General features: G+C 46.8%; 3 protein-coding genes and 1 non-coding gene across 6 annotated transcripts; 2 read left to right on the top strand and 2 right to left on the bottom strand.

Moving 5' to 3' along the window:
* Nucleotides 1–18,697: 18,697 nt before the first annotated feature.
* LOC120841474 (uncharacterized protein DDB_G0284459) lies at nucleotides 18,698–36,517 on the bottom strand. 2 transcript variants are annotated; one of them, XM_040212372.2, is made up of 7 exons: nucleotides 36,311–36,517; nucleotides 35,958–36,088; nucleotides 29,780–29,981; nucleotides 29,397–29,684; nucleotides 29,249–29,318; nucleotides 27,011–27,122; nucleotides 20,090–21,411 (listed from the first exon to the last, which is right to left on the bottom strand). In XM_040212372.2, exons 2-7 carry the CDS (start codon nucleotides 36,056–36,058, stop codon nucleotides 20,124–20,126), a joined length of 2,061 nt encoding a protein of 686 aa, XP_040068306.1. In that variant the 5' UTR covers nucleotides 36,059–36,088; nucleotides 36,311–36,517; the 3' UTR covers nucleotides 20,090–20,123. The 2 variants fall into 2 exon arrangements, with proteins under 2 accessions (XP_040068307.1, XP_040068306.1); XM_040212373.3 differs by lacking the exons at nucleotides 20,090–21,411; nucleotides 27,011–27,122 and adding an exon at nucleotides 18,698–19,386 and having other exon boundaries at nucleotides 36,311–36,493.
* Nucleotides 36,518–36,721: 204 nt separating this feature from the next.
* Nucleotides 36,722–52,358, top strand: LOC120841473 (RPII140-upstream gene protein). Its single transcript, XM_040212371.1, has 7 exons — nucleotides 36,722–37,002; nucleotides 37,307–37,466; nucleotides 43,381–43,469; nucleotides 46,440–46,507; nucleotides 47,914–47,992; nucleotides 50,132–50,233; nucleotides 51,678–52,358. The coding sequence occupies exons 1-7, from the start codon at nucleotides 36,860–36,862 to the stop codon at nucleotides 51,775–51,777; spliced, it is 741 nt and encodes a 246-aa protein (XP_040068305.1). The 5' UTR covers nucleotides 36,722–36,859; the 3' UTR covers nucleotides 51,778–52,358.
* Nucleotides 52,359–54,942: 2,584 nt separating this feature from the next.
* LOC120841472 (twinfilin-1) lies at nucleotides 54,943–70,161 on the bottom strand. 2 transcript variants are annotated; one of them, XM_040212370.2, is made up of 8 exons: nucleotides 69,808–70,161; nucleotides 68,308–68,385; nucleotides 68,170–68,220; nucleotides 66,499–66,626; nucleotides 65,466–65,792; nucleotides 62,549–62,699; nucleotides 57,026–57,147; nucleotides 54,943–55,442 (listed from the first exon to the last, which is right to left on the bottom strand). In XM_040212370.2, exons 1-8 carry the CDS (start codon nucleotides 69,830–69,832, stop codon nucleotides 55,284–55,286), a joined length of 1,041 nt encoding a protein of 346 aa, XP_040068304.1. In that variant the 5' UTR covers nucleotides 69,833–70,161; the 3' UTR covers nucleotides 54,943–55,283. The 2 variants fall into 2 exon arrangements, with proteins under 2 accessions (XP_040068304.1, XP_040357577.1); XM_040501643.1 differs by having other exon boundaries at nucleotides 68,170–68,385; nucleotides 69,808–70,146.
* A 48,109-nt stretch (nucleotides 70,162–118,270) lies between these two features.
* On the top strand, nucleotides 118,271–118,395 carry LOC120841501. The gene has a single exon (XR_005715760.1). It is a non-coding gene; the product is annotated as a U5 spliceosomal RNA (small nuclear RNA).
* The last annotated feature ends 5,489 nt before the right edge of the window (nucleotides 118,396–123,884 follow it).

The following is a 123,884-nucleotide window of genomic DNA, read 5'->3' as shown; positions in this document are numbered from 1 at the left end:
AAATAATGATTAAACCTCAGGAAAACGATGAGAATAGCCAACTTAAAGCACTTAAAGCCAATCCAATGGTCGGTGGGGCGTATGCAGGTATTTTGAAGGTTTTATTTTCATTAGCTGGTGAACAAAACGCGCGGAATCTCAAGATCGGTCCTATAAGCTTCAGTCCTTAATCGTCATGTCTGCAACACAGGAGCAGCCCCCTGCAATAAGGCGGAGCCTCCGGGGGAATAACGGGGGCGCGCGTTAACCCACCCGCTGCGCTTCGCGGCAACAGTGCGGCGGCTCATTACAAAAATGTGAACCCACATGTGTGTGTGTGTGTGTTGGCCCACACGTACGTAAACGCCGCTTCGTGGCGCCCGACTAGTCGCTAGAGTAGCATTTGATGAACCGCCCCCTCAAGAGATTCCGCCTTACGGCAACGTCGTCTACGAGGAGAGAGATGAGCTCCACCGGGAGCAGTTCGCGGCATTTCACGGCCGGGTTTTTAAGAAGACTTCGGAATCTCGGACTACAAGGTTATTCTATTAAGACTACCGCAAGGTATACTCGTCACAAACTCTACTTCTACATGCCGACATCACCGGAAGGCCTTGCAAGGCAAGCAACTTCAAGGAAGCTATCTTTTCTGTCGTTGATCGGAAGGAAGTCCTGGGCCTAGGCCCATACCAAATGAGTCACGTATGGATGGTGACCTTCGTAAATGCTGCTGCCAAGCTCAAGATCAAGGCATACGAAGAGTTCCTCATCAAAGGCAAGAAGTGCATAATCATCGATCCGTGCAAAGAGGAGATCAAACTGAAGCTTCTGTGGCTGCCAATCCCGATGCCAGACTCAGAGGCGAAAAAGGTTTTAGAGCCCTTTGGGAAAATCAGGGAGATGAAAAGAGAAACATGGAGATCCTCAGGGCTTGAAGATCTCGAAACTACTACCCGAGAAGTGATGCTCGTCCTGAAGCAGGACCTGACAGTCGATAAGATCCCGCACCTCTTAAATCTGTACGGCACCAACACGCTCATTGTCATCCCCGGAAGACCACCTCTCTGCATTAGGTGCAAAGGAATCTAGCACATCCGTCGACAATGCTGCACTCCTCGGTGCATGCAGTGCTGGAGGTTTGGTCACACAAACTAAGAATGCGTTGTGACGTACGCTTCCAAACTCCAGGGGATCATAACACCAGAAGCTGATCATAGCGAGCACATAACGGACGTAGAAGAAATGTGCAATGAGGAAATCCAACCGACGCTGGCGGGGAAGGAACCAGCAACCGAAAGCGAAGAGCCCTTATGCAGTTCAAACAAAAGTTTGATGGAGGAGCACAGGTTCGATGTAGACATCCCAATGCCACAACCAGGAACGGAAAAGAAGTGAGAAATAATAATATTAATTGCCTTTATTTCTATCAAAGATGGGGGAGACCGAGGAAAAAAGCTGCTATAGAGCAGCTTGACGTGTCCTCGACCCCCTACAGACAGTGGATGAGCAAAAAGTTTTTGTTAGTGTACATAAGGAGCAAAATCGAGCCACTGATGCAGAAATGCAGAAACATGGAAGCCATCCTACAAGGTAATCACACTAGGTCATTGGTGACCTACAAATTCGCAGGGCAATCACAGATACAAAAAATTCATGATAACAAAAAGCACTAAAAAACAAAGTGCCAAAAATGAAAAAAAATTGCAACGTCCACTTTCTAAAAAGTACTATAACATATAAAAAGAGCTGTAAAGAGCGTAAGTATAAAGAGTCACGAAAAAAATAAGAATATGCGCTATAAATGCGTAGCATGTCAAAAAAACAACAACACAGGTATAAAAAGAATTGTCACAAAGCCAATGCCGGCAAGTAAAAAAATGGAAAAAAAAAGCGAAACACTAAATGACATATAAAAAGCTAGCACAATAAATGCGAAAAAATGTCTAAATGCAGTGCGTAGTAAATACAACGTATAATAAGCACACGCAGAATTAACAAAAAAAACAATCGCTCTTCAGACATAAATCGGCAGTCACGGAAAAAGGCGATTGGAAGCACTATTAAAACAAGGGCTAGGACAAAGCAAAATTATACGTAGGTTAAACGCTGTTTCCTCGCGGAAATGTGGCGTAGGTTACTCTCTTGTTGAATATGACTGTTAAGTAACTTTGGGAGTAGATATTTCATCATCTGGGTTCCATAGTTGGTTCTGCATTTTTCAACCTTCCAGTAGTCTGCAGCGCGTTTCATAAGCTTTCGTGTTTTTAGTCAGGAAGGCAAGTGAAATCAAGTTTGAAGTGCCTCTTTTTATGTCATATATATAGCTTAGACTTAGCCTGTAATCGTATAAATTGCAAATTTTTATTACGGAAAGCTTTCGAAAGATAGGTGAAGAATGAGACATAAGGGGAGTTGCAAATAGTGCGCATTATTTTCTTTTGTAGTCGGTGTATTTTTTTTAAGTTGGTCAGACCTGTCGTCCCCCAAACAAAGTAGCCATAGCTGATATGTGAATAAAACAAAGAGTTGTACAGTAACAGTTCTACCTTGGTGGGAAGTATAAATCTGTGATGCTGACAATCCACACACACCAAGAAGTCGACTGAGGTTGGCAAGAAGGAAGGAAGGCACTTTAAGAGAGCCGAAGTTAACATCAGCGACAACTTGCTAGAAGAACCTGAGGCCACTAATATTCCAATGGACTCAAAGGAGTCGCAATTCGACTGGAGCCCAAAGAGCCGTGGCTGAAGCCCAAATTCAAGGACCGGGAAACCATCATTCCGGCAGCTTCCGCACTTGGCACAAAGAAATAGGAGCTAGCACTACCATGACCACCCAGATAAGTCGCTTTATTATATCCACGATAAATGAGCGAGGGATAAATTCGAGAAAAGACAATACCAACTTTTTCGCTTTGTACAGAAATATGACAGTGACATTGTGGCCCTTCAAGAAACAAAAGTGTCCAAACAAAATCCCCTATTTCCTGGATGTAGCTTATGGATAGATTCCTACGATGTGTTCCACTGTCCCGCTGTTGAGTACTCGGCGGGGTGTGCAATTCTGTTTAAAAAAGATATGAAGTACCAACTATGCAGTATTTTCAAAGGGACTGATGGTGGTCGCCTCATGGTAGCTAATAGTATACTCTTGCAAGACCAGCTTTGGCAGATAATTGTTGTATATGGATACAATAACCCAGCGCAGAGGGAAAGCCTTTTTTTTTCAAGCCAGAATTCATGGCAACACTAGATTTAGCGTCATTCTATTGGGCGATTTTAATTGTGTTTTAAATAAAGACAGGGTTCCATCAACAAACATCCTAGATCCAAGTGTGGAAGTTTGAAGATCACTGATTCGAGACTGTGACTTGATAGACTCCACCGCAAATCACATGCCCTGTTACACACACTTTCAAGGATCGTCTTATGCACGTTTAGATCGGATATACATATCTGCTTCAGTAATAGTACCGCGTTGAGTACCTACAGCGTGAACCCTGCCTTTTTTTTCTGATCACTCTGTGGTACAAGTTCGTGTAGGTATAAAAACACCAGGGAGAGGGGGGGGGGGGGGTGGGGGGAATAGAAAACCACAGTCTTGGTCACTATGGAAAATGAACGAAAGGCTCCTTGAAAATGATGATTTTGAACGAGGCATAGAATCAGCCCTAGACATAGTTGAGTGCACCAAAGAAGGATGGGGTCAGAAATGGGAAACCTTTAAACAAGACATACGAAAAATGGCAATAAAAATGTCATTAATTGTCACATATCATAAAAACAATTTTTTCATGATTTTTTTTGTTTATTTTGAAACAAAAATGTTGTTGACGAAATTGTGCTGAGCTAAATGGTGTCGACTCCTTTTCCGGGGGTGAACAGCGGGGCTTGGGCCACCGCTAATATTCCCTAATATGTTTCTAATGAGCAGCTGCAGACTGTTGCCACAAAGCGGCGTGAACGCAGGTGGGGGGTCGGTTAACAAACTCCCCAGTAATACACGCGCTGTCCGAAGCTGCCGGCATTTTATCCCCCGGGATATTGTTCCAGCTGCCGGCAAAATAGTCTCGCCCTAAAAATTGCGAAAAGAAAAATACAATATAATCACCTGGTGTCAGTAGGAGATAGTAATGAAGTAATTTGATATTTACTATCGACTTCGGTGTTTAGTAATAAAGTAATTTAATATTTACCGTCGACTTCGGTGTTTTTTCACTTAATACTGGGAGCCCAAGTTGTGAAGCTGATGTCGTGTTTCATTTGCACTGCAGCGCTGGGTTTGGACCCGAACTCGAGCTCGTGAAGACCGAGAGGGGCGTAGGTGTTGTACTCAGAGGTCTGAGTGGTGGATTGAACTATGCCAAGCAGGCCAAGATGAATTATATCAGGCAGTACGAGGAAAACTACTACGTCAAGCCTAAGGAAGCAATGGTACCATGTGAGAATCGATTAGTATCCTTTATTTCAGTGTGCTAGGCAAGCAGCAGAAAAGACTATGGCCCCAGCGAGCAAGTCGGAGTGAGGCACATGGTAACATACTGTCGGATTGCTCACTAATCCCACGGAGAGTTGCCGCGCTCTGCTTCACCTTGCCTTGGCATTCAATCTTCACCATGTTAAGCTTAAATGCAGTATACGGTAAAGAAGAAGAAGAAAATATATGGTGCTATGGAGAATTTGGCGGCCTTGAAATGGTGCCGGCTACTCCAAAGCCTGCTAAGACTCATCTCTCCACACATGAAAAAGGAGGGCACAAAGAAAGAGAGGAATTAATCACGTGTGCAACCAAGCCCCGTGCCGGCATGCTTTGGCTGTGTTCCAAATCTTACTCGAATGAATCCGAGCTACTCCGGTGGACCATATCACGTGACACAGATTGAGTGACGTCGATAAGGTATGAACACATTTGCTACAGTGAGACTGACTAGATTTTGAAACACGGCCTTCATTCTCTTCGGTGTATAGCAGATAATGTTTCAGTTGCGAGTTCTTCGTTTTGTTGTGGCTTGTCTGCTCGTCCTAGTCACAACACAACATTTTGTCGCAATTCATGTGAAGGGGAACATGCGATTGTTGACTGCTCTGCACTGGCAGCATCATGAAGTGGTGTCTGTAGCGGCTTGTGTGCGCACGTTTTGCGAACCGATTGTGGGAAAGTACAGAAGCTGCCACGGCTGGCATTCACCGACGTTGCTTGAAGAGATCAATGATATTGCATGTTCACATTTATACAAATCACGATTGTGCCCACTGCTACAACTTACAGACGACAACGCAGCTCGACGTCAGAGCGCTGTTGCCAGAGCAACTCCTGTGCAAATAGCAGACGAACATCGCCTAGCTTTGTGTTTACCCACTATTATACTTCGATTGCTCAGTGCTGGGAAGTTCAGCCTTTCTGTCTGCCCACTATATCTTTCTAGTCGGTGTGCAGCTTTGTGATATCAGAACCCTCTGTGCAAGGCACAAACAAACTTGCTCACCATGCAGTGCTGTGCATAGTATACAAAATCCATCCAACAAAGTATCCACGGCTTCTTTTTCTTTTTTTCTGTAATGCATAGATGAACAGTGTTTCACACAACCCTGATAGTTCACTGCAAGGTAGCCCAGCAATGAATAGAGAATGTGAAAGTTTCAGCTCCATGTTACCTGAATCAAGGGTTAGTATCAATTTTCTGAAGGATTTGAGTCATGAACGGGTGTCCTCCATCAGGGGGATCCATAGGCCAGTTCAAAAGATTGCGGTTCATGAATGGCGCTTTCCAGTTCCACACCATGACATTTTCATAACGAAACTAGCTACAGTTCAGCCCGGTTATATCAGACTTGGGTATTTCAAAGTATTGTTTATATCGAACAGTCTAAGCATATCCCCTTGAAAATCGCATGTAATCTAATAGGAGCGTTGTCCTCTTGTATCGAACTTCCATGGCAGACAAATCCGGCCGCATCGCTTGCGTTGCGGGGCTGGCAAACCGCCAAGCCAGAAAACGCGCGCAGCGAAAGAGTAGTTGTGGAAAAAGAATAAACCGTAAAAAAGAAAAAAAGTGGAGGATGAAAAAAGCCAAGGGGAAGGGCACGTGTGCGCACGTAGGGAGAGCGAGGAGTGCTTGCTGTCCAAACGGTAGCCTACGCGTTTTCCCCGAACACTGCTGATGCTGCGTGACCCCCTAGCCACAAAATAAAATGAGAGAAAAAAAAGAAAGTCTTTGGCAAGTTGGGTGTGTTGACAACAAGTCGTGCAATCCACTTCGACCGCCTGAAAGGGGCCCTGCGATCGTATTTAAAGGGGCCCTGCAATGGCTTTTTACTAATTTTTAATTTCCACCAAACCTGAGCGGACTGAACGTAGTAACTTAGTGCAACTTTTCTTTTCTCAAAATTCCCTTTATTTTAAAAGTTATAGGCAAATTAAAATTACAAAAACAAGCAAAAAATAACCTTCCCCATGACGTCCTTGGTTGCTTGAGAGTGGCCGTGAACTAGAGGAGAAGTAGTGAGCTCATCGAGCGCTCACGGCTGCCGCACTCCGACTCGACGGCGTGAGAGGGTGCCATTGAAGCGTGTTCTGGATAGTCTGTATGCAGCGGGCAGTCAGAGCGGCTCACATTGCTAATTCTAATACTAATTCGGCATGACACTTCATTGGCCACAAACGACAGCAAACACGGGGTAAAGATCAGTTCAGAATGGGCGCTACTTTGCGCTGCCATAACGCGAAACGGCCAAACCGCAAGACAAAGCTTCTCGCCGAAGGCCTTCGGAACGCTCGGAGCCGGTCAGATCCTCCTGCCCAAACGATAGCAGCGCCGCCGCGTACATCCGGGACCTTTCAGTGTCGGCGCCAGATCCCACTACTCCTTTCTAGTATGCGCCGCCTTTTCCACCGCTTGGTGGCGGCTATGTCGACGGGTTGTTTCTTGTTTCCGTACTTTATGAACTGCATTCGTTTCTTTTCTGATCTAAAATACTGAACAAAAACTACTTTTATAAATAATTGAAACGGTTCGCACCACTTATATATTGTATTTCGACTAAAAAGAAGCTTTTAGCGGCTCTGACCAGTAGTAAGCCCAGGACCAAAGACGTCAAATTTTGCGCGCTTTCGGTACCGCGGGTCGGCCTCGTCGGTGGAGGAGGTTTCCGCGTCGTCCGGTTAAAATATGACGCACTAATATTTAGTTACTCTCTCCGTGCCCGCTGGCTTGCCCGAACCCCAAGAGACGTGGAAATGCCAAAAAAGGTAGACGCTTGAATATGATTGCAGGGCCCCTTTAAGCGCCTACCTTTTTCGCGGTTTCCACGTCTCTTGGGGTTCCAGCAAGCCAGTGGGCACGAAGAGAGTAATTAAATATCAGCTCGTCATATTTTAACCGGACGACGCGGAAACCTCCTCCATTTACGGGGGTGACCCGCGGTGTCGAAAGCGTGCAATATGTGACAACACCTTGAGGTTTTAGGTCCTGGCATTTCTACTGGTCGAAGCCGCTAAAAGTTGTTTTAATTATGTATAAAAGTAGTTTTTGTTCAGTATTTTACATCAGAAAAGAAACAAGTGCAGTTTATAAAGTACGGAAACAAGAAATGACCCGTCGACATACCCGCCACCAAGCGGTGGAAAAGGCGGCGCATACTAGAAAGATGTAGTGGGATCAGGCACTGATGAGCGCGAGTGTAGAAAGGTCCCGGATGTACGTGGCGGCGCTGCAGTCGAGGATCTGACCAGTTCCGAGCGTTCCAAAGGCCTTCGGCGAGCAGCTTTGGCTTGCGGTTTGGCCCTTTGGCGGTATGGCAGCGCGAAATGGCTCCTGTTTTGAACTGATCTTTACCCCGTGTTTGCTCTTGTCTGTGGCCAATGATGTGTCATGCCGAATTAATGTTTAATCGTGCAGCAAATGCAATGCGAGCCACCCTGGATGCCTGCTTCATACAGCCTATCCAGAACAGGGACTCTCAAGCCGTCGACACGGAATGCGGCAGCCGTGAGCGCTTGCCGAGCTCACTACCCCTCCTCTAGTTCACGGCCACTCAAGCCACAACCAAAGACGCCGTGAAGGAGATTATTTTTTGCTTGTTTTTGTCATTTTAATTTGCCTATAACTTTTAAAATAAAGCAAAATTCGAAAAAAGGAAAGTTTCATAAAGTTACTACGTTCAGTGCACTCAGGTTCGGTGCAAATTAAAAACCAGTAAAAAAAGTCCTTGCAGGGCTCTTTAACTTAAAATATTTTTGTATATCAAATTATATTGATATATCGAATTATTTTAAAATCCCCTTTGAATTTGATATATCCGGGTTCGACAGTACTCAAGCGTATGACAGCCAGAGCAATTTATGAGTCATGGATGCAAGTAGCCAGCTTATGTCTGCTGCTACCAATAAGGAATGGTAGCCGAATAATAAAAAGAAAAGCAAGCAAGCAGAGCAGTGACTTCTGATCCAGATTTGCTAAGAATCCCTTTTAACTTTCCCTGCAAAAAAGCTGATTGCGTTAAGGAGCCGACCCAGTACATCTAGACAGTTCAGGTAAGCTACAAAGAAACTGAGACAGAACAGGAAGACAGAAAAGTCAACCTTGGTTAGTGTCCTGGTTGACTACTCTGTGTTGGGGGTGTAGGGGAGATTGAAAGAAAGGTTGAAAGAGCATAGAGAGCAGAGAACAAAAGGCATAGAAGATATGTTTTAAACTCTACAACCACGGCACTGTTCACAAATGCAGAGGTTCAGCACCTGTAAGCAGAAGTTCAGGCATATCTTCCTTAGAAACAAACAAGAGCTTTTGTGGCTGTTGCTTCTTTGTCTGGCTCATCCCAGGCACCAAGCCCCTTTGCCACAGAGAAGGGTTGGTTGTCCGGGCATGCAAGCATGCTTTGAACCCCTTCGTTGACTTGGACGAGCCTAGCTTGCAGGGTGGAGCTGTCCCCAAACCATTCAAGACGAGTATAAATTGTCTGCATTCCCCGATTCACACACTCGGCTGTTTAGGATGAACCAGGCTCGCTCATGGGTAAGTTTGCAGATCAGGCAAAAAATGGCAGCACCGAATTTTTTAAAATTTCGCTTGCAGTCCGTTTTTGGTTAGAAACATGATTTTTAAGACAACAATAGATCTGTTCCAAAATTTTGAAGTGATGCATAGATTATGTGCGACCGCGATTATTTGGTCACTCACTGTGAGCACGCTTTGGACATGAGCGCTTCATCAGCATTCGGATAGCGCTTTTCATAAATTTTTCTAAAGCATTTGATAAAGTGCCCCACCGTCTCCTACAAAAATTAACCCATCTGCGTATTCATAATTAATAATCACTTGGATAAAAAATTTCCCATCTGATCGAACACAATATACTTAGGGTTGTTCGTGTTCAGGTTTTATATCTTTTTAAATTCGGGGAGTAAAAATCGGGTGCTATATTTTCCAAGCTGATTATCAGGGAGAAATCGGGTTTTTTGTGGAAACATTTCGAAATTCGGGTATTTTCGGGTTCAATTTACAAATGTACTAAGTAATACATTCATTTCTTTTTTGTATTTTTATCGGAGGGTATCATGAGCTCGCCACCCCATTATAGTATTCGTATGTGGGAGATAATCGTCTTGCCATTCTCAGTCCCTTCAGGGGAAGCACCACTCAGAGAATCCTCCTCTCCCTCAGGTGTCAACAAAAACCCGGATTGTTTGAGGGACTGTTGTCTTCGATTAGATATTTTGCTATGGAATAAACCCGATCTGCTTATCCGATCTGCTTATCCCGACTGACTGGCTCGGACGTTGTTTGTGAGAAAGGTAGACCGCCAGCGAGATGGCCATGCTACCCAAGAGACCAGGCTGGGCGTCGAGACCTAACAGCGGTCAAAGGGGGATTGATGGTGCATTTCACAAGCTGCGTGCAGCAGGGCCAAAGCTACGTGGCGTGCCGAGGCGGTTTCACATAAACAGCGGGGAGACGGAAATGTCTTTTCGAGGACCCAACGCCTATTGTCGCTTTTCTTCAGCCTGCCTCTGTAAATGTCACAGTGAGTTAGGCGCGCTCGTTGGGCAGTTGACTGAGAGCCCTGTAGTGTCCAGTGCTGCAAGCAGCTTGCGAAATGAACTATAGGTCACTGTTGTCCCGAGGTAGGGTAGCTCGGGTGTGTGCGGTGCAAACTCCGTGTGGCGTAAAAATAAATAGGTTGGTTATATGGTTTTGGAATTTGGGGAGGAATCAGGTTTAAACCGATTCTTCTGAAACATGTTCGGGGTGTAAGAATCGGGTGTTACCCGAAAATGAAAAACCCTAAATATACTGTTGTAAGCGGAGCGGGGCGGAAGGCACGGAGAGCATGCCAAAGGTCGGGCGTTCGAAAGATGCACCCCGCCGTTTTCATTTTTTCGGCGACCACGGATCGGCTTGGAAGTCTGCAATGGACGTCCTTCGCTTAAATTTCCAACGTTTCGAAAGTAGCAGGTGGGTGCCTGTTGCGACACAGGCACATGCTCGGTATTCTTTCTGCGGTACGAGATTCTTCGGCCACAGGTGTAACAACCATTTCTCTACTTTTGCTACATTGCGGGACAAAGCTATTTTAGCTGTTGATTGTGCCGATACATCAATTCAGCAACTAAATCTTCTCGTTTCTGATTTGTATATATTATTTCTTATGCAATTGTCTCAATTCTTAAAAAAAAAGAAGAAAACCCATTTTAAATTAAACAAAAAAAAATGTTTATTTGGTTTTGGGCAACGTTACTAAAACACGGAAACTCGTTCTTGAAACCTGGGTCGCTGGTGTCCACCGAGACCTTACCGAGACTGAGCTAAATACGATAACAGCGCAACCATTTAGCGAGTCACTGAATGTTCCCAGAGTACCGAGGTGCCAACACGGTGGCTCATTTTCTTTACTGTGGTCACCATAAGCTTTTAAAAAGCACGTTTTTGCATAAAAACAAACAAAAAAGCTCTTTTTGTAGAGACTTTTATTGAAAATTAGAACAAAATGACAGGAGCGTGATGTTTGTATAATATTTTAGTGTACAGGGTTTTGAGGCACAATTAATACTGTTTTTACACAGCCATGTCTCACCGGTGATTTCAGGTAGCGCGTCCCTACTTGGGTCCGTCTCACCTTCGGTTGTAGCTGGCGGTGCGTCCACTTGGGAGACGGGGGTTGGCATCCCTGAAACCCTTTCCTTTTCGGCGACATAATGGCCGATTAAAGCCAAAATAAAACCGTCATAGCAGCAGTGTTGCCAGATTGGGCTATATAGCCAAATTAGGCTACATGTTTTTCCAGTTGGCGTCAAAATTTTGTGGTTGGCTACGTAGCCGTTTTGGACTGTTTCTAAGAATGCGGCGAACTGATATCGAACCTTCGGTTTGACGCTGAACTTTGAGGTTTGGTTAGTTAATTTTCAAGCTTTTAATCAATTTCGAAAAAAAATATTGTTTCTCTTTTGGCTAGTCGAGAGGAAGGAGAAAGACTACAAACTTCTATATACTTTGGGGTTTTCACAATGAGCAGTGAAGCAATGCTTGCAGAGTTTAAGCGGTCTTCCTACAGTGCAGTGGAACAACTCTAACAGATTGCACTATTACCACAGGCCCAGTAGCGCATCTTCAACCCGGATGCATGACTCTGCCCCAGACGTAGACTAAACTCTCCAAATACTGCTTTGGTGCGCATTGTAAGAATCCTTAGGCATCCAAGTTTGTCAAAATGAGAAGTCCGCAGTTTCACCGCAACACAATTGACTACCTTCCAGTCGTTGCCCACCCCACCCGTGTTCAAAGCTTCCTTGGCACGCCCAAGTGCTGTGTCTCTGTGCCTTCGCACGCTTGGATACCGATGAAGAATCTGTGCCGTGTGGATGCTTTTGGAGTGCAATGTGCGTGAAGCCGTATGTGTTTCTGGATCAGCGTCTTACTTTACTCTGACGACTGCATTTGTAACTTGCGGCACTCTCAATCCAGAAACGAGCTTGTTCCAGCGTCCAGTAGTGACGGAAGAGGAGTTGAAGGCACATCTTTTTTTCGCCGTTAGATGATTTCCAGAATACTGCACACAACAGCACTTGGGCGTGCCAAGGAAGCTTTAAACACGCCACGAGACCGGCAAAACTTGCTTTTGATGAGTTGTGCCTTTTTCCTGCGGCACTGCGCTTTCGTAAAAATTTCCACGTGTTCTCAACGGCCAAGTATTACGCCTCACACAGGATCTCAAAGAATGTTGTAGTATTTCAATTTTTTCATTTAAGTAGTTCTCGCCACCGTTACACCATTGCCTGTATTATCAGGGTTGCGTCCCCGTGGCGCTCAACCAACACCACCTACACAGAAGGCCTCCGCATGGTTTCCTCTTCTTCTATGAAACGTCATCACAGTCGGATCGCGCTCGGTCGGCTATTGGACCCGAGCCCGACCTTCGACGCGCTGATTGGCCACGAGCCGCAGCCGAACACTGACGCAGCACTCGTGCCCAATCTCTCGTCTCGATCGATCTGACTATGATGACGCGTGTGGAGGCTTTCTGTCTAGGTGGTGTTGGCTCAACCCCACGTTGTTGACCGTTAAATAAACAGTTACGATTCAACCACCAACTTCGTCGGACGTCCCTCTCTCTCCGTCCGGGGCTCCCGCGCCCGGCTCGCCGCATCGCCTCTCTTCGGCATGCAAGACCCCTCGTTTTCCGCAGGCCCACGCAGGCACTGCTCTTCTTTATTTTCACGGGTGTCCGCGTTTTCTTTAATACAACATTTTGGCGACGAGGAATTACTACATTTTTGGCGACGAGGAATTACTACGAACATCTTCGCCGAATGACGATGAACAAGTAGAAAACGCCTCTCTAGCACGCTGCCGCCAACCTCTGCAACATTAGCAACAAAAAAAAAAATTGGCTGTCAGGTGGCCGCACTAGCGGAGCGGGGATGTGCGATCCAGCAATTGTCATTGAGATCAGTGGCCCACCCCAAGAAAAGACAACACAATCAGAAATAGCGTGTAACGGAGCGATACCTCCCGGGCTCCACAATAAAGCTGTCTTTGTGTGTTTTGTACTCCTATGGGGGGGATCGGTGGCCGAGTGGTCTAGCGCACACCAGCTCGGAGCACGTGGAGCGAAAGCTCGCGCTGCAGAACCCAGGGATCCTGGGTTCGAGCCCCACCCCTGCCCGTTTCGATCTGGATGAGCATCGTACCGGCGTGCGGTCGTGTATTACTACTGCGTGATGCACGTTAAAGACCCCAGGCTAGCGGCTGTACCGCACTGGCTAAATTTCTCATCTACAGCTGGGAGACTCGTCGCTCCTGTGAGGCAGACCAAGTTCTAGGCTGTATAAACACACACACAACCCAATTTTTTTTTTTTTGTACTCCTATGAAGGTGGGGTCAGTGTTGTACAAACTTTCATCGTTCTGAAGCTTTTTTTTTTTAAATTTACAAGTAATTTAATGTGCACAAAATGTGGTGCATCTGAGGGTTGAAGAAGAGAAAATAAAAAGTTTGTTCCCCTGACGCAATTGCGTCAGGAGAACACACTTTTTATTTATTATTCCAGACTTCCACTCATAGTTGCTAAAGACCTACACCAGTATGAACTTTGTACAGTAAAGAGGCTACAACAATGAGATTTACTTTTCGCTGGAGATCCCATTTCTTATTTGTACGCAGGCAACAGCGCAATTGGACCCGGTTAGTTTTTTATCGAGTATAGCATTACACGATACTGTCGAGACCGATTATAACAAAGTCTGTTATAACGAAATAGCGGCTATAGCGAAGCAATCACAATTTCCCATTCCCTTTTGCACTTCGTTAAACCGAAGTCGGTTATAACGAAATACCATATATAGCGAAGTGATTTCCGATTCCCGTTGACTTCGCTATAACTGGTCTCGACAGTAACTTGCATATAAAAATTCACACATCCGTGCTTGAAATTTTCCAAATTTTGCAATTTTAAACAGAGTTTCAGCACCAGCCAGATGTTAGGTACAGCACACTCAGCGGAGCAGACGACGCGCGGGGTGAGAGGGAGAGTGCATTTTTGCTCTCTCTGCTCTTCCTAATAGAATGGTCTATATACTTTCCGGAGTTGCAGCAAACAAGTCGTGAAGCACCCATGTTTCTAGCCGTTGCCGGCCTTCTCTTCAAAATCAACCTCCGTGTCAAGGGCTCCCTCGCTGGTCTGGCAGTGGGTGGACTCCTGGGGTAGGTGGTGTAGGCTTCTAGCTCCAAGGCAATGGTGACTATACAATTCATAAAAACCTTAAAGGGATAATGGCAACTATTCTATAGCCTAAATGTCAACCACGTTCCGGCCACACCACGTGACACCAATGTTTTGTTTGAAATGACACCAAAACATTGTTTAAATGAAGTTAACCGAATATTGTTACGTCACTATGAACTTTCAAAGCAGCACCGCCCCGCAGAAGTATGGCAGCAAGCTGCATGGACGTGGGCCCTGTTGAACCGAGTCAAACCGCATTTCCCTTCTGTCCCGCACCTATTCAACTCCAACGGGGTACGGGGAGGTGCAGTTCAAACAGCGAGGTTGTAATGCGTTGATGCCACCAAGAGTCAAGGCTCACAACCACGCCAGCTTCTATGTGACCGGGGTTACAAAGGAAACCATTGGCATGGTTGTGAGCTTTGCCACTTGGTGGTGTCACCGGATCACAAGGAGTTGAATAGGCGCGGCAGAGAAGGAAAATCCAGTTCGACAGGGCTCGTGCGCACACAACTTGCCGACGTGCTTCCGTGGAGTGGCACTGCTTTTACGTTCAGGGTGACGTAACAACATTCTGATTATTAATTTTTAAAAAAATGATTAGCCGTCTTTTTAAACTAAAAATTGCTGTTTCCGTGGTTTGGCCAGAACGTGGTTGACATATAAACAATAAAAAAGGTGCTAGTATTTCGTTGCAGTATTCTTTTAAAGAAACTTCTAAACTCCTGTCAGCAAATTAAATATCTTTGTTTCACAAAGGAGTGAGAACAGGTACAAAGCAGCCCATGAACACATATACTAGCTGTGTCTACGTTTCGACCATTAGAGACCAGTGGCATAGCCAGGAATTTTTTTCGGGGGGTTGCTGAGGTGGCCTGGATGTCCGTAACTTGGGGTGCAGAAAGGGGGAGGGGAGCTCAAAAGGCGTGTGTATATTATAAAATCAGCTGGATTTCGGGGGGGCGCAGGGGCTGAAGCCCTATAAGCCCCACCCCGGCTAAGCTCCTGCTAGGGGCCTTGTCACTTTCAAAAGTTGGCGTTAACAGATGGGCACAAGGTGCACCTCTAATGTGCCACTTAAAGTACAAGTTATCATTTTATAGGCAACTTCTTAAAGGCCCCAAGTTTTGGAATTTACTGTTCAGGAGTCGCAACATCTCCGCACTCGAAAACTCCTCTGTCCCCATCCCCGGTTACGTTTTACAACGAAGCTGTTTATGGCTAGGGTTCCATAAATTTTTCGTGTGCAGAGACTAAAAACTTCATGCTCGCACCGCCGCACGTCTTCCCCGTATGAAAGATTCTAAGTAAACACCGAAAATGAAGTGTTGACAAGCGCTTATGTAAGATGCCATTTGTTTTATCCTTTTGCTTTAGAACAGTTACTGCTGTAGATGCCGGCACATGCGGCGCGTGGAACACCATTCCCTGCATTCTCCTTCATGCTTGGGTAATTTAGCACTAGGTCTATTCAGTAGATTAGTTATGAATAGGCACCATTTTCAAGATCGGTACTCTCGGGTAGATAGTAAAGGTTTCTCAAAGATTTGCTGCTGCGTGACCCGTGTCGGCCATGTCTACTCTCACAGCGCCCTCTCTTTGTCGTTATTCCAAGCGCTTGTGTGCCTAGTTTCCTTTCCTTCCGCTCTCCCGGGGAGGGCAGTCCCATCGCACGTCTCTACACTCTGCCGGGTGGCAGTCCTGTCGCGCGAGTCTAGTTTCCTTTGGCTTTTTGGGGCGGGTTTGTGTCATGTGCTAAACAGCTTTGCTGGTCATCCACCTTCACAAATGGGAATGGCTTATATATTTTCGTTCAGTCTTGGATTTTCTATTGAAACCACTCTGCGAACCCAGTTTTCTAATTGAAACATCTGTGTTAGGGTTTTTTCAATAATTCTACACTCCAGCTTATTTTAAGTGCGGGCAAAGAAAAGCTACAAGCACGAGCATGTGGCCCCGAAGAGCAATGCTTGCACTGCACGAGTGTGCAAGCTTTGCAGGGATGTTGGAAGACCGGAGCTCGCCATCGTAGCTTCCAGTACGCCCACACTTCGGAGTATGGGCTCTATTACCATTCAAAACCCAGGTGGCCAAAAACTCTAGATTCGTCCCTTCCCCGCCGCCTGGTCTACAGGCTCAATAGCGTAACCACGATGTGCGTCGGCAGAAAGGCCTTTGGCATCATGGTCCCAGAGTTTTGGAACTGGTATTGAATGAGAGTACAAGAAACGGTTTTGTGGGGCATGCAAGTCAGCTAGTCGTCCCTCGTTAATATGGACCCCGTTACCACGGACACCTCGCTAATACAGTAGGCTCGCAATAATTCAAACTTTTCGTGGTCCCACTAATTTTTTTACGCCACTTGAAGCAAACCACTTCATTTGAATGGCATTTTCACACAATTCATACTTTTTGTTCTTGTGGCCCCGTTGAGGACGCTTCTTTCCGAACACAGGTGCACTGCAGAGAGGCAACACCTGCGGAGCTTGCTTCTGCGGCTGTTGCTTTTCCGCAGTGCACTGGTGCTTGGGGAGAAGCGCACTCAACGGGGCTCAAGCAGGGCAGAGCCGTATATGTAGAGAGTTTGGTCAATGGGAGGTGCGGGCAGAGCCAGGGCGTGTGGCAGACTCGGAAAGAGGGCTTGGCATGCTCTCTTGACCAACCAGAAGCCGAAAAGAATCCCCTAGCGGTGGTAGCGAGAAACAGTTCTGATCGAAGGTCTATGTTCGTGTATGGTTTTAATAAGTGCGTGAGAGTGAGGTCTAGTAACTCTTTGTGGTTGAAAATAGGGTTCACGTGTTGTCTTGATCATGATCATGCAGAAAGGTGTAAAAAACGAATGCGCCGCTCAACTCTGTTTTGCGCGGACAGAGTGTGACCGCTCGAACGACAGATTCCCGGCCCTCGGCGTTTGGCGTACGGATTATGTCGATCGTTCCGCTAGTCGCACTCTTCCATCATCATTTTGGATGAGCGTGATTGAAACATCACGTGTACCATATTTTCAGCCATCAAGAGTTACTCCAACGCAGTTATCAGGTTTGTTTCTCGCGACCTCCGCCAGGATATTATTTCCGGCTTCTGGTTGGTCACATTCGAATTTCTGTAGACGCCCTGGAACACGCCCAGCCCGCTTTCGGCCAATGGCGCCTCCTCATTCGTCTCCTATACTTCCCAACGAATGGCCAAACTCTCTATATATACGGCTCTGAAGCAGGGCACCATGAACTGCGAAAACGGGCACCAAGCTAAAATTTCCATAGCAACTTGCGCGGATGCTGTAACTTGGCAGCATAACATAGGTTAACGTTCCCAGCGTCCGCGCAAGTTGCTATGAAAACTGATATGCTGTGCCAGTTTTCATCGCTCACCCCCTGCTTGATAGTTCACGTTAGGCAACTCCTTGGCCCGATAATCCGTTGTCACGTGCTGTCTAAACAAAACACGATAGAACATTTTTGAGGCATAAATAAACTTGTTATACATTTCACAAATGTTTCATGTGTGGCATACCTGCTTATGATCTGTAGGCCGACATAGAGGACATCATCAAATATCTGCTTTATGTGTGTAGCCATATGGCAAATCATAATTTTATCTTACATCTCACACATATAGATGAATTAGTGACAATTCAAACAAGATTCGTGGCTTCCTGAAGTTTGAAATAATGGGAGTCTATTGTAGACAAAATATTCTGGGACCCATCCGCCCCCCCACGCAATTCTGCCTCGTTAAAATGGAAGCCCGCAGTCTGGGCTATGCACAGCTAGTCTGGGAACAAACTGTGGAAAGTTTGTTCGCAAACTTAACACAACCCAGAAATGCAAAAAAAAAAGGAGAAAGGTTAGCAAAGCTCCTGGGTCACAGCACACCCAGAGCTTCATTATCGCTTGTTCGTTGCCCTCCCTGAGAAAGAGACAAGACTTGGGCACCCAAAAATGGTTTAAATTTTTGTGCCTTTCCTCTCAAATGGGTCACTTGCCGTTCTCTCCCTGCAAGTGTCACAGCCACAGATGACAAACCTGAAGAACATTCATATGTCATGTGTAGCTCTTGTGCATAAAGGTAAAAGCAGGGCACTTCCCCCACCACTTGGAGGTAGGTGTTTTAAAGAAGAAACGTCTTTCGTGTCCACTTCTGTCGTTCATCATTTGTGACCTTGACCTAGATTCGTTATCATAAAAAATCTTTCCGGGGAACGGAGGTGTTCATGCTGGGACTGCATATTGGTCTTCTGCTAAAAAGAAATCTTTTTTTCTGTTTGCAGCAAGAAAGCGAAGTGGGACTAGAAACGCAAAAAAGAATTGTCCTCCAAAAAGCGGAAACGACGTGACCCCAAACTTCCCTAGTTAGACAAGAGTATTTTTTTCTGGTAGTCTGAGCTAACAAGAGTACCGCATCAATTGGGCTCGAAGGAAATCCAATCATTCATTTGGACGCTGTGCAACCCACAAATTTTTGATTGGAAGCTGGCAGCTGACGATGCCCTCTGAAAGGGGCAAACCGACGTCATTCACCGTCTCATTAACTCAAGTTTGGGAGATAGGACCTTCAGGGTAGGCAACCTCTACATTGCAAAATGTAGTTTATTCCACGTCTCATTGCACATCGGCTTGCGTAACTTTAAAATAGTTTCGACACTTGGAATAGCAGCCCTGTCCATACTTACCGTATTTACACAATTGTAAGTAGACTTAATTGTAAGTTGACCCCCACAATACACATCAGCAAAAAAGAAGTTTTTAGATCCGCATTTTACTGAAAACTTGTGAAACGGCAAAGTATCTGTTTTGAACGCCCAGCCTCCAACACGTGATCTATGCCTTCTGGCGTGCTTTGGCTGCGCGTACACGCATGAGGTGCATGAGATGCCCAGGCATTATAAAAACTAGGAGGTTCATACTGGAGGCGGGACAACGAAAGCTGCTCCCCATTGTTCTCACTCCGTCCGCGACTAGACTACGACTCGTCCGCACTGGTGACGTCAGACCCGTCGTCATCACTGCTACGTCTCGAAGCAGGTCGTCGGTGTCGTCCAACGAAATCTCCCACTTTGCAAATGACTGCATCTTCCGCGCTTGCTCGGTGATCGCGTTGCACGTCACGGGTAGGGACAGATTGCACACTTTTGCGGCGTACGTTGCAAGCCTTTGGCCCGCGGAAGCCTCTTCGTTTGCCGTCACACTGCAAGATCCCACGCCATTGCAGACTCCACTGGAATATCACCCGCTCCGACGGGTTGAACTTGCGTCCAACAGCGCAGTTGTTGGTTGTTTTTGGGTGAAGAATGGTCATAAACGAGTACCGAAAACCTAAACTGCCCTGGTCACGCGCGTCAATAAAAAAACATAGTTAGCACTCCAGCATGATCTCGACACTCGATCGAACGACGTGCGACTGTGAATTGCGCGAAAAATTGCGAAAAGACGCCGCAGGGAGTGAGCCGTGTAGCTGTTCCAGCAGTCTCCGGAGTGGCTCTTACAAGAAGTGCCGCCACCCCCGAAAGTCGGGCGCATGGTGTGCTGTTCACCGCCATACAATCGGGTTAATTTGCGAATCGCTATCAATAATACTCGTTAACACAAATTAAAAAAAAAAAAAAATTTGTAAATTGTGTGGGTCGAATAGCACAATGCTGCAGGCACCGCACAGCTGGCTGAACTCGTAACAAGTGGAGGTGTACTTAATATCGCGATTGTTTCGTTTTTGTCTGAGGTGGAATGCTTTGGTTTGATAAGTCGACCCCCCCCCACTTCAGATTTAAAAAAAACTGAAAAATGGGTCGACCTACATTCGTGCCAATAAGGTAACTTGTGGGTTGCTCAATAATACTGTCGCCCAATCGACCTCCGCCTGGTCTGCCCTCCCGAGAAGTCATACGTAAGAGAAGATGTGAGAAAACACTTTACTCTATTTTGGTGCTAGACTGCGTCTTTCCCGGGGGTGGCTCGGCCCTGTGTTTCGCCGAGTTGTTCAGGGCTTGCTCCGTTGTGGCCGTTCTTGCTCGCGCTGGTCTCGAACACCACTCGGCCGCCCATGGCGTGTCCCCCCCGCGCCTTCTTCCTCCCCGGCTTCCCACACTTCCCCCCCCTCAAGGCCCGGTCTTCGGGAGGGCCTCGGTTGGTCGGCAACTCACGGGTCTTGCCAAGGGGTTCCTCCACCTCGGCCATGATGTCGTCATTGGTAGCTGAGCTGGGCGGTACCTCCTGGCCCCCCTCGTCAATGATGTCATCGAAAGTCGGGGCGGACAGAGGGGGCAGCTGGACGCCACCGGCCCGATGACTTGGGCCGGAAGAGCTGGAAGCGGCCGATGTGGTAGGGGCCGTTGTGGCTGCGGGTTTGACGGCAGCAACTGCGGTAACTGGAGCGGCGGCAGGGTTCGTGGGAAGCTGGACCGGCTGGACGAGGGCCACGGCAGCGGGAGCCAGAAGGTCCGGGCAGCTTCTTCTCAAGAGCTGCACCGCTGCCACCACGTTGCCAGGGAGGGGGTGTGCCTCCAGCAGATCGCGATGGAGTTGACCTGCCTCGTGGGTTTCTAGATGGATGATTGGGACCCCGCATAGCCAGCAAGTGTCCGGCTCTCCCAAGACGCGTGGCACCGACGGTAGCGTGTGACCACGGAACGGGTGTGGGACTTCGTTGTCGGGCTGTCCGGGCGTTGGCCTTGGTTGATGTTTCCAACGCTGGCGAGAGACATAGAGGATGGCCTCTCCTTCCCCACACGCCGTCCACGTGGCCACGGTGTGGCAGGGGCGCCTACTCCAGGCAGGTCCCCCCGACCCAGACGGCGCTGCCTTGTTCTGCGGAGGTGCCCTCGCGGACGGGTTTACCTTGCGCCGCTGTGTTGCAACAGACAGGTTTGTCCCGTGCCGCGATGTTGCTGCGGACGGCCCTGCCCCGTGCCGCGATGTTGCTGCAGACGGGCTTGCCCCTTGCCATGAAGGCGTTACAGCTGTTGGCCTCGCAGTGCCTGCAGAGCCCCAACGGCGTTGCCCACGTCTGCCGTTCGGCCATCCCCGGTGCTGTCGCCCCCATGATTGGCCACCATGAGGGTCTGGTTGACTGAACCAGCACCTTCCTTCCTCGGGGCCTGGCTGGTCGGTCGTTGCTTCACCAGCCTGGGTGTTTGGGAAAACGGCCCAACCCGTATTCCCGTCCGGTGGGCCTTCTGGGTAACGCCATGTGGAATGGCTTCTCCAAGGAGGTGTCCTGTGCAGAAAGAACACTGTTAGGACACCGGAAAATTGTTTACTTTCTGCCGCAGAATGTGGCGGCGGCGGTAGCCTTAATTAACTATCTTCCCCATCGTAACGGTAGTGCCCCTTCAAGTCCGTGATGTGAACTGGACCAGACTCCTTGTTCGCATCACGCCAAGCGAGTTTATAAGTACCGTATTTTCCGGTGTATAAGACATACTTTTTTTCTAAAGTTTTCAGCGGTGCGTCTTATACAACAGTGCGTCTTATATGTATATTTTCTTTTTGGCAAGCTCTGAAGGAACTCCTGTTGATGCTGATTAGTCTTCTTTTAACTATTATGACACCTCAATGCAAATGATGCGTCATAAATGCAAGTCAACCTTCCAAAACGAGTTCCATAACAGAAAAAGTCAAGAAAATGAAAAGAAAAAAAGAAAACACGTTGCTTTGCAAGCTCTCAAGTCACGGAGACTGCGCGAGTCTTGCAAGCCGCAACCGATGAGTTAAAATGGCAAAAGATTGTGACAGTTGAGCCACTACTTATACTTGTGTCTTATACAGTCAAACCCGACTATATCGAAGCCGTTTACATTGAATTATTCCTTATATAGAAAAATGTTTGTGCACAGCAATGTTACAGTGATAATATATAGCAAAAACTATGGTTGCATCAAACAAAAATAGCAGCCGCTACCGATTTATCGAACTGCCAAGAGCCCCGTTTTGCTCTGCAAGCTGGCTTTCCCCCAACGCGAGCGATCGCAATTGCGGAAAGGCAACTTGCAAAGCATGCGGGCTTTTTTTTTTTTTTTTTTTTTGGGGGGCAATTGCGTTCATTATTTGTAAGAAAAAAAACTATTTTGTGCAGGGAGCGGGGAGAGGGTGCTCCGTGCTTCCTCATCCCGCTTCGTCCGCAAAAACAGAATATTATTTTTTTTGTAGAGAAATTCAAAAGCGCAAACACCAAGGAAAAGAAGAGGGGACAGGACAGGTCCTGTCCCCTCTTCTTTTCCTTGGTGTTTGTGCTTTTGAATTTTTATACAATGTGTAGCCAACTAGCCCAACAGTTAATTTTGTTTTATTATTTTTCCTTTAGGGCAGTTGACGCGGCCACCCAGAAGAAAAAAAAGCCAGCTTGCTCTGCTAGCTGGCTTTCCCCCAATGCAGTCACCTGCTTTAGGGAAAAGCCAACTTGCAGAGCCAAACGGCGCTCTGCAGGAGAAAGTGCTCCTGTTCGGACGTGCTCCGTGCTCTTGGCATAGTTCGGCGCTAATGCGCGAATAGAGAAGGCAGCGGCCTCAGCGTTTTGGAGTCTGTCGATAGCAAAGAAAAGTATTGTTATCACAGATGCAATGAAGAAAAAAAAGCAGCAGAAGATGCAAGACTATTTCATTGTGTAATATGTCAGCAGGAAGTGGATTTTTGAGAGTCAAATTCATTAAAACCTTTATATTGAATTATCCGCTATATTGAACTGGTAGACTTTTATTGCGAGTTTGATATAAACAGGTTTGACTGTATACTAATTTTGACTTAGAAACTTCCGAAAAGTGAAGGGTGCATCTTATACAATGACGCATCTTATACACCAGAAAATATGGTAAGCTGGGACATTCGCGTATTTACCTCATAGGGCCCTTTCCACCTCCGAGCAAGCAATGCAGCAAAACCGCTAGCTGCATTGCTCAGGTCACCAATTTCGAATTCCAAGTGCCTATGGCTCTCGTCATACTGTGCCGCTTGCTCGACCCTAGCGGCATCGAGGTTCTCTCTAGCGTCATGCAACGCCCCAAACAAGCGGTTTGTCAGCTCTTTCGCATACTTAGAGAGTGAGTTGCTCCGTAACCTACTTTCCAGCGGAGACGGTACCTCTTTACCCAGGTTCAGAAACGCTGCCATGCAACCAGTCAATCTGTTCACGGTATTCTGAACGGCAAAACCTATCTCAGCGATGTGCTTATCCATCTCTGTGTCTCTCCGTTAGCACAATCATTATGAACTTGACATTCCGATTCACTCGCTCAGTGATATTGGCTTGGGGATGGTACGGTGTCGTCCTCTTGCGTTTTATGTTCAGCGCCAAGCAGGAGTCCACGAACACTTTATTAGTAAATTAACTAGTGTTATCACTAATGAGACACCTGGGTGCGCCAAAGCATTGATAAGTTCTAGCATCTTTTCCCAGATCTGCTCTAAAACCAACTTCCTCAGTGGGTACAGCTCTACCCACTATGAGAAATGATTGGTAATAACCAGGAGGTACTGGTTTCCCCACGAACTTCTCGGCATTGGGCCAATGGTGCCGCAAGCGACGATCTCCCATGGGTAGTTACTCTCCACCGACTGCATCAAGCTCGGAGGCTTCCCCCCTCTGGGCTTTGCTTTCTGGCAGGCTGCACAGGTGCGGGTGGACCAAAGTGCGCTTTGCCTCAACCCCAGCCAGGTCGCGGCATAGCATAACTTATGAAAAGTCATGCTGCCACTGCCATGACCTACCAGACCTGAGTCATGGAAGTACCCTAAAACCTCTTCCGTAGCTTCACGGGAATCACAGCCCTGAAGAGAGAGACATTATCCCCCGCTTCATCGATCGTTGGGACGTAGCGAACCAATAAGCCATCTTCGCCCAGCAGATATTAATCAAATCGCTCTGACTACGGAGCAATACTGCACCGTAGTCGAAGCAGTATTGCTCCGACTACGATGTTGGAGCAATAGTGCTCCGACACCGTAGTCGCTCGCATCCGTCTCTACATCGAAATGCCAATTAAGATCAGGTAAGCAAAGGCTAGCGGTATTTGCAATTGCCCTCGCGAGAGAAGAGAAGAAGGCCCCTTGTTCTCGACCCCAGACCCATCTCGAGCCTTTCTGGAGCAGCAGATTCAATGGCCGTGCCAGCTCTGCACAGATTGGGATGAACTGCCGGTAAAAGCCAACCATTCCCAGAAACCTTTGAAGGCTCTTTACATTGTGCAGTGGTGGATAATCGACAGTGGCCCTCAATTTACCATCGTTCGGCTTCAAGGTACCATTGTCTATGACAAAGCCTAAGAGATTTACCCTTGAGGCTGCCAGCTGCACCTTTTTTGGGTTAATTCTTAGACCGGGCTCGCTCATTTGACTTAAGACTATCTCGAGATGAGTTAGGTGCTCTTTGAACGACTTGGAGAATACCACAACGTCGTCCATGTAGGCCATAGCAAAGGTAAATTTTGCATCACCCAGCACGATGTCCATGAGCCATTTGAATCTCGACGGCGAGTTCGACAATCTAAACGGAAGACGGGTAAACTCAAATAATCCCTGCAACAAGTGAACGCCGTTTGGTGCCACCTGGATCTGGAGAAAACCCCTGCTACAATCCAGCGAGGTGAAAACCCTTGCGCCCCCACCACCAGGTAATCAACGCTGACTTTCTTTGGCGCCAAAACTACTGGAAACTCCCAGGGACTCTGCGATGGCTGCACCGCCCCCATGTCTAGCATCTCCTCGAGAACCGTGTCTAGAAGAGCCCGTTTATGTACACTTTGCGGTCTAGGATTACAACCCCACTGCTTAGCCTCCCCGTATCTATCCTATGTTGTAAAACAGTTGTAAGACAGCCTCTCGGTAAACATAGCTGTGTGTCAAGATAAAGCATTTGACGGCCTATCGCAAGACGCAATTATCGTTTCAACGTTACCAGGCACGACTCGTGCAGCTAATACCTACTCCTGCTGTGACCCAGCGAGCGAGCATTCCATTCCCTGCGCCAAAAATGATGGGGCAACATAGAGAATAAGAGGGGAAAATGCACTATAGTGATATCCGTTGTTCCTCAAGTCCAGGATTATACCCTTAGCAGCAGACAAAGTCCTGCCCTGTAATAACAGGAATTGACATACCAGCCAAGTAAATGAAACGTTGCCTCCTCCGTCTACCGTCGAAACCAAGGTGAAGGCGTCTTGCGACTTGTGCTTTGGTTCTAAGTTCCCACGCGCAAGGGTTTCTGTTATAGAGCAGTCCTTGTACACAATATCTCCAAGTAGGGAAAGAGTAGAGCCGGTATCAATTAGTGCCAAATATTTTTTATCACCGATCTCCACCCGCACATACGGGCACTTCTCAGGTGTCGTGCCCTGAGCCCGACATGCCGACGGGGCCATCGCCACATAGTCGCCGGCCGCAACTTCCGCCCCGTCGGCACACTGATGCAAGGCCTCGGCAGTGGCCGGCAACCTCAACTCAGAGGACCTGATTAGTGGCGTTGGCCCCTGGCGTTTCCCAGTTGTAACACCTGGCTTGTGGCCGGTCGTTACGTGCAATCTGTCTATCAATACCCTCACACGGCACATCATTTGTGGCTACCTGCGGTGAGTCATGATTCTTGTGTTGTGACCAGTCGTGCCTCCGTGGTGGTTAAACGTTGCGTCACCGCTACGGATCTGCACTCGGGCCGAGTTTGCGTTGGCTCCCCTGCGCCTTTGCTTATAAATGAGGGGGTCCAAAGCCCGGAGTGGTATGGCTAGCCCATGACTGCGCTCCGCAACGACTGTATACGCTGTGTGCGACTCACTGCGAGTATCCGCGGCGCATCCCGTCCATGGGCATCTTGGTTTTAGGGACTCCTCGGCCCTCTGAGGGGTGTGGTACCGCAGCTGAGCGAGCAATCTCGATTGAACTGTTTCTCGCCTCTCTGGCGAGTGCCTCCAGATCTGTGAAACCCCGTCCACGCAAGTAAGCTTTCAATCTAGGGTGACATTGCCGGATCACCCTAGCTACCCTCTCTGCATCACACGCGGATGGTTTGGCCCTCGAGTAGAGCTCCTGGAGCGCGCGAACATACTCCATGAGGCTCGCGTCGGGGTGCAGAATGTGGTTAGCCAGCTCGTCCCTAATCCGCATTTCATAATCGGGTAGCAGAAATTCCTCCCTATACGTACGGAAGTCCGCCATCGATAGGAACAATCGTTGCAACCGTCTCCAACGCGTCACATCGCCCGTTAACGCGATTGGCACGATCTGCACCAAGGCCGTTTCTCCTGATGCTCCCAATGCACCTACATACGCGTTTAGGTCCTGCAGGAAATCGTGAACCGATTTTCCGTCGGACTATCCCGCATAGGTCGGCACCGGTACAGACGATTGTGGTCAGGGCAGACGTGTAGGCGCGGCATTTGCAACCCCTGGAGCCGTCCCAATTTGTCGCGAGAATGTCTCCATCATCGCAGTCATGGCACGCATAAACTCGCCGATGCCTGCCGCGCCTGCAGCTGGAGCTGGTGGTAAAATCCCAGCCTTCAGAGATGTCCGGATACTAGCGCCTTCTCCCATGGCCCCAGCCATGTCGGACATTTCCTGAACCCCGCTCTCAGACGAGTCGTCCTCGTTCCTACTGGGGGCAGACCTCGTCTTGGGTGGCATCGTTAGCGTCTATCTACACCACGCTGAACACTAAATGAAACTGTGAGACTCCCCGGGACGAACGGAACAAGCGGCAGACCAATCGGGCCCCACGATGGATGCGCCAGTTAGTGGGTCGCTCAATAATACTGCCACCCGATCGGTCTCTGTCTGGTCCGCCCTCCCAAGAAGTCGCACGTTAGAGAAGATGTGAGAAAACACTTTACGGTTCTTTGGCGCTTGACCACATCTCCCCCGGGGGTGGCTCAGTCCTGTGTTCCGCCATGTCGTTCAGGACTTGCTCCGTTGCGGCCGTTCCTCCCCAAGGCTGGCTCGCTCCTGTGTTCCGCCAAATCGTTCAGGGCTCGCTCCACTGCGGCCGTTCCTGCTCGCTCCTCGTCTCGCACTGCTCACACGCAGGTCTCGAGCATCGCTCGGCCGCCCATGGCATGTCCCCCCCGCGCTTTCTTCCTTCTCGGCTTCCCAGTCTTTCCTTTCATCCCCTTACCAAACAAGTTTATCTAAAGGGAAATTCATGCCAAAAAGTGGAACAAAGAAAAACGCGTCCAAAGTGCTCCAACCTCTATCTTTTCTATAGCACTGGCGGGCTGAAAATAATTTATCGAAAAATAAATATGCAGTGTGAACTAATGAAACTTTCTGGGAATACTCTCTAGACGTTGGTGGATGTAAATATGGAATTGTCAAAATCTACCTTTTTTGCAGAATTTTAATTTTTTTGGGTAGTGTCCCCTCTTAAAGGGGGCGTGCAACTATTTTAAGATTTAAAGAATTTGCATCTCGTCATTTTTATGTTGTTTATCGTGTCCCGGAGGATAGAGAAAACATCTCCTCCATTAAAAAATGTTGCGATTCCTCCGCATAATTGCAAAGCAAAAGTCGAGCTCTTTTCCCCCACCTGCAGCTCCAAGTGGCAGCCGAAGGAACTACGGCTCTAAGCTTACGTGACCTCGCTCGGCTCTAAGCTGCAGCATGACGCCCGCTAAAGACAGCGGAGAGAGGGAGAGGAAACGTCCTCTGAGAGAGCACACGGGAACCTACACAGCACCCCGAATTACGTGACTAGGAGTGCGACCATGAAGACTGGGAGTGAGTTGAGGGGTGCTAGAAATGCCAATATTTATCTTTGTTTTTACACAACCAACTAGGACACGCAGGTGAAATCAGTTTTCTGTTCTTTACTTCTAAAGCGTCAGAGGACAACTTCCACAAATTTCTGATCGAAGTGTGGAAATCGTTGCATTCCCCACCTTTAATAAAGTAAAAAAAAGAAATCTAGCTGCTCGAAACCAAAACTAGACCGGGGAGGAAGAATAAATGTAGAGGAGGAGAGTGTTTCAGGAAGTCACACAACTACACTCGACCGCATTTTTGTTTTCCTTCGCTTTTTATGGTTGTGCAAAGCAGATGAGAAACTTGCACGTGGCACAAGAAGCGCAACAGTGCAGCACTTCGTGCTTGACGTTTGCCCTTTTTTGAAGCTCTTACCAATTTGTGTTCGTAAGTCGAGCAAGGTCTTCACCCAGGAAAAGAGACGACGACTCGGCGACGTTTTTAGTGCGAATCAACTTGGTGGTCGGGCGTGTCATACGGAATAAATCTCAATTGTTTTGATCGGTAAACGATTTCTCTTATGAAGCTAGGCAGATTCGCCGCTACCGCAAACAGCAGATCCAAAGGCGGCTGGTCTTTAACTTTTTGTTATATTATTTTTCATTTATCGTGCTGAAATTTAGAATACTGATGTATTTCTCAGTGGTGATTTCAAATATGCAATTAGTTTTCATATAGCTTTACTAGATCCTGAGTTACCAATAAATTTGCCATTTAATCATGCCTGCCGTCCACCGCCATCGCATATAGTCAGCTTCGTTCAGCTGTACAGTCCACAACACGACGCCATGTTGAGAATTACACAGAGAATGCAGAGTGCTTCCGGTTCTCTGTGCAAATCATTTTTTATTAAATTAACGTATCTTCAGCTTTTTAGAACCCCCCAAAAAACGGGTATCATATTTTTTTCTATTTTTAATATTGAGTGTGTGCCTTTGATGACCAACGACTTTGATTATCTTTGGTGGTTGTGTCTAAACCATAGAAAACGGCCCGTAACCACGGAGAATAGAGTGAGCGCGACTCAAACCGGCCAGTTCTTGATCAACAATTTCCGGGCGGAAAGGAAGTGAATTTCGAGCCGCAAATTGTGTTCTGGGTAGTTGGGCTCTCATTTGTCATGTACAAATAAAAACTTTGGCAAGCATAAAGACCCCATCAGTGTTCCTTAAGGGGAAACAGAGTGCAACAGATGTACCAACTTTGACCAACTCATTTTTGAGGAAAGCAGAGCAATACACTCAAAGATCTGTCTCCTTCACCCAAAAAGGCCAAAAACCGAGTTCTGAGACAAAAAGCAAAAAAAGCCAGATGTCGGCTCAAGTTCTCACCTGTGTCCTTGGGCTTCATCAGACGGTCGTCTTTGGGCTCAAGGCCATAGCGAATAACCTCGTTTCTGGGCTGCAAAACAAAGGGGACGTGCGTCGGGGTCGGAGGTGCTGCGGTTGGCGGTCTACAGACCGGCGGGGACAGTCTCACCTCCAGCTGGATGGTCTCAATGGGCATGCCCCGGACAATGTTCGTGTCGTTCGGGATCTCCTCCCTCTCTCCTTCCCGGTCTCGCAAGTTGAGCTCCAGTGAACGGTCCCAACTGAGGTCCTGGTCGCCGCGGGCCCAGTTGCGGTCCTGGTCCTGGTCCCGCCACCGCGAGCAGTCCCTGTCGTCCTCGCTGCTGTGGTGCGCCTCCCGCCGCCGGTGCTGGTCAGGCGGTTCATTGAATTCCCGGTAGTCTATGTCGCCAGCCGCCATGTCCCGGTTGTTGGGAGACTGCGATCAAGAGGGAGGGGAAGGAGGGGGCGGGCACGCCGGTTAACGCTGGTTGAGCCCCGGTGACACGCCACGCAGTGGCAACGGGCACACACGGCATCGAGGAAGTCCCTGTCCCGGTCCCAGTCGCGGCCTCGGTTGCTGCTGCGGTCACCACCGCGGTGATCCGGTCCGCGGTCTGGTCCACGGTCCATGCTGCGGTCCACACCACGCTTTATCCGATCGCCTCGAACAGGGTCACGATTGCTGCCGTGGTAGTCTGTCTCGCGGCCACGGCTCCGTTCGCTTCGCCGGTCCCTGTAGGAAGTTGGATACCAAATGGTAAGCATGTTTCAGACATTTTTCTACTCGTAAAAGTACAAGGAGGAGCAGTCCATTATATTTTATTCTAACGGCCAGGCTTTCGCTGAATAGTTTCAGAACAGAAGTTTTTTAAGTATCCCTATTTTCGTAGAACAGTTCGGGATTGAAACATATTACCAGCAGAAATAGTTAGCTCACATAATTAATCAGATTGCAATAATTGCCTCGATAGCTACTTGAAATTTGTTTTTCAGTCATACTGTTTTGCATATGGTTTCTTGAATTCCTATGGAGATAGAAAGCAGTGCTTGTGTTGATTTTATTTTGCTCATTTTCATATTTGTTCCTGATGCTCTACTGATGTCGCACTTCCGTATTTTAAGGCACCCTTGAGTGCTGGACAGGTGCGTTGTTGCTCTCTCCACTCCTACCATTACTCTAGCAGGAGAATACAGCATATACACATACACAGTGACCCTGTTCCAATATTAATCGGCATTCGAAACTGGCGTTCAAAACCTGTTCACCGTCGAGTGTCACTCTATCATTTATCCCTTGACACGATCCCCAGGAGCAACTTGAATCAACTCCAGCAAGATCTGGAACACAGCCAGTATCAAGAATATCACTGCTGTGGTGTTTCTTCCTGCGTCTTATTGCGCTGTACGCCCGGTGCGATTATTTTCGGACTTTGGCTAATTAACTGCTGGAATTAATTTGTGTCGCCTGTAAAACGAAGAACAGGAAACGATTGCTTGTTGCATGCACTAGTTTTTATTTTAAAAATGGAACAAATCGAAGGTCAAAGGGCCGCTAACTCTCATGCCGTCCTTCACAGATTTCTCTGGGGGCCACCTGGTTTTCTTTTGGGTTCTGTCTTTCGATTCTCCAACCGCTCCCTCCGTAACTGTCGACTTTTCAAGGATTAGCATCATCGAAGGTCACGGCGAGAAATAGATAGAAAAGACAGTTTGCCACAGGGATGACGGCGAGTGTTGCTGCAGAAAGGGACAGGCTTCGTCGACTTCCACGCATACCCCAGTGACGCGTCATCGCAGTTCCCGTAATGGCAACATGCGGCTGCAAATTGGCAAATAATTCCGTTTTTACTTGGCGATTACGCAGCGGAGTAGCAGTTTTTCGAAAAAAGGTAGCACATTTTTTCTCGCTCCTACCTAGATAAACTACATAATATACAAACTGAAAATTGTTTCAACAATAAAATTATTGCACTGTTCCTTTCCCAGAATATCAAGAAACAATGTGTATTCTCTGTTTCAAAGTTCTTTGGGTAAAAAAACTGGAAAAATCCTCAATGTATGGTAGAGGCTAGGGTCTTTTTCTTTGGTACACCCTCGAAGCTATTTTGTAAATCGATGTAAGCATCTGAAGAACATGGCTGGAGTAACAGTAGCAGCTTTTCAGGTTCAGGACAGCCCCACAGCCACAGCAAATGCAGTTGTCTGAACCACACATCCCCGAGTGCTTCATAACATCATGGTAATGATGCCGTGAATTTATACAGGTGCTAAGAAGGTCGCAATGATGATCAAGATGGAGCTTGAGGTTGACAGTGAAAGAATAACACTGCAATCACAAAACAAAAAAGAGAAAGTAGATATGTAACAGCACACCTCCCATTGACAAGCCATGTCTTGTTCAGATCTTCTTTGTATTGTCAGTGTTTTTTTTTTTTGCAAATCATCTAGTGATGAGTAACCAACTAGCCCAACTTGACACCTGAAAAGGATACGAAATTTGAAATGTACCCGTCGTGCCCAGAAATAGACTAAATATGATCCACAAGATGAGTAAATGACAATCGTACATTTGTATTTTGAGCCTGATGGCCGTATCTTTCATTATAAACAGCCCACTCTGGCAAGCGCCGTGGGCAGGTCGTCCAGGGCAGAGCCGTGCGTGCGTTTAATCGACCTCTTTCTGGGCACCAATTAAAAAACCAATGAACCGGCTAAAAAAAATTGATCGCGATTAAAGCCTTAATCGATTAATCGGAAGGTTAATCGATCAATTGCCCAGCCCTAATTTATACAGGTGCTAAGAAGCAGCAAGAGGAGAGCACGTGATATACGGCGCCGTGACGTCTTTAGGATGCCCTAGCCGTTCCAGCCACCGAAGCGGTCCAAGCATGCCAGCGGGCCACCGCAACTAACCGGAAAGCTGCTTTTGTACAAATTTTGAATGACAGGTTAATCTTCTTCAATCTTGTACAGGGAGAATGGCGAATGTTGGACACACACAAGAGAGTCCCAATGAGATGTCGGGATGAGGTCAGGTCCAAAGCATGTGTAGTTCTAGATGAGACAGTCACTGTCACTACCTGCCAAGGTTCGTAGAGGGGCATTAAAAACAAGGCTTTAGCTGCATCCACCAGGTGCTCTTTGCTAATCGTTTAATTTGTGTTAAAATTCCTTTTCGTGTCTATTCTAACAAGATATTAATGTGTCTGATGTGATACTGCTCCTTTGAACACGTATACACCAACTCATGTTTACAAACAAACCGGAGCGCCCCTAGCGGACGCCACCGGCGCCGCGCATGCGCGATGGGGGTGTGGGCAAGAAGCTCGCCGTCGCCCATAGACAAACCATTGAAATGCGATGTTATAGGCGTCGGTGTGAGTCCCCCTGCTCTTTTTCGCGTTCGAATTGTTGATTTTACGTCTTCCTGGCGATGTCTGACTACTTGAGCAGCGTCAGCGAAATTACCGAGGCTCGTTACACCGCGAAACTTCGCGCGAATAATGTGACATGTGGCGATTCATTCCGCGTGGACGCCGCAGTATATACGCTAAAACCTGATTCGCATGATGAGATTTCGCTTGCAATTTTCAGTTGCGACGCCGTTCGGGCTGCAAAAGCGTGAACCGTAGCTGAGATGGTCGACGTCGATACTGAAAATCGCAAGCAGAATCGGTCAATTAGGCATAGCAAGCCAGTGATAGTCACTGGTAACAATGATCAACATCTTGTATATACTGTTTACATCGAGCCTGCTTACCAACCTTCAAACGTAAGTCTTTTGAGGCCTGCACTTACTTCTTATCGCAAGTACCGGGCCAACATATACGGGCTGGCGGCGTCTAAGAGAGCAGACGACAAGCAGAAACGTTTGAGAGAGCAGACGACAGCTCGAACGATCAGGCGGCCGCTTGAACTTGAAGACGCACTGAACGTAGTCCGCAGGTGGTCCGCACAACTTGATGTTTTTCTGGCGTTCATGTTGCAACAAAACAAATAAATCTGATGACCAGAAGTATCCGTGAATTCAACCCAAAGTGCTTCCCGCCCAAGCAATCGTTGTACGAAGGCGTCTGCTTTTCCCTTTTTACGGCGCATATCCAGATTCTCGGACGAACCGAGCACCTGAAAACTGACCTTCCAACCTTTCTCGACACTTTTGGTACGGCCCCAGTCACGGTGTTTTGACGAGAAGGCAGGTTTTTGTCTGGTTCCTTTCAAAACAACGCAGGAATACACGTCTGGCATGGGGACTTCTGCCCACAGCCCCAGACCGGAAGTGCGAACGACGCGCCACCACCGCGCTGTGACGTCACAGAGATGAGCTGGTGTAAAGACGACCAAACAACAAGCACCGAAATTTTGTTCTAGTATCCTTATAACATTCTTGTTCAGAGACCTGACGACAAACTGCCCTTATATCCCAAGAATGAATTAAAATGTAAACAGGGGGTTTGACAGTGTAACATACGCTTGCTAGAGTTGACTGTGGTCTTTCAGTATGGACACTTAGCTAAGAGCCTCCATAGGCTTCATTATGTCTGTAGAAGCAAGCAGTGGAAACGCTGCAACATTGTGCCCGGCTATGAATTCACACCCGCAGCTCTGGTGCCAGCAAGCTTAGTAAGCATAGGTAGGCAATTAAAAGAGTTCTTTGGAGGGCTTAAGAAAGCACAGTAAATATTTGTCACATTCAAGGGGCCACTTCAAATAATGATGCTCAAACAGCCAGGCAACAAACTATTTCCTTCGTTTTTAATGCACCTGCATGGGCATAAGCTCTAACTTGGACCGAAAGAAGCATCACATAGCATTCCAGGAGGAAGTGTCCATCATCAGCAAATGAAAAAAAAAGTGGAATACCATCAAAATCAAACTTAACTGGAACAATCAATATGCCTAGTCTGGAAATAATTTAGTCTTTTACATTGAGATTGTGCAGTGTTTGGTGCCAACATGAAGCTACTTGCCTTCTTCGTGTCCTGCTATGCCCATGCTAAAGGTATGCATGGGTATGGGCCAACCTGCAAGTCACGGGCAAAGCTTAAGTTTCACGGTTACATTCATGAAGTGCCCGGGCCGAGCATGGGCCTTGCATTCAAGTCTACAAGGCAGGCTCAAAAAGCAAGCCAAGCCAACTGTTATCTTTTTTCTTTTTTAGCAGCAATCTTTTTCGGGAGATTCAAATGCTGAAAGCATGTGTGCACATCTGTATATCCGTTTGTGCAGTTCGGTGTGTGTGCGTCGAATGCTCTTTCAGAGCACCAGCGGCGCAGCGGTCATTTTCGTCGCCGGTGGTGCCGCCGCCCTGGCAAGGTCGCTTCTCCTCATCGACACGCACACATACACGATGCACACCCTCACAGGCGTAAACCATCTGCACGTACGAGTGCATCCATCCACAATATGGGTGAAAAGGTTCCCCTCAAGAGTGCTTTTCTTAAACAACTTAAACGCAGACCACCGCAATAAACGGCAGTATTTTTTATATATTTTTTTAATTGTACACAGCGGGAGTGGGAAAACAAAACTTTGGCCGCCTCTTGTTCAAACCCATCGCAATGTTTTTCTTCTTTTTAAACTTTGGCAAACGGTTTTGTTTACTGTTCCTTCCCAATTTTATTTTTCCCTTAATTTCTGATACGCGGGCTGGGTCGCAAAAAAGGACGATCGTGGTTATTTCTTTCTTTTAATGAGCACCTAGGCCTGCAGGTTGGTCCAACTAATAATAGCAGCAAAAAAAAAAAGAAGGTATGCTGACTGCATTGACTATCGGATACCGTAGTCAACATGTGTAGCAGCGGCAAGCGAGCTGCCATGCCGCACAACTTGTGAACTATTAATACTGGACGAAAATAATGCACGCCTCAGCGGGACCGTGAAAATTACCGTTGCGGGCCCGGGCCTAAGAGGCAGCAGGCAGGGCTGGGCCGAGCTGGTAAATATTGGCCCGTGCAGGCCTCTAACCTATGCTACGCATTTTCTTTGCATAAATACGCTGCAGTGCTACCATGTTTTAGTCATTTTCTTTTAAATTCACTACTCTTTTAATGCAGCAATTGCGACCACCCCACCCATCTCATTGTTACTGTTTAAAATAAACCAGCCAATTTCTGTATTTTAATTAAGTGCCTCAGTCATCCAAACGGTCCAAAACTAACTCTGAAAGCGCAAATTATCCGAGGTCACAATAGTAGTGCTAAAAAAAGGGAAGGCTGCCACAAGTCGTAAATCTGAATCATCAGGCAACACCTTGCCAGCGTGTTTACTACAACTTACTAACAAGCCGTCATAAGTTCTTCGGGGGCAGATTCTTTTGGCGAGCTATGAAAGTTCATCTTAATGTTTCAAACCCGAGACTGTGGTGAGGGAAAAAAAAAATCTGTGCATTCTGAACGAAGCGTCTGTCCGAGAGTGCAGGTGCTGGTGTCTTTCGGGGATATACAAGGAGCGGGAAAAGATAAACGATTTTGTTGCGTTTGAGACGGCTTCTCCTGTGCCTTTTCTCTTCGACTTCCCTCACCACAATCTCAAATTTTATACACACAAAAAAAAAAAAAACCTATTGTTTTACATTTTATACATGGTATTTACAGCGATTCTGAACTAAAACAACGGCCCATCGGACAACATCGAGCCCGATGCAGGCGCAAGGAAGCCAACGGCTCGAAAGGTAATCCTCGAACAGTGCCCCAATCCACGACCTCACCTGTCTCGGCACCGGGAGCGTTCGTCCCTCGAACCGGTCAAGTTGGATCCGCTCGACGGTGCCAAGGCGACCCCGTCGTAGGCGCCGGTGTCCACGCTCATCTCGGGCTCCCTGGGGCGCTAGGCCGAGCTCTGTTCGTGGGGCGTGCGTAGACGGAGAAAGATGTTTGAAAAAACACGCGGGCAGGGGCACGATAAAAACAGAAGAAGTGACCAGACAGTTTCGTCTCTACGGCGTTTTCCCTAAACACGTAACAATCGCAGAAAGGCTGCGAGACCCAAGGCATCGAATTTTGGCAGTCGACGGGAAACCATCACCGGCCGCTGCTTCTGGACTCAAGGCCAGAAGCTTACCTTGCTTTGCAACAGAAGTACCGTCGTAGGATCAACGTGCTATAGTTCGCGGCGCGACACGAAGTCCAGCAAGCGATATTGGGGTGTTTTTGTGTACTCTCGGCGACTTTCTTCGCAAAGAATCTCACGTCCAAATTGTCAACATTTCAAGATGGTCTTTCTACCCTTCTTTCCTTTCTCCTTTCTCTCCTTTCCGGTTTTCTGGCTGTTCCTGGCTAGTCCTGGCTTGCTTCTGGCTTCTGGCCCATAATACTTGCACAATAAAAAATGCATATTAAAATAAAACTAACAAAGCGTACTCAGATTTTGTTTAATAGTACCTTATAAAAATGGTGCTTTTCTTAAGTTATGTAACCTGCTGGAAAGCGGGAAAAGGATGAGAATAGCCGACACAAAGCACTTTTTAAAGCCAATCCAATGGTCGCTGCGGCACATGGAGAAATGGCTGAAGAGATTTTGAAGAGCGTCGGATTCGATTTTCATTAGCTGAAGTGAACAAAACACGCTAAATCCCAAGATCGGTGATATAAGCTTAGGTCCTTAATCGTCATGTCTGCAACACAGAAGCAGCCCGATGACCAGGCCCCCCGTGGTATCGTAAGCGAAATTGACCGGCCCGTTGACTTCTCGCAAATCGCGGTACTCCAAAACGAAACCGGCTGGGATCGACTGAGGACCATGTATGACCTCTCGTAAGTAGCCCGACCAGCCCGACCACGGCGGTGGGACCCTTTTCATTTTTGGCAAGATTCAACGTAGTACAGTGCTATTTATTTCATTCAGACGATATTCGGCAATTATCGGCTTCTGCACGCCGATAACCGCGCAGCTTCACGGACATAAGGTGGCATAAAAATTGCGAAAAGATAGATGCAATATAATGATCTGGTGTCATCATCTGGTGTCAGTAGCAGATAATATTCTAGTAATTCAATATTTACCATGCACTTGTCGGTATTTTTCCCAAGCTGATCTCACGTTTCCTTTGCACTGCAGCGCTGGTTTTGGACCCGAACTCGAGCTCGTGAAGACCGGGATGGGCATAGGTATCGTACTCGGAGGTCTGAGTGGTGGATTAAACTATGCCAAGCAGGCCAAAGTGAATTATATCAGGCAGAACGAGGCAAACTACTACCTCAAGCCCAAAGATGCAATGGTAGGTACTTGTGAAAATCGATTAGGATAATTTATTTCAGTGTGCCTTAGCAAGCAGCAAAAAAAAGCTATGGCCCCAGCGAGCAAGTTGGAGTGAGGCCCGCGGTAACATGCTGTAGGAGTGCTCACTAATCCCACGGAGACTGGCCGCGCTCTATTCTGTCTGTTTGCTTCACCCTTAGCATTCAGTCTTCGCCATGTTAAGCTGAAATGGAGCGTATGGTGAGAAAACCTGCTAATACTCATCTCTCCACACATGAAGAAGGAGGGCACAAAGGAGGAGAGGAATAGATCATGTGTGCAACCCAACCCCGTGCCAGCAGGCTCCAGCTGTGTTCCAAATCTTGCTTGAATGGATCCGAGCTACTCCAGCAGACCATATCACGTGACGCAGATTAAGCAACACCAATAACATACAAAAACATTTGCTATTGTGAGATTGACTAGATTTTGGAACACGACCTTCATTCTCGGTGTTTAGCAGGTAGTGTCTCAATCGTGTGTTCTTTGTTTTGTTGTAGCTTCTCTGCTCGTCTTAGTCACAACACTGCGTTCAGTCGAATTCATGTGAAAGGAAACATGCAATTGTCAACTGCTCTGTGCTGGTAGCATCATGATCGGGATATATCTGTAGCGGCTTGTGTGCGCGCTTTTTTGCAAACCAATTTTGGCAAAGTGCAGAAGCTGCGACTGCCGGCATTCACCGACGTTGCTCGAAGTAGTTGACAATTTTGTGTGTGCACATTTATACATATCACAATCATACCCAATGCTACAACTTGCAGACGACGACACAGCTCGACGTCTGAGTGCCGTCACCACAGCAACTACTGTGCAAATAGGAGATGAACATCACCTAGCTTTGTGCTTGCCCACTCTTATACTTCGATTAGAGCTCAGTGCTGGGAAGTTTAACCTTTCTGTCTGCCCACTATACCTTTCCACTCAGCGTGCAGCTTTGTGACAGCAGAACCCTCTGTGCAAGATGCAAACAAATTTGCTTACCATGCAGTACTGTGAATAGTATATACAGTATCCAAGAAAGTATTCAGGCTTTCTTTTCTTTTTTTTGCAATGCACGAAAAACAGTGCTTATCGCAACCCTGATACTTCACTGGAAGGTAGCCCTACAATGAACACAGAATGCAAAAGTTTTAGCTTTATATGTTACCTGAATCAAGGTTAAGAAGAAATTTTCTGAAGCATATGAGTCATGAATGGCTGTCCCTCGTCGGTAGGAGCCGTAGGCCAGTTCAACAGATTGCAGCTCATGAATGGCGCTTTCCAGTTCCACTCCATGACATTTTCATCACGAAACTACCTACTTGTGCGTACGACAGCTAGCGCCATTTATGAATCGTGGATGTAAAAAGCCAGCTTATGTCTGCTGCTACCAATAAAGAATGATAGCAGATTAAGAAAAAAAAAAAAGCAAGCAAGCAGAGCAGTGATTTCTGATCCAGATTTGCTAAGAATCACTTCTAACTTTCTCTGCAAAAAAGCTGATTGCTTTGACGAGCCGACTCAGTACATTTAAACAGTAGTTCAGGTAAGCCTCAGGCAAACTGAGAGACTACCAGCTTGAAGGAAGGAAGGGCAGATCAGGAAGACCGAAAAATCAACCTTGTTTAATGTTTAGGTTGACTACTCTGTGCTGGGGAGGAGAAATGAGGAGATTGAAAGAAACGTTGAAAGAGGAGGGAGAGCAGAGAACGAAAGGCATAGAAGTTATGTTTTAAACTCTGCGAGCACGGCACTGGTCACATATGCCGAGGTTCAGCATCTGTAAGCAGAAGTCCAGGCGTGTCTCCCTTAGGAAACTAAAGAGCGCTTCTGTGGTCGTCTTTTTTTTGTCTGGCTTGTCCCAGGCCCCAAGCCCCTTTGCCACAGAGAAGGATTGGTTGTCTGGGCATGCAAGCGTGCTTTTAACCCCTTAGTCGATTTCGACGAGCCTAGCTCGTCAGCGTGGAGCTGTCCATAAGCCGTTCAGGACAAGTATAACTCGTCTGCTTTCCCTAGTTCACACACTCAACTGTTTTGGACAAACCAGGCTTGCTCATGGCTTAGTTTGTAAATCTGCCAAAAAATGGCAGCACTAAATTTTTAAATTTTGCTTGCATTCTGTTTTTGGTTAGAAATATAATTTTGAAGCCAACAATAGGACCCTTTTCGAAATTTTGAAATGATGCATAGATTATGTGTGGCCGCCATTGTTTGGTCATTCTCTGTGAACACGCATTGGACATGAGCGCTTCGTCAGCATTCGGAGTGTGCTTGGATTGAAACGCATTCCATATGAGTGCTGCGTCAGTGGTCGGTGCGAACTCGGAACAAATCACAGGCTTCTCGCTGGAGGCGACGAGACCACCTAATGGAAGCTGCGCATAATATATGCATCATTTCACAATTTCTGAAAGGGTATTCAGTGAAACCCGTTTAGAACGAACCTACGTACAGCGAATTATTGTCGATATTGAACTCGCGTAACATTTAAATGAAAATGCATGTAACAAGTATGTTTTATAACGAACAACATATTGGCTATATCAAACTTTTTCTCCCAGAAAAGGCTTCCAAAAACGCGCAAAGAATCGTCTTCTAGCCTGTCCCTTCCCCCCAAAAAGAAGTAGGAAAGAAAGAAAATTTGAGCAGCTCAAGTTGCGAACAAAATTGAGCGAACAGAAGCGATTCAGAAGGGGAGAAAGGTAAAAAAATACACTCTACACGCACACACAGAAAAAAAAAATATTTTCATCCCAAAGCGATTGCTTACGAAGAGAAGCGATTCGTAAGCATGCAAAAAAACAATCCAGCGCGTTGTTAAAGGCCGAAGTGAAGAGATGAGAAAGAAAGAGAAGGTCTCGCCTTACAACAAACTCATCTTGGAAGTTGGTTGTATATGTTTTTTGCGATATCGAACTACTTGCTATATCGAACTGATCCTAGAATTTCCTGCTGTTCGTTATAAACGGGTTCAACTGTATCAAGCAGTTAAGAGTCAGGAATTCCAAAAAACGGTTAAGGGGTTAAAGGGGCGGTGCAACAGTCTTTGAACTTCGGTCATATCATTGTGGGATTTGTTCCCTGTCACGTTGGGAGTAAAGAACTGAAAACCAATTTTGCCTGGGTATGTTAGTTCTTTTTTAAAGAGTTGTTAAACAGTTGAAGTTTCCGAGTCACAGACGCAGTGACGTGTCACCAAGTGCACTGGGGAAATGGAGAATCCGGTTGGGGTTTCTTTCGGAGACTCCAGCGTGCGCCGCCACTGCTTGCGATTGTCGACACACCTGATGACTTTGAAGGTTGCCCTGAGCGATGTGGAGAGGGGGAAGGAGGGGGAGGAGGACAGAGCCTTTGCCTTCTTGTAAGGAAGTCGGACTGATGTAGTAGCAATAGAACAAAAAAGGAATGATTTTTTTTTTCACCTTGGGTGGGTGGCACCCCTGAAGCTTAAAGGGGCCCTGCAATCATATTTAAGCGTCTACCTTTTATGCGGTTTCCACGTCTCTTGGGGTTCGGGCAAGCCAGCGGGCACGGAAAGAGTAGCTAAATATCAGTGTGCCATATTTTAACCGGGCGACACGGAAACCTCCTCCACCGACGAGGGCGACCCGCGGTACCGAAAGCGCGCAAAATGTGACGTCTTTGGTCCTGGGCTTACTACTGGTCAGAGCCTCTAAAAACTTCTTTTTGGTCGAAATACAAAATACAAGTGGCACGAACCGTTTCAATTATTTATAAAAGTAGTTTTTGTTCACTATTATAGATGAATAAAAGAAAGAAATGCAGTTTATAAAGTACGGAAACAAGAAATGACCCGTCGACATACCCGCCGCCAAGCGGTGGAAAAAACGGCGGATACTAGAAAGGAGTAGTGGGATAAGGCGCCGACACGGAAAAATCCCGGATGTACGCGGTGGCGCTGCAGTCGTATGGACAGGAGGATCCGACCGGCTCCGAGCGTTCCGAAGGTCTTCGGCGAGAGGCTTTGTCTTGCGGTTTGGCCGTTTCGTGGTATGGCAGCGGGAAGTGGCTCCCATTCTGAACTGATCTTTACCCCGTGTTTGCTGTTGTTCGTGGCCAATGAAGTGTCATGCCGAATTAGTGATTAATCACGCAGCAAATGCAATTAAAGCCGCTTTGGCTGCCCGCTGCATACAGCCTATCCAGAACATGCTTTAGTGGCGCCCTCTCGCGCCGTCGACACGGAGTGCGGCGGCCGTGAGCGCTCGATGAGCTCACTATTCCTCCTCTAGTTCACGGCCACTCAAGCCAGGACCTACGACGTCATGAAGGAGGTTATTTTTTGCTTGTTTTTGTAATTCTAAATTGCCTATAACTTTTGAAATAAAGCGAATTTCGCGAAAAGAAAAGTTTCACTAATTTACTACGTTCAGTGCGCTCAGGTTCGGTGCAAATTAAAAAACAGTAAAAAGTCCTTGCAGGGCCCCTTTAATATAGTACAATTTTGTCAATGATATGAGGCTTTTGACGCATTCACTCATCTTGAAATGACAATATTTATAAAAGATAGTCTCAGATAGAGCACATCAAGGGAGGAAGTGGCCGAGTGGGCTAACGCGTCTCAGCTCGGAGCATGGAGCGAAAGCTTGCGCTGGGAACCTCCTGGGTTCGATCCCCGCCGCCCCCGCCCGTTTCGATCTGGATGAGTTTCGTACCGGCACGTGTTCGTGTGATCACTACTGCGTGATGCACGTTAAAAATCCCAGGTTAGCGGTTGTACCGCACTGGCTAAATTTCTCATCTACAGCTAAGAGACCGATTACCCGTTGAGGCGCATCTCCATCAAGGCTGTATAAACATAAAGAGCAAGCCAATTTTTAGAGCACATCATGGCACATCTTGCCAACTTTTTTACAATGCACTCAGGTTGGCGTCGTGCCTAGTTCTCATGGCCACGGCTGCAAATCGCGAAATATTTCTGATCTTGGCTTCGCTATGTTACGCAACAATATCGAGATATTTCAAAAGAATGAGGCCCAACCTCCATTCCTTTTGGTAAGATAAACAATGTAAAAATTAAAAACTGCAAATTCTTTCGAAGTAAAAATTGCATCGGCCCTTTATGTTCACATCTTTCTCTGCCATAGATGACACAATTTTAATTGAAACAACTAATCATTCCAATTAAATCGTAAGCTACGAATTCTGGCATCGTGGCTCGTCTAGTCCGGTGAAGAAATTTCTGCGTATATTCTACACCAAGTTTTAGTCTACGAATGACCTTTTCTGTCCGTCTTGGTACGTCGCATGGATTGTACAATAAAAGATGCATATCTAATGTGTAGATGGAGTGGAAGTAAAGTAGTATAAATACAATGTACTTTTGAAGTGAGGTTCAAGGACTTTAGCAACACAATGTTTCATCACACTTTCTCGTTCGCTTTAGTGGTGTTTTTCGAACAATCTTCACAAAATGCTAAAGAGGAAGATCTCCAAATACACAGTCCAACCCCAAGAGATCTTAGTGCTCATTTGTAGGCTTTGCTCTATTGAGGAGACCGTCAATAAAGTGGGCACAAATCAAGTCACATGATTTCGAAATCGTTCCGTGCGTACATTTAGATGGCGGGACGTTGTAAACGGCCCCAGTGGGCATCCGGGGTCTCCGCCGTAGCCAGAAAATTTAGCCACGCGGCACCACCGTGCCAGCCCGGGACCTTTTACGTGCGCCTCGCAGTGGCAATAGACGACCACACGCCGGTACGACGCTCGTCCAGATCGAAACGGGCAGGATGGAGGATCGATCCCAGGAGTCCCGGGTGTTGCGGTGTGAGCTTACACGATTTGATTGCATCGGTTAATCTTGCTCCATACATGAAAAAAAATTAGCAGTTCCACGTGACCAGCTAGAGGCTGTTGATCTCTCGACAGTCGCGTCTTGGCTCTTGCAGAAGGAGATGCAGGACAAGATGGCTCTGGAGTTCTTCCGGGGCGGATTCAAGCTAGGCTGGCGGATAGGGCTGTTCTCCGGAATCTATGTGTAAGTGCGTTTGTCCCGGTTTCCTACGCCGTGGGTCCTCGAACTGGGTTTCTAGGGGCCTCAGGGTTCCCTGGAGTACCTTCTGGGATCCCGGAATTCCAGAATTTCCTCGGCTGCCCTCGCACCCAACCAAAGTATTTTGCCAGTTTAAGGACTATTTTAGAAGATCCAAGGTATTCCTTGGTGCGTAGCTATGTGTCTAACACTCCGTGCGCTATTTTTTACGAGGTGTCTAGGATTCTACGCCTCTCTAATGCTGCAATGTCGAGACCTTAAAGGGTTCCTTGGCCACGAGACACATATGTCACAAAAAGCCTTTCTTTTTTGAAGTCGACTTCTTAAAATAGCGTGTCATTCGTAATTTTATGCGAGAGTTCTTACTTCCAAACCGAGAGACGAAATTAAGTTGGGTATGGTTTAATGAGAGTGCCTTACAAAATAACAGCAGGCGTCCAAACGGGAGTTCGAGGTCAGAGAGCAAAGATGTGGGAGGGGGCACGTGACAGGGCAGGCTTCACCACTTTGCGCCAGGTTGCTCGGAGAAGCAGCTGACAAGGAGGAGCCTTTCGGTCAGTTGTAGCAATGTCCTTTGATACGCTACTGGCCACGAAACTTGGTCCAAAGTTCGGTACGGGACCAGAAAGTGCCGCCAGGAGCGCCACAGTCCCAGAGGGAGCGTTTTTGTTTGCCCACCCAACTCAGTGAGCCACCGAAAATTCGCGATTACTGGTGGTCTTCACAAAACAATTTCTTGTATGCCGACTTTTTTTTTTACGCCTCTAATTGATCACTGTATGCAAGCTCCGATCATTCGTTAATGACTTCTAATATCAGAACTTAGAATTAAGTTTTTTCCCCCTCGTTTTTTTTTGTTTAAAAACTGTTTTTGCTAGCAAAAAGGGGCCAGGTAATTGAGCGTACGGACTTGCTGCGCCTCTTCATGACGGTGCTGCTCGTGGCTCTGAAGTTTGAGCGTACAGAACGGAAGATGCTCAGGGGCTTACATTAATGAAAAACGCCATCCTTGCGACGACGCATCACCACATTCGATCGCCGGCTCTTTCAGAGTGGGTTTGAAATTCCGACACCACTTTCCGGCTGCCAGACTCTTAGCGGTGCTGGCTAGACTGGCGGCTCTTAACCGACTCGTCGACGCCAGCGCCGTGCGTGGTCGCGTGCCAAATTCTCCTGGGGCATCGCAGAGAAATTCCGCAACCCGTAGCATCTCGCAGGACTCTGGTTATAGTCACTGACAAAGTTAGAACAACGGCGACGACGACGCTTCCTATATTTAGTATGAGCTCGCTGCCTTCGACGCTGCCTCCTGCACTTCGAGCGCGCGCGCAACCGGTGCATGGCGGAAGGCACGGAGCACCTGCCGGAGGTCGGGAGTTCCAAAGACACGCCCTGCCATTCTAATTTTTTCGGTGACCGCGGATCGGCTCGGAAGTCTGAAATGGACGCTCAACATGTCCTATGCTCAAATTTCAAACGTTTCAAAAGTAGCGGGTGGGCGGCTGTCGTGACATGGGCACATGCTCAATACTTTTTTCTGCGGTATGTGATTCTTTGGCCACAAATGTAGCAGCCGTTTCTTTACTTTTGCTACGTTGCGGAACAAAGCTATTTTAGCAGCCGATACATCATTCGATTCAGTAACTAAATCTCCTCGCTTCTGATATGTATATTTCCTTTCTTATGCAGCTGTCTAATTTCTTAAAATATTTGGTCCTAGGTATTCAAGTAAAAGACTATAATAGTCTGTGCCAGAGTGAGAGCAGCAGGATTTATCTTCTGAATGCCCAGCCTCCAGCAGGCGTTTCATGCCTTTCGCCGCGCTTTGGCTGCATGGCGGAAGGTACGAGGGTGATTAAGACATTATCTATGCTTGGGTTATTTTAAAACTTTCGTTGTCCACACTGTCTGAAACAGCACTTTTTGTTCAAGGTCGCCATTTCTCGGATCACCGCTGTGTAGGTTTGAATGTATCGCATCAGTTGAGCTGTGACTGTGGTGCAAGAAACAATGGCTGCTCCCCTCGTGATTTCCATAAAAGAAGAGCAGCTTGCCATGAATAATTTTTTATGGTCCGAGGGTGTGTCCAGTGCTGATAATTTGTGCAGAGTGTAAAGAAAGTGTTTTGACGCGAAAGGTATGTGTTTTGAAAGTGTGCAGAAGTTCGAGGAAGGGCGAGTTGGATGCCAATCTATTGAGCATGCACGTGAACGGATTCCGTCGGATAGCCGAGCGACAATGAACGACATTTGCAAGTCAGCCGAGGCTCTATGGCTGATCCACAACAAACTTCGGTGTCTAAAAGTTTAGAGTAAAATAAATTCTACGGCCCGAGTGCGGACAGTCGTTCAATTGCCCGCTGTTGCGTTCGGGAGGGTGGCGACCTCAGGTGCGGAACTAAGAGTCGGGGCTGTGGCTCGCTGCTAGCATGGCCCCGAGGAAACAGGCCTGGAGTGGGAGTACTGAAGTATAACTTTTATATACAGTGAATATACAAGTAGCATGGTTGACTGGTTAATCGGCAATCGGCAGTCTGCAGTCAGCGATTTCTGGCTCCCCAATCCCAAGTTATATAGCCCTCCGAGGGCGAGAAGGCCCTCTGAGAGAAAGGAGCCTTCCTTGGTGTTCAAGTGTTCACGAGGTGTCCAAAGTGCGGGGGCGGCTGAGGCAATTTCCGGGCGTTCTTTCAGCGAGACGCAGATGATGTAATTCCTTGACGTTCTTGCTGCACTCTGGTGGCTGATGTAAGGAGTCGACGTTCTTGCTGAAACCCAACACCAACAGACCCACACACACACAGGCACGCACACGTACGCCGGTGTTTCTCCTCGCGAGGGCCCGCGATTCCAGATGGTCTCGTGGCCTCTGGAAGACATTCGTTTTGAGTCCCCAGCGAAGGCCGTCGCAACACCGTGCACAGTGCTTGCGGCTGATACTGTGATGTCGCTTTTCCAGGCTCGGTACCGTTTCGGGTCTGACGTACAGAAACAAGTTTGGCATTGCAGAGCACGTGGCCTCTGGAGGTAAGATATTGTACTTTTCTGGGCAATGATTGATCCAAGTTCCCCTCCTGTTTCAGAGGGCTATGCTTTAATTGAGGTGTCGAGTACACAGTGTAATGTCTGAATCATACATATCAACTGTGCATGGTCCAGAACACATAGTATCGAGTATCAAATTTTTGATGCAGGGTGAACTAATTTTTTTAATTGTAGTATCGACGGCTGTACATTGAAGCGAATGGCTTTACTTTTGTAAATGGCCCGTGTCACTTAATATTTCGCCGAACAGTAGTATTGAGGACATGGGATCCAAAATGCCTAGTAGATCAACAGAAATGCTTTTCGCTGTCGTCCTTGCATGGATAAAATTCAATCTGAGAAAAACATTGTGGCAGTTGAAAAAACGAGAAAGGCAACGTGAGCGGCGCGAGTGAAAGGAAGAATGAAGTCTGTCTTAAACCGACTTCCAGCTTGTCCACTCGCATTTTTTTTTCATTGTCCACTACAGATTTTACCATAAACCGGAGGTAAACGGTAAGTTTGGTGGGTGCATGGGCCTGGCTCGTAAGCAGGGCAGCCCCTTCAATTAAGTACACTTGTCAACCATAGTTTGTTTTGCCTTACACGTGAGCAATTTTAAAGCTACAAACACGAGCACGCCGTCCACGGTTGCTTGCACCGCAGAAGTGCACATGCTTGGCGGGAATGTTGAAAGCAGCCCCACTGGATGATCTACACTCGAAGTATCGGCGCTACGTTGCTTGATTTTCTCGCGAGCCAAGCCATTTGGGTGCTTAATGCAGAGCGGGTGCAATTGGGGATCGTCACGGTTTGAAAACGCGATCTCCCAAGCTTTGTATACAGCGTCGGGAGGCTAAAACAATGTTTTTTTGGCCGTCGTGAACTGTTCACACATTTTCGGAAGACGGAAAGTCGTTTTCTGCAATCTCAAAAAACACTTCAGACAGCTGGCAACAATGATTTTAAGCCCCGGGCTAGGCGGCGCAAGCTACTGCCCGTTATAAAGAGCACAGCCATTAGCATCCAGCCATCTATCCGATGGCTGGAGTGTTGTTACACTGAAGTGTAGCTTCTTTAGTGGCTCAAAACTCCGTTCCACATTACAACGGGCTGCAGAAGATGCTACAACCTGTCCTGGCAAATCCAGCGCCGCGAATGTGTCGCATAACCATGCGCCCCGCACATCGCTGTACCCCTCCCAAAGAGCGTTCGACGCTCGGATGGCATTAGGTCGGCTCTGACAGCTCGTAGCATCCTTCGCGGTCCGTCGAAAGGTAAAGCAGAGTATAATTGAAAGCCCGCAGCTTGTTCTTGTAGCTTTTGTTACGCGAGACGGAGTATATTCGGTACCTTCCGTAGTTGCAGCAAATAAGTCGTAACGCACCCATGTTTCTCCGTGTTTGCAGCTGTCGCCGGTTTTCTCTTCAAAGTCAACCTCGGTGTCAAGGGTTCCCTCGCTGGTCTGGTGGTGGGTGGACTCCTGGGGTAAGTGGTGTAGGCTTCCAGCTCCAAGGCCATTGTGACTATATACTTAATAAAAACCTTAAAGGGATGCTAGCGGCTATTTTATTGCCTAAGTGTCAACCATGTTCTGGCCACACCGTGGAGACACCAATTTTTTGTTTGAAAAGACACCAAAACATTGTTTAAATAAAATGAAGCGAATGTTGTTAAGTCACTATGAACTTTAAAGCAGTGCCGCTCCGCACAAGTATGTCGGCAAGCTGCGTGAACGCGAGCCCTGTTGAGCTGAGTTGAACCGAATTTCCCTTCCGTGCCTATTCAACTCCTGCGGGGAGCGGGCAGGGGCAGTTCAAACAGCCAGATTGTAATCCGTCGACGCCACCAAGTGGCGAAGCTCACGACCACGCCAGCTTCTATGTAGCCTTGGTTGCTAAGGAAAACATCGGCACAGTTGTGAGCTTTGCCACTTGGTGGCATCAACGGATTACAACCTTTAGAGTGCCTTCATACACACGCGCGCTTTTGCTTGAGTGGTGACATCTCAGCCATTTTTCCGCCCAATCGTTTTTTTATGCATTTTGAAGTGCGCGCAATCCGGTGTCACTCAGCTCGAGCGCGTAGCTTTGGCTAATGCATAGACGCCATCTTACCGCCCAAGTCACGCACCGAGTGCGCGAGAGCGTCACGCGCTGGCACATTCCGGACAACAATGGATGTCTCCACCCTGAGACAGACAGACATCTAGGCACCCTAACAACCTTGATGTTTGATTTGCCCCTCCCCGCTCCCTGCGGGAGTTGAATAGGCACGGGAGAGAAGGAAAATCCGGTTCGACCCAGTTTGACAGTTTTCGTGCGCATGCAGCTTGCCGATGTACTTCCGTGAAGCGGCACTGCTTATAAGTTCAGAGTGATGTGAAAACATTGTTTATTCACTTAAAAAAACGTTTTGCCATGTTTTTAAGCAAAAAATTGCTGTTTCCGTTTTTAAGCCCCCCCCCCCCCCCCCCCCCCCTCCCGTTCCCCCTGGCTACGCCATTGCTAGGGGCCTCGTCACTTTTAAAAGTTGACGTTAAAAGATGAGCACAAGTTGCACCTCTAATGTTCCACTTAAAGTATAAGTTACTATTTTTCAGGCAACTTCTAAAAGGCCCCAAATTTTGGAATTTACTGTTAAGGAGTTGCAACATCTCGACACTCGAAAACTCCCATGTCATCCGACCCTCACTTGCATTTTACAACGAAGCTGTTTATGGCTAGGGTTTTGTAAATGTTTTGTGTGCAGTGACTAAAAACTCTACGCTCGCACTGCCGCACGCGCATGCCTTCCCCGTAGGAAAGATTCGAAGTAAATAACCAAAATAAAGCGTTGACGAACGCACGTGCAAGATGCTGTTTGTTTTAGGCTTTTGCTTTAGAACAGTTACTGCTGCATCTGCATAACACCATTCCCTGCATTCTCCTTGATGCTTGGGTAATTCAGCAGTAGGTCTATTCAGTAGATTAGTTATCAATAGGCACCATTTTCAATATCAGTACTCTCGGGTAGATAATGAAAGTTTCTCAGAATATTTGCTGCTACCGACCCGTGTCGCCCACGTCTGCGCTTGCACCGCCCTCTCTTTGTCGTCGTTCCAAGCGCTTGCGTGTCTAGTTTCCTTTCCTTCCGCTCTTCCGGGGTGGCGGTCCCGTTGCGCGTCTCTACTTTTCGCCGGGTGGCATTCCCGTCGAGCATGTCTAGTTTCCTCTGGCTCCTTGGGGCAGGTCGGTGTAATGTGCTAAACAGCTTCGCTGGTCATCCACCTTTGCAAAGTGGAATGGCTCATGATTTTTTTTTTTTTTCAGTCTTGGATTTTCTATTGAAACCACTCTGCGAACCCAGCTTTCTAATTGAAACAACTTTGTTAGCGTTTTTTCAGAAATTCTATACTCCATTTTATTTTAAGTGCGGGCAAAGGGGAAGCTACAAGCACGAGCATGTGGCCTTGAGGAGTGATGCTTGCATTGCACGAGCGTGCAAGCTTTGCAGGGATGTTGGACGTCTGGAGCTTGCCATTGTTGCTTCCACTATGCCCGCACTCCCGAGTACGGGCCCTATGCCACTCAAAACGCAGCCGACTAAAACTCTGGATCTTTCCCTTCCCCGCTGCCTGACCTACAGGCTCGTTAGCGGAACCACAATGTGTGTCGGCACAAAGGCCCTTGGCATCACGGTGCCCGAGTTCCGGTACTGGCAGCACCAATATTGGATGAAGGAGTACAAGTAAGGAACAGTTTTGTGGGGCATGCAAGTCAGCTAGTCGTTTCTCGTTAATATGGACCTTGTTACCACGGGCACCTCGCTAGTACAGTAGGCTCGCAATAATTCAAACTGAGTTTTTATGCTTCTGGTAAATTAAAACAAATTTCAAAGTTTTGGTGGTCCTGCGATGTTTTTAACGTATTCATAAGCCGCTTAATTAGAACGGCGGTTTCGTATAATTTGTAATTTTTGTTCTTGCGGCCCCGTTGAGGGCGCTTCTTTCTGAGCACCGGTGCATTGCAGAGAGGCAACACCCACGGCGCTTTCTTCCGCGACTGTTGCTTCCCCGCAGTGCACTGGTGCTTGGGGAGAAGCGCACTCAACGGGGCTCAAACAGGGCATCATGAGCTGTGAGAACAGACACCACGTTGAAATTTCCATTGCAACCTGCGCAGATGCTGCAACGTGGCGGCATGGCATAGAGTCACCTCCCAGCGTCCGCGCAAGTTGCTATGAAAACCGCCGCTTTCTGCCTGTTTTCATCGCTCACCTTGTTCTTGTTAGGCAACTTCTTGGCCTGATGAACAAACTTATTTTGCTTTTAGTTGTCACGTGCTGCCTAAACAGTACATGAAAAAGCAGTTTTGAGGGCTAAATAAAGTTGTTATACACTTCACAAATGTTTTATGTGTGGCATACCTGCTTATGATCAGTAGGCTCATGTAGAGGAAATCATCAAATATCTGCTTTGCATGTGTAGCCATTCATATGGCAAATCACAATTTTATCTTGCATCATATTTAGATGAACTTCTGATAATTCAAACAAAATTTGTGACTTCCTGAATTTTGAAATAAGGGGAGTCTATTGTAGACAAAAGATTCTGGGGGGCAGACCCGCCACCCACGAAAGTCTGCCTCGTTAAAATGGAAGCCTGCAGTCTGAACTATGTACAGCTATAGTCTGTGAATGAACTAAAAAGTGTGTTCGCAAACTTAAAACAACCTACAAATGCAAAAAAAAAAAAAAAAAAAGAAATATTGGTGAAGCTGTTGGGTCACAGCACACCCAGAGCTTCATTATCGTTCGTTCATTGCCTTTCCTGAGAAAGAGACAAGACTTGGGCACTGAAAAATGGTTTGAAGTTTTGTGCCTTTCCTCTGAAATGGGTCACTTACCATTCTCTCTGCAAAGTGTCACAGTCACAGATGACAAACCTGAAGAACGTTCATAGGTCATGTGTACCTCTTGCGCATAAAGGTAAATAAAGGCAGGACACTTCCTCACCACTTGGAAGTAGGCGTCCTGAAAAATAAACAGCGTCCTTTGTGGCCGCTTTTGTCGATTATCATTTGAGACCGACCTGGAGTCGTTATCATCAACAATTTTTCCGGGGAACGGAGTTATTCATACCAAGACTGCATATTGATCTTCTGCTAAAAATAAATCTTTTTTCTGCCTGCAGCGAGAAGAAAGCGAAGTGGGACAAGAAACACAAAAAAGAACTGTCCTCTGTGGCTGAAGCGGTCCAGGCGTCTCAGGAACAGAAAGCGGAAACGACGTGACCCCAAACTTCCCTAGTTAGACAAGAGCATTATTTTCTGGCAGTCTCAGCTAATGAGAGCACAATATCAACTGGGCTCGAAGGAGATACAATCGTTCACTTGGACGCTGTGCAACTCACAAATTTCTCATTGGAAGCTGGCAGCCAATGAAGCCCTCTGAAAGGGGGAAATTGAGGTGGTTCACGGTCCCATTACCAACTTGTGTTTGAGAGATTGTACCTTCAGGGTAGGCGACCTCTACGTTGTAAAATGTTAGTTTATTCACCATTTCATTGCACATCAACCTGGGTAATTTTATAACAGTTCAGACACGTGGAATAGCAGTTCTGTCCATACTTAACTGGAGTGCATGCTACTCAGTGGGCAATGCATAAGATCGGAGACTAAATTAAATGAATATGAATAGCTGCATCCGTTCACTTTAGTTCAAAATTTAACACCTTTGTCACTGATGGCCTTGCTGTGGGGGACATCACAGATTGAGGTGCAGCAAAATGTTCAGTTAATAGCAGACTGCAGCATTGTTCATTTTCTCGAAATTTCATTGGTGTCTTTTTGGAATAAAACATTGCTTGAAATTTCATTAGTGTCTGTTTGGAATGAAACATTACTTTGTGTGCTTTTAGTTAGGCCAGAAGGCACAACCAGACATATAAGATGAAGTGGTACTTAAGTATCACTTCAGCTTTTCCTAGTGAATAGGAAGTACTAGCTTCAAATGTATATTTCGTTTTCATATGAACCACGGGTCGCTTCGAAGCAACGGAAAAGAGGTTTCGGTGAGGTGCTAAAGTCGTTGAAGGTTTCAAGAGTACCATAGTAGATGTGGACTGGAAACCTGGTGCGTTTCAGCATACTGAATGGCTAAACAATACTGAGTGCCGGCTTCTTTGCCACCTCTTGCATTGAGCACCAAAGCAGACCAGATCACAGTTGCAAGTCTTGAGCAAGTTTCTTCTTTATTAAATAAAGTGGGCAATCAAACGCCCAAAAGGCAAACTACCAAACAAAAACACGCAAGAAAAAAAAACAATGCAAGGACGCTTTTCATTGGCCTATCGCGATAAAAAATAGTCAGACCGCTCGTCTGTTTCGAAAACCTGCCAAGCACTGGACTTCGTAGACAATGAAACGGCACCGAAAAAAAAAAGGAGATATAAGTACTATCACAAAGGAAGTAATAACTGTAATAAACTTTGACACAATGGTCAAGTAAAGAAAAAAAAGTAACAACCGGCAGAGTTCAGTCTTTTCTTTTCTAGGTGCACATTCGTTCCTCGTCTGCAATCTCGTCCAGCCCACGTGCATCCCTGCGATTTGACGCGACGACGAAAGGCACTACCGAGTCCTCCGTGTTGCGAGCCTCCCCATGTATAAAAAGGACGACGAAGAAGGGAGGGGAATCGATAAATATGAAGAGAGGCACGCGGCGTGGTCGGGGCCAAGACCTCCCAAAGAACGGGCCTGCGGTGCCGGACCTCCTACGTCGCTCGTCGCGGGCCAGCGCAGGACAGAGCTTGGACACTGCAGCTGTGTCGACTGGCTGGGACTTGTTTGATCGGTAAGGATGAGAGTCCCGGCCGACCAGCGACGCAGTCGATCCGTCCGATGCATGATCTGCGCTGCCCTTAAAGGGCAACTCCGCTTAATTTCAAAAATTTTGAGATAGTGGCCGATTTTGCTTTTTGAAGCACTCAAAAACAATCCCCAATCTTTTGTTTCGCGAAAAATAAAATATTTTTAGTGTAATTTTACTCTAGCCATGATTACAAACCGAAACCGAAACGGTGGCAAAGCCGGACAACATTGTATATTCGGCATCACTAAGCATGTACACCCACGTGATATACAAGGGAAGAAGGAGCTCCTCTCTTATCAGGATCCTTTTTTGTGCCTCCTGGATTAGCACAGGCGTCGCTATTCTCCTCCCAGAAGATTATAGAAGATTAACCTGTCACTCAAAATTCTTACACAAGCAGCTTCCCTCTCCTCCTTTTACTTTGCGTTCAAAAGTATGGGATGTAACACAAGCAGCGCTCAACGAGGCGATCGGCTTATCAGTAGTATCAATAGTCGAGCGCCGGGCCGGCCGAGCGCGTCACTCACGTCTTTCACGGCGCTGGCGCCACCCGTGCTCTCCCCGGAAAAGAAAATAAAATTAAAAAAAAAAAAAGAAGCTGTACATGCTTGATGACGTCGTGGACGTGCCGGGAGAAGGAATTTGGAGGAAGCGGAAATGCAGCCGGGCAGTGTTGTCTGGTCCGCACGTGTCATCCAAAACCAGCGGATTCGTGCTTGTCAAACTTTGACAGCGATTTTAATGAACTTCTAGGCGGAATTCCGTCGTAATATTTGCCATAGGAGTTTTGTAGATGATAACAAAGAGAACTGTATAGTTTTGCACTACTGGAAAAGAAGCGGAGTTGCCCTTTAAGTTGGTGGCGTAGAAGATCTGGCACTGCGGGCTCGTCGCTTGCACCCGGTTTTTACCTCACGACGGACCGCAGAGGATTACGAGCGGGGTTCCATGTTTTCAGTATTTTTAAGGCGAAAACCTTATATGTCCCATTAAGGGAAAAGGCGTCGGCGTTGTGCCCGAAAGATGGCCATAAAAATATGTCATCAAGCACGCGCCGCTCAAGGTCAAAGCAGACGTGCCTCAGAAATAAAACACAAAAGCACAGCAACCCAGATGCTTCGTCACAGAAGACATGAAGCCGGCGGGGACAGCGCGCCTGCGCAGTGGGGGAACGTGATGTCACCACCAAAGCAAAACATTTCACCTGCGGGACCATAATGTTTCCGCATTCCTACATGTAAGCATCAAGTGTCTTCGGTGCGTTTTTATTTTCAAATTCGGAAGCATTTTTGTTTGACGATTATTTTTTCTCACAAATTTTCCGGCATCAATTTTCAGTGTCGGACAAAAATTAAGCATTTATCGGGCCTTAAAGAAAAGATTGGCGCAAGATCTCCGGAGATCATGCGCACGACGTGATTACCTCTGAAAACCTCCACGTACCAAATAAGGAAGGAAACAAAATGAGGGCTCCGGTTCCCTGACAAAGAAATAGCCTCACGGTCAGTCCAGCGCAGCTGTGTCGGAAGAAAATATGCAAAATGAAAATGTAGCTGAAGATTCCCCACCCCCCACTCCGAAGGTGGTTTTTTTTTTGTATCAGACGACAACTTTAATACGGGTTTTTCGGTTTTCCCCGATTTTGAGAAAACCAGTGACGGGGTCGATTTTCGAGTTTCATCAGCAATTACCGAAAACGTGCAACCCCAATTATGAGCTGTCGAAGCCAATTTAATGCCTCGCAAGCGTCGAGAGTCCTTTGGGAGGGGCGCAGCAACGTGCAGGGCATGTAATTGTGCGAAACGTTTGCGGCGCCGGGGCGGCTCGGATCGTCTTCTGCGGTCCTTCGTAAGGCAAAACACAGCGGGGTGGCATCGGCGGTGGGCTCTCCTTCCCCCGATGAGGGGAACGGGCATTGGCGCGGCGGCTACTCGCCGCCCGCTTCGTTGGACTTGATGAGGCGGCGGGCACCGCGGTTGGCAGGCCCCTTGGGCTTTGCAAACTTCTGCTTGACGATGTTCTGCTTGGGATGGAGCTGGTCCAGCAGGAAGGTCTCGTTCAGCTCGCTCGGGTCGTCGATCTCCACCTGAAGGGAAAAAGCGAGAACTCGGACGTTCCGACAAATGCGAGGAAGAGGCCATAGCACTCGACGGGGATGTCAACGAGCTGCGCTTTTTATTGGAACGTTACACGACGTGATGAGCGGCGAAGGAACTGTGGAGGTATAAAGGACTTCATCATCTACACACATCTCTGGGGGCATTGCGTCATTTGCTTCCGCGCCTACCATAGGTGGTGTTCGTTCGACGCCATATCTGAGGCGACTGCTTGGAACAAGTTTCTTGCTTATGATCTCCCAAAGAGGGCAATCTTGATGGTGCACAATTCGCGCGTTGGAAGCGTCGTATAAGCCTGCAGGCGACATGTGCTCGGCAGCAGCGAGCTCGGATATGGCCGCCAGTGAATAGCACCCATACTCCGCCTTGTCCTAGCTCAACAAATGACGAAGGCTATGATTCGAGGGAGCCAATCGGCAAGTCTATAGTCTATCTCACTCATTGCATGCAGTGTCCATAGTCTATCTTACACGTTGCACACGGTGTCTGTAGTTTATCTCACTCATTGCACACAGTGTCTATAGTTACTTCGCTCATAGTACACAGTGTCTATAGTCTATCTCACTCACTGCACACAGTGTCTATAGTTACTTCGCTCATAGTACACAGTGTCTATAGTCTATCTCACTCATTGCACACAGTGTCTATAGTTACTTCGCTCATAGTACACAGTGTCTATAGTCTATCTCACTCATTGTACACAGTGTCTATAATCTATCTCACTCGTTGCACACGGAGACGAGCGACTATGGTCTATCTCGCTTCTTGCACGCAGTGTCGTCGAATCCACGGGCAGGGGAAGGAGGAGAGCCGCTTTCGTACGGATATTGAGTGACAGACTAATCTTTTGGAGGGACGCACAAAAAAGGGTCCGAGTAAGAAGGGCCTTTCTCCTTCCCCTCCCCTTCAACTCCTCGAGTTACGCTCTCGGCCCTCGGTAAGGGCAGTCACATTCTTCGCCTCCGTTGCTCCGATTGGCTCAAGAAGCCGCGGCGATCGCTCTTTGCCAAGTTAAGGCGAAACAAAGTACCGTAAAATACCGGGTAAGCGCCCACTCAAACTTTGGAGATAATTGAAAAAAAAAAAGGGGGGATGGGCGCTTGTCCGGTCATCAATTTTACATATAAATGTACCGTGCGTATTTTCTCTGATCTTACGAATTTGGTAATGGGCGCTTAATGTGGTATGGGCGGATGCGCGATATTCTACGGTATACACTTCACTTTACGACGGCCCACGGCGGACGCTACGAGCCATAATGGCCAATCTGGCAACCGCGAACGCGTCGCGTGACTACGCAACCCGTGCATCACCGCTTCCCTCCCGAAGAGCACGGTGCCGCGAAATATGTGGCTTTTCGGCGGCTTCGTAACGAGTATTCCCTTCTGGCAGCGCAGTTCGTTTGTTTGCATATTTTGGATTATTTCTAATAATACGTAGTCCCCACCCGTAGCTTGGCGACAAACGGAGTAGAGGTCCGTAGCGCATCTCCGCGGCGAAGTTGCAGTTTGGGGACTTGACGCGGGAGGCGACGGAGGCCGATTGGACTCACCTTCTTGGCAATGGGCAGCTCCACCTGGGTCTCTATGGTCTCGACCAGAGGGGACTTGCAGCTCGAGTAGAGCATGCGCTCCTTCACGGGGCACTCGTGACTCGCTATGGAGTAGATGAACACTGCGGAAGAGGAAACGGAGGTATTCCGTCAACGCCCGGGCAAAGGACGAAGCCTGTTAACGTCTTGCCCATAAGTTTGCATCCGAAGCGAACGTCGAAGGATCGCGGTCTTAGACCCACGCTGGAAAAGGGTACTCCGCTCGTTGTAAACCGAGCTGCATATTGTGAATACCTATGTGGAGGGTAGCTAAGCAGATCCGACACCGTAGAACGAGCCAGAAAAATCGGCGCGCACATAGAAAGTTTTAACTTTCACCGAATGTGCATTGAGCAGGTGTTTTAACGTGCAAAATTTCAAGGCATAGTTCTTTCTGTAAAAAAGGAGAGCGACAAACTTGCCAGAAACATCGGGCGCGTTCGCAGACGACCGAGTTGGCGACGCTATTAACTTGTGGTGCCATCTCCCAACAGGCTCAGCGAGCAGACAACAGAGTGCATCATTTGCTTCTTATGCCTATCAAAAGATGGCATAATAAAATAAATAGGCAAATAAATCAGATTTATTTGCTTTAAGTCAGATTAATTTGCTTTAAATCAGATTAGTTTGATTTAAATCAGACTAATTTGATCTAAATCACCATAGCCCGAAAGAAATAATTCTTTATCACTAGGTGTACTTTTAAACATGACAGAATGATTGATTAATCTGTCCGATCTCTGAAAACAATGGAGAGTTAAAGAATTACTGTATATTTAAGTTTTTAAAGTACAGTTTAATTAACAAACCTTATTGATGTATATCGCACCATACTAGAATAAAAGCAGTTTGATTTTATTGGTTAATTAAAAAAGCTTTATTTGCTTTGTTTTAGATAGGACATTACTTCTCTTGTTCTCATTTCTCTCGCATTTTGATTTGCTTGCCAACGACATTACGTAACAGACAAACAAAGTGGAAGGTAGAAAATTCAATGTTTCCCTTTGCTGGCACTGCTTTGTGTTTTTCTTAGAACAGTAACCCTAGGAAAACAATTTTTTTTTCTACCTGGTATGTTTCGAAATACATGTTTGTCAAAAAGAAAAATATTTTTTGCCCAATGTTTATGCTACAACACAAATTTTTCGATTTTTGACCCAACTAACTATACACCAACTCATGTTTACAAACAAACCGGAGCGCCCCTAGCGGACGCCACCGGCGCCGCGCATGCGCGAGGGGGGTGTGGGCAAGAAGCTCGCCGTCGCCCATAGACAAACCATTGAAATGCGATGTTATCGGCGTCGGTGTGAGTCCCCCTGCTCTTTTTCGCGTTCAAATTGTTGATTTTACGTCTTCCTGGCGATGTCCGACTACTTGAGCGGCGTCAGCGAAATTACCAAGGCTCGTTACACCGCGAAACTTCGCGCGAATAATGTGACATGTGGCGATTCATTCCGCGTGGACGCTGCAGTATGTACGCTAAAACCTGATTCGCATGATGAGATTTCGCTCGCAATTTTCAGTCGCGACGCCGCTCGGGCTGCAAAAGCGTGAACTGTAGCCGAGATGGTCGACGTCGATACTGAAAATCGCAAGCAGAATCGGACCAAGTCAATTAGGCATAGATAGTGATATTCGCTGGTAACAATGATCAACATCTTGTATTTACTGTTTACATCGAGCCTGCTTACCAACCTTCAAACGTCAAACGTAAGTCTTTTGAGGCCTGCACTTCTTATCGCAAGTACAGGGCCAACATATACGGGCCGGCGTCGTCTAAGAGAGCAGACGACAAGCAGAAACGTTTGAGAAAGCAGACGACAGCTCGAACGATCAGGCCGCCGTTTGAACTTGAAGACGCACTGAACGTAGTCCGCAGGTGGTCCGCACAACTTGATGGTTTTCTGGCGTTCATGTTGCAACAAAACAAATAAATCTGATGACCACAAGTATCCGTGAATTCAACCCAAAGTGCTTCCCGCCCAAGCAATCGTTGTCCGAAAGCGTCTGCTTTTCCCTTTTTACGGCACATATCCAGATTCTCGGACGAACCGAGCACTTGAAAATTGACCTTCAAACCTTTCTCGACACTTTTGGTATGGCCCCAGTTGTGGCGTTTTGACGAGAAGGCAGGTTTTTGTCTGGTTCCTTTCAAAACAACGCAGGAATACACGTCTCGCATGGGGACTTCTGCCCACAGCCCCAGACCGGAAGTGCGACCGACGTGCCACCACCGCGCCGTGACGTCACAGAGATGAGTTGGTGTATAGTCAATGACAGGTCAAGAACGAAGTGGAAGCTCCTCCCAGCCCTTTCCAGTTTAGTAGAGTGAACGCTGGAGAGGAGGCGACCTCCTCTCCACCATTCGCTTTGCTGAAGTGGAAAGGGCTGGGAAGAACTTCCACTTTGTCCTTGACCTGTCGTTGGCTATACACCAGCTCATGTTTACAAACAAACCGTTGTTTGTAAACATGTTGTCGACGTCGGTGGGAGTCCCCCTGCCCTTTTACGCGTTCAAATTGTTGATTCTGAGGCTTCCTGGTAATGTCTGACTACTTGAGCGGCCGCAGCGGAATTACCAAGGCTCGTTATCCCGCAAAACTTTGCGCGAATAATGTGACATGTGGCGATTCATTCCGCGTGGACGCCGCAGTATGTACTCTGAAGCCTGATTGCATGATGAGATTTTGCTCGCAATTTTCAGTCGCGACGCCGCTCAGGCTGCAAAAACGTGAACTGTAACCGAGATGGTCGACATCGATACTGAAAATCGCAAGTAGAAAAGAACCAAGTAAATTAGGCATAACAAGTCTGTGATGGTAACTGGTAACAATGATCAACATCTCCTTGTATCTACTGTTTACATCGAGCCTGCTTACCAACCTTCAAACTTTAGTTTTATTAGGCCTGCACTTACTTCTTATTGCAAGTACCGGGCCAACATTTGGTCTACGAGCCGGTGTCGTCTAAAAGAGCAGACGACAAGCAGAAACGTTTGAAAGAGCAGACGACGGTTCGAACGATCAGGCGGTTGTTTGAACTTGAAAACGCACTGAACGTAGTCCGCAGGTAGGCCACACAACGCGACAGTTTTCCGGCGTTCATGTTGGAACAAAACAAATAAATCTGATCACCAGAAGTATCCGTGAATTCAGCCCAAAGTGCTTCCCGCCCAAGCCGTCGTGGTCCAAAGGCGTCTGGTTTTTCTTTTTCACGGCACATATCCACATTCTCGGACGAACCGTGCACGTGAAAACTGACCTTGAAACGTTTCTCGACTCTTTTGGTACGGCTCCAGTCGCAACGTTTTGACGAGAAGGCAGGTTTTTGTCTGGTTCCTTTCAAACCAACGCAGGAATACAGGTCTCACATGGGTACTTCTGCCCACAGCCCCAGACCGGAAGTGCGCCCGACGCGCCACTACCGCGTCGTGACGTAGCAGAGATGAGTTTGTGTATAGTGTGCGCTCTGAGGTCCAGCGAACTCGGGGCGCACACTAGTTGGGTACAAACGCTTCCATTACCATCCCAGAGATACAATTTCGGTTTTGTCTGCAAATAAAAAAATTGGCATTGTAGCATAAATACTGGGCAAAAAAAAACATATTTTTTTTTACGGTTATTTATTTGGGACGTCTGTCCTAACCAGGTAAAAAAAAATTTTTTTTTTTTATTTTCCTAGGTTTAGCGTTTTTTTTAAGTTTGCTATAAATCTTTCTTGCTCAATTAATATTTCATTTAAATATACGAGACACATTTACCATAGAAAGCATAAAATGATAGACAGACATCAAATAAAATAATATTTCGGTGATTATTTTTGCGAGAAAGGTCCGATTTAAATCAGCATAGTAAAACCCCTGAGATCTAAATTGTGACATAAATCCCCTCAATTTTTATTCTCCATCTCGGTGCAATGTATACACGTTTTTGGCACATCACCCAGGGGGAAAATGTCAAGTCAATGGCCCCCTTTTGTAGGAGGGGACAGGAGGGGGCTAACAGCGCATAAGTGCATTCTATGGCCCAGCGGACCAAGATGACAATGCAGTTAGTTTAATGACCTACACCTTGTGCTTGTTATTGGAATAACCTACACCAGGGGTTCTCAAACTTTTTTGGTCTCACGGAACCCCAGGAAGCCTCAAAAATTGCCAAGGAACCCCCCCACCCCCCCCCTCCATATTTGCCGACCGAGAAGCAACAGATGCACAATTGTAGGCCAATCCTGCTTGTGTTGCTTCCCATATATCCCCACCATATCAATCGCGATGGCAGTACAAAGTGAGATGAAGGCGCTTTGCATGGTCCTGCCGTGCAGCCTGCGGCAATGGGGGGGGGGGGTTGCAATTTGGGTGCTCACGGAACCCATGAGACCAGCTCGTGGAACCCCTGTGTTCCCCGGAACCCAGTTTGAGAACCCCTGACCTACACTTTTAGTTCCAAGCAACTTCGTCTGCCCCAGCGTGCTGGCTTCGCATGTATCAGAATAGGGGCCATTCCGTAAGCCTCCCCGCAGGCGGGAAGAGTCACAGGGGAGAACTATGCTTGTTCGCCTGTACTCCCTTCCATGTGGCATGAAAAGGAAGGAAAGAGGAGAGGAGGACTGACTATTACAACTCTGTGAAATTGTGCCCCGCACCAGAAAACGTTCCATGAATTTAACTTGTCTTTTCTCACAGAAAATGCAGTTCATTACGCGAAAGTCCTATACGGGCAGTTACGGCTAAAAAGAAAAATATTTTGGTTAAAGTGCAGTGTCCTTTCAAGAGCGCAGACTAACGTGAAATATGACAGCAAAAAAAATTTCCATAAAACGAATGTGACATTTTGTCTTGAATGCCAAACAGTCTGAAATTATCCAGAATGGCAAGATCCCCATGCTGCTCGCTAACCAGCAGGCCTTCCCCACAAAGGAGATACTTGTTCATGAGAAGGTGGAATGGCTAGTTCCAAAAGAAATGGAACAGCGCTTCACGGAATCAGCTCTTGAGTCAAATGAATGCCACTCAAAACGTCCCTTTACTTGTGGGTGGAGTAAACATTTGCTTACTCCACCCACAAGTATAGGGTGGTTTCGATACCCAAGCTGGTTCTAAAGTTGCCCGCAATATTCGGCACCTGCACGTAGCAATTTCGAATGCCTACTGAAGGTATATTCTACTACTCCGTGAAATTTCAAGGTGTATCTCTTTTCCTGCAAGAAATAAGGCCGACACCATTGCCACGGTCAATGGCGGATGACGACGCAGTCGGCTATGTTAGCGACGCTTGTGCTGGTTGTGCTTGTGGCACCATCTCTTGATAGGCGCAGCGAGCGGCGACACACTTGGTCAAAAGCAGACGACATCATCATCTGCTTGTTTCACTCATTGAGGGACGGTGCCACAAGCACCACCCTCGCTAACTCTGCCGTATGCGCCGCCGTTCTTTGAAATGGGCAGCACGCCATATGGCACGGGCCTGGTGACCGTAGACGCACCTATGCTCCTGAGCTTTTCTCCCTCGTGGTTGTGTGGGAAGAGGAACAGGTGGTAGCGGGGACGGTCCCTGGGCACCAGCGACGCCAAACCCGTGACCGCCACATTGTCGCGGCACGCCAGGTTGATCTCCTCTTTGTCCGTGTCGATGCTCTGCGCAAGGCACACGCAAAAGGGCATCCTCTTCAGCACTGGGCAAGCAAGAACTGAGCAGGTCATCTCTCCTCGAAAGGCTGCTTTTTTTCTTCGGTCGGGGAACACCTACGTAAAGACGGCTTGTCTGTTTATTTATTTATTTTCATTTAGAAAGGTTAATCCAGACCCATATGGGAGCAGGGTATTGAATAAAGACAAAAACAATAAAAATATGGCTTTACAATTTAAAGAAGGACACTACCCAAAAAGGTCAACTTCTGAACCTTTGGCTTACAGGGCAACTCCAGTCAATATTCTTTTAATTTGTGATTACGACTTCTTTCAGCTAAAGCAGTGTCCCTGAATTACAAGGTATAATTGTTTTTTTTTCTCGGTATTGTGTGTTGTTTTATAATATCACGGCTCAAAGCTGGGTTTCTGGTGTTTATGTCAAAACCGAAACTATCTGTTAGAGGGATGGCAACACGAAACGTCAGTCGTACGGCCGCGACGTGACGTCACAAGGGTGGTGCGATACGCGGTACAACCAATCAACCGCAAAAGCACCCTCGTGATGTGACATCATGAGAGTACTGTGCCAGTGTTCCTTGACTAAAAGCTAAGCCGCTTGCCGCTTGCTAAAGAGCAGCTGGTCGCATCTTTAAAATCGATTTTAGTGGAGTACATGGCATTACTTTGATGTAACATTTCGGCTGTGATCATGTTTTGTGCCACTAAAGCAATACCAGTCATTTATTTTAGCTTTCTTTTCGTCCGGAGTTGTCCTTTAACATAAATGATATATACAGTATATAGTAGCAGTTGTGAAGCAGAATGCAGTGCACACTTTCGTCTGTGTACATAAATTGTGAAAGAAATTATAGATTATTTTTTATTAGAAACTGACGTTGTGTAGGAAAACTATCATTAGATAGCCAATGTAATACCCAACACTTTTTTCACTAGATATGTAGCATAATGCCTGAAAGGTGCAATTGGGAAAACAAAATTTCCAAAAAGTAATTCATTTTATGCTAGCATTGCACTGAAAAATTAAATAAATTTTTTGTCCTTTATGTTATTGACAAGATCTTAACATATTTTCTAAAAGGTATCCACAAAGTAAGAAAGAACGCCACAGTTGGATTGCCCATTGAGTTCCACTTAGGAAAAACAATGAGTGAGCCTTTCCTTTTGTCCTGGTACCAAACAATAGTTTTCCTAAAGGAAAATGTATGCAAAAAAGTGGAACGAAGAAAAACACATTCAAAGTGCTCAAATCCCACATTTTCTTGAGCATTGGTGGACTGAAAATAATTTATAAAGAAATAACTAGGCAATGTAAACAAATTGAACATTTGGGGAATACTTCTAGATGTTGGTATAACATTTTTCAAAAACAACATTTTGTAGATTTTTTTTTTTTTTGTAGTATTTACCTTTAAGCTTGAAATACCAAAAGATTTTCTCGCAAGGTAGGAAAACCTTTCTTACCACCCTTCCCATTTCCCTCTCTCTCCCACTGTTATCTTGATAGGGACTCCTGTTGCTGTATCTTGGGGCTGGAAAAGCCGGGAGCTTACCCAGCTTATCCAGCCTAATATGCCGCACCAAAAAAAGTCCGACAACCCCCTTCCCCCTTCCCCCCCCCCACCCCCCCCCCCCCCCCCGCCTTTGCTGGCAAGATAGCAGTGGGAGAGGGGGAAATGGGAAGTGTGGCAAGGAGGATTTTCCTACCTTGCGGAAAATGATTTTGCAGGTTGGCCTTTAAACTGAAACTAGGAAGTAAAAACAAATAGAATTTTGTGGCATTCAAAGCAAAAGAAATTCAAAATGCAAGAATTATCATTTATGCAGCAAATTTGGAAGCCCATAAAACAAATAAAAATAAACAATTTTATCTTGCGAGGATGAAAGTACAGTGCTCAACGAAACAAAATGAACCAGCGCAGCCCATGGCCTCACTCGAATACAATCTAAGCTCGTTACAACAGACCTCGATTTTGAACAAGATTTCGGTCTGTTGTAAAAGGAGTATGTTGTATGTAGATATGAAGTTAAGTCAAAGTATGTAGAGGAAAACCAACCGAACTTCACAAATCGGTATGTTATATCCAAATATCTGCTGTAACCAGGTCTGTTGTAATGAGCTCAGATTGTAACTGCGTATGATTTGCTTGAGGGGCGCATACAGTTACTACTCTAATGAATAAGAATTACTCTAGCCTCTAGAGTAACCACATGGTTCTGCCATTTGGTTGATCTAGTAATCACTAGAGTCACTGTGTCTGCGTGGGGCCACGCGCTCCGCTAGTCCATTTCGTTTTGTTGAGTGCTGTACTGTCCACACAAGGTATCAGATACACAAAAGACATCTACAAGACATCTACAAGAGAAGCATCCACAAAAGAAACATCCACAAGAGACAGATACATGAGACATCAAAAAGAGACATGTACAAGACAAAAGACATGTGTGAGAGACAACTAGAAACATCTACAAGTGGAGCACTCACAAGAGAAACATTCACAAGAGAAACATTCACAAGAGAAACATTCACAAGAGAAACATTCACAAGAGAAACATTCACGAGAGAAACATTCACAAGAGAAGCATTCACAAGAGGAACATCTACAAAAGGAACATCGACGAAAAAGACACTTGCATGGGCATGTATAAGAGGGATACCTATGAAGAACACTGGCAATAATACACGCTTGAGTGGTGCACTCCAGCCTCTTGAACAAGCACGGAAATAGGGCCCAAAGAAAGCAGTAACTTCACCAGCTGAACATAGGAGAGCTGTCCGTCCTTCAGGTCAAAGAGGGCAGCCACAGCATCGTCCGACATGGGGAAGTGGAGTCCCCGCAGCGTCTGGTGGCGTGCATCGATGGCGACGTTGGCCGAGGCCTCCCCCTTGCGGATGACGTTGAGCTCCTGCTCCGCCAGCGTCAGGGGCGCAGGTGCCGCCTCCGTGCTCAGCAGACGGCGCACCCCGGGTAGACGCATCTCCTCCCGGTTGGTGCCGAAGAGCTCGTGCGAGATGTTGCCGCCGCCAAACTCCTTTTTCAGGGTCGCTTTGGTCGAAGCGTACAGCATTTTCTGGCGCACCTGCACAAGCCGGCATCTCTGGTTCGAGGCGTGTCCCCTAAAGTTTGGGTGAAGCTTTTATTTTCTCTATAAACCTTAAGTGACATCATAAACTTAAGTTAGCATTTGTTTTCGCACGTCTCAAATTAGGGGGGAAAGGGAGTGGCGAAAGACACTGATTAAGAAAAGGCAGGACAGCTTTTAGTGCACTTGAATACTTTTTTCTACATCTATAAAATTAATTTGCGATGCCGTTAATGACGCAATCATGCACATTTAATAATTAGAACCACCTGCATTGCATAGGGAGCCTCCAAGAGTTACTGAAGACTATAAGTAAGAAACATGTATGTATGGAGAGCCTTCATATTTAGCTTACTTGCCCATGGCAATGGTAAAAAAAGGAAAGTCCTCTTTCCTCTCATTTATATTGCACCATTTTCATTGTTTTTGCTTCAAAAGCTTGGTCCTAAAATTGTCTTCATAAATTGGAGTTGGCCTTCAAATCCAATATGTTCGAAAACCTCAGAAATATTAACCCGTCTATCTCAAGGCTTTAAAAGGTTTGCAGCCCTGAAACTACTTAATATTAAACCTCCAAAAATAGTTAAAACCTCGGACGCTTGCAACATGTCCGTTTCAAATAGGCCAGTACATTCCTTTTCTTCCCCAACAATATATGACCAATGGGCATATAAGGAAAGGAATGAAGCAGGGTGGCACTTGCAGGAGAGTCATCAGGGGACCAGCTGATGAAGAGCCAGTTGTAACCGTTCTGGCAGGGGCTGTCCAGCCGGAAGAACAGGTAGCACGGCTGACCACCTTCCACCAGCGGTAAGACCAGGGAGTCATAGTCTGGGGACAAAAGGCAACACCGACTGAAATGAATGGATGGTATGCATCACCGTTTTGTACTTCTAAGTGACAAGCCTCTTTGATTGTTTAAACGTAAGCAGAATTTTGGCTCAATTGAGCCATGCTGTAACCAAAGTTGATTGAGCATGTTGAGCTGTGAACAAAGTTTTGAGGTTCGTGAACCATGTTCCTAGGCTATCACTCAGGAGAGCTAAGAACTTGGTCGAATCCCATGATGCGTTCTTCAAACAAGTGACACGTTTGAAAAAGCAACTCAGCTCAATTTCCCTTATTGAGGAAGCAATGCAGCCCTCTATAATCTCATCCAGGAAGATCATATTAGAATGCAATCTCGTCAAATATTTATCAAACTGCACATTTAAGCTCGACATGAACCAAGTCAACATAGTCTTTTAATTTAGCGGGTGACGTGCAGGTGCCGTTAGAAGCAGGAGGTCCTGCGATGCTAACAAAACCTGCGCTGTGTTCCCTGCGAAGTAGATAACGCAACTGTTTGTACAACATGGAGCAAGAGATCCTTGCCGTAGTCAAAACAAAGGTGCACGAAACATGTACTTCTTATGAAACAAATAATGTAGGGGAGTTCATTAGTACTTCTCGACATAACATCGCCCCATTATACCAAATTGTCTGCAACTGAGTGGAGTTGCTTTTTAATCAAACTTGGCAGCATGCATGTGCGTGCATACCTGCATGTTGATCATGCATCGTAGTGCTGGTGTCTCTTGTTGTTGATGGAGTGATAAAGGCAGGCAGGAGCTTTTGTAAACCCCTCTTTTCGCTTGACAGCTAGCTCAAAGCCTTTTTACCTGCTGTGCAAAGTGCTCGATTTGGTCCGATAAATAGGTCCCACGAAATTTATTACAGCAGGAAGCTCACAAATGTCATAAAGGTGAAATGATCATAAATACGAGAACACGGCATTCATGCAGTTGTCAAATATGATGTGGGTAGAGTGTCGTACTACCACTTGCCAGTCGCAAACTCAATGTCGAACGAACGTAAACAAAGTGTCAGTATCGTCTGCGCTGGTAACCTATACAGAAAATGGAATGTGGAGAAACATGTTGCTGACTTTTCCGCATTGTTTATAATGCTATATAAACGAAACACATATTCATATATTTGTAGCTGTGTTCATCATCATCATCATTTTTTAAGCCTTGAAGGCCCTTACGGGCATTTCTCTTATATAAAGATAATTATTATTACATTATATATTATATTATATAATAATGCGGTGGTCAAAATTGTCTACTGTACTTTATGCTATTTTAAGCGACAAAATGAGGAGCAATTCACTGGCGGGGGACTTATGCAACTGAAATGCCAGCGTGCCAGCGGAGCATGCAGTTTTGTTTTTACTGTTTTTTTATAGGAATCTACAGGCTCCTGTAGGTTGCAGAGTGAGACAACAGAGTTCGATGAACAGTAGTGGTGTGTATGTCGAACCACACCCTGCCATTGACTGTAACTGCGTCACAAATGCAACACTGATTTAATGAACTCGGGGCACGCATACCTTGTTCCCACGAGCCCTTGGGTGCCTTGTGGTCGACCAAGGTCAGCTCTTCTGCAATTCGATTAGGAACATCAACCGGTAGCTGGGCAGCTCTGAAACCTTGGTTCATTGAAGCAAAACAGGCATCGGGTAACTCACCTTCAACAATCGATACCTTGAACACCCTCACTGTGCCATCCTTACACCTTGCAAAAAACTTCTTCAGCCCTGCATTGGCTGCAAGGCAGAGAGAGGAGAGGTTCGACATTTCTTGGTTGTGTCACAATGCCTAAAGAATTTCCATTATAAAACTGAAAAAGGCTGGTGTTACAAGTAATAGTAAAACCTTGACGGGAGCGTCAGTAACGCATGTCCCAAGGCATCTACAGCATACAGAAGATTTATAACAAATTATCTTTCTCCCATGGACATGGGCAGGAAGGAGGAAAGGGAATTATTATTGTTTTATGTATTAATTATAATATGAATTATAGCAAATCATATTTAGAGTAACAGAAACAGGAACAAGTAGACACAAGCGCAGAATCCAACATTTTTTTTTTTTTTTTTGTGCCAACTTTTGCTCTATTTCCTTCTAGCAATTAGACGAGAAAACGAGTGGACTAATTCACAACATTGTTAGTCTACTTCCTTACTGGAGGTGGAGCAGGCCATAAAAATTATTCTTTATTCTTTCGCGTAATGATCTTCAATTCCAACCCCGAATTTTTCGAGCGATGGTTTTCCGTAACCCCCTACATTCTCATACATTTATCTCTTCCGGAATGCAAATGAAGGTCACGATCCATTATCCATCGGCACTTTGCAAGGCTAAACACGTTCGTTAAACGCCCACGACATCGACTCGGCTATTTTCGCGCCGCGCGTGTCTGGCGCTGCGCATCAGCTGTCAGCGAACCGTGACATATGCAACGGGAAATTCGAGCACGCAATTCCACGGCTGCCCCAGTAACGGTGACAAGACGAATATACGTTTACATGCAAAAATAAATTCAGCGGATGCATGCCTCTGGCACGAACTGTTCAGCTATCATCCACAGATCTTTCTGAGGGGCAAATGAACGTCATTATCCTCTGGCGTGGGCGCATTCTGATTAAATTCGCACTTGCGCAATCGTTCACAAGTGCATCTTGTCTTGGGTCCCAGGCCGGTTGAATCGGGAAGGCATGCGAGGTTCATGCAAAGGTGAAGTCGACTCCATATGATAACGCTTCTAAAGTTGCCCTCGTGTGTATGCTATTTCGACGCAAAAACGAAGGCTTCCTACTTACGGTTGCGTTCATCACAACGCCAAGAATTTCACAATAACAAGCGGTCCAGTTTACACGCTAAAATAAAGCGACTCGGCGGTTAGCCGACTAGAAGAGAGTTCACACGGGCAATCATCTGAACTCCTGACTTTCACGCTCCAGCACTGCAACCACAGTCGATTCAAAGCATTTACAGGTAGATTGCCTGCCGTTGTATGATTAGGTCCGTTGACTCACAGGAACAGGTCGACAGATCGAAGTAAATCGACTGGTGCACTTCATTACATGCTAGGGAAGCCACGCTATTCGGTAGACGGACTGGACGGCACCGTCCGACGTTGAACGGTCCAAAGAAGCCCACGTCTAGGTGCGATGCCCGTACATTACCCTGGATTCCGGTTTGATGGGACATCTTTCCTGTCGCCTCGTTGCCGTTGTTGATATCGCCGAGATCACGGAGCCGGATTTTTGTGTTTTTCCGCCCCTTCTCCGCAGGTTTGACTTCAAGGGTAGTACGTCACGCCCTCGCTAGGAACTCGCGCAACGGTGTCCGATCGGCATGGAGCCGATGAAACGAGCCGAGATCAGTGTAATAGAATGAACGAGCGGGTCAGGTAGACTAGTTCTTGTTAGCCTTCGCACGTTTCACACCGCCAGACCACCGGCCCCACGATTGCCGACAACCACCGCCGAACACGGAGGAGGTGGAGGCAGGTGGAGGTGGGGAAGGGCCTTCCGAGCAGGTTATTTGGCCTTGCCACGGTCAGATGGCGCCACGATCGTTTTCGCGAGCGTCACCTAGCGAACCAATTTAGAAGGAGTACGCGGGAAATTTGAACGGCATTTGACTTTCATCGAGTTTCCTTTGATGGGTAAGCCCCTAAGGTTGCCGAGTGTGTTAGCCCACCGCAGATCGGAGCACATGAAGTGATAGCTCATGCTGCAGCACTCAGCGATACTGGGTTCCAATGTCCACCCTGCACGTTTCTATCTGGTTGACAACTGTACTTGCACGCTGCCGTGTACGTGTCATTAGAAAGTTTTCGTGGATCGTTTTCTTCGTCCCGCAATGCTCTCCGCAACCCGCTACGATACCCGCTACGATACCATCGACGCGCAGGCGCAGTAGCGGCTTCTTCGTTGCGGAGGGCTTAGCGGAGGGAGGAACGCTGTCTACGAAAACTCCCCACTACTGCGAGATGCACGTTAAAGACCCCAAGCCAGTATCGGCTTAAAGTATTTAACATCACGCAGTAGCGATACGTACACGACTGCGCGCGGGTACGATGCTCAACAAGATAGGAACGGGCAGGGCCCCCCTGAGCTAAAATAAATACAGAGAGTTTCCGAGAAACGAGAATCGTGTTTATCGGCCTGGCCCTTGGGTATATAAACTATGCATCGCAGAAAGCTCAAACTCTCCGAGGAGGTGACGATGGCGATTGGGATAGAACGTGAAAGTTTGAGAAGATGAGGCTACCTGAATCAAAAGATGATTGAGAAAAACAAAATTTCTCTATGAGCCGACATTCATGCTAAGCATAATATCGTTAAAACACGAAATGACACAGTGGAAGCATGCAACATATATTTCACAAAAAAAAGACTTCTCATCAAGAAAGAGGACATTGTCTTTTTATTTTTTTTATTTATTTTTTTTTTTTTATTTATTTTTTTTTTTTTGCTGATACGTTCTTTTTTTTTTTTCCCCATTCAAATAGATGCTGCCGGCGCCCACAGTGTCATTTCTTGTTTTGACGATATTAGGCTTAGCTGGACGTCGGCTTATTGAGAAATTTTGTTTTTCTCAATTATCTTTTGATCCAGTTGACGTCATGTTCCCAAACTACCGCGTTCTATCCAAACTGCTATAGGGTCCCATCCTCACAGAGTTTGAGCTTTCTGCGATGCTTAGTTTATTTACACGAGCCGAAACACTCGGTTCTCGTTTTCGGGAACTCCCTTTGTTGCTACCACCACTGGCAACATTTCTCATCTGCAGCGGAAACTCCAGACGCCCACTGGTGTGGTCTAACTTCTCAGTGTCTAAACAAACAACACAGTTTTGGCGTAACTCCTCTTCCGAAGATCAGTGTTGAAGGGTATCGAAATTGTACCCTACAAGATGACGATGATGATGATGATGATGACGTATGAAGACTTTTCCAAAGTGCACGCCATCTAGTTGCTGTTGCACCAAATATCCGAAAACGCCATTGTGTTGGGCAGGGTGTCGAACCGAAACTCGTTTCAGTTCGGTTCAGGTCAAGGTTCACATATTTCGGTTCGGCTCAGGTTCAGCTCTGGAGCGGAAAAAATAACGGTTCGAACCGGTTTAAACCGGTTCATACCGGTTCATATAACGGTTCAATAAAAGGTGAAAAATTTATCCGAATATTCGCACACCTCCACTGCCATGAAGTGCGTACAGAGATCATCGTCGAAGAATTGAGCTTCCCTCAATACGGAAAATCGTGTCTTTCCCAGAACGAAGTATTACACTTTAATTATACCGAGACAGCAGTCAAAAGCTGAGGTGGCTTTCTCTGCCTGATGTTACGTCACAGTATCCGCTTTTGCCAACAAAAACGCAGTGTGTTTCGCGGGAGCAATCTCAGCAGTTGGTTCTGTTAAAATTGAATTACTTGTTCGGCGGTATCAAATAAACTCATTTATTGATTTTGTGTACTCCATCTGCCTATTGAAATAATCTTCGAAAATTCAAGACGTGACATGGGGAAAAAAATTAAATATATCTACTGTAAGAATGGACGAGTGCCTCTCCAAAATTTTTGCATGCACGCGTCATCTTAATTTTACTGATGTGTACGCTTTGGCTGCGTGAAACGACTGGAGGAGAAGGACATCATCTAGCGTGTCCGGGCTCACAATAGCGTTCGTTGGCATGATAGGACGTAGTTTAACCCCGAGAAGGTCCTTTCCACGCTGACTTGCGTGGCCGGCACTGCAAGAGCGACGAGTGCAAATGAATGTAAATCGGGGAGCCGGGACTTTTCCTTTTCCCAAAATTCCAAGACATTGCTACCCTGGCTAATTCGGGGCACCTTTTCAAGGCCGTTCAGTTGGGTCTGAATCTCCCCAAAGATCAAAGAATGCTCGCTAAATGCTTCCGCTTTCTTTTTCTATGAGAAACGGTTCGAGGTCGTCATCAAGGCAAGTGGAACTCCCCGTTGTGCACGGTGCTTGAGGTTCCTGTGGCTGGGGCGAAGCTCCCTCCTCGCCAGTAGCAGATACTGCTATGCTCTGGAACTTTCCTCGCTTGTTAACATGACACGAACATGACTGTTGCTTGATCGCCACCATCAACGTTCGATGGAAATAAAGTCATTATTATTATTAGTACTAGTAGTAGTATCGGGGTTCCAAAAATATACTCTAAAAGAAAAGGGTAATGTCTCACACCCTTTTGTCCCATATAATACACCCCAAAACTTCAGTTCGACCTACAGCGCACAAGAATCGAACAGACGGCCCAAAATTTTACGAGGGTTTTGATAACGGTGCGATGTAACTTACTAAATAGCTAAACTACGTATGAAAGACTACAGAAAGAAAACACTGCAGTTTTGCAGTAGAAGAAAAAAAAAAAAAGCTTTTTTTTTTTGTATTTAGTAGCACGTACGTTAACTATTTTAATAAGTTGTACCACACGGCTATCAAGCCGCTCGTGAAAGTAAGTACCGTCGGTTCAACTTCAGTCACTGTACGTTGAACTGAAATTTTAGGGTGTCTTAAATGAGATAGAGAGTGTAAAAGTTAATAGATCTTTTCTTTTTTTTTTTTTTTTTTCTGAGAGTACAGCCGCACAGAATATGTCGCTTGCAAGTAACACCTTTTCTTGCCTTTTCATGGCAGCTGCCAACTGATTCGCGACCGGGGTGTCAATTTTCGACGTCTCAATTCGACATAGCCATGCTTCGTAGAAGTCCATCAAAGTTAGTTGCTCCTTTTGAAGCTGCACGTTTGCTTAGTCGGCCGCGGCCCCAGGGAGGAAACTACGCTGCTTATTGAATAAGGCAGTGTTCACCATCGTCTGCAATAAACCTCTCTCAGCTCCAACAATCGTTGCATCATGGCGGCGGTGGACATCCCCCTCGTGACGCAATCCAGGATCGGCTTCTTCAGAATCAGCTTACGAAGTGGAAACAACACGGTCTGCGACCCATTTTTTTCTTTTTTTCAGAAATTTTTTGTGTTTTTTGTACAATGTCGCTAGCAGCACGTGTAGCAGTGGCATAGCCAAGATTTTATTTCAGGGGAAAGGGGAGGGGGGGAGCGTTCAATGGCATTATACCCCCCCCCCCCCCCCCCTCAATGACGAAGCAGGGTGAACGCGGCGGTACGGCCGCTCACACAAAGATTAGTGAGGCGGCGCTGTTAAGATCACACGGCTAAAGCTGCATTATCATTTTTCAAAACGGAGCAGGCTCCATTTACAGGAATACGGGCGTGGTGGCTTTTTGTTCTACTCTCGTTGTAGTTGCGGCCCACCAACTTTAAAAGCTTCCTCACAGCACCAACACAACTCCTCAGCTCGGAGCGTGGAGCGAAAGCTTGCCCTGGGAACCTCCTGGGTTCGATCCCCGCCGCCCCCGCCCGTTTCGATCTGGATGAGTTTCGTACCGGCACGCGTTCGTGGGATCACTACTGCGTGTTGCACGTTAAAAATCCCAGGTTAGCGGTTGTACCGCACTGGCTAAATTTCTCATCTACAGCTAAGAGACCGATTACCCGTTGAGGCGCATCTCCATCAAGGCTGTATAAACATAAAGAGCAAGCCAATTTTTTTTTTTTTTTTTGCCAACACAACTCCCTTTGATTTGAGGTACCGCTGCATTACCAACGCGTGCCGGCCAGACAAAACAAAATGATAGCTATACTGTCACAAAAAAATTAACAAAAAAATATTGACGCTAAAAATTAGAGCAAGCCTTCGCCCACCAACACTGGGCAATATTCCAAGACAGCATTAAAATGGCCGAGACAGCGGAAGTTGAAGTTCTGATGTGGCGAGTAACAAGTCGGCAACGTCACTGCTCTAATATTCCCGCTGGAAACACGAAAGAGCATTTTAAGCACCCCGTTTTCTTTTCCTTTATAGATGACCTGATCACATAGTTAGATGGTATATTTAAAACGCATCGGCGTAGTCCGTTGCAATTACTTTCGTCGCTCTGCCTGCAAAAATCTTGGAAAGCGGAGCAGCTCCCGGCGCTGAAGAGTTTTTGGAGCTCTATTCAGGCCTGGTTTCAGTTCGTGTACTCCATTGCGAGCTGCTCATATGGATTGCCAAATGCAAGAGGGAGGAACGTGAAACGCCCGTCACGTATGTGCGCTACAGGCGGTCGCATTCTGTCCGGAGGCCCTATTCCCAAACGTCCGTCGTCTCCTCAAGATCCTAGCGACTCTGTGCGTAACAACGACGGAACCTGAGCGTTCGTTCTCTTCACTACGACGGTTGAAAACATATCTGAGAGCGTCCACTTCGAATGAGCGACTGCTCGGTCTAGCGCTTTTGAATGTTCACCGCGACATTGAGGTTCAAGCGGAGGACGTCTTGGATATTCCTTGCCCTGAACGAAAGGTATTTATGCTCGCTCGCCAAGGTTTTTATTTGTATATGACGTATGACAGCCCAACTGCCCAGAACACAATTCGTGGCTCAAAATTTGTTTTCAATCGCCCGAAAACTGCCGATCGAGAACTAGCCGGTTAAGTCACGCTCACTCTCGTCTCTCTGGTCACGTGCCGTTTTCTGTGGTTCTATGGAACACAACCACCAAAAATAATCGAAGTCGTGGGTCATCGAAGGCACACACTCAATACTAAACATAAACAAAAAAATATCATAGCCATTTTTTTGTGGCTGCTAAAAAAATGCAAATACGTTGATTGCAAAAAAAAAAAAAAAAAGTTGCACAGTTACGTGATGTTTAATAACTTTCACCTGCACTATATTTCTTCTTCCTCCCAAGTCCAGTTTCGGTTTTGGTTTCGATCATTTGCGTTTTCTGACTTTATTAAAAATTTACGTGACGCTGTAGCAAAATATTGATTGGGCAGTCTTCTAACACTATACTGGATCGCCAGGTGCTTGGCATAAATGAGATGATCAAGAGAGCCATTAAATTGCTTTCTGAAATAACTAGTCACAGTTACTTATTTATTCGCGGTAATTTCTAGTCGAAAGCACGTAATTCTGATCAGTCCTCAAGGTGTGCGTAAGCGCACCACCACCCGTTACTTACAGTGCAGCTGTTTTCACAATTCATTTAATATTACTCACATCACTGACATTGTTTTATATTATCGCCATATGTTCGTTTTATTAGGTTCGCTTGGGCTTGATTGAGCTGTGTATTTTAGTGAGGATAGTTTGTTATACTTGGCCTTGAAATTGCCATCCTTTACCCCAGGAATGTTTCGAAATATCCGTTCGCTATATATCTGAGATCAAGTTTTGCATCCTGTCAAATGAACATGAATGAAGAAATATTGCCTATTTTATTTATTTGAGCATTTTCTACCCCACAATCACTTTTCTCGAAAGCATATAAGTTGGAGATGGTCCGCGCTCCCCCTTTGCTCCATGGCCGGTGCAAAACTGACTGCCTGAGCAGAGGAGCGAGCGGGTCCTCGGGGGAAAGGGGAGTAGGTTTGGCACTTCGGGGGAAGGGGGAGGGGGGCTCGACCCCCCCCCCCCCTCTCCCCGCGCGTTCTGCTTACGCCACTGAGCTGTAGACTTGCGAGTGTCATGTACAGCGAGCTGTAGCGTGTGCACAGCACACCTCATTTTTTGAAGAGGTCCCTCATTCGAAAAAGCAAAAGCTCCTTCTAATCCTTAGAGGTAGGAGGCATTATATAAGGCGCCACTGTACGCGTGCACGTCTCCTCTTTGGTCTGACCTTGCCGGGACTGGGCCAGCAGATTTTTCTGCAAAGAGAGCAGCTGTTTACAGCGTATCGGCTATGTTGTCGGTCGTTAGACTGTAGACCTGCTCTGGGGAGACGTCGTACTTTGAAAGCACTTGAAGACCTTCGCTTTTCAAACGTTCTGCGGTGTGTCGCTCGAACATTTCTTTCATTGACAGCGTTTGCAGGTGAATTTTCCCATTTTTGACGTTCACGCCGAGAACTGCGCGTTCACGCCGAGAACTGCGCGTTCCAAACGCCTGGCGAAGTCGATTTTCAGTGACACCAGCGTGCACTAAGGGGCTCAGAGATTTCTCTTCTGGCAATTTCTGCGTTTTCTAAGTCTTTCTGCCGGACGCTTTCGGCACTATAGACGATTGCAAGCTGGGCGACTGGCCGCCGCCATGTCTCTGCTCGAGCAGGCACGCCCGTGCGATTACGAGCTTGCCAAAGCTACGTTCACCCGCGAGTTGCACGCGCTTGCACGTATGGGGCACCACTTGTGGCGCCATGCTTGCAATTGTCTATACTGTGACGCGATCTTCGAGGTCCTTCAACACGGGATCGATAATTTTTCGGAACCCGAAGTCATCCATCTCACAAAATGGCCGGCCGTTTGTGGTGACGAGCTTGACGCATGAGTCCACAACTTCGTTTCCGATTGAGTTCGACGTTACACCGAAGTCCCGTTGCACGGCAGATGGCAATATTATCGCTTGAACGGTGTTCTTGGCGACTGACTGGCAGCATGGCTGCTACTGGTGGACGGCTCAGGAGTGTTGCTGCCCGACGTCTTGTGTATACCAAAAGCGCATCATACACTGCCTTGTGGCGTCACTGTACGTGGCGCACGAGGTTGGCAGCATGCTGTCCGGAGAGCCGCAGCCGACATTTGTCAATTCGGCATACTGACTTTTTTTTTTTTTTTTTTTTTTGTCACTCAAATTCTAAATGGTACTGGGTTCTTCCTCGGCCGCACCATCTTGAGATGGATCCGTTGGAGCCTATACAAAAAGGTGAGAGGCATCCATTTTATTGAAGCTCATTTTAGTGAATGCCGGTTTAGAGACTCCCGTTTATGCGCGGAAGAACCGAGAGAGAGAGAGGAGGGAACGAAATCGCGCGAAGGCGTCAGAACGCCCAGTTCTGGATGGAGGAATTAGTGGGTAGACCTAAAGCTTTGTCCGGCGAGTGCATGCAGTGAAGCCGTTGTCTTCACTGCACTCGCCGAAGTCCGGCGTTGGGCTCTCGCTTTCAAACTCGTTCGACAAGTGTACCGTTGCGTCGGCAATATATCAATGGTCTCGACAGGCCCCCAAAGAAGTCTTCACAGCGACCGTGCAGTCGTGGTGTCGAGATTGCCAAAAATGTATGGAACTACACAACGAATATATAGAAAAGTAACACAATTTCTGATGTTTGGCACGTACGATTCTTTTATTTTTTTTAAAAATAATTTAGGAGGAGAGCCACTTTTCATGACGGTTATTCCGTTAATTATTGTCTGCCGTGCCTGATAAATACGTAGTGAAGACGGCACCCGCGTGTAACTGTCACCCTTTATTTTCTTAAAGTCTATTGGAATTAAAATCAAACAGATCGTGTATTAGATTGAGTAAATAAATTCGAAACTCCACGCTGTTTTGGAATAAAACATATTACCAGTATTTTATTGAAGATGCTGAGATCACACACCAAGCACTCATATCACCTTATGTTTGTGAACAATTCAGACATTAAAAAAAGTATGACGAACACATCCGTTGACACACACGCATTCCTCTAGGATACTTTCACTTGCACAGTCACGAGCAAATATCAATCTGACACGCGCGACGCGCGCGCACACACACGCACACACACACACACACACACACACACACACACACACACACGCGCGCACGCACACGCACAACACACACACACACGCACAACACACACACACACAAACACGCTCATCTGTGCACCATTCTTCGGTGAATGAAAGATGAGTTGAAATAGTGTGAGTAAGTCTGGATGTCACGCCATTTTCAGACGCCAACAAAACCACCAAACCAGTTTGAATAGCCGTAGATTTGTCGCTTTCGACCGAAAAACACCGATACATACGTCGGTCTCAAAACTTCAAAATCAGTTAAAAAAAAAAAAGAAAATTCGAATTTTGTTACAGTTAGGGCTGTTTTTGCCGGAACCCTATGTGGATATGTATTGTTTTTGTGCCTCCAATGACGATACAGTGACGAGAAGAAGCCATGCACGCTGTTGTTTCCGCTCATGCCTAACTTAGTAAATAAGCTCAGTAGAAATATCACCTGTTCAGAATTAAAAAAAAAAAAAAAAATGTCGAATAGAATTTTTTACGTCTAAAATACACTCGCGGAGAAGAGAAAATATTAATGAGATTTGTGCGAACTTTGAGTTCTAAGAACGTTCACATTTTTTTTTATATCCAAGAAATGCTAAAGGTGTAAATGAATTATTTCTTCAATACCATAACATGGAATGAGCAAAAGTTTACAGCATGTTTTTGTTAGATTATTTACGCTACAATGATATCTCTAAAACACATAACGTTACAATGATATCTCTAAAACACATAATCACATAATAAACTGTAACCTGATGAGGAAAACAAAAACAGCTTCACTTAGTAATTCTAAATTGGCAGTGCTTGCTTTAGTCGAACATTCTCTAATTCTACATTTTTGTCCGAATATCGAACCTCGTAGCTCTTCAAGTCCTGTTGGAGCGTCTGCGAACACTGGTCTGTGAGCACCGTCGTCCCGATGACGTCACGCACGCAGCGACAACCCTCGTCCCGTCTCAGCGGCTCGTAACCACCGCGCACGTCCAACGAGAAACTCGATCCCCCAAACGTCTTCATCCTCCAAGTTCTCCGTGGCCCCCGCGACGCACAAGGACAGCTCCCCACGTCCAGATCTGCCAGGGATCTACTTTCACAGCAGAATTCGGGCGACAGATCGACGTAGACGGCTGAATCTGGAGTCACGTCCTGACTCGATGGCATCAGCGGCGCGCCGCAAGTCTCCTCAAGGTCGAGCCGTAGCCTCGGTGTGGTGCCCCTTTGCGGACGCAGCACGGGCACCACGGAACCAAGAGCCCAAGTCAGATCGAAGCTTTGTGCAGCACTTTCTGAGCTACACGAACTTCCGAGCCGACGTCCACCACTCGCTGGTCGTCCCCAGGACAGGTCATCGAGGCTGCTGCGACCACCCCTGGACCACGGGGAACCATCCAGAGTTGCCGGCGCCGTCGAACCGGCCTGAGCCCGAAGGGAATCCTGTTCTTCGACGTTGTCTTCGTCGTCCTCTTTCCAACCCACGGCTGCCATGTCTCCCGACGGATACGTTTTACCCGGACACCTGTCCCTGAAGAGCAGAGACGCTCGCAGAGCTGCTTCCTGGCGGCGCTTTCTTGCAGCTACCGTTTCTGGGGGTAGTTTGAGGGAAGAGTGTGCACACTGGGGTACTAGAAATGCGTCTGGCTCGTTGTCGTCTGGCCGGTCGGCGCTAGTCAGCAGCGCTGGCTGCTGTTGTGCCAGCGGGGCGTACAGGCGCAGCGTGCAGGAAGCGTGACGGACTGCTGGCTGAGCTGCGGCGAACGCGATGGTTAGACACAGGGCCAGTTCGATCAGGAGGATGGCCAGTCGGCGGCACCACCAGGCCCAGGGATCCATGAGCTCTGTGCCGGTCTGGAGGATGGTGTGTGCAAGCAGAGGTGTCAGGGTTAAGCCCAACAGCGTGGCTGCGAGTACGGCGCGAAGGGCCGGTCTGGCGAAAGGCAGGGGCAGGCGACGAGGCATGTAGGCTCCGTCCTCCTGCACCAGGTGAAAGAATTTATTTGGTCTGAGGTTTAACTAGATAACCATGTTGAAGTAACCTGATACCGGGGAAGAAGAGAAACACCAAACAGTTTTGATGTTAGTCTTACTTATTTTATTTTATTTATTTATTTCATAATGCAGAGTTTTACAGATCAAAGCAGAATGAAAAAAAAAATAACGCTACATAAACTGTGGTTATAAGGAACTAACATTCTAAATATACTGCAACACAAGACAGTTCAGAAAACAGAAGTCAACGCAAGTCACAAGGAAACCCAAGTCAACGCTACATGAACATTGGTTACATAAAAATGACACTAAATATATAATGATACGCAGAAGCATAGTCACGTGACAGAGAAAATATACAATTTTCAATATCTAACCATTTTCTCAAGCTCGTAAGCATTAGCAGTAATACAAATTCATCTAGTACTACATAATTACTTAGGTGCTAACACATGCACTCATAACTACAAAACATACAGGATGTTCGTAATTAAATTAAATGAAGTACTGTAATGGCGATGGGAAATCAGGCAAAGAAAACAATTCCTAGGGTACTGAATTCCACTCACTCGTCTTCTTCCCCAGTCTCATTTTAGTTCAACATGGTTAACATTCACCAGCTCGCTGCACGCTTACTATATTTTCTTCACTAGATGTCAACGTACCGCAAAATTTTGCGTCCGATCGAGAAAACGAAACTCGGTTTTTCGGCGCGCATAAAGGAACTTCGCATCGTAGAAATGTGAAACTGCGTGAGAATGTGAAGCTATTTGTGCTAAACACAAACTTAGGAAAGAATTACACATAGGACAGGACACGAAAAAGCACATATCTCCAAAGGTGTTTGTCTGTGTTTTGCCCTTTTATGTGTAATTGTTTAGTAAGTTTTTACACCTACCAACGAGCTAACCTCAAAACGGTGTTGGATGCACATCTCTGAAAACATGACATTACCTGAATCAAACGACCCCAGAAAAAACATCATTTTTCTATTGACAGACGCCCATCTAAGCTTAAATTTAGAAAACCAAAGATTACATTGTTAGCGCCTGTAACATTTATGTTAGTAAAAAAAACACGAAAAAAAAACCTTGTTCTCAGAAAAAACGAACAGACAATACCGTCTTTGTTGTTGAAGATTTTTCTAACCAAAATAAATACTACAGGCGCCCAAAATGTAAATGATTTGTTCAACGGCTCCTATAAACAATTGGTTTTTCTATTGTATCTTTTAATACAGATAACATTATGTTTTCAAACTTTCTTATTCTATTACCACCGCTGTGTCTTATTGTCACAGAGTCTCAGATTTCTGCGATGCGTAGTTTATTTATACGCCTTGAAAACTCGGGTTTCATTTCCTAGATCGGACGAGGTAGTTTTAAGCCAACGATAAATGTCCAACGCCAGTTCACTATGAATTCTCCAAGAAATTCTATGAGGCGCAGAACGTTCCTACAGTGTATTCACTGACCAGCAATGTTGTGTGCAGTGCTGCTCTGCGCGTGATGGCAGAAGGCTACAACAACATTAATTACACGTTAAAAGTTGTACTTGGCAGACGATACGTTGCGTTACCCACGAGTTGGGGTAATAATCACACGTGAATACCTTTTATATCATGATCACATTCATCTCAACTTGTAGAACAGAATTGGGCATGTGTCGGTGTTTTCTATTTTCTTGTTTTCAAGACTGTCCGGTCTAACCAAAATGCGCGAGCGAATATTAAAGCGGCACTTGTAGGCGGCAAGCACAGTGCAAAATTGGGAAATAGTCGTTCGCACGACGCTTTTTAAAATAATTATTTAAACGCGATAGCATTAAGGAGCTCGTGGCGCGCCGGTCTCGGTGGCGTGCCAGAAAAGTTGGCGTGACGCGAAAATCCTGATTGGTCGAGAGGGCCATCACGTCGCAGTCACATGACCTAGGCTGGTCTGTCCGGAGGAGCGTAGTTTCCATCTGCCGCGGAGGAGCGCAAAGTTTCCGTTCATCGCCGAGTCCGCCCTGTGGCGCTGCGACCCTGCCGTCGTTGTTCTTTTGTGGAGAATGCGAACCTCGCCGCGGGGCCGGCGCTAGACCTCCGGGAGAGAACACATGTTCGATGGATGCCGTCTGCTAGTGCGGGGCGCTCTTCTGAGTCGTCGTCTTCTACGAGTGCCTCACCTACCTCTGCTCCCGCTCGGCGATGGGGTCGGCTACGCAAGACTGAAGCCGAGAAGGCGGACACGAAGGCGTGCAGAGGCGATGCGCCACGAGCGGGCCGAGGATTCGATAACGCTATCGAGTTCCACTCTTAAAGGCGAAGCTTAAGTGTTCCCGGACTTTCTCATGGGATGTCTGTGCGAATCGATTTCTCACCTGAAGCTTGGCCAGAGCAGAGCGAACCAGGATATCTTGACTCCTCAACACCGCTTGGCGAACCTGCGAGCAGTTACAGCCGGCGTTATGACAATTAGGCTACTTTTCGAAAAAAAAAAAAAGAAAAGTAGATATCTATGTATAAATTTAGATATACGTGTTTGTTTCGAAATATAATCCAGCAAGTATCAGGAGTTTGTTATACTTTCACACAACCAATCAATTGAATGATCAGACTAATAAGGCTCGGTTATAATCCGACGTTGAGCGCAGCGAACACAGAATAACGCAGAACGTAGTCGTTTCATTGGCCGGCGAGCAGGAACTCGATATCTGCGACCAATCAGTATCTGTGTGCGCTGCGCTACGCCGCCTTTGGTACGCTGGACGTCGGAGTGTGACAGAGCCTTAAGGTTAAGAGAAACTAGGTTTGTACAAGTATTTAATATCTGACTCTAAGCTAAGTCAATGTGAAAACCGCGAATAGGATATTGAATGATACAGACCCTTCAAAATAATTTGGCATTTAGGTATAATGTGACTGAAGATGAGGTAAGAACAAGTAATGCTTTGTGTCTCAATATTAACAGCAAATGACCATTAAAATGCCCGAAAAAAAAACTATATATGTATATACATATGTGTTTTCTTTATGGACCCTTACAATTATCTACGGATCGCTTCTCTACGATATATTCAAAATAATTTCGTTACTTTTGAGGACTGAAAACAGGATCAATGCTTGATTAAAAAAGCTCAGGAGAAGGAACGGACCGCTTATAGATGCAACAGTTATCTTTATGAGGCGTGCACAGATTAAGATGTCACTAACGTTTGCAAATACGTTGAAGATTAAATATCACTAAAACACAAGCGAGCTGTTGAATATTGATGTCGAGAGAAACTCCTCTCGAAAGAGAGCGGAATTGTATTATTTGCAATTCCATGCCTCGGGCGTTCCCAATTTGTGGCAAATCTGACAGATTTAATTTACTATAATTGATAGAGACATTTAAAATGTGGTATGCGCTACACACGAGCACAATATTTCCTTAGCGCACCCTTTGCACCATTAAACGAGTCAACTTCGGGAGACACACTTAAGAACAAAAATGGTACGTTGATGGCATGTTGAAACACTATTATTAAATAGTGCTCACACACACACACACACGCACACACACACACGCGCGCGCGTCTCATCAAGAATGTTGAGCATGCGATAGATTGGTTTTACTAATTGGTACTGAAAGAAACGAACACAATAAAATCACCTTGGGGTAAGCAACCAGGGCGCAGAGGCACATCACAAGGGCAGCCGCCAGGCAACTAAGCCGCACCGCCCTGAGGATGTCTGTGTCGATGCCGCTCGTAGCGACGATCTCGACTGCCAGCGGCACCGCCCACAGCAGCACGACACACATCACACGGACGAGCCCACGTATCCAACGGCCACGTCTTCCGGAACCCCTCGGCAGCGCCAACCAGAGAAGTCCCAACGCTAGGAACAAACTGGCGGGAACAGCCGCCCGAAGCAGACGACCCCAATGAGGTGCCACTCGAACCAAAAGATGTATCGAAGTACACGTCGCAGCCGTGAAGACCAGGAGGTCCACGACGATAATTGAAGAGACGTCAAGAAGAGGTCGTCCACCGCAAAGGGCACCCCGGAAACCGCTGACAAATGCACAGAGCGCCGCGACGAAGGACATCACCGCCAATGTGTATGTCTGCAAGCGCACGGCGGCCCCTAAGAAATGGCTGGTACCCGAACCGTCGTGATCGTCATCCGTGGCCGAGTCTTCTGTGTGATCGTCTGCTAAGAAGCTCGGTGTCGTCAAGCTGGGAGCGAAACTCACGGGGTCTTTTCTTCTACGGTATTGTTTCCAGGAGCCCTTCAGTTTCTCGTCTTTTTTTCTGGGACGCGTCCTTCGACGCGGTGGCTTTTCGTCGGGGTCGCCTTCTGGTCCTGAAGGGCGCTCCAAGGTCACTGTCGTTGTGTCTGGGGCAACCGAGGTCCCGGTGGACGGTGGCGGACGCGTGCATCCACTAGGAGAGCACACAGATATTGCGATCGGAAGCGAAATTTTCTCCGCAGCGTGGGTTGTAGAGACGTTGTCGAGCAAAGGGTCCATCCAACTTGTGGGTACAGCTTCAGCAAGCACTGTCGTAGTTCCGTCTGTAGACGCTGGCCGAACCACCAGTGACATCATGAACAATTCGACCAAGAAGGCAGCCATGTTGAACGCCTGGGAGTTTGAAAAAACGAACAAACAAAAAATAACTTAATTTTACGACGAACAGAAAAGTCATATTGGTACTGCGTGGTAGTCCCCGATTCAGGCATGCGTCTTGACTGCGTACACTGCGTAGAAAAATCTGCAACTGTCGGTTTTCGGGAAATTTTGTGTGACATGTGGTGCTTCACAAAACTTGAGTAGTTGCACCTACTGCGTGGTTTACAACTGAACAATCACGAATCAAGAAGAGCAAGGGCGCACGTTTTTAGAGCTTTCAGTTGATCAGCTGTAAACGCCACAGCAGACAGATCAATCATTCCAGCCTTTCAGGATTGCAAAAATTCTTTACAAAACTCTGAGCATTGCATAAAAACGGCAATTTGGGCCAGTTGGGTCATGATCACATAAAAAAGCGAGAAAAAAAAACACACACACACAAGGAAGAATGCAGGTTTAACATTTATTGAAAATTCAATCACCTATATAGCACTGACAAAATGCACAGTCACCACTATTGGTTCAGACGCTTAAGCCAAGAGACGCTGTTTCACGGGTTCCAAAGTGAAAAAAAGGCAAGAAGTGACGTCAGTTATTCTTACGTAACCACCAACGTTACTAGATTACCTCAATTGTGGAACTCCCGTGGAAGGGAATAACCCCTCAGTCTCTTCAGTCCTCCTCCCGTCGTTTGAAGCGCAATCTAGATTTTCGTTTCCTGTGTGTTCCATAGAGCAGAGCTGGAATGCCATCTAGAGCTGTGCTTCGAAACGTACGTATTTCATAGAATACACTGCAGTTACCAAAGCGGCCGTCCGGCGCGTCGAACGACGGGAGGCGAGTCGTGATGAGTGAGGGGGGTACTGGCCGTGCAAGCGGCGTCTATGAGCAGTTCCGTAACTGAGCTAATCTAATAACGTTGGTAACCGCTAAGAGGCAGGAGACCCATACATTAGCGGTGGTGGCCTAAATCCCGGACTTTTGATTGTATTACGCTGTGGAATTTAGCCTATTTAGGTCGTCAAAAGGTACTTCTCCGTTCTCCAGCACCAGAAAAAAAAAAAAAAAAAAAAATCTCGGCGACCGTTTTACAAGTAGTGCGAGAACCAATCAGGTGAACTTGTACCATACAATGAGGGCGCTACAGTTTGTTCAACGCTTCGGTTGTGGTGGCGCATGGTATCTTGGCAGTGAGCAACGTCAGGAGACTGGAGCAGCTTCATCACTGGAGCAGATCCACGCAAATAGTTTGGGCGTTGTTTCCGTGTATTCTGCCACAATAAATAAACAGCTGATATTGTTGGCGGATCGTTGGAAAAAAGTACGCACTTAATTCCCGTTTGGTTTTGACCTTAATGGCAATCATATTGTTTTACATTGTTCAGTAATATGGAAGGGCTAACCGGAATTGTACGACGTTTATGATAACGCCGCCATTTTAGAAATATCAGAACACAATGGGCCAGGAAACCAAAACAACATTTCTTTCTCGAAATTGCACGAGCTTGCCCACAAGAGCAATAGGACATGGCGGTGGTGAAATCCCCTACTTTAACTTGTTCACGCAATAAAAAAAAACAGACGCACGAAACGTTCAGATTCTATTCCATATCATGCATACTTTGAACGAAAAGTGCGTGAAAAAATGACGCTACATGCGCGATTATCTTGTCTTGACCGGGTTTGACATACGCTTTCACTTGGTGAGTATAGCAGTGCATACGTTCCAAAAGCGACTCTTCCGCAGAAAACGGAAACAGCCAATCACGCTGAACAATGGAAATATCCAAGCGAATGACAAAACCCAAAATACAATAAGATTTGTAGAAAAAAAAAAATGAAGCGATGTCCGGAAGAAAAATGTGCAAGTCAAAGGCCATGCCCAGTATCCTTGCGCACAATTTATTCTTTATTTGTTTAGTCGTGTTTTAAGTTCTGTCTTTCGTCGTGATCCGTATATTTTTAATTACGATTGGCTGTCTCCTCCGTGCTCTGTAGGCAAGTGAACTCACGTGCGTATTTTAGAGTGCGGAAGAAATACTGAAAGCTATGCGCTCGCTTATCTGGGTTCCTTTTCACTCGCACGTATAGTGGGACATAGTATACATGATAGACCGCTCTGGAAATATATGGCACCCCTACCATCTGCTTGAAGCATCATGCCGATATGATGTACTGCACGTGTAAGATTACTCAGGAACAGAATATAAAGTTTCTGTTGGTTTAACATTTCGTGATTTCGGAACGCGAAATATATCCAGGCCTCAGACCATAGCCTCTTATTTGGTGCCAAGACATTTCAGAAAGGTACAATAAAACGTCGGGGAAAAGGGGTATCCCCCTTTTTCACTACCATGATTACGCGATGATGTAACTATTTAGTACCTTGTTCGTAGTGTCACTTTAAGTATCACATCGCCTCTTATTCCGGAGTAAAAAGCAACACGTACAAAAAAACGAGGCTTTAAATATACCGGAAATGCACAACATCCAAAGTGTCGAAGGCGCGGAGCAACTTAAGCAACCCCAAACCAGATGAAGAAAAGAAAATGAGTTTAGGAAGCGAGATCTCTGAGATTGGCACCAAACGTTTTGCGATGCTTGAAATGAGAGTGAAAGTAGACAACCTTGTGGGCTTTAATAGCACAGTTCACAGTATTGAACAGTCAATACAAGAATATTCGCTCCAGTACGACGAAGTGATTGCCCAGATGAAGGTGAAAAGCCAGGAAATATCTGGTCTAGAGAAGCGTGTGGAAAACCTGGACGTGAAAGTAAAGTATCAAGAAATCGAAAAACAAAAACTGAGACAAGACGTAAATAACCTAGGAAAATATAGCAGGAGGCAAAAGGCTGAAAATTTATGAGCTGCCGTAGCATGTAAACGAAAGTCTGTTAAGCAAGCTCAACCACCTGGCAAATGACCTCTAACTTTCACAGCTTCATGAAACGGGTGTCGAAACCATCCATTGACTTGTCTCGCGATCTGACGAGACTGCTGCTGTCTGTGTACGCTTTACTTCGCATCAAACATGAATAACTTTGCTCGACAAAAGGGCGGAGCTACGGAAGAGCAAGTAGAAAATATCTCTAAATAAAATCCTTATGGCACAAAACAAAACGCTTTTCTGTCTGATGCGGTCGAAAGCGACCGAGTCATCAAACTCAGCTCAGAGAACGATCCGGAGATGATGGGCTAAACCTATGTCTCGTAGGCATTCAATATGCCATCCTTGAACATGACAAGCTAGTTAGGCACTTATTACGACCCCATACCGTTCACTGTATTAGTCTGCGCGATAATCAGTCTTCTTTATTACACTTGAATTCTCGTCTAAGAAATAAGGCTAAATTAGTTAATTTTTTTTCTACGTGAGCTAGAACATGAATTCAAAAGTGTGGCTTTCACAAAGACGTTATTTTTCAATGATTGCGACATCGTACATTTTTTTAAGTCACAGAACTACATGGATATCTCGAAAGAATGGGAGAGGAAAAAGTGTGGCGCCATATATAAAAGAAAGTATGAAATTTGAGATGTAACAGAATATTCTATGATAACACTGAGCTACGAGTCCCTCATGATAAAATGTACTAGTGCAATATTCATCGCTGTACACAATCCCCCATCCGGCGCCGTACCCTTGTTTCAAAACTATCTTGAAGATATGTTAGAATATTGTACGCAAACAGGCATTCGTGTTGTTATTTGAGGTGATTTTAATATAGATCTGTTATTCTCACACCCAACAACGCAGTCTTGTTGATGCACTCCTTTCCTCTGGTTGTGAAAGCGTTGTAAGTGTATCGACAACGGTAGCAGATGTGTCCGCAAACCTGCTTGACATGTGTTTCGCGGACTACCGTACGGACGACTTGGAAGCAGGTATAAAAAAAAAATGACCGCATCTCCACGTGGTGAATGATGTTGATTGGGGCGAAGCTCTGGTAGTGCTGATGATACTGATTTTGCTCATAGGCAGTGCGATGGTGCTGATTTTTTTTAAATATTTTTATTGCTCATAGGTAGTGCTGAGTTCCGGGTTGCGTTTCGACTTTATTAGCCAATGCATGCAAAGTTAAACGTTATTTCAAAAGTTAGTCGCGAAAGTACACTGGATCAGCGTTTTACAATCGATTAACCCGACTACAGCATACGACATGTTTATAACAATAATGAAATAACGTTTTGAGCAAGCTTTTTTATGACGGAATTTAAAGGAAAGAACAGAAAGTCAAGGAAACCTTGGAGACGCCGCACTTCGTAAAAGAATGAAACATCGTAATAGGCTTTCCGCCTGTCTTTTAAAAAAGTGAGGAATCTAAAGTATCCAGCCGAATTAAAAGGAAAACAAAAAACCAGCCTTTATTATAAAAACAAATTTGCAGATGTCTATAATAATAAAAAAAAAACTCCGAAAGACTAAATAATCTTATGTTAATACTCAAATAAACCCGTGTTACTCAGGATTTAGTTGAAGAGATACAAATAGTGTTGGTTATGAACGTTTTATTTTATTTAAAACCGAAAGGTAAATTTTAGTATTCCTTACTGCTGAAACAGACATATACAGACTGTTACCAGAACTATGAAATAATAGCGCATGCTGTGAAGATGGCATTAAAACTCGACCTACAAAATCAGTTGCCGAATTCATTCCACTCTCGCACATATCTAACCTCGTTCTGGGTATCGGTGTATCCCCAGATAAATTAAAAATTGCAAGAGTACCAATAGTACTCAAATGATTTAAACAATTATAGGCCTATTTCGGTTCCACCCATCTTAATACTAAGATATAGAGGAGGTTATGAATGAAAGTTTCTTAAGCTTTAAAAATATATATATTATAGTGGAGCTAGAGTACAGCTTTCAAAAGCAAGAAATGAACAAAAATGGTATTATTGAGCATAAAAAATTATTACTTTAAGCAGCAACTTATATGGTGGGAACATTTATTGTTTGAAAAAGTTTGATTGAATCAAATATGATATTTTGTTGAGAAAACTTTTTAAGCATGGGGTTAGAGTGAATGCCCTCAACCTAATTAAGAAATATTAACTAAAACGGCTTCAACGTACAATTGTTATTAACGCGAGATCAAATTATGGTCTATAGTTGGTCCTCTGTTATTCCTATATTATATGAATGGCATCATCAACGTACCCCTTACCCTTACAGAATAAATAATTTTATAGCTGGCGGCACAAACATATTTTGTTCTTAAAAAAAACTACAAAAATTACAAACAGATGACTGAGAAATGTGTCAGAATTGCTGAAAGCAAAAAGGTTTCAGCTAATTGCAAATAAAACATTATTTTTAGACTGCGAGATAAGTAATGCTTTCAGCTAAAATTCCTGTTCATGGCCACGTTCTTGCATATGTTGCTTTGCACAAGTTCTTCGGCGTTTTTTTTTTCCACGAAAACTTAAGTTGATGCTTTCATGAAGGCAAAGTAAGAACCATCATCACGTGCTTTATTGTTCTTGTGCATAAAGCATGACAGCTATTGCCCTGTTGAGGAAACAAAACAACAATTATATCATGCAACGGTTCACTCACGCTTAGACTACTGCCATCTTGTAGGAGGTACTACAACAAAAACTAAGACAGACAGCCTAGCTGTATTTACTTCAGAAAAGAGTCCTACGTTTCCTAGAAAAAGCACGACATGAGAGCCATTCAGCTCCATTTTTCAGAAATATTAAAATACGCACAATACAAAAAGTTGAAAGAAATCGATTTTATTCACATATAATCAAGAATAATTCAACTGCTTTTTTCCAAAAGTACGTCTGGAAAGAACTTAACTATAATCTTAGTGCCACCAGTTACACGCACAAAAAGAAAAACGTACTAACTTTGGCATGCATAAAAGAGCCAACCTAATACCCGTCCTTTCAGAAGGCAATTTCTGCTCTGATGGCTGTAATCTAAGATAATGTATCAACACACGCGGTAAAAAGAAACATGACTACGTATTTATTGTATTATCTGGAGTATATTTTTTTTTGGTCTGGGTAACTGTGGTTTTGTATTTATACTTTCCTATGCTTTGTCGTAATGCCATTTATTGAGTAGAGCAGTGGTTCTCAAATGGGGTTCCGCGAAGCCCTACCTCATTAGTCAAGCTCGGCAATAAAAGTTATATTTTTTTTTAGATTGAGAGGAAACGTTCCGATTTTCCAATGAGTTTTCCTGTGTGTATGTCAGTGAGAGAAGCCTATTTCTTAGTTATATCAATATATTAACTCATTATCACAATTAACCTATACCTTTCCCTTCTCCTCACCATCAACGGGGTCCCCCACCAACTTCGGCGATCCACAAGGGGTCCGCCGTTGGGGTCCGCGAAACATTAATAGTTGAGAACCACTGAAGTAGAGTAATCTACCTATGTATGTTTTCTTTTTCACGCTGATTGATGTAAATGAGGAGGGGAAGGGACCCTTGTTAGGGCATTTAATTGTCTTATACGACGGCCACCAGATATCTGTGTATTTGTTTGTGTCGGTTATTTGAATAAAGATATGACATGACACTTGGACGTCTCAGGATTCTCGAGTGTGGAATCCCGCCAATCGGAGCGAACAGAAGCGTCATCTGCTCCTCGTCCAAGGTCCGGCTTTCGAACAGCGAAAACCGAACGTCAGATGCACTGTACGAGGAAAAGACGATGCTCTTGTACACTTTCTTATAGTTTACAATTACACCCCAATTCAGGTTTTTCCGGGAACGTTTTGGCGAGGCCCAGTTTTTGCGTTACACTTTCAACGGTGAGTGTTTCGTGACACCCTATACCTATCACAATCTGCTAAAAAAATGAATAAAACGTGCGAGAGATTAACTACCAACCGGCGTTCTACCGTCCTGTCCCAGCGCGTCAGAATGGGAGAGCCGACGACGTCAGAGTCCCCGCATCCCGCGCGACAACTTCTCCGCAGCGCATCGCCCGGGGGAGAGTTGTCAGGTCCCATTGTTACCGCGTTCGCCGAGCCCCGACGCGCACAATAGAGGCAGCCCCGCGATCGATGCTGTAGTTAATGGCTACAGTCGGCAGTGTCGATTGGAGGAGTCGGGAGTCTGTGCTCGGGGGGCTCGAAACAATTTCTGCTCGGCGCGAGCAACGAACTTGTTCCGAAGCCGCGAAATTGCGGCCGGTGCCCCTCCCCCATCGCGACACGCGCGCTCTGAACGCTCGCACTGGTTTGTCCTTGGGCGACGTGCGCAGTTGTGTGTATCCGCGCGAGCGCTTTTCGCGAAACGTGCGAGATTGGCTTCGTTACCGCTACTCCGTGGCGGCATTAGCATTATCGAGCGATGCCGCGTTCTTCACCTACGGGCACATCGAGCTGTCGTCGACCGCGCGCGCGCGCGCGGTATAGTTTTTGTTGTTGTAAACAGGATTCAATGGGAAGGGACGAGGTGAAAGTAAACACCGTGTATTTCTTCCAATAAAGGCGCGGCGAGAAACGATGGCGGGGTTAAGAACGACTCGATTTCGTAAGGGAGGCTTTACTCGAAGCAATTGTTCGCGACGCCCCGACGTTGCAACAGCTGCAACCAGAGCCTGATTCATGCTTGATTCACACGGTGCGATATTGCTCGCGTTATTGAAGTTGCAACGCCGCTCGTGTGGCAATAAATGCACATTGGAAACTGCCGTGATCGAGGTCGAAATAGCGAAGCACCGCGTATTGTCCTCACCATCATTCAAGATGGTACTCTCGGGTCCGTTTCACGGATAACATTAGGCTACAATCATCTGTCTTTTTGTATCTTTAAATAGCACGGTGAATAAGAATTAACTCGTTCAGACTAATACCACACAGATAAATGGTCCGTTCATGAGAAAACGACGTCTAAATTTATCTTCAGATCACCGCCAACAGAAAAAGGGTGGTGACAGATATTGTGTCGATGACTGGTTACTGTCTCCCCAAACGTTTCTGAGATGCATCGATTGAGTCGTCAGTATCGATCAGAATTAATTACAAACAAGTCGTGTCGCAGTGCCGCCCGTCTTGCACGTTTTGCGAAAATCGCTGGAGCGGACACGCAACCCCGCGCATATCGTCCAAGGACGAATCAGTGCGATGGGTTGGGGTTCGCGTGTCGCGGAGTCTGACATTGCTTTCATTTCCGCCGATGACAGTAAAACTAATCCGAATAAAGACGCCATCGCGAGCGTTTGGCCAATCGCGAGTGCTGATCATGGTGATGCTTTTGGTGGCGCACGTCTCCAATACTAGTACGCGGTCTCTAGAATTCCGCGAAAAAGAATGTCCAGCTTGTTCTGATTATGCCTAAAAGATATTATATGCAGAATCCGTACACAACTGTTTTTGCGCAGAGGCAAGGAAATGAGCTATTTTTTCTGAGGGGAGTTTCCTGTGTGGGCAAGTTTGCCCTTTCCTCCCTGGGAAGTTTCGTACAACTTATTCTACGTTTATCGGCCTAGTGTTTGATATTCTTAAAGCTAACAAACACAATGTTGGTTCTCTTTTCGCGTCCCAAACAAAGCGATAAATTCACGAGCTCGCTTGCGTTTTCACAATTCATTTAACTTTAACTGTGACAGAGGCTCTGGTTGGTTTGACTTGCTTGAGGCTGCTACTGAGCTTTAACCCTCTGTGCGGGAAAGTTCAAATCGGAACTTTGTTCATAGTGTTAACTAGCACCTGCACGCACCGCTGAAACACAAAAGAACGGCAAAATAATTCCTTCGACACTTTTTGTACTGCGGTTTTAGGACAGCGATTGAATTAAGCGAATACCAGGAAAAACTACGCGCATCTTCAAAAAAAGTAATATTAGTGCATAGAAGACGAAGAGCGGAGACCAACCAGCTGAGTTTTCAACAAGGGCGTGAATCGCGCACTACCATGGATCACGCACTTTCCGCGCGCTCGAAAAAAAAAAATTATGTTCAATGTGACTTATATGGCGGCATGCCCGCGGCAATCCCCTTAAGACGCAGTACCACTGCCCATATATCGTAGAAAATGGGGGGGGGGGGGGGGGGGCAATCGGTGGGTGAGTGGACAGGCGCACATTAAAGTCGCTGAATCGCGTAAAAGTAGCGCCATTGCCTTCCCCGTCCGCTAGCCGTACACAGACAAGTGCTAACATACAGACGACGAAAACCTGGCAAGGCGATTGGTAAATCGGTCTCGGTTGCTATGGCAATCACCATTTTGGCCCCTACAAATCTTTGAAGCTTCAAAAGGGTCGTTCTAATTCAGTCGCACCAAGATCATCGTGGAGCATCATCGCACTGAAGGCGTTCCTCGCCAATATAAGCATTTTTGGCAGTGTGTGTGCTGTCAACCAATCAATCATGGCCATCTCCACGAATCTCTTGACTTATATTGTCCTCCTTGCGTATTTTAAATCAGGAAAAGCATTTTTCAACGTCTCCAAGTACCGACGCCGCATGCGGTGGTGATACAAAAATGTACGCTTGTTTCGCCGGTGTGTGGATAGTCGAAGTCTCGGTATACAAGAAACGTCTGTAAGAGAAGCTACCCGTCCCCGGCTAATTTAGATCGGCTCACCAAGAATGGAGAGGTCAAGGAGAAATTGCTCATTTCATGAGCCAAAATGGCGACCATACGGGGAGCTTGGCACTACTTTCCCAAGAGCCAGTCACTGTAGCGCACATCAGCTCAGAGTAAGTAGAGCGAAACCTCGAGTTTCAGAACACGGGGATCCTGGGTTCAATGCCTACCCCACCCGTTTCGATCTGGAGGAGCATCGTACCGGCGTGCGGTCTTCTACCACTACTACGCGGTGCACGCGCGCGCGCACGCACGCACGAACACACACACACACACGCGCACACACACAGGCACACGCACACGCACGCACGCACGCACACACACTCTCACACACACATGCATGCACGCACGCGCGCACACACACACACACATGCATGCACGCACGCGCGCACACACACGCACACGCACGCACACACGCACACACGCACACACGCGCACACGCACGCACGCACGCACGCGCACACACACACACACGCACACACACCATACAAAAGAAGCGGTGTCTGCTGCAGACATAAAAATAGAATAATATGCGGACACGCCTCAGCCATATCCCGAGAATGTTTGCTCCGAACGCACGTATGTGTGTGTGAAGCCTGATCTAAGGCGTACGCACGTGTGTGTAAAGTTCGATCTATGCCAGACTAGGATATTTTACCTCGTTTCAAAGGCTTACTAACAATGAGAATTCCATACACTCTGAGCCACGAATGGTAATTGGGAAAAATAAAGGTTGTACTACAAACGTTTCACTGTATTCTCTAGACGTCGTGACCCATCGGAGTATAGAAATCGTTTATTGATTAGAGAATCACGGATGATAAATGATGTGCCCCTTCAGTACCCAGCTTCATCGTTAACAATGTCCTTCGTCAAAACCTAGCTTCGAGCTTAGAAAACACAAAAACTACACGCGTAAAAAAAGAATGATTTCGCGTTTGCATTGATTAGCTTTTTTTATCTGCGCCCGGAAATTCGGCGTAGCGAGTCTGGCAAATCGATAAATTAGCGAACGAACGCGAAGGCGAACGGACGACCCTCCGCCGGGGGCTCCCGAAGGTCGGCTTCCCCTCGTATAGCGTACGTGTGCGGAGAAACAAACCTCGCAGGCGCACGGCCGCCGCTCGATTTGAGTGAGGGGCGGGCGAGCCTTCCGCACGCCAGAAACCTATTCCGGAGCGGCACACCGTCTCGTGCGCTGGGTTCGTTATGCTAGGCTTCGTCGTCCACATTGCGTTGGAGCCCCGCATTGCATCGGATACATTTCGTAAGCAAGAAAGTCTTTTAGACGACAGGCGTATTCCGCTGCTATACTTCGTTTCCCTTTAAGGCCGGCCGAAAGCCAACGCTACGACACAGCGGAGCCAACCGGGCATTGCAAAAAGTGCGTCGTCAAGGCGCTGTTTGTTTTTGCACGTTTTCATGTACGTTTGCTATCACCTGCTAAACTAATCACGCTCGGAAACATGCGCATTTCGTAGGGAAGTTCGTGTGACCTCTCGACATGGTAGAGCGTGAAACCACGACTTGACACTGACTTCGCGTCACGTGATCATGTCGCATGACGTCACATCTCTCGACACCACGACCCGACACCGTTCACTTGACACGTCGTGTGACGCCAGGTGACCTGATGCTCAGTCACACATGACACCAGGACTGTCAAGACGGGGTGTCACGGGATTTCTTGACGTCACGAGATTTCATGTAAATTTCATCGCTAAATTCAGCGGGAAAATATATAAACACAATATTCTGCACTCACCGAAGCGCCAGTTCGATATTTTCTAAGAAAATCTAAAAGATGGGCTCAATAAAGCGTTGCTTGCATTATGGAACTTTGGAGATTAAGGTATCGGGCAATTATTTGTTTTTCGAGTTGTATCACGTCATTTGTAATTTATTTGGTCTTGAGTAAACTAGGAACAACATAACGATTCAGCAGCGAAGCGTATTCCTACCGACCTATATGAAATAAAAAAAAAAAACAAAAAAAACAAATTGGGTTGTGTGTATGTTTATACAGCCTAGAACTTGGTCTGCCTCAACTGGCGACTTGTCTTCCAGCTTTAGGTGAGAAATTTAGCCAGTGCAGCACAACCTCTAGCCTGGGGTATTTAACGTGCACCAGGCAGTAGTGGTACACGACCGCACGCCGGTGCGATGCTCATCCAGATCGAAACGGGCAAGAATTGAACCCAAATTCCTGGGTTCTGCAGCGCGAGCTTTCGGTCCACGTGCTCCGAGCTGGTAAACATTTCAAGCGTGGCTACATTGTGTTTCTCAAGAAGGGACCATTAACATGACTGGGAAGTTAATTTTAAGGATTCAAATTCATCTCAAGTTTCTTTCAGGCAATGTTGACGAAATTTTAGTCCAAAAGTTGCGTTTGCACGTCGCAAAAATATTTTAACAGATACAGCAATAATCACGCAGGGACCGATGACTGCGACGCCCTAGACTGCGAAAACAATCCAGCTTTTGAGTCACGTGGATTGTGAAATCATCGCAGGCTTATCAGGCAATTGGTCGAAGTAAGCAAGTCGCTCACCTTCCTTTTCAATCTTGAGTTGTTAAAAAAAGATATTGCGTCCTTTTCTAATTCAATAGCAGGAAAATTAATATATTTATGTCAAAAAAGACTACTGAAATATAAATACAATACTATTACAGTTCACGGGCGTGTAGACTGAAAAGACTGAAAAGCCGAGCGCCTTTCAACCGCGAATAATGGGCAGAGACCAAATTAATTAGCATTTAGTACTTTTTTTCTCTCGTGAGAACAACAAAATGGCGCATCATTGCGTTTGGCTCTTTTGTCGCGCGACTCTTGGTTCCATGCGTGAAGTGAGCTGCAGAAACTGTCCCAGTGTGACGCTCTGCAGTTTACGGTACTTCTTCGGGTCCATGCGAAAAAAAAATTTTGTGAGGCCTCGTCTAGCATGCCGCGATTTGTTTTACACATACATACAGCCGTTCATCCAACTACACATTTCTTCGCCTGTGGTGTACTGAAGTGTTGTGAAAGAATATACCTTTCAAATGTTTACAAAATCACAGTCCACCGTGCGACCTTCACAGCCCAGCTCGCTTCGGAAACCCAGGAAAGCACGCGCCCTACGCACGAACACTCAAGATGGCACCGGCCACACGCTCCTTTTTGAAAAGGTCTATATACAGGAACGAGGACATCGGTAAATGGCAGTGCGCGAGCCCAAGATTTTGTAGTTTTTACGCCGAGCCTCCTCGAGCAGGACCATACTTGTGTCATGAGTTGGGTTAGTGAAGCTGATGGCGTCCGCGTTAAGCTTGTCGCGGCGTTCTCTCTCACTTGGTGCGTAACAGCGACAAGGAACAATCATTGTCCTTTGTAATGTGATAGCGTCGTTCGCAACGCGATTGGCAATAAACGATGTAGTCACTAAATAAAGTCCATAAACAAAGTTGCATTTGAATGCGTATGAGTGCGTTGCGTCGAGAAACGATCGCGAGTTCCCGGGTTATCCCCGCTTCGCGTGAAGCGTGGCAAACAGTTAAAGGGGTCTTGGCAAGCGGCATATACGAAGCACGGATGTCCTGGTCACTCGCGGCGCAACCACGACCTCCTGTAATACTGATCTGCCCACAGAAGGGCTCCTTATGAGAGACGCTGTCGCCAATGAAGTGCCTCGCTCTGCCATTCGGGCCGCTCAGCAAAGGCTTTTTGATGACCCAAACTTTGTTTACAGCCTCCCTGTCTCGCGCAAGATATGCACAGCGCGACTGTGGACATCTGATTATTGTTTTTCAAGAACATCTGCCGCAGCGTGGCGCCACCAGACTGCAGTAGTACACTGCAGTCTGGTCGAGCGCAAGCAGTGATCACACCAGTCGCGAGATACATTCTGTTTAATCTGCCATCGTGCAGGCCCTTTTATAGCCGAACCCAGGTGGCAGGTCCAGGCAGCAGTGACGTCATGTGATGTCATAACCGATACATCTTCCCTCTTGAGACGGAGTTCACGAGTTCTTGATGGAAGTTTTCGTCGTAACTCAGTCTTGTCGGGGGGTGACGCCGTCTTGCTGACCTGCGGAATTGTCCATGGACGTGTCCATGGTGTGGGTTGGGATAGCTCGAGGCAGTTGTTTGGCTGGTTGGAGGTGGCAGTGGCGGTGATGTAAGTGTTGTTGACTCGGGTGTCTGGTACAAAGGGTGTCCGTCATCTTCGTCGTCGTCACTGTCGCCGTGTAGGCAGAAGGATTCTTGTGTTTGTTTCAGATGCTGCCTGTTTCTACGAAATACGCGGTTGTCTTCAGAGATAACGTCATAGGACCTCGGCGCAACTTGACGGAGTACTTTCGCTTTAACGATCCAGCCAGTCGGAGATGCCACTCTGACAATGTCACCTGGCCGGAGAGCATGCAGACAATGCCCACCATCATTTTGTTCGTGCTTCCTCACTTGCGCCCCTGGCGTCCGAGAGAAGTCTGGCACGCGGGATCGCAGCCTTCGACCCATGAGGAGCTCCCCCGGAGTCCGGCCATCTTCTAGTGGAGTTGTCCGATAATTAAGGACACCCAGCCAGAAGTCTTCTTCCCCTTCGGTCGTTTTCTTCAGAATACGCTTTGCTATTTGGACGCCTTTTTCGGCCAGCCCGGTTGAACGTGGGAACCGAGGACTTGATGTTGTATGCTGGAAATCATAGAGAGAAGAAAACATCTTAAATTCTTTTGACGAGAATTGTGGACCATTATCTGAGCACACTTCGATGGGTAGACCGTGCCTCGCAAATGTGGCACTTAATTTCTGAACCACAGTTCGCGCTGTAGTATCATCAAGTGGCTCAAGTTCGAGGAAGTTTGAGTGTGCGTCATACGTAACCAAATATGGCTTGCCTGCATATTCAAATAGGTCTACGCCAACCCGCGTCCAGGGATTAGAAGGAGTCTCACGCATTAGCAGTGGCTCACTAGGTTGAGAATAAGCATGTCGCTGACAGATGCTACATCTACCGACCATAGACTCTATGTCCGCATTTAGGCCGGGCCAAAAAACAAGGCTACGAGCTTTGGCTTTGCATTTAGAAATTCCTTGGTGACCATCATGGATGCGCTTTAACATTTCAGATCGCATCGACCGAGGAACGACTACTCGTTCTCCTTTAAACACAATGCCTTTAAGAACAGACAGCTCTGGTGTCATCTGTCGAAAAACGCCATCGATCGTTTTGTTGTTAGTGATTGCTGTAACCACCTTCTGCAGTACAGGATCTTGTGCAGCCGCTTCCTGTAGCCTCTTGACGGTCGTTAGCGACACTCTGTCGAAGAGTATATTGGTGGCATGTATCTCCACATCGTCCGAAGCATCCTCGTTGCTTGTTGTTTTTGGGGCTCTGGACAGCGTATCGGCCAACATCAGCTCCTTTCCTGGAACAAACTGGAGATTGAAGTCATATTTTAGCAGGCGAAGAAAAAAACGTTGAAGTCTGGTGGCATCTCCCCCAACGCCTTGCTGGCGATCTGAATGAGCGGCTTATGATCAGTTTCGGCTGTAAACTTGATGCCATAAACAAACGGGTGAAATTTCTCGCAGCCAAAGGTTAGGGCAAGGGTCTCTTTTTCAATCTGTGAATATCGGGACTCGGCATCTGTCAGAACTCGGGAAGCGTAGGCAATTGGTCGCCACTCTTTACCATGACACTGAAGCAGCACCGAACCTATTCCAAATCTGGATGCATCCGAAGACACCTTGGTGGGCTTTATTGGGTCAAAAATGGCCAATTGGGGATGTTGTGATGGGGATTCTTTTAGTTCTTCAAATTGTTTTTGGTGACTTGGAAGCCATTCAAATATAACGTCCTGTCTTGTCAGCTCTCTGAGTACTTTCGTATTTTCTGCTACGTGTGGTAAGTATTTGCTGAAGTAATTAATCATGCCTAAGAGACGCTGGACCGCTTTCTTGTCTTCAGGCGCCGGCATGTCCAACAAACTGCTGATTAACGCAGGGCTGGGCTTGATGCCCTCGGAGCTGATCACGTCGCCCAGATAAGTGACTTCTGTTTGGGAAATTTTGCATTTTTCTGCGTTGAACGTTAGCCCGGCAAGCTGGGCTACTTCCAATGTCGTCCTTAATCGATTGTCGTGCTCCTCTTGGGTGCGGCCCCAAATCACAAGATCATCAATATACACATGCACTCCTTGGAGTCCCTCGAAAATTTCGCTTAGTGTTTTTTGAAATACTTCGGGTGCCGATGAGATACCAAAAGGAAGGCGCAAGTAGCGGTATCTGCCAAATGGTGTAGCGAACGTGCAAATTTTTGATGTTTTTTCGTCCAGGGGGATCTGATGAAAACCTGCTTTGGCATCTAATGTTGTAAAGAACTTCGCTCCTGCTAGTTCTGCCTCTATGTCTTCTCTGCGAGGCAGCTGATAGTGCTCGCGTTTAATGCTTTCATTTACCCTTCTGGGGTCCATGCATACACGTAGACTTCCATCTTTTTTCTTAACAATTACGAGAGGACTCACCCAGTCAGTTGGTTCGTCGACTCGCTGGATGATTCCTGCTTTTTCCATCCGTCGGAGTTCAGTGCGGAGGGGCTCCCGTAGCGCCAGGGGCACTCGTCGAGCAGGCTGCACGGATGGCTGGGCCTCTTCCCAAAGAACCATATGGTAATGGCGCTTCACACATCCGGTTCCCACAAAAACTCTGGAAAACTCGTCTGCAATAGATGGTCTTGCGTGGACGGTACATACGCGCGACACCAGTCCAAACACCTCACTTGCCTCTAGTCCTAGAAGTGGCTGGCGACCATTTTTCACAACTAAGAAATCGACGTACGCTTCTTTTCCGTTGATCTTGAGCCGAAGTCTTGTCATGCCGAAGTGTTTTATCAGTCCGCCATCGTAACTACGAAGTGCAGCTCGATTGGGCTTTAACTCTGGTGCTTTGTGCTGCTTGGCGTACAGTGAATAAGGCAGCAAGTTTGCCTGAGACCCCGTATCCACTTTGAGCATGATTTGCCCTCCTCCCGCGATTGAAGCGCGTACAATCCAGTCCGCCTGACTTTGTGAACTCTTGACGCCAACATTCAGAATATCAAAGTCATCATTCTCAGACAGCTGTCTGCTGTATTCACCGTTGCTGTTCTTGCTTATACAGAAGTTCTGCGTCTCTGCCACTTGCCGACCCGCCAGACAGCATGCAGCAAAATGATTGCTTTTTCCGCAGTTGTGGCAGGTTTTCCCTGAGGCGGGACACCTTTGAAAGTCGTGAACGAAATTGCACCGACCACAGCGGTTCCTCGACTTGTTCCGCATCTGTCCCGCATTTGTTCTTCTGACTGCATCGGCCTGCTTCTCGTCTGTTTCCCAGGCTTGATTCTGTTTTTCTGAAACTTCTGCAGCTTGGCATATTCGTATCGCTTTATCAAGCGTGAGGTCAGCTTCCCTTAGGAGCTTTGTTCGTAATTTTTTTTTCAGAAATTCCAAAAACGATTTGGTCCCGCAGCATCGAATCTGAAATGCTTCCGAAATTGCATGACTGGACTTTGGTCCTTAAGCCTCGAAGGAACTGTTCAAAAGGCTCACCTTCTTGTTGCTGCGTGACTCTGAAGACATGCCGCTCGTAGGTCTCATTCTTCCGTGGAATGCAGTAGGCTTCAAACTTCTGCACCAGGGTCGTGTACGATTCGTTGTCCTCTCCGTCGAGAAATACGAAGTTGTTGTAGACCTCGATCGCTTCTTCTCCGGCGACATGGAGTAGCAAGGCCGCCTTTTCGTCTTCCTTCTTCTTCGCAAAACCCGTGGCTTTCAGGTACCACTCCAGCCTTTGCTTGAACTTGATCCAGTTCTGCTCGAGGTTGCCCGAGAGTCGCAGTGGCTCGGGAAGTTTCAGCGTATCCATTTCGGTCGTCGGAAGCGCTAAGCCTAATTGTTCCAAGATCCTGTCGACTGCGCCATGGCTCGAGCGCAAGCAGTGATCACACCAGTCGCGAGATACATTCTGTTTAATCTGCCATCGTGCAGGCCCTTTTATAGCCGAACCCAGGTGGCAGGTCCAGCCAGCAGTGACGTCATGTGATGTCATAACCGATACAATCCCCGCTTCGCGTGAAGCGTGGCAAACAGTTAAAGGGGTCTTGGCAAGCGGCATATACGAAGCACGGATGTCCTGGTCACTCGCGTCGCAACCACGACCTACTGTAATACTGATCTGCCCACAGAAGGGCTCCTTATGAGAGACGCTGTCGCCAATGAAGTGCCTCGCTCTGCCATTGGGGCCGCTCAGCAAAGGCTTTTTGATGACCCAAACTTTGTTTACAGCCTCCCTGTCTCGCGCAAGATATGCACAGCGCGACTGTGGACATCTGATTATTGTTTTTCAAGAACATCTGTCGCAGCGTGGCGCCACCAGACTGCAGTAGTACACTGCAGCAGGACGCGTTGCCGGCTTCACCCTCATGTTTGTATGGATCGCAAAAGCGCGTTTTTCAGGCACGGAAATGGAAGGTAGTTTTTTAAGCTCAAGCTGCTCTTGTGCCATCGGCGAAATAAGGCGCGTTTTCGGATCCCTCAAGAATAGCCACTGTGCTGGCAGCGGCACCTCTAGTGACGAATCTGCCACGCACCCGCTAACTGACGATGTCTTGCTAGGCCCGCAAGGAGAGCAGGTCAGGACCAGATAATGCCACCGCGCTTTACGCGGCTTCGATTGCTATGCGGACACCCTGGGAAGAACTTTGTGCAGCGACGCGAAGCCATAGCGTGACGAAACGCTGTGGCCGCGGTCATGCCTTATAAGGTGCGCAGTGGCACAATCTTCAGCGAGCAGGCCATGATTACAGTAGGTCGTGGTGTCAACATTCTCAAGACTACAACGCGCCGGTATGAAGCCCTTCGATGTGTTTGCGTTTTTCTTACAAGTAGGGTCAAATACGCCAGTCCGCGAGGCCCGTGTCTCGAGAGGCCCTTAGAAACAAAGGGCGGCGCAGCATTGAAATGAACGGCCCTGACGTCGTCCTCATCTTTTATATTATATCAATAGATAATCGCCGTCTGCGAGAGAATTAGCGATCTGCGAGGGAATAATAGGCGTCAAGTTTTGCCTGCTTATACTCACAAAAAAAAGCGATAATTTTAAAAAAAATTTATTGAGACTCGTCTTCACTCGCCCCTACTTTTTGATAAAGATAAGTTGACGCACAGTTTGTCCGAAAACAAACAGGCGGACTTTTGTTATATATCTTTCCCTAGAGCCACTAAAAGAGCCAGGCTTAGAGTATCGGCACTCTGTTCCCCGATAGTATCGAGGGTACTGCATTCTTGGTGCTTGTGCAGAGCAGACGCAACTGCCGATCGTCATGATTCAAAAGTGCGACTCCCTCAGCATTAGATTAGGTGTTAGCAGGCTCATGTAATATATTTTCGCTCTGTCGCGAACAGTTCAAACATTTGTGGAGGACAAAAAGCGTTTCTTGTGATTTCAGATAAAGCTTCAGATAACTGGTAACCATGATTTTAAGCCCCAAGATGGCTAATTGTCTTTACTCCGAAGCGTAGCTTATTTAGTGGCTCTATCTTTCCTCTTTTTAAAACTCCAACACTCGGATTTCAAGCCACCGCTTCTTTCAAAAAGTAAGTTTTTTTTTTTTTTGTGACGAGAAGCAACGAGTACAATTCGGGCTCTTCGGGCAAACAAGCGCCTTTCTATCCGAGCAGCTGGTCAACCAAGTTCGATGATGATGATTTCTTGCCCGGTACCTAGCGCCACCGCGTAGCAGAAACAGCCACGAGCCATTTTATTTTCTGTCTTAGTCTTTCCCGAGGAATGGCCCGAGGAGAGCTTCTTCGCGCGGAAAGAATCCCGGAGGCTATAATCCGTCGTACGGCGCGTGAAGGAGTAAACAGAAGGAGAAAGAAGGCATTGAGCCACTTCCAGGATTCTTCGAGACATCCCGTCACCCCAACGGCCCCACAATTCAAAGCGCCGCCCGGTGCAATGAAGGATTGACAAGATGCCTTGTGGGATTTCCCGCAAAGGTATATTCCACCGCAACCGACGATACACTGTTCACGTAACCTCCGTTTTCATAGAGGTTGTATGGTGGGAAAGTCGAACGTCAGTTTCGGGTTCGTCGATTTATTTTATACGAAATAATAATTTAAAAATTCAAAGAGCGCGAGGGACGAGGGACGAGATGAAGGAAGACAGACAGCGCTGTGTCTGTGTCTTGCTTTATGCGGATCGTCGCCCTTTGCGCAGTTTTAATTTTCAAATAATGTCATACCAACTCGCCCAAGCTTCAACTTTAGAGATAATAAGCTTCGTAGAACTGTAGAAAAAGATTGAGAAAAATCGTTCAGCCTTTCCACTCTCGTGAAGAAGGAAGACCAGCGGAGCTGTACTCGATACACTGTGTGCTTCTTCTTCGTCGTCGTCTGTTTTTCGCGCTGTTTCCTACGATGAATTCCCACCAACGCGCCCAACTATCCATTCTTCTATAATAGCTGGAAAGGTTGCCGTCATCTACAAGTGACGGCGGAAACCATACTGGTTGTGTGCTTGCCGCCGTCGCTTAAAAATGGCGGTAGCTGTCCAGGTAGGTTTGTGTCGACATACACGGACACAATCCTGGGGAACCTAGCCCTTAACAGCTTTGCTCTAATAGTGCCAGATCCACAGAGAGTCGAGAAAACAACCTTTAATATATAAAAAAAAGTTCAAAATCCGTCGTCATGATCCCTCTTAAATGCGATATAGTTTCTTTCGCACATCCTGCTCTCGCTCCATGGAACCTCATCACTGTCCGATGGCGCCAACTCAGCTATTATATTTGAGCGCCATACCGAGCGCTTTTCGATGCGTTCATTGGACACGAAGACCATCCGAACAATGACGCCGTAGTCGTGTCCAATCGGTGTATGCGCAAGATCTCACTGTGATAACGTCACAATTTTAGCACACAGATCCTTCTATACTCGTTGCTACATAAAAAAATAATTATGCAAATTATTTACGCGATGCGCGAAGTAGCTCTTGCAATAATTGGTTGTGAAAAGATGTTACTATGCTTTTGGCGCTTGAAACCTTGGTAAAATAACATTAAGCTAATCAAAGGTGCATATCTCTTAGTTCAACGCAAGAAGAGGTGAGGGTGAAGGGAGGATTGGGCAGCGTTTTCGTGATGTGCCGGACTTTTGTTTCCTTTGGTTCTTGACGCGAATACAAGCATAGGTGGCGTTGGCTAGTCCAACACCATATCTTATTCCGATTCACAATTGCAACTAAACTCGTTTAAAAATCAACAGAGCGTCTCGTTTATTGCGTGCCTATAGACGTATGCACAGTATAGTCTTTTATAAATTGACAAGCTGACACGGTCAACTGAACCTTTTTCCCCACTCTTAAACTTGCATTGCAGTGGTCTGTTTCAATCCACAATATTTGAGAGAGAGAGAGAGAGAGAGTAGCATCGACTCGAGTGAAGAAACATATTTTTATTTATTTTTTATATATTGATTTACATTGGTGGCTTTGCGGTTAAAAGCGTCTAATTGAAGTGAACGAGCTAAAAAAATCCAGATACCACCGGCCAATCCTTTTAAGACAAAACAAGGCTTGAGAGAAACAGCAGCCAAATAAACGGAAAAGTTGTTCAAGTTAGTAAAAAAAAAAAAAAAGAAAAACAACCGAACCGGGACATCCACTGTAGTCATATACCACGAACCTTTAGTATAGACCGTACGCTAGAGCTTTGTGTTCCAAGCGGGAGCTCGTGCTGTTACCTCAAAGCATAAATTGAGCACGCGCCCTCTATGCCCGCGATCCGCCAGCGTGAGGGCTACTACAACTCTCTACTATCGACGTATTAAAAAGAAACTAAGGCGGTTCTTTGCTTACAAAAAAAACAAAAAAAAGAACGATTGTTTTATTTTGGTTTCCAGGATCACGAATGTCGAGATTATGTTTCACATTGATACAGGGAGGCTGCATAAAATAATTTCTAAAGTACCGTTGAAGCCCCTCTTTTTCGGAGCGTGACGTCACATTCAAAGTCTTCGGAATTTCCGCAATCGCGCATCTTCAGTGCCTATCAAAGCTATGCCCACGCGCACTCTCGCTATTTCCAATAAGTTCAGAAATAGATGTCACGACTGGCGTCAGTTCGAGGGAAATATACCACGCGCTTGGCGGCCAAAAGATCTGCGTATGACGTAAAAACTGGTCGGAGAGTTTTCGTGTTTTTTCGCGTTTATAGCTACATCTTCAAGAAAAACGAACGTGATATTCAAATTTCACGGGGTACATGAACAATCTCCGGGAGTTTAGCCTCTGCTAATCGCGCGCTCGTGCAGCGCAAGCGTCGCTCAGTGCAACCTGTTAGTGATTGTAGCTTCGGCTTGGCTTTCCCATAAATGGAACTACCTATGCGCAGGAGTTCCAGCAACTCCGTCCACTTAACGACACCAAGAACGCTCGCCCTCGCTCACGTGCGAGCCAAAGCGAATACCGCTCAGCTCTTCGTTCCTATTGCGCTTTCTTTTTATCCTCGCCGGGATTCGGGGGCAAGTCCTCTTCTCGTACGAGCTTCCCAGACGACGACTCCATTTGTATGGCCGGGTTCCCCTCCTCCCCAGAGACCCGAGCCTCGAGCGACCACGTCTTTGTACAAAGGATCGCCTTACGAGGCTTAGGAGGCTTAACACGCGCCCGCCTCTGTTTCTGAGATCTCGCGAGTCTCGCCCGACAACGTTCCCATTCCGCATAAAACCTCGCGCCAGCGAGGAACAAGGAAAACAAAAACAGAAGAGGAGTAACAGGGATTGTGTAATAGAGAGAGAGAGAAAGAGACGGAGGAGCAAATGCGATAGATGGATGTACAGAAAGGGAACGAGATAAAGTGAGCGACACCTTTCAGATGAAAGAGGTCGCAGTGCTGGATTTTTTTTACGTGATCTACACGAGGCCATTGTGGAACCCATGTTGAACACGAGTGCCGCGTTAGCATAAGGAAAGGGAACGCGTTTAGTAGGTGAAGCACGAGTCCCCACTAGACGATGACGCAGCATTTCTTTTCAATACGCGTGCCCGCAAAGGCCTCTTGTGGGTGACGTACGCAATCTAGCGCCGCGGCCTTGTTGTCGAGGGGGCGTTGGAGAGAGTCACAGAGAGAAAGAAAGCAGTAAACACAAACGAGAGAGGTCATAAGGGTGTCCAACGAGAAATAAATAAAACAAATAATAACGTAGATGGGAGGGAGGGAGAGAGATTTTTGGTGGATAGAGAAATCCCCGTGTTACACGAGACGGTTGGAAGTCTGAGCCACGACGACTGCACGATTGCACGCGGCGGAAAAAGGAGAAGCGCTGTTGTAGCCCGCAGCTTGTTCCGGCTGCGCTGGTCGCTTTCTCGCAAGCCCTGGGATGAGCGCTGAAATATTCAGGGGCCCGCACACCTAATCCCGGTCGCCGTTCTCCGCAGAGGTCTTTCTCGTGGGTCCCCCACCGCTGCGAGCCGCCGCTGCGCGGTTTTCACGGGGTTGCTCTCGTATTCACCAGAATGAATGGGCCCCCTCCCCCACTGCCGCTCAGCCGGAAGAATTTAAACTTGGATGTAGACCCGCTGGAGGATTCATACACTGTGAGTGGCTCTCGCTGTTTGTTGCGTTTAATATTTTTTGCCGTATATGTTTGTTAGTTGAGCAGCTTCGTACGTATTGTGGCGTAGTCGGGATGGAGAAACGGTGTGATGCTTACGTGTATTATGTTTTGGGAGTCTCTCGTTGTAGAAGGAAATATGGTGTTACCGTTTTGCGAGGATTAAATTTTCGTTTAGACTTATGTCATGGCGGGAATCGTTGTACAACACAGGGAGCTCGCGCTCATGTTTTATTCAGATACCCGAAATTAAAGTTTGTGCCCCGAATAGGTTGCTACTGGAATTACGAGTTTCCAGTCGAAATTCTAGGAAGGCCGCACCGACGTGCGTGGGTGGCACGTCTTTTGTCCCTGCGATTTGTACGCGTCGACCACATATGCGTGTTTCCTGCAAACGTGTGCACAGCTGTGCGCACATTTGTTTATGTGTGTTTCTGGGGTGTGAGTGGGAGCGTGTGAGTGCGGTGTGTCTACCTGTGGCGTGTGCGTGAAAGGGAAGATTGTGTGTGTAGCCAAATGCCTGTTTTGGAGTTTCGTATGAAATCAACGAAGCGCATCTAATACGCTTTTGCTGTGGAGTCAGAATTTACTTAGACTGCCTCGAGTCCGTTCGTACGGCCGCTTACGCGGCAATAAAGTTCGCTTTGTTTCTGGGCACTTTTAGGCCGAGGCTGAACCCTCTGAAGTGAGGCTCACCACTTTTCTGAGCAAACGAGGTGGTTGCGTAAGTGCGTGCGTGTGCTTGTGGGACTTGGTCTGTATGTGCGTGCTGCTGTGCGCGTGTGTCTGTCGAACACACTCGAACGCGCAAAACAAGGGTGCTAGCATCGGTCCTTGCTCTAGGTACGTTGAATATTTCTTTCTACTTGACCGCCCTTTCCTTTATTTAGCATCTGCGCGAACGCACGTTGGAGCTTGGAACTGTAAGTTCGTTTTTATACAAACGGGCACTTCCGAGCTCGGGCGTACGTGCGTGTTTTTTGTAATAAAAAAAACAACAAAAAAACGGGTTGTTTTTGGGGTGCTTTGCAGCAAACCGTTTTTGGAGCGCAGCTCAGGCGCCCGTTTCCGGCTTGAGCGGCGTCGCCGTCGCCGTCGTCGGCGTCGGCGTCGTTAAACCCCGCGTTACATTATGGGACGTTGGCCATAATGGCGTCACACGTGACGTCACGAGGATGAAATTTTCCCGCTAAATTTGCCAGGAAAATATTGCGCTAAATTTTGGGGGAGAATTTTCGGTAAATTTTGCGGGAAAGATTTTCCGCTTAATTTGACGGGAATTTTTTCCGCTAAATCTGGTGGGGAAATTTTTCCGCTAAATTTAGCGTAAAAATTTTCTGGCAAATTTAGCAGACAACTTTTACTCTTGTGACGTCACACATGATGTCACACGTCACGTGTGACATGTTACTTCATGGCAAAATATCATTAAGCGGGGAAATGTTGGTAAATTTCCCTCTAAATTTAGCGGGAATATTTCCCCGCTAAATAGAGTGGGAAAATTTTTGCTTAATTTTGCGGAAAGTTTAGCGAAAATTTTCCTCTAAATGAAAGGGGCGCAGGAGAGGAGGAGGAGAGGGGCGGAGGGGCATACCCTCCCCTCATCCTCTGCTTCAAGAGCTGCGCTCTAATTCGGCATTACAGGGAATTGCAAACTTCTTTCATTTTTCTTTTCTTTAAATGAGGGCCATATTTCTACTAACCTGCTTTCCTCAGTCAGCCCTTGGTCGTAGCAGAGAGAGCCCATCTCGCTTCTCTTTTCCTAGCCAAAAACTGCTTTAGTTTTACTTCCGGCGTCTCATTGCTTCCGGCGTCTTATGGGCCGACGATGATGTCGAACCTTAGTGGGCCGCCGCTCATGTTCAGCTATGTCCGCTCCAGTATGCTCCTGTCTCTTGAGAGGCACGTGAAGGCGACCAGAGAGCTTCCGGCAATCGTATGTCTCCCATCATAGGATGGCTGGATGGACGGATGGTAAAGTCTATACACTTTGTATAGGGCGGCAGCTTGCGCCTCCTAGCCTAGGCTGTCATCTACACCTATCTCCTTTGAAGGTTGCTAGAAATTTCGACTCTCGTTAGATCGTCTACCCCACCCATTCTGTGTATTTTCACGCTTCTGTAGACATTTTCAATCAATATTCTACCCACATTTTGTGATTTTATATTTTTATTCTCCCCTTCTATCCTCGCCAGCAAAAACTATCACTCACGCCTAATCCGTTAGTTACTTTAAAAAAGGTAAGACGTGGCATCGTGCACTTCAAAACACGTTCTAGCGTCTCGGTATACCTATATGGCATATGAGACAAATGCGTCTATATCTAGACACTTAGCTCTATATACTCGTTTTTCTTAACAGTCTCATTCTCGCCTCAAACAGTAAAGAGCTGTCCTGTAAATGATCAACACCTGATCTTTTCTTGCCCTGTTATTGCGACTGATACATTGCAATAGCTGATTCCTCTTTCACTCTTCACTCTCCCATTTTATTTCTGCTTCTTCTTCACTGTTTTTTTCAATGGGCTAGTCGGCTCAGCCTCATCAGTAGTGTGTAGGTATTAAAACGTTGTCTTTTTTGCGCGGTTCGCCTATTTTGTGTTTAATTGTTTAATATTCCTACCAAAAAGCCCAGTACAACCTTTCGCTATCTAGAATATGGAAATGGAAATCTGTCTGGGTTATATCGAGATTTCAAGTTTTCAAAATTTTTTCCTTTGTTTGCAGTCTGGATTTGAGGTTTCCAGAAACAATTCCAGTTAGAATTACAGTTCCATAATCCAGATAGTGAAAAGGTTTACTGGGGTTTTCGGCAGAGAAGTATAGTTGCTTGTGTACTTACTTTCCATGCCTAATACATGTCCTCCGTTTTAATTAACTTTTGTTAGAATTTTAATTTGCTAATTGTCTTTTTGCTCTCAATAGACGATCAGCCCATCTCCCACTTAACCCCCAGTCACGAAAATTCTCGAGCGTTTCTCGAAAGCAGCAGATAATCGTTCTACGTAAATTTGCTTTCATGGGGCCATAGAAGATTTTCCTTCTTTAACTAAAGGCTAGTAAGAATAAGTTCCTCATATTTTATTATCTGCAAAATGTTCATTACTTTGCTTTTTTGTGTAGCGGCGGTCAGGAAGAATTTGGGAAAAAATTAAAGACGTTTACAACTCCGTGTAACGCCGAATTAGAGCGCAGCTCTTGAGAAGGAGGAGGGGAGGGGAGATCACCCCCGCGTGATTTCACGAGGGTGACTTCTCGTGACCCTCGTGACGCCACACGTGACGTCATTCGTGGCCCTGGTGACGCTTGTGACGTCACTGGTGACCTCGTGATGTTTCGTGTGACATCACTGGTGACTCTCGTGACGCCACTCGTGGCCCTCGTGACGTCACGCAGTTAGACCGACACTAACGCCAACGCCGACGCCGCTCAACCCGGAAACGGGCACCTAAGAGTTGCGCTCTAAAAGAAACGGCTTTCACACCTCCGAATCGCAGCCGGAAAAAGCGGTCATGGGCTCTGTTGCGGATTGTATGCCACCAATGTTTATCGTAAACCAACGATAAAATTGAAACGTGATGACAATCGATCAGTATTTGAGACATAGTTACCCTCCATTTTTTTTACAAAAACGTAGGTAATTACTTTACGACAATCACAAATACGGTTTTAACACAAGCATGTTTGATTTTCACGTAAAGTTCTATACGCTCGTTCCTCGAAAATAGCGTGAAGCAGTTTTCGTGTATTCCGGTTTTATTTTGATTGTCGAATGGTTTTTCGCGAATCTGTGTCAGCCTTAAAAGGCACATTCTGAGTTCGGGAAGTTACTTATCATCATCCCTGAACAGTATCTTTGACAATATTATTTGACTGGCGAACACTCGCTCTCAGCACGCCCTTGACACCAAAGCACGCAGTGAACACATTATTAGTGGCAACAGTACAGGCCGGTTTTTGAGATGACTGCGGATACCCGGTTATTCGAATTAGTGAATTATTCGAATCTGAAATCCAAATAACCGGGTATTCGAATAACCAGTTACGTTACTCGGTCGTATAAATATTCGAATATTCGAATAATATAGCATACATTATCCTGTACCAGAATTGAGACTGTCCGGCCGAAATAAATGTTTGCGCCATGCGGCCAATTAAAGTAAATGTCGCTGAACAGTTTTTTATTATACTTGGCACGTTTCTCATATATATTTATTTTCACTACCTGAAACAGTTAATGAGTAAATTTCAGTTAGTTAATTAGCTAATTAGTGTGTTTTTGTTTTGCAATTCCTGACATCCGCCGTGGCTGGCAGTTTCTTCCAGGGAAGTTATTTTTTCAACCACCCTATTTTGGGGGATTTCGGATTCCCTTCCCTGAAACACCCGGTGTATAGGTGACAACACAGTGCGGCGAACGCTGACAGTCGATCGGCCAGATAAAGTCCTGTTGGTGCGCTCTCCAGTAGCCTCAGCAGACATCGTCTCTGCCGTCTAGACGGCGCAACTAAGAAAAAAAAAAAAAAAAACAGGCAGAAAAGAAAAGAAGAAATTGTTTTGTTCCCAGGCAAGCAGGTTATGATGGGCGGGAGGTGGCGTCCGTATTCTTCTTATATAGAGAGAAGTGCAGCGGAAGTAATCGTGCGCGCCTACTTCCGCTGCACTTTCCTTTATATATGAAGAATATGGACGCCACCTTCCGCCCGGCTATCACAATATGTCCCTTCAGTCTCTCGGCGGTCTCCTACTGTTGACTTTTACTTCGGATCGAACTTTTCTTAATTTTTCCGCACCACGGCCTCAGGTGTTGTATTATGAATAATTATCAGCAGCTCGCCTGCACACTCACTGTTTAAGAAACTCAGTTAATGGACGCCGCCATGTAAATATCGGGCAAACAACCGCGTTACTATACGGCATTGCCCTGGTAACACGAACCCCCCCCCCCCCTATTAAATGGCGGCGCCCATTAACTGAGTTTCCTAAATATTAGTGAGTGTGCAGGGGAGCTGGTAATAATTAAACATAATCTGACATTTGAGAGTGCGGCGCGGAAAAATGAAGAAACCTTCCAGTCACAGAAAAAGACGATTGTGTTGCCCCGGCAATGCCATGGCAACGCGACTGTTTTCCCTATATTTACATGGCGGCGTCCAATGAATCGATGTCGAACAGGCGGGATTCGGAGCCCAATACTGCAACGTGGCCACTTGGAAGTCGGTGTGTTGCGGACAGTCTAGACAGCGCGCCCATGGCCTCGTCAAGAGCGACTCGTCATAGCATGGCCATAGAAAGCGAGCACATCAGTCGCCGTCAGGACGAACTCCTAAACTTTTTTGGTGCACCAATTGTATCACAGCAAGCAGTGAAAGCGGTCAGAACACAGGCACGGACCAGACGAGCCTAATTTTAACTTAGCCGACCAAGCGCCGAGCAGACGATGAGAGCAGCGTCGGTGCGCAAAGCTGCCTGTGGATGAATTCCTTTTCCGGCGTCGCTGAATATAAGGTCAAGCCGGGTTGCGTATTCGTAAACGGTGGGCGGCTCGCGCCGGATTGGCTGCTCCTGGAAGAGGACGCTGCTTCGTCACACAGAGCAACGGCTGGTTGCTGTGCCGGGCAGCAGGCGTTGCGTGTCTATCACTAAAGAGCATAGGCGTAGACTTCGGGGGGGGGGGGGGGGGTGCATCGGTGCTCGTGCCCCCCCTGGTGAGATCCGGGAGGGGGGAAGAGCCCGCTCCCCGGGCCCGGGCCATGATCCTTACCGAGACGCTGTTTAGGTGCCATGTAACGAGCTTCTAGTAGTGGCATGTAAACAAAATAACGCCCACGTTGCCTTTATTGACAAAATATATGCGAAATAGAATCCCAGCATGCATTCGTTAGCTTAAATCTCCAGTTCTGGCGAAAAGGTAACGCTCAGCCCCCCCCCCCCCCCCCCCCCCCCCCCCGGGAAACTGGAAAGTCTACGCCGCTGCTAAAGAGCGTTTTAAGCCCCCCCCCCCCCCCCCCCCTCTTTGCGCTTTGACGCCTCTTCGTGGCGACGCTGCACGTGTGTATCACTGAGGCGCTTGTATATTCCACCGCAGACTGTCATCGCGAAGCAGCGTGGACGGGGAATGATATACATAGGTTTAAGCGCGGCGCACCTGTGATCAGAGTCATAGATAGGGGAAGAGTTTGACCATCTACTGCCTTCGGTGACCTCTTGCGGCCACTTGGCTCCTATCACAGAAGTGGCGTAGAGCCCAGCATCCACTTAGCAACCACTTAGCAACCACCTAGCAACGAAAGACGCCGTGCGATCGACGCGCGCGTGCCCGCCATTACCGATTTTAATTCCCACGCGCGCGCATGCAGGGTCACATGTTCTTCCATGTACCGACCATCGTTTTTTTTAGGTTTTCTGGTTAAAACATAGTCGGATCTTATGCCGTTGAATGCTACAACCAGAGCCGTCAAGGTTATCGTTTTTATGACAAAAAAAATCTAAATTGCCGAAATTTGATTTAAAATGGGTCGTAAAAATCGGTGCTTGCACATGGCAAGCCGGCAAGACCCGGTCATCTGCGTCACCGTCCGCCGTTGACCCTGTTTTTGTTTTGGCCCCATTGTTTACAGAAAAGGAACTATGTCTTCAAATTTTACAAGGTAAAGACGCACCTGTGAAATACACTTTTTACAAAAAGATTAGATCGCTACGTGCATGCGCAGATATTTAAGGTCTATTTTAGATCGAGCCTCGGCATTTCGAACACCCTATATATAGTTGATGAAAACCATCGACGCCCAAAGCAGGCTACCGACTTTGAGGAGAACGAAGCTTGTTTTGACTTGAAACTTTTACTTATAAAATAGGGCTGTTCTTAAAGTTGCGATCATACAGGTACGGGTTTATCAATAATGGTCAGTAGCTTCGATCTCGTTACACAATCTCTTGTACTAGCTGCTTGCCCATTAAGTTATAATGCTGATTCTGCTGGCCAAGACCATAATGTGACTATTTGCAGCGGGAGACAGGAACGTCCAATGCTACTCGCGGCACAGTTTATTTTCCCTGCCTTCCTTCCCAAACCATGAAGTGAAATAACTGAAACTTTTAATTGATGACTACCAACCAATACATCTCATTTTACGTTTGAAAAAGGTAGTCTGTCGATTTTTGTTTCTCATTAATTTGTATGTGCTGATACGATGATGGATGCTGGGATCTCAGCACTCTTGGAGGGCTCAATAAATTGAATATAAATATATTATTTTAAAAGGAGCTAGCTTACTATTGGCGAAGAGCGTCTAACGTTGAGTCGCCTAAGTTTATTTAGGAACCTTCCGTCTTCCTCGAATATGTTAAGAAAAATAAGATCGCGGTCTCATTGATGAAATAGGTCGATTGAGGCTTGCGGTCGGTATTCACGGCTCAATCATTCCATACCAGGTTCTTCGCCACAGGAAAGCAATCAATTTGATTCTCTGACGTATGACTGCGCGGGAATAACAATAAGAAGAAACAAAAACTAACATTTTCGGGCGAATAGTTTCAGCTAATTTTACTTTCTAACGAACAGTTCCTTCTTTAGAAAACACTCCAGAAGATCTTGTGTGGCGACGGCATTTTATAATGCATTGACCACCTATCTCTGCCTAAAGTTCATCTGCCGCGAATTACAAGTTGTTATTGCTATGCCCCGCTCAAAAGCAAAATAAATAAGTTAAAGACAAAAAACAAAATCCGCGACGCTCCGAGCACGCGCGATGCTCATGAACGTGGTGATGTCGCGCGTAAGGAGGGAGAATTCACAAGGTAACAGGGAAGTAACTTATTGTAGTTCCTAAATAAACACAAGACAGTATAAATACTTCTAACAGTTCAAATAAAGCAGAATCACAGCCATACGTTGAAGTATAACCGAGAGCCAAGCGTCGGCTAAGCACGAAGATGGCGATCTGAGGCGTGGCCATGACGTTCGCGGGACGTGTCTGTGACATTGTTGACGAGCTGTCAAGCAGGCCACGGCCGTTGACCATCTCTTCCTTTACCTACGGCTCTGCCAGTGATACACGCGCAACGTCTACTTGCGGCCGGCCCAGCAACCACCCGTTGCTATGTGTGACGACACAGCGTCCTCTTGGAGGAGCGGCCAATCCGGCGCGAGCGGCTTTGCCACCTCGTATCGTCCACCCTTTACAAATGAGCCAGTGACCAAGCGCCCAGTGTGTACACACTATTGGCTCTCCCCTTTCCCCCCCAACCTCTATTACAACGCTTCTCCTCCTCCTTTACAAATACGCTGCCGGGTCTTGAGGTACTTCAACGTCCTTGTTTCCATAGCACACGAGTGCGCGCTCTTTCAGCTCGGAGCGTCTGCTCTGACCTTGACGGACGCCTTGAACACCGCGCCAGAGGTCTCTCCAAATCAACGCGTTCATAAAAGTTCCCAATGCCGCCGTTGAGGCACGAAACTAGATTTACTGACGAAGCAGTGTCTAAGGAACATGTGTAGCGTAAGTGCCAAGTCCTATAAGACGTGGCACATCTAGAAAACGGCTTTAGAAACAAGCATGTTTTCCTTAGAGTAGCGTATTAAACCGGGTTAGCGATAGGCTGCCATTAGCCGCATGCCGAAGCGCCATCTCGTGGCGCTGCTCACAACCAAGTCGAGGAGAGGACTTGGTGTCCACACCTATATCTTACACCGTGGCCCAGGTTTGAGCAATATTTTTGTGAGAACTTGTCACCAAAATAATGCTCACTTCCGTACGTTTTGTGATAGAGTTCAGGCGGCGGAGGACGTTTGCGCTCTATTTTATAGAAAAGTTCTTGTCTTGAACAAAAAGTAAGGGCGCAAACGAGCTGGTGTACATTGCACATAGTTTAAAAAAAACCGAGACTGCGGGTAAACGACACAACTCTAAAAAGTCTCTAACACAGCTGAAATTTTTATTTTCCGAAATCTGGTTATAAAAGCACTTCAATACAAAAAAAAAAGAGAGATTTTTTGTGTTGTGTCGGTTTTTTTTCCACCATGTTCTTGTCTTGATAGCTTTTTTTCTCTCCGGTGGCAGCTAGTTTATGTACGGCAGCTAAACAATCACACATTTGCAAAGAAAGTACTGTTTGTAGATTGGAATTTTTCTATGAAATCGCAGACGTTCACAGGTAGAGATTATGTTCGATCACATCGTCCGCGAGCAAAACAAACGGTGCATGTTTTTTTTGACTCAGTTATTAGAATATGCGTGTTTTTTTGATGCGTCCACGAATTACGTTGTTACTCTTCAAACCAGACGAGCGCCCGTCCTTCACTTTCGTGATCAGGCTACTCATCTTCTATTCGCATTTTAGCCCTGTGACAGCGAGCTTTAATCTCAACCTCACCGACAACCAAGATTGGCCCCTGCAGCAGCGATGAAAAATTGCGTAAAAATGGTGTGTTGAGAACTGCGTGGCGAAGATTAAAAAAAAAAGGAAATATAGAAGCCAATCACTTTAAGTGGAAATCCTGTCTAGAAGTGTCTTTTGCTACGTGCTAATTTTTTTAGCGGGGTAGTTTGTATTTTGATCATTCACAATCGATCATACGTTCTTTGTGAGGTGTTGAATATGGCAAGTGCCCCATCATTGACACAAATCAACAGTATTGCTTTCCTCGTGTTCGTCTGTTGAACTGGAAATTCAACCGTCGTGTCTCTGGCGGCCAAGTTGAGAACTACGTGGAAGCGAATTGCCTTAGAAAGGCGAGAGCAGAAATCCTACTTTTGGGGTTTCATTTCTCGGCCAGGTGGCGCAAGCTACGGCCCATACAGCCGTTAGCATCCGTCTATCCGTTCATGGCTGTGTTCTAAATCTTACCCAAATGAATCCCAGTTACTCTGGTGGGTCGCGTCATGTGACAACACAAACTGAAGAGCGCTGAAAGCGGATACGTTTACGAACGCCAAGGTTCAAAACCCTTTCCCTGGAGTAAGATCAAGTAAAATTTGGAACACGGCCCATAAATCCAGCGGTGAAGTCTCGATGATGATGATAACTAGGTCGTGATTTCATTCTTCTGCGTTATTAGTAAAAGCCGCGTAGAGAGAAGGGAACTTGTATAATACGATATTACACCTAAGAGATAGTGTTTAAGTCCGGAATAGTTGGCACGAGTATGTCATGTAGTGCTTTTTACGATCAATGAAACTAACAAACAGCTAGTTCTACGGGACCATCACTGCGGAATTCAAACAGCCCGTCTCGACTGGCTTCTCCTTTTCCGTCCTTTGCTGGATATCGCTCATGCCTCTCCTCAAGACTACGAGATAGCCTTTCGCCTTTTACTAAAGACTACCGTGGGGAGGGGCACTTCAATGAGCCTATAGATGAATTTTTGAAAGGCTGCTACCGTTTGGTAGTAGCCTAATAATCGAAATCAAAAATCAGAATTAAAGGGTCGGTGGCAACACTGGTCGGCAGGACGATTCGCCGGATCGCGTCTCCACGCTTGGTCGCTGCAGTGAAACTGCGGCCACCGGACGGCCGAGTCCTGGATGCACGTGTTGTGCTCGTTCCTCGTCATTCGCCTAATATGCTTGTTAATAGCCCGTGTAAATTGTGATAATTGCCTTTGTGAACACGCGGAAGTTTTTAAGAAAGCGCAGCACCGCAGGAGAAAATGCGCAACTCGTCAAACGCAGGTCTCGCGGTGTGATCAAAGCTTTCTTAGGACGCCGAAGTGCTGCGTTTCTGCCTTCACACGCTTGGATACCGATTACGAATTGACGGCGTGTGGATTTGTTTCGCGAGTGAAGACGAGTGTGCCTCTGGAGCAGCGTTTTACTTTACTCTTACGACTGTATTTTGTGGGGACCTTCTCCCTGGCTCCTCCGTGACCTTGCCGCTCCCTGCCGCCGCACTGTCGGGCGCTCCTTCGTTCCCCGTGACCTTCCCGTTTTCCGTCGCCGTCCTGTCGCGGAACGTCCGAGCTCTCCGGGAGGAACGGGGCAAGCGCCCCCTCACCCAGCGCTGACGTCGGAGGGTCGGCTCGCAGCAAGGTTCCCGATAGGATGGTCGGCGGGACAAGGACTTGGGAAGGTCTTAAAAGGGGAACGGAGACAAAGGAAGAAGGCTTGGGCTGCCGACTTCACAAGGGACCGGTCATGGAGGCGAGCTCGGACGGCGCTGGACGCTGGCGCAGGGAGTGCGGGCACTACGTCGAGTGGCGGACTCGACAAACGGACCGGACAGCGACCCTGGACGACGACGTCCCCATGACGCGGTGTGGACGACCACCGCTGGGACTCGGAGAAGCTGCTATGGCAGCGGACTCTCCCCCGGCCTCGCTGTTGACCGTTCCCCGATCCCGAAACCCCCCGAAGGCAATGAGTGAGTGAATAAACCCTTTTGCCGAGAGCGCAGTATTGAAGTGTCATATTCATCCGGAGACAGGGTCTGAGGGAATCGGAGTTAGAAGATGCCCGCAATTTGTAACTTGTAACTCGGGGTACAGAAAGAAGCTTATCTAGTGGCGGCGGAAGAAAGGTAGGGGAATATGGCGACGGCGACAAATTGCACAGGACCGCATGGGCAGCGTTTAAAAGAATTTTGATCGCGCCGTTTCATACTTTTGCGTTCGAGAACCTATTTTCTTCAACAGCGTTACTCTATTTTTACAGTCATGTGATTCGTTCAAGTAGATTTGTAACACAGTCATACAGTCACGATTAGTCGTGTAAATAGCAACCACAGATTTTTTTTCCTTTCATTGATAGCAACTCGCCGGAACAGCTGGGCGATCCAGAAGACATCTACGCGCGACACACCTTTAAAGTTTTGCCACGGTGTCGATTCTTGATAACTATTCACGCGCGCGAAGGCAAAGAGTTGTAGCCCTTTGGTGTGCCTAGGAAGCTTTAATCATGCCACGAGACCGGCGAGACTTACGCTGGACTAGTTGAGCCTTTACTCTGCGGTGCTCCGCTTTTGTAAAAAAAAAAAAAAAAAGGTCACGTGTTCTCAAAAGCATTTCTCACTGTTTACACAAGGTTTATTAAAACGTCTTCAGCGAATGACGACGAATGAACAGCGAACGTGTTTTCAGCACGCTGCCGCCCAGCCTCCGCGACGCTCCGAAAGCTCGATTTTCCGTGTCCCAAGATGGCCGTTTGGTGGCTGCATTGGCGTAGTGGGGAAACGGGATCCAGAAATTATAATAGAGATCAGTGAGTGCACCAATATTCATTTAAAATGTTTTTTTTTCTTTGCACGAGTCTACTGGCACCAGTGAGACCCAAGTATGCCCGCACGCAACGCCATTGACCAAGAAACCTCTTTGTTGTGCTGTAATTTGAAGAATAAAAGCGAGCGTTTTCTTTCAATCTCTCCTTCGCAAAATATTGATGACGTAGCGTGGGAGCCGCAGTATCTCCCAGTGACGATATTTGAATGCGGCTCATAGATTGGACCCGAACATTTTGTGAGCACTCGATTCGGGCTCGTGATAATCGATAGATCGATAAGCATTCGGGTAGTGGGCCGTGTCCAATCGCTGCAATGACGACAGTAGTCGAAACCTAGCAATGTCTGGAGTGTCCTGTGCCTTGTCACCCTCATCGCGTGGCTATGATCAACATTTCCGGCGAGGTATTCACACGAGGGAGAGATACCAGGGATTTCTCCCCGGCACGCGCGCATCGCGAGATGAAAACGCGAGGCTTTTGCACATCACAAAGCCTGACGTTTTCGTCGTGGGACGCGCGTGCCGTGTGAATACCCCTAATTGTTTCCAGATCATGCCGCCGCTTGTTCTGGCTGCGAGTTGAGGAAGTGAGCTCTGCTCCTTCTTCTTTAATTTTTTTTTTTCCTGTGGCGTTTATTTGTTGGGAGAAATCGTTCATCCTTTCCACTCTCGTGAAGAAGGAAGACCAGCGGAGCTGAACTCGAGACACTGTGTGCTTCTTTTTCGTCCTCGTCTGTTCTTCGCGCTGTTTCCTACGATGAATACCCACCAACGCGCCCAACTATCCATTCTTCTATTATAGCTGGAAAGGTTGCCGTCATCTACGAGCGACGGCGGAAACCATATATATACTGGTTGTGTGCTTACCACCGTCGCTTATAGATGGCGGTAGCTGTCCAAGTAGCTTTGTGTCGACATACACGGACACGATCCTGGGGAACCTAGCCCTTAATAGCTCAACTGTAAGAAACGAGCGCTTGTTTCATTGGTCATCAACGTCAGGGATTCGTTTTAAGAGGTATTCGCGCAAAGTAGCAGAACTATTGCACCGGCCTTTTAATTCATTACAGGTGTTTCTAAAACTAATAGGAACGGACGACTAGGGAGGATCTATTTTTCTAAAAGAAGCAAAGCTATGTGAAGCGGAACTGATAAACATGAGGGTGCTTGTCGGGCTAGCTTTTAACCGACGGTACTAGAGGCGGTCCGTTCGGGAACTCGAGCGGAATTCATCGGAGGAGCGCCGGCCGCTGTGGTAGCTGGCGAAACAGTGGAGCTGCCGCCGCCGTGAGATCGGTCCTCCCCAAGCAGCGCGGAGTGTTTCGCTCCGCAAACACGAAGTTGGGGCCGAAGTTCGCGGAGCGTGCTTATTGGATTCTCGCGACGTGAGAGTCACTCGGGACGAGCTTTCAATCATCCGAGCTCTTTCGGTGCTCAAATTCCAGCGGGCTTGTGAAACACAATGCCCTTGCGATCCAGCTTCATCGGAGCGCGCGCGAGCAACACCGTGGGGCCAGCCGATTGAACGGCTGCACTGATGGCGTCGCGCTCGCATGTCCCTATATCTCTACGCCGCGTTAAGGGCGATTCACACACTTGCGTCGAGTCTGACCGCGTGCGAGGGTTGCTGTGGCAACAGCTGCGTTGGCTTCTACAAGGCCGGTTTTTACCCCGTTTTGTTGGAGCCGACGCAACTGTTGCCATAGCAACCCCCGCACGCTTTTGGACTGGACGCAAGTGTGTGAATGACATCCAAGCGAGAGGCTCGTGTCAAGTCTCATATATATAGTGTGCAGGCGCGTTCAGTTACGTCCTTTTACAGTTCCTACCCTTGACTTTAGGGTCAGGATCATCAGTTGCGAGCGACAAATTGGAACGTGCGTGTTCAAATCGACTGTGGCAAGTTTGATCGCGTTGTTAAAACGCCATCGTCAATAATGACAACTTGGCATTACTCTTATTTCTTCCAGTGAAAACAAAATTAATCCCAGCCTGGCTAATCTTGGCAAGTCGACCACACTGACGCTATTGGTAGCCTACGGGGTCAATAGTCAGATAGTCAGTACTTAGAAAAAAGCAATAAAATAATTTTATCCCTCCGATGGTCCGCACCAAAGCGGACAATGCTGCTAGCCTAGTTCTAACCTAGCCACGTCGTGTTACACTTTGATCATGTCGAAAAGGACGTGAGAAATAAAAGGAACGGCAGGGGCGTTTTTCCGTAAGTTTTGCCATTACCTCCTTTGAACTCACAAAGCCTGGCAGTTCGACGACGGAGCATAGAGCGCCCGGCCGCCGATTTGGAGCGCGAGGATCTGGTAGCACAGAGCATTTTCCGGGGAAGCTAAAGACCTTTCATGTGTTAAAAGTAACGCAAGGTGCGTAGATGCACGAAGCACATGCAAGTGCAGCACTTGGGAAGATCACGGCGGCACAGCGCAGCACCGAGTTAGACCTCAAACGCCACGTTCTTCCCAGAAGTTGCGTGCGGCACGCGTATCAATCATTTCCACAACAATGAATAGCGCCACTTTTCCCAGGATAGAGGGGCTTAAGGGGAAGCTGGTAGTGAGCGCACAGCTTTTGCAGCGGCGAGGAGGCGCGGGGAACGCGAGGAGCACGAGCGTACATTTATGCATCGCTCGAAAGACGTGTGTTTCGGCGTCTCGCCGCAGCGGGCGCCCGTTACATGGCTCTCCAAAGCCCCTCTATCCTGGGCTTTAGGCTCTCCTCTCATCCGTTGTCTGCCGCTCTACCTTTTCACTTTCAGCGGCCGCGTCTCATGGCGATCTGCCAGGCTTTGCCAGTATAAAAGAGGCTATGGTTCTATTTTATCGGCGGAAATCAGAATGATATCAGACTGTCAACTTTGGCATTTTAGAATGCAATTACCACAAGCCTTCGCCGTGCTTTTTCGATATTCTAAAACATGTCGGTCGCAGCTGATAATTTTCGTAACGACACACGTATGAACTACGGTCGTCCCCGTGCGCTCTCTCGTGCTGCTCTTGTTCGGCACCTAGAGAGTGATAAAGATTTCTTGCCCCTTCAGTTGAAAACGTCACAAATAATTATTCTTGCGAGTTAAATCTCTCCCTGATATTCTTGTAAACGAACTTGCCTCCTCCAATACATTAGATCGTACAGCCGAAGGCCCTCGCTAAATCCCCAAATTTGACGTACGTGTAGCATTTCTTGTTTCTAGCAGTGGTGACATAAGCAAGCTCGACAGGCTTGAAAAAGACGGAGCTACCGGAAGTCGCTTAAGACGTAGGCAGCGGTTCATGTTTGTAAACGGTAAAAGGGTATATACAACGGGAGCGTGCTGGGGCCGGAGCATCTACCGCTGATTATATGTTGAAACAGACAACTGCGGCCAATCGATTTGCCGAATTCGACTACCATGACCCTTTGGTGATACACGTAACTACGTAGCATTCCTCAATCACAGAAGCACATCATCAAGACATACGAGGGAAAGACTGAAAGACACAGTTTGCTTCAACCATTTAAATTACACCTAGACAATGATGCTGTTTTTCCAGTGGCGTTGTTGGCGAATAAACGTAGGTCCCACTTGTGTCCTATATTTGTCTAACGTACGTGACATTTATATCTGATAGAGTTTTAGTGCCTCTTTAAAGGGACCTTCCACCCGGCGCAGCAAGA

This window comes from Ixodes scapularis, unplaced genomic scaffold, assembly GCF_016920785.2.
Source record: "Ixodes scapularis isolate PalLabHiFi unplaced genomic scaffold, ASM1692078v2 PGA_scaffold8__174_contigs__length_109621045, whole genome shotgun sequence".
NCBI lineage: Eukaryota > Metazoa > Arthropoda > Arachnida > Ixodida > Ixodidae > Ixodes > Ixodes scapularis.
The sequence above is the reverse complement of the archived record's forward strand: the minus strand, read 5'-3'. Positions and strand labels throughout refer to the sequence as shown.

Bases quoted from the DNA above. Each gene is read 5' to 3' on its own strand.
- LOC120841473 (XM_040212371.1), top strand. From the start codon at position 36,860: ATGTCTGCAACACAGAAGCAGCCCGATGACCAGGCCCCCCGTGGTATC. The intron at 37,467-43,380 runs GTAGGTACTTGT...TGGCTCTTGCAG, and splicing joins TCAAGCCCAAAGATGCAATG to AAGGAGATGCAGGACAAGAT. The intron at 43,470-46,439 runs GTAAGTGCGTTT...TCGCTTTTCCAG, and splicing joins CTGTTCTCCGGAATCTATGT to GCTCGGTACCGTTTCGGGTC.
- LOC120841472 (XM_040501643.1), bottom strand. From the start codon at position 69,832: ATGTCCCATCAAACCGGAATCCAGG. The intron at 66,627-68,169 runs GTATGCGTGCCC...TTTTGTCCCCAG, and splicing joins CAAGGGCTCGTGGGAACAAG to ACTATGACTCCCTGGTCTTA. The intron at 55,443-57,025 runs GTGAGTCCAATC...TTTTCCCTTCAG, and splicing joins AGCTGCCCATTGCCAAGAAG to GTGGAGATCGACGACCCGAG.
- LOC120841474 (XM_040212372.2), bottom strand. From the start codon at position 36,058: ATGAGCGTGGACACCGGCGCCTACGACGGGGTCGCCTTGGCACCGTCG. The intron at 29,685-29,779 runs GTGTGTGCCCGT...TCTTGATCGCAG, and splicing joins ACAGGGACTTCCTCGATGCC to TCTCCCAACAACCGGGACAT. The intron at 29,319-29,396 runs GTGAGACTGTCC...TTTGTTTTGCAG, and splicing joins TTGAGACCATCCAGCTGGAG to CCCAGAAACGAGGTTATTCG.